We start from the raw sequence: 144,179 nt of genomic DNA, 5'->3' as shown, positions 1-144,179 counted from the left end.
GAGCTCCTTGATGAAAACCTGCTCCAGAGTGCTCAGGACCTCTGGGGCGAAGGTTCACCTTCCAACAGGATAATGACCCTAAGCACACAGCCAAGACAACGCAGGAGTGGCTTCGGGACAAGTCTCTGAATGTCCTTGAGTGGCCCAGCCAGAGCCCGGACTTGAACCCGATCTAACATCTCTGGAGAGACCTGAAAATAGCTGTGCAGCGACTCTCTCCATCCAATCTGACAGACCTTGAGAGGATCTGCAGAGAAGAATGGGAGAAACTCCCCAAATACAGGTGTGCAAAGCTTGTAGCGTCATACCCAAGAAGACTCGAGGCTGAAATCGCTGCCAAAGATGCTTCAACAAAGTACTGAGTAAAGGGCATGAATACTTATGTAAATGTGATATTTCAGTGTTTTATTTTTAATAAATTTGCCAAAATTTCTAAAAACCTGTATTTGCTTTGTCATTATGGGGTATTGTGTGTAGATTGATGAGGATATTTTTTTTTTTTAATCCATTTTAAATTCAGGCTGTAACATAACAACATGTGGAAAAAGTCAAAGGGTTAGAATACTTTCTGAAGCCACTTATTGTGCAAATTACGATTTATTTATCTACAATTTCCTCTCATTTACTGACCCTTAGCGCAACCATGTTTTCGCATGCATTATTGTAATCTGTCTCAGAAAAAGGGCTGGCTAACCCTGTCAATGTAGAGAACACAGCATTGCCTTGTGTTAATTTACAAAGCTTTCCTGCAAAAACCACCATAATACCCCACATCGCTCCTGATATACAGAAGTACGAAATACCTCACTCGCTCCCAGGAATGGCTAATTCTTGAAATCCGTTCTGTCACTACTGACCTAGGTAAAACATATTTTAGTTTGTACGTGTCACATACCTGGAATAAATTTCTAAATACTCTCAAATTAGACTCCTTAGTGCCTTTCGTTCACTTGAAGACATCATAACCCACTGGGCACAGACGTCAGTTCAACATCTAGTTTTGATTTACACATGGTTGAATTGTCAATTAATGTGAATTCAACGTGAAATCAACAAAAATGTCATTGGATTTAGGTAAAAAGTTGGGTGAAAGAAATATGAAATTCCCTTACGTTGATTAATTTTTTCAAATCCAATCAGTTTTCCACGTTGATTCAACATCATCTGTTACGTTCCCCAGTTTCTATGTTGTGGTTTGTGTATTTTCATGTAGGTATTTCAGGAAATGGGTTCCTGAAATTCCCCAACAAGCAGCTGATTGATTTGAAAAACATTGATGATTGGAGAGTTGACACCGCGCCCTCGTCAGGACACAGCTGTCTCCAATTTACCAACTCCTCCTGAGGCTATATAAGCCCCAGTTTCTCAGAAAAGGCAGGAAAGGGGAACCAGAATTGCTGAGAGTTACAGCATGTTGGTTGTATGCTAAGAGTTTGGTATGTACTGTGTTGTTGTTGCTCTGAGAACCGATTGTAATGTTTTGTGTTAGTTTGTTGCTCAGAGAGTTTCTTTAATGTCCTGAGTTAGTTTTTTTTTTCTCAGGTTTTGTTGTGAACCGGTTTGTGTTATTCTGTTTCATTTGTTCCCAAGGGGGGAAGGGGAAGGCACCTAGGGAGTGCTTAGGCAAGAGGCCCGCGGGCATACATTACCCGTAGAAGTTAACTGTCTATACACACTAGGAAAGACCTGGGCGGACCATCCCTTGTATTTTGCTTAGTGCACCAGGTGGTGCTAGTTAAGTAAGTAGTGGGTAGGCAGGTAAGGTAGGAGAGGGGGCTTTGATATTTACTTTCTTTGCTTTGGTTCCGTCCAGCCCCTTTTCCCCAAACTTACAGTGCGAAGGAATAAATTCCCTGTTAACGGTATTCTCTGCCTTTTGTCATCCTTACTCACACCTACAGTCCCATACCTCTTTCACACCACGGAGAGTTGAGTTGTAGCAGGGTGTTGCGTTCCCTCTTCCGAGAGGAGTGCGTAACATAATGGGGGCTCGTCCGGGATTTCATTAAACCCACCGGACCCTGCTGCACTGAGCTCTCTGAGTTGTGATTGAGGTGTGATGGTAGGTTGTGAGTTTGGGTGACTTGCTTAGTTTGTGTGTATTCAGGAGGCTGCTGTATTCAAGATGGCTGCCTCAGCCATCTCCAAGTTCATTGAAGCGCCCTCTGTTGATAGTTTGGTGAGGTTTCGGAAAACAGATATTTTCGCTATTGCTCACCATTATGGAATTGTTGTCCCTGAGAAAGCCCTAAAGTCGGAGCTTTTGGTGCTAGTCAGGGAGGGTTTAATGAGAGAGTGAATGCTCGTACCCCCTTTACATTGCCCCGATTCGATCCTTTATCTTCTGCTTCAGGTCGTTCAAGCGGGACCTCTAGGCTAAAGGTGAGGCTGGCCCGGTTAGAAATTGAGCAAAAAGATAAAGAGAGACAGATGCAGTTTGAACTTGAAATTAGGAAAATGGAAATTGAAAAGGAAAAGGAGGTGAGAATCCAACAACTGGAGCTAGACGCTGGCTTCAGTGCGACTCCACAAACTGCTTATCATCAAGCCCACTTTGATGTAAGTAAAAATATAGCGTTAGTCCCTCCATTCCGAGAGTCGGAAGTTGATTCCTATTTCTTTGAGCGTGTGGCCGCTGCGCTACATTGGCCACCCAAGGTTTGGCCGCTCCTGTTACAATGTAAATTGTCTGGGAAAGCCCAGGAAGTAGTAGCTGCTCTCTCCCTGGAAGACCGTTTACAGTATGATACAGTTAAAACTACCGTGTTGCGGGCTTATGAGTTGGTGCCTGAAGCTTATAGACAGCGCTTCAGGAACCACAAAAAAACATCTCACCGTACTTTTGTTGAGTTTGCAAGGGACAAAGAGTCTCTGTTTAATCGCTGGTGTTCAGCCAGCAAAGCTAACACCTTTGCTGATATTCGGGAGTTGATGCTGTAGAGGATTTTAAAAGCAACCTCCCTGATAGAATTGTAGTTCATTTAAATGAACAGAAAGTGGTGACATTGGCCCAGGCAGCAGTGTTAGCAGATGAGTACGCTTTGACACACAAGGTGCATCTCGTTTTGAAGGCCGAACGATTACATCATCAGTGCCTTGTTCAGGTCGCTTTTCCTCTGACAACCCTAAGCCTTTTCATGAAGTCCGTGAATGTTTTTACTGTCACCAAAAGGGTCATGTGATTGCGGACTGCCCGGTTTTGAAAAATAAACCGAAACAGTCCCTGTCACCGTCCCTAAAAATGAAAAGTATGGGTTTAGTCAAGTCTTTGGCTCGTCCGTTGGACCGAGTTATTGACTCAGCATTTGAGAAACCGGATCCTGTCTATGCTCTGTTTTATATTTGCCGGTTGTGTTTCCTTAACTGGAGAACAAGCTGATCAAAAGCCCATTCAAATCTTACGAGACACCGGGGCGGCGCAGTCAGTAATGGTTACTGATGCTTTACCCTGGTCTCCTGAAACGTATTGTGGCTCGCATGTCATATTAAAAGGGATCGAGACAACAACAGTACCTGTACCATTACACTGGGTCCACTTAGTGTCAGACTTGGTATCAGGATGTTTCCGTGTTGGTGTAGTGTCTACACTGCCAGTAAAAGGAGTGACATTGTTACTAGGGAATGATATTGCTGGTGGTAACGTCACTCCTGTGTTAGAGGTAGTAGACAACCCAGAAATCAGAGTTGCAGATGATAAGCTGGTTCAAGCATTTCCACATGTTTTTCCAGCTTGTGTGTTAACGAGGGCACAATCTCGCAAGCTAGGAGATGTGGCTAGTTCCGTTTTTGAGAAGGTTGAGGTAGAAGACAATGCACCGAGTATTCCTTCTGCAATGCCGACAGTTTTTACTTCCGTAAAAACTAAGGCAGGGGAAAGTGAAATCGCGCCCCAATTACATGACATTCTTTTGTCTGTCACCCCTGAGAAGGTGATTGAATGTCAAAAGAGAGACACCAGTCTTCGCAAGTGTTTTACTTCGGTAATGTCCATTGAGGAAGCTAAAACTAAGGAGACTGCCTACTTTATGGAAGCAGGAGTTTTGATGCGTAAATGGGCAGCTCATGACACCGTTAGTGACTGGAGTGAAGTGTGTCAAGTGGTTGTTCCTACACCGTTCCGACAGCAGGTGCTGTCACTCGCCCATGACCAGGCTTGGTCCGGACACTTGGGGATCACGAAGACTTATAACCGAGTACTTCTACATTTTTTTTTGGCCAGGTTTGAAGTCTGACGTTGTCCAATTTTGTAAAACATGTCACGTATGTCAACTCACTGGGAAAGCGAATCAAACAGTTCCTCGTGCGCCGTTCTGCCTGATTCCTGTAGTGGGGGAACCGTTTGAAAAAGTGATAATTGATTGTGTAGGTCAGTTGCCGAAAACCAGGTCAGGTAACCAGTTCTTACTAACAATAATGTGCAGTGTGTTAGAAATTGCGTAATTCAAATCTGGTATTGGAACAAGAGAAAACATAATCAAGAGATATTCAATCCAAGCTAAATTTATTATATGCAAAATGTATGTATGATAAGTATGATGGTTCGTATACGGGCTCACTGAAATACCACGCAGGGCACTCAGAGAACTAAGCCATTGTTATGAGTTCTTCTTAAAATACTCTGACAGAGATAGTTCCCGCTCCCTGCTGGCCAATCAGAGTAGAGACTGAGCGTGGTTTAGACTTACTCAGCCTATCCGTTGGCGCACAGGCTGGGCCCAGCCCCTTGGCGCTCCACTGTTGCACACTGTTGCCAGGCATCTAGTTGTTTTGCAACTTATCCAGAAAGTCAGCACTTTTGCAGTACACATCCTTGGACGGTTCACAGATCACAAAGAGGCAGTGTTCGGGTACTGTGAGACACAAGTTCTTATCTCCCCCTACTCCCTAACGTTCCTCACATGAATCACAGCTTGTTATGTGAAACAATTTATATCAGTACAGTACAAACCTTCTATGTTTAATCACCAATGCATTCCTTCTAAGCTATTCATCCCTCCAGTTATGAGAAAATAGATCCCCACAAGTGCTACTCGATACCCCGAGGCTATTCCTCTCCGTACAATAACGGCTAAGACTGTCGTGAATGTACTAGTAAAGTTATTCTCTACGTTTGGACTCCCTAAAGTAATCCAAACTGATCAGGGATCCAATTTTATGTCAAAGCTGTTCTCTAATGTGTTGAAGACGCTGTGTATTTCCCATCAGGTCACTAGTCCGTATCATCCGGAGAGTCAAGGGGCTCTCGAACGCTGGCATCAGATGCTGAAGGCAATGCTACGCAAGTATTGCATGGATACCAGTACTGATTGGGGATGAGGGGGTGCCCTTTGTCCTATTTGCTAGTAGGGAAACAATACAAGAGTCCTTAGGGTTCAGCCCTGCTGACCTTGTGTTTGGACACACCCCACGGGGTCCGCTGAAAATGTTGAAGGAGCATATCTTATCTCCTACACCCAGTAGTGCCCCTAAAAATGTGTTGGATTACAGTGGGGGAAAAAAGTATTTAGTCAGCCACCAATTGCGCAAGTTCTCCCACTTAAAAAGATGAGAGAGGCCTGTAATTTTCATCATAGGTACACGTCAACTATGACAGAGAAATTGAAAAAAGAAAATCCAGAAAATCACATTGTAGGATTTTTAATGAATTTATTTGCAAATTATGGTGGAAAATAAGTATTTGGTCACCTACAAACAAGCAAGATTTCTGGCTCTCACAGACCTGTAACTTCTTCTTTAAGAGGCTCCTCTGTCCTCCACTCGTTACCTGTATTAATGGCACCTGTTTGAACTTGTTATCAGTATAAAAGACACCTGTCCACAACCTCAAACAGTCACACTCCAAACTCCATTATGGCCAAGACCAAAGAGCTGTCAAAGGACACCAGAAACAAAATTGTAGACCTGCACCAGGCTAGGAAGACTGAATCTGCAATAGAAATCAACTGTGGGAGCAATTATTAGGAAATGGAAGACATACAAGACCACTGATAATCTCCCTCGATCTGGGGCTCCACGCAAGATCTCACCCCGTGGGGTCAAAATGATCACAAGAACAGTGAGCAAAAATCCCAGAACCACACGGGGGGACTTAGTGAATGACCTGCAGAGAGCTGGGACCAAAGTAACAAAGCCTACCATCAGTAACACACTACGCCGCCAGGGACTCAAATCCTGCAGTGCCAGACGTGTCCCCCTGCTTAAGCCAGTACATGTCCAGGCCCGTCTGAAGTTTGCTAGAGTGCATTTGGATGATCCAGAAGAGGATTGGGAGAATGTCATATGGTCAGATTAAACCAAAATAGAACTTTTTGATAAAAACTCAACTCGTCGTGTTTGGAGGACAAAGAATGCTGAGTTGCATCCAAAGAACACCATACCTACTGTGAAGCATGGGGGTGGAAACATCATGCTTTGGGGTTGTTTTTCTGCAAAGGGACCAGGACGACTGATCCGTGTAAAGGAAAGAATGAATGGGGCCATGTATCGTGAGATTTTGAGTGAAAACCTCCTTCCATCAGCAAGGGCATTGAAGATGAAACGTGGCTGGGTCTTTTAGCATGACAATGATCCCAAACACACTGCCCGGGCAACGAAGGAGTGGCTTCGTAAGAAGCATTTCAAGGTCCTGGAGTGGCCTAGCCAGTCTCCAGATCTCAACCCCATAGAAAATCTTTGGAGGGAGTTGAAAGTCCGTGTTGCCCAGCGACAGCCCCAAAACATCACTGCTCTAGAGGAGATCTGCATGGAGGAATGGGCCAAAATACCATTAACAGTGTTTGAAAACCTTGTGAAGACTTACAGAAAACGTTTGACCTGTGTCATTGCCAACAAAGGGTATATAACAAAGTATTAAGAAACTTTTGTTATTGACCAAATACTTATTTTCCACCATAATTTGCAAATAAATTCATTAATAATCCTACAATGGGATTTTCTGGATTTTTTTTTCTCATTTTGTCTGTCATAGTTGACGTGTACCTATGATGAAAATTACAGGCCTCTCTCATCTTTTTAAGTGGGAGAACTTGCACAATTGGTGGCTGACTAAATACTTGTTTTTCCCCACTGTATGTCAGTAAGATGCGGGAGAGACTGCACGCTGCATGTGCGTTAGCCCAAAAGTCTCTCTCCTCTACTCAAAAACGCATGAAGTTGCATTATGACAAAAAGGCTGTTGGCCGTTCTTTTGCACCAGGGGATCAAGTTTTAGTTTTCTTGCCAATCCCTGGCTCATCTCTGTCAGCACGTTTTTCTGGACCATATCTTGTGGAAAAGAAACTCCGTGACACCAATTATGTAATAAAGACCCCAGATCGGAGGCGTTCTTCCCGAGTGTGTCATGTTAACATGCTGAAAGCATATTATGTGCGTGATTCTCCCAACAGTTCCTCAGGTAAGCCGGTCCAGGCCGCCGTCTCCAGTGTGGCTGCGGTTGTGCTGAAGCCTGGCTTGGACCCAGAGGAGGATAAGGAGGACGGGTTGGAGTTGCGCCATACGTTACAGCAGTGTGAACGCTTATGTAATTCAGAGATGTTGAAAAAGTTACCCTCTCAAATGGAACATTTGGATAACGAGCAAACTAAGCATCTTATCCTATTGATAAACAGTTTTCTCAATGTGTTTCAGGACGTTCCAAGTCAACGTCCATCTTGGAACATGACGTGGATGTGGGGAACGCGGCTCCCATAAGACAGCATCCGTACCGAGTTAATGCAAAGAAAAGGGAGGTAATGAAAAGTGAAGTAGCTTATTTATTACAGAATGACATGGCAAAACCCAGTAACAGCTCCTGGAGTTCTCCGTGTATTCTTGTTCCTAAGTCTGACGGTACGTCTCGCTTATGTACGGACTATCGTTGAGTAAATGCCGTTACAAAGTCTGATTATTTTCCTCTACCTCGCTTAGAAGACTGCATTGATAGAATTGGCTCTGCTGCTTATGTTAGCAAGTTAGATTTGCTAAAAGGTTATTGGCAGGTGCCTCTGACCTCTCGAGCTTCTGACATCTCGGCTTTCGTTACGCCAGATAACTTCGTACAATACACTGTGATGCCCTTTGGAATGTGTAATGCACCTGCTACCTTTCAGCAGCTAGTTAACATTGTGTTTGCCGATGTGCCAAATTGTACTGCTTACCTTGATGATGTGGTGATTCATTCGTCTACTTGGTCTGATCATCTCGCCACCTTGAAAAGTGTGTTTCAGCGGTTGGAGAATGCTTCTTTAACCCTCAATTTGGCCAAGTGTGAGTTTGGGAAGGCTACTGTGACTTACTTAGGGAAACAAGTGGGACGAGGTCAAGTGCGCCCAGTAAATGGCAAAGTGGAAGCAATTGTTGCTTTTCCTGCTCCCACGAATCGCCGCCAGTTGCGCAGATTCCTGGGGATGGTAGGGTACTATCGTACATTCTGTAAGAATTTCTCGACGGTAGTAGCTCCCCTTACCATTTATGTGGTCCCAGGACTGTAACTATGCTTAAAGCGCTACTTTGTAGTGCCCCAGTGCTTGCCGCCCCCAACTTTGACAAACCTTTTAAGTTGGAGGTAGACGCTAGTATAGTGGGGGTGGGTGTGGTTCTCTTGCAGGAAGATGAAGATGGAGTGGATCGACCCGTCAGTTTCTTCTCCCGTAAGTTCAACTCGTGTCAGTCAAGGTACTCCACAATTTAACAGGAGACGCTGGCTTTATTGTTAGCCTTACAGTTCTTTGAGGTATATGTGGGCTCCAGTGCCTTGCCTGTTATGGTCTTCACGGACCATAATCCGTTGGTGTTCTTAAAGCAAATGTACAATCAGAACCGCCGCCTTATGCGGTGTGCTCTGATTGTACAAGGATATAATGTACAGATAGCCTATGTGAAGGGCTCGGTAAATGTGGTTGCCGACGCCCTATCACGGGTTTAATAACTGGGGATGCGTTGGTTTTTGTTATTGCAAACTGTATGTTTGCATTTTTTGTGGTGGGCGTGTTACGTTCCCCAGTTTCTATGTTGTGGTTTGTGTATTTTCATGTAGGTATTTCAGGAAATGGGTTCCTGAAATTCCCCAACAAGCAGCTGATTGATTTGAAAAACATTGATGATTGGAGAGTTAAATTTACATTTACATTTACGTCATTTAGCAGACGCTCTTATCCAGAGCGACTTACAAATAGGTGCATTCACCTTATAGCCAGTGGGATAACCACTTTACAATGTGTATTTATTTATTTTTTTTAATGTTTTTTTTTTTTTGGGGGGGGGGGTAGAAGGATTACTTTATCCTATCCCAGGTATTCCTTAAAGAGGTGGGGTTTCAAATGTCTCCGGAAGGTGGTGAGTGACTCCGCTGTCCTGGCGTCGTGAGGGAGCTTGTTCCACCATTGGGGTGCCAGAGCAGCGAACAGTTTTGACTGGGCTGAGCGGGAACTATGCTTCCGCAGAGGTAGGGGAGCCAGCAGGCCAGAGGTGGATGAACGCAGTGCCCTCGTTTGGGTGTAGGGACTGATCAGAGCCTGAAGGTACGGAGGTGCCGTTCCCCTCACAGCTCCATAGGCAAGCACCATGGTCTTGTAACAGATGTGAGCTTCAACTGGAAGCCAGTGGAGTGTGCGGAGGAGCGGGGTGACGTGAGAGAACTTGGGAAGGTTGAACACCAGACGGGCTGCGGCATTCTGGATGAGTTGTAGGGGTTTAATGGCACAGGCAGGGAGCCCAGCCAACAGCGAGTTGCAGTAATCCAGACGGGAGATGACAAGTGCCTGGATTAGGACCTGTGCCGCTTCCTGTGTAAGGCAGGGTCGTACTCTCCGAATGTTGTAGAGCATGAACCTACAGGATCGGGTCACCGCCTTGATGTTAGCGGAGAATGACAGGGTGTTGTCCAGGGTCACGCCAAGGCTCTTCGCACTCTGGGAGGAGGACACAACGGAGTTGTCAACCTTGATGGCGACATCATGGAACGGGCAGTCCTTCCCCGGGAGGAAGAGCAGCTCCGTCTTGCCGAGGTTCAGCTTGAGGTGGTGATCCGTCATCCATACTGATATGTCTGCCAGACATGCAGAGATGCGATTCGCCACCTGGTTATCAGAAGGGGGAAAGGAGAAGATTAGTTGTGTGTCGTCAGCGTAGCAATGATAGGAGAGGCCATGTGAGGATATGACAGAGCCAAGTGACTTGGTGTATAGTGAGAATAGGAGAGGGCCTAGAACTGAGCCCTGGGGGACACCAGTGGTGAGAGCACGTGGTGCGGAGACAGCTTCTCGCCACGCCACTTGGTAGGAGCGACCGGTCAGGTAGGACGCAATCCAAGAGTGAGCCGCGCCGGAGATGCCCAGCTCGGAGAGGGTGGAGAGGAGGATCCGATGGTTCACAGTATCAAAGGCAGCAGATAGGTCTAGAAGGACAAGAGCAGAGGAGAGAGAGTTAGCTTTAGCAGTGCAGAGAGCCTCCGTGACACAGAGAAGAGCAGTCTCAGTTGAATGACCAGTCTTGAAACCTGACTGGTTTGGATCAAGAAGGTCATTCTGAGAGAGATAGCAAGAGAGTTGGCTAAAGACGGCACACTCAATAGTTTTGGAGAGAAAAGAAAGAAGGGATACTGGTCTGTAGTTGTTGACATCAGAGGGGTCGAGTGTTGGTTTTTTGAGAAGGGGTGCAACTCTCGCTCTCTTGAAGACGGAAGGGACATAGCCAGCGGTCAAGGATGAGTTGATCAGCGAGGTGAGGTAAGGGAGAAGGTCACCGGAGATGGTCTGGAGAAGAGAGGAGGGGATAGGGTCAAGCGGGCAGGTTGTTGGGCGGCCTGCCGTCACAAGATTTTATCTGGAGAGAGAGGGGAGAAAGAAGTCAAAGCATAGGGTAGGGCAGTGTGAGCAGGACCAGCAGTGTCATTTGACTTAACAAATGAGGATCGGATGTCGTCAACCTTCTTTTCAAAATGGTTGACGAAGTCATCCACAGAGAGGGAGGGGGGGGGGGGATTCAGCAGGGAGGAGAATGTGGCAAAGAGCTTCCTAGGGTTAGAGGCGGATGCTTGGAATTTAGAGTGGTAGAAAGTGGCCTTAGAAGCAGAAACAGATGAAGAAAATGTAGAGAGGAGGGAGTGAAAAGATGCCAGGTCCGCAGGGAGTCTAGTTTTCTTCCATTTCCGCTCAGCTGCCCGGAGCTCTGTTCTATGAGCTCGCAATGAGTCATCAAGCCACGGAGCTGGAGGGGAGGACCGAGCCGGCCGGGAGGATAGGGGACATAGAGAGTCAAAGGATGCAGAAAGGGAGGAGAGGAGGGTTGAGGAGGCAGAATCAGGAGATTGGAGGGAGAAGGATTGAGCAGAGGGAAGAGATGATAGGATGGAAGAGGAGAGAGTAGCGGGAGAGAGAGAGCGAAGGTTGCGACGGCGCATTACCATCTGTGTAGGGGCAGAGTGAGTAGTGTTGGAGGAGAGGGAGAGAGAAAAGGATACAAAGTAGTGGTCGGAGACTTGGAGGGGAGTTGCAGTGAGATTAGTAGAAGAACAGCATCTAGTAAAGATGAGGTCAAGCGTATTGCCTGCCTTGTGAGTAGGGGGGGACGGTGAGAGGGTGAGGTCAAAAGAGGAGAGGAGTGGAAAGAAGGAGGCAGAGAGAAATGAGTCAAATGTAGACATAGGGGGGTTGAAATCCCCCAGAACTGTGAGGGGTGAGCCATCCTCAGGAAAGGAACTTATCAAGGCGTCAAGCTCATTGATGAACTCTCCAAGGGAACCTGGAGGGCGATAGATGACAAGGATATTAAGCTCAAATGGGCTAGTGACTGTGACAGCATGGAATTCAAATGAGGAGATAGACAGATGGGTCAGGGGAAAAATTGAGAATGTCCACTTGGGAGAGATGAGGATTCCTGTGCCACCACCCCGCTGAGTTGACACCGCGCCCTCGTCAGGACGCAGCTGTCTCCAATTTACCAACTCCTCCTGAGGCTATATAAGCCCCAGTTGCTCAGAAAAGGTAGGAAAGGGGAACCAGAATTGCTGAGAGTTACAGCATGTTGGTTGTATGCTAAGAGTTTGGTATGTACTGTGTTGTTGTTGCTCTGAGAACCGATTGTAATGTTTTGTGTTAGTTTGTTGCTCAGAGAGTTTCTTTAATGTCCTGAGTTAGTTTTTTTTTCTCAGGTTTTGTTGTGAACCAGTTTGTGTTATTCTGTTTCATTTGTTCCCAAGGGGGGAAGGGGAAGGCACCTAGGGAGTGCTTAGGCAAGAGGCCCGCGGGCATACATTACCCGTAGAAGTTAACTGTCTATGCACACTAGGAAAGACCTGGGCGGACCATCCCTTGTATTTTGGTTAGTGCACCAGGTGGTGCTAGTTAAGTAAGTAGTGGGTAGGCAGGTAAGGTAGAAGAGGGGGCTTTGATATTTACTTTCTTTGCTTTGGTTCCGTCCAGCCCCTTTTCCCCAAACTTACCGTGCGAAGGAATAAATTCCCTGTTAACGGTATTCTCTGCCTTTTGTCATCCTTACTCACACCTACAGTCCCATACCTCTTTCACACCACGGAGAGTTGAGTTGTAGCATGGTGTTGCGTTCCCTCTTCCGAGAGGAGTGCGTAACACATCACATTGAATTTTGGGGTTGAAATGACATGGAAACAAAGTTGATTCAACCAGTTTTTGCCCAGTGGGAAGCGACCTGTTCACAGATGAATGTAGGTATTCTTATAATTGACTTCTGATGACAAATATGGCTGTGTTTTATTTGGACTGTTTTATGTACTTGTACGTGTTTTCTTTATCTATATGCATTTTGCATTTTGTTTACAGGGCTCACTTGAAAAAGAGACCTTAGTTTCAAGTTTCAGATTGAAGCACCTGTGTGTCAAATGAATTAACATAATACAAAAATCCCCATCAAAATCCGTCAGTTTAAGCTATGGATATATATATTTTTGAATGGCCCGCGTCTCAATCCAGGCCTACTGCATCTGTGGTGTTAAGTGGCAGAGCTACAGCGCTGTTTGTCAGACCAGGAGACATCCAAAAATCCCAAAAACGTCTAGCGTCCGAACGGTTTGGCCTACTAGCTAATATGACCACTTAATGGAAAGGGGAGACTCCCACAAACACGACGGCCATTGCTTTGCTCTACAAACCCCACATTCCCCATGGGACTCGCCTGAAGGTAACCCATACAAATTAATGGAAGTATGGTGGTGGTTTTGTGGCAACAAAAAAAAGGGGGTTAAATATGTGTCCAAAAAAACGTAAATATTTCCTGAGCTTTCTTATATCTCCTAGATATAGGACAGACACTTCAAAACCTTATTCCTTATGATAAAAAAAATTGGACTGTCTTTTCTGCCATTTACGAATGTGTTATTCAATGCGTTTGTATGGACTATCAGTCCCTCCAGGATTTCGGGATTTTTTTGAGTGATTTCTGCAGCCAAAAATGCTTGATTTTGTGACAGCTTTTCTGAAATTCTACAATACATTTTGCAATGCTGTTTTTCACATTAATTTCATATAAAGCAAAAAAAGTCATATGTGCTCAGTTTTAGGATTATTTTAAGCTGAATACATAATACAAAACAATTAGAAACATTTAAAGTGCTCAATTTTGTTTATTTTTCTGAACAAAAAAGGGGTGGAAGCTAGCTCAGAGTTCCAATATAAAAAAATGCATGCCCCCATACATAGATACATGAAGACCAAGGCTCGTAGGTTGTTGTTAGAGGTTGATCGCCTATGGCTGGACAACACAAGCTTGTAGATACTGTTGCTTTGCTCATCTTTGTAGCGTTTGGCCAGGGTGCTCAGCACAGGAAGTCTCTCTTGAAGTCCATCCCAGACGATATCCAAATCCACCACCCCACTCACTGTGGCTCTCAGTGCTGCTGGTCCTACATTGGTCAAGTAGGCATCCAGTTCATCTCTCGGTACCTTACTGAAGCCTGGAATAGCCTTGTAGCCGGACACTCTGTCATCCAGAAACGCAATGTGACATGGATCAAACACCCTAACTTCTTGGAGGAACTCCATGGCAGGCTGTCCATCTGACATCTACTTTGTAAGTTTTTCCTCTGCCTTGCTGTATGCCTCTTCAACAGTGCTCAAGATTTTTGTTTTCACAGAAAAGGGCAAGTCGTCAACTGCGTCAAAGTAGTGTGAACAAGCCTCATACTGTAGATCTTTGTTGGCTGCAATGTTCATCTGCAAGTCCTCTAAATAGTGAAAGATCTTTGTTGTCACGGGGCGTCTGCTCTGGGAGATGTCGAGAAGCAGCAGGATGACTTTGCACTTGTCTGCCATGATGTTTAGCTGAATCTGCAGCGACTGAACCAGCTCTTGGTCTTGTAGCATATCATGGAGTTTCTCTACAGACTATGGTGCACTTCGGCCACACACCTGTCAATGACAAGGAATAAAAAAGTGGAACATAAGAAATATTACTTATACTCACTGTGAAATGCCATCACGGTTTACAAAATATGTAGGCCCCTTTTTCTGCATAATTACAATGATTAAAATGACAATAACTTAAGCAATTGTAGAATGCATGTACAGTTGAAGTCGGAAGTTTACATAAACTTAGGTTGGAGTCATTAAAACTCGTTTTTCAACCACTCCACAAATTTCTTGTTAACAAACTATAGTTTTGGCAAGTTGGTTAGGACATCTACTTTGTGCATGACACAAGTCATTTTTCCAACAATTGTTAACAGACAGATTATTTCACTTATAATTCACTGTATCACAATTCCAGTGGGTCAGAAGTTGACATACAATAAGTTGACTGTGCCTTTAAACAGCTTGGAAAATTCCAGGAAATTATGTCATGGCTTTAGAAGCTTCTGATAGGCTAATTGACATCATTTGAGTCAATTGGAGGTGTACCTGTGGATGTATTTCAAGGCCTACCTTCAAACTCAGTGCCTCTTTGCTTGACATCATGGGAAAATCAAAACAAATCAGCCAAGACCTCAGAAAGAAAATGGTAGACCTCCACAAGTCTGGTTCATCCTTGGGAGCAATTTCCAAACGCATGAAGGTACCACGTTCATCTGTACAAACAATAGTATGCAAGTATAAACACCATGGGACCACGCAGCCATCATACCGCTCAGGAAGGAGACGCGTTCTGTCTCCTAGAGATGAACGTAAGTGCAAATCAATCCCAGAACAACAGCAAAGGACCTTGTGAAGATGCTGGAGGAAACAGGTACAAAAGTATCTATATCCACAGTAAAACGAGTCCTATATCGACATAACCTAAAAGGCCGCTCAGCAAGGAAGAAGCCACTGCTCCAAAACCGCCATAAAAAAGCCAGACTACGGTTTGCAACTGCACATGGGGACAAAGATCGTACTTTTTGGAGAAATGTCCTCTGGTCTGATGAAACAAAATAGAACTGTTTGGCCATAATGACCATCGTTATGTTGGGAGGAAAAAGGGGGTTGATTACAAGCCGAAGAACACCATCCCAACCATGAAGCACGGGGGTGGCAGCATCATGCTGTGGGGGTGCTTTGCTGCAGGAGGGACTGGTGCACTTCACAAAATAGATGGCATCATGAGGAAGGAAAATTCTGTGGATATATTGACGCAACATCTCAAGACATCAGTCAGGAAGTTAAAGCTTGGTCGCAAATGGGTCTTCCAAATGGACAACAACCCCAAGCATACTTCCAAAGTTGTGGCAAAATGGCTTAAGGACAACAAAGTCAAGGTATTGGAGTGGCCATCACAAAGCCCTGACCTCAATCCTATAGAAAATGTGTGGGCAGAACTGAAAAAGCGTGTGCGAGCAAGGAGGCCTACAAACCTGACTCAGTTACACCAGCTCTGTCAGGAGGAATGGGCCAGAATTCACCCAACTTATTGTGGTAAGCTTGTGGAAGGCTACCCGAAACGTTTGACCCAAGTTAAACAATTTAAAGGCAATGCTACCAAATACTAATTGAGTGTATGTAAACTTCTGACCCACTGGGAATGTGATGAAAGAAATAAAAGCTGAAATAAATCATTCTCTCTACTATTATTCTGACATTTCACATTCTTAAAATAAAGTGGTGATCCTAACTGACCTAAGACAGGGAATGTTTACTAGGATTAAATGTCAGGAATTGTGAAAATACTGAGTTTAAATGTATTTGGCTAAGGAGTATGTAAACTTCCGACTTCAACTGTAGATTTAAATCATACCTGTATTTCCATCTCTATGAACCCCTTGTAGAGTGGTTCCAGCATGTTGCACATATATTGGGAGCCATAGTTGCTCTCTTCCGTCCTGCCAGTTTGGTGGTGAGGAAGGTAAGGTATCTTCTTTTGCATGCCCCTGCCTGGTAAAACACCTGCGAAAAACTTAGCATGAATGCGTTCAGCTGATCAAAAGGTTTGCGGAAAGCACTCCCTATCAGATTCATGATGTGAGCCATGCATGTTATGTGCAGGGAGTTTGGGAACAATGACTGAAGTGCAGCTTTGTAGGCTTTCTTCATGTACACAGCATTGTCTGTGTCAAAGGCAATGACGTCATCATTGGAGATATTGTAGTCTTGTAGACATTTCACCACCGCCATGGAAACTGTTGAATGGTTGCACTGCTCCAGAAACACTGTCTCTGCGAGGTAGGCAATCATTCTCCCCGAGGTATCCTTTCAAGTGGTGCAATGAGGATGTTTAGTACACATCTTCCTACAACATCTGGAGTTTCATCAAAGATGACTGCCACTGGCTTCCCTGCAAGATGTTGCTTGAGTTCTTTCTTCACTTCATCTCCCAAGTACTTTTCCTGTAGCTGGTGGTATCCAGGGATGGCACCTCCATTGATGATTACTTTCTCCTTCAGAAACTGCCTCATTGAGGGGTGATCACTTTTGGAAAGGGGCATGTTGACTGCTGTGCAAGTGCATACCCAATCTTCACAAATCTGAAAAATAACAATTGCACCAATTAATTAGATAAAATATATATGTGTGTGTCCTAATCCACTCACACATTCACTTACACACACCTCTCATCTCCATCAGGCTTGGGGCTTGCTATCAACACGAGATGCACCTCCCATTCCCACTCACACTCTCTCTCTCTCTCTCTCTCAAAAAAACAACAAATAGATTCAAAGCTGATCAATCGCTTTCAATTTGAGGATCGATATTTCTTTCGCATAAATTGTATTCAAAATTCTTGAGATTGTGATTTTTTCTGAAAGGAAGATAAAGAACAGAAAATGTAAAAATAGGGAGTTGTGGTTGATATGTACTTTTAAAACAGTATTACCATTTCTAAAAAAAATCCAGAAAGATTGTGCTTTCGTGATCCGTATTAAGTTTTACAGAGAGTTTAAAACCGCAAAGCTGACAAATTGCACTCAGTGCTTTGAGCAACGCTCTCCATAGACAGACTGGGGAGAGCAGAGTGCCAACCACCCTACTAAAGCCAAGGTTAGCGGAGTAAAAGTTTGAGTAAAATGTCACTCACCTTGATTCTTTCAGCGCTTGCCACAGTCTTCCCTGCTACCACTTCAGTCATGGTGATCTGCCGCTGCTGTGGGAACTGTTCTGACATTCTCATATGCTTTGCTGATTCGAAGTGACTGTTGATTGTCGACTTTCTCTTGTGTTCCAGCACAACGTTGCACGGAGTGCAAAACAATTTCCCCCCATTTTCTTGTAAAACATTTGGAAATTGTTTCGCACGGTCTTTAGCTGTTATTTTTGTTGGCAAATGAGATTGTTTTCTGTTCATTGTACTGCCTGTCAGCCATCAACAATCAGTGGTCCTCTGTAGCTCAGCTGGTAGAGCACGGCGCTTGTAACGCCAGGGTAGTGGGTTCGATCCCCGGGACCACCCATACACAAAAATGTATGCACGCATGACTGTAAGTCGCTTTGGATAAAAGCATCTGCTAAATGGCATATTATTATTATTATTATTATTATTATTATTATCTTCGCACGTGAATACGCTGATAGGCCAGGGGAAAATGTTTTGTATGTGTGGTTGGATTGGGCCATTTTCCACTGTAACAGTGCAGTAATTGGTCAAAATTACAAACCCTCTTTTGATTGAACCATTTTATGCGCTAAAAGTGCAGGGATTGGTCAAAATTGCGAGCTCTCGCATAATATGCGCTGATTGGTTGATTTTGCATTAAATTATGCGATCGCGGAATCCTGGAGGGACTGGGCTATAGTAGTAAAGGTAAGTAATCAGTAATCAATAGCAATGTAATACTAAAAATAACATAAGGTAGAACAAAAACACACGAGAAATACAAAATAAGAAATAATACGAACACGAGAAAGTAAGTAATCATATTATATACAGGGTCAGTCAGTTCCAGTACCATATTTACAATGTGCAGGATACTGGAGTGATATAGGTAGATATGTATAGGGGTAAGGTGACTAGGCATCAGGATATATGATAAACAGAATAGCAGCAGCGGAAATCATGATTGTATGTGAGTGGGTGTGCGTGTGTGTAGTCAGTATGAATGTATGTGCATATTATGTGTGTGTGTGAGAAAATGATGAAGTGAGTGTTTGTGTGTGTGAGTGTGTATAGAGACAGTGCAAAAATGTCAACTCAGATAGTCTGTGCTGCCATTTTGTTAGCTATTTATATACTGTAGTTAGCTATTAAGCAGTCTTATGTCTTGGGGATAGAAGCGCTTCAGGAGCCTGTTGGTGTCAGACTTGATGCACCACTTTCCGTGCGGAAGCAGAGAGAACAGTCTATGGCTTGAGTGGCTCTATATCACACCGCCTGATATAGAGGGATGGCAGGGAGCTTGGCCTCAGTGATGTACTGGGTTGTCCGCACCACCCTCTGTAGCGTCATACGATTGAGGACGGTGCTATTGCCATACCAAGCAGTGATGCAGCCAGTCAAGATGCTCTCAATGTTGACTCCCTTTATAAATACAGGTTAAGTAACTACAAATAAGTATAATGTAGGGCATGTTCATAGAACTTCAAATTGGCTTCAACGGAAAAGCTGCCAGCCTGCCATATCAGTGAAGCTCAATTTTTGACCGATTTTGGATTAAATCATCACACTCTCTCTGTTGGTGGTTCTGTAATGTCACACCCAAAGTTTAGTAAAATATTTGAATACCTTGAGCCCTTTTCCAATTCATATGAGTATCTTGATGTATGAACACTGTACAGTATGTGTAAAGGTTAGGTTTGAATTTGTTAGATCTTGTATTTCTTCTAAATGTCACCCCTGTCAAAAGAGGGCAGACAAATAAATAGGCTGTACATGAATGATTTTAAAAGTGTGATATTTACTCTATGTTATACATGAAATACATGCTTCTCTTGCTGTATTGCTGTACGATATACTGTAAGAACATAGAGTACAATGCAGGGCAGTATTAACCTAATCATTATATACACTGCTCAAAAAAATAAAGGGAACACTAAAATAACACATCCTAGATCTGAATGAATGAAATAATCTTATTAAATACTTTTTTCTTTACATAGTTGAATGTGCTGACAACAAAATCACACAAAAATTATCAATGGAAATCAAATGTATCAACCCATGGAGGTCTGGATTTGGAGTCACCCTCAAAATTAAAGTGGAAAACCACACTACAGGCTGATTCAACTTTGATGTAATGTCCTTAAAACAAGTCAAAATGAGGCTCAGTAGTGTGTGTGGCCTCCACGAGCCTGTATGACCTCCCTACAACGCCTGGGCATGCTCCTGATGAGGTGGCGGATGGTCTCCTGAGAGATCTCCTCCCAGACCTGGACTAAAGCATCCGCCAACTCCTGGACAGTCTGTGGTGCAACGTGGCGTTGGTGGATGGAGCGAGACATGATGAATTCCTGAGTGGCGCAGTGGTCTAAGGCACTGCATCGCAGTGCTAACTGTGCCACTAGAGATCCTGGTTCGAATCCAGGCTCTGTCGCAGCCGGCCGCGACCGGGAGACTCATTGGCGGCGCACAATTGGCCCAGCGTCGTCCAGGGTAGGGGAGGGAATGGCCGGCAGGGATGTAGCTCAGTTGATAGAGCATGGCGTTTGCAACGCCAGGGTTGTGGGTTCGATTCCCACGGGGGGCCAGTATAAAAAAAAAATATATGTATTCACTAACTGTAAGTCGCTCTGGATAAGAGCATCTGCTAAATGACTAAAATGTAAAATGTAAATGTAAATGTCCCAGATGTGCTCAATTGGATTCAGGTCTGGGGAATGGGCGGGCCAGTCCATAGCATCAATGCCTTCCTCTTGCAGGAACTGCTGACACACTCCAGCCACATGAGGTCTAGCATTGTCTTGCATTAGGAGGAACCCAGGGCCAACCGCACCAGCATATGGTCTCACAAGGGGTCTGAGGATCTCATCTCGGTACCTAATGGCAGTCAGGCTACCTCTGGCGAGCACATGGAGGGCTGTGCGGCCCCCCAAAGAAATGCCACCCCACACCATGACTGACCCACCGCCAAACCGGTCATGCTGGAGGATGTTGCAGGCAGCAGAACGTTCTCCACGGCGTCTCCAGACTCTGTCACGTGCTCAGTGTGAACCTGCTTTCATCTGTGAAGAGCACAGGGCGCCAGTGGCGAATTTGCCAATCTTGGTGTTCTCTGGCAAATGCCAAACGTCCTGCACGGTGTTGGGCTGTATGCACAACCCCCACCTGTGGACGTCGGGCCCTCATACCACCCTCATGGAGTCTGTTTCTGACCGTTTGAGCAGACACATGCACATTTGTGGCCTGCTGGAGGTCATTTTGCAGGGCTCTGGCAGTGCTCCTCCTGCTCCTCCTTGCACAAAGGCGGAGGTAGCAGTCCTGCTGCTGGGTTGTTGCCCTCCTACGGCCTCCTCCACGTCTCCTGATGTACTGGCCTGTCTCCTGGTAGCGCCTCCATGCTCTGGACACTACGCTGACAGACACAACAAACCTTCTTGCCACAGCTCGCATTGATGTGCCATCCTGGATAAGCTGCAGAACCTGAGCCACTTGTGTGGGTTGTAGACTCCGTCTCATGCTACCACTAGAGTGAAAGCACCGCCAGCATTCAAAAGTGACCAAAACATCAGCCAGGAAGCGGTCTGTGGTCACCACCTGCAAAACCAGTCCTTTATTGGGGGTGTCTTGCTAATTGCCTATAATTTCCACCTGTTGTCTATTCCATTTGCACAACAGCATGTGAAATGTATTGTCAATCAGTGTTGCTTCCTAAGTGGACAGTTTGATTTCACAGAAGTGTGATTGACTTGGAGTTACATTGTGTTGTTTAAGTGTTCCCTTAATTTTTTTGAGCAGTGTATTATGTGTTTGTTTTAACACATTTTAAAACAGACACATAATACACAAGTGCTTCCGAAATTATTGATTGAACAAAAACCCTGTCTGAGAGTCAAGAGAGAAACATTATCTTTTTCATTTTTTAATCTCTCTCTCTTTTGCCAGGCCACCCACCCCGCTCTGTGCGCGAGTGGTACATGCCATCAGCTAACTCATTTCTACAAGAGGTGGGGGGTGGTCCTTGCCTGGGAAGAGATACTCTGTTAGTCCCACATAAACACACTCACAGATGTCTCACTGTGTCTGCCTCTCTCTCTCTCCCCTCTGTCAGATTCAGCTAATCATCAGCACCAGCACTGAGCGAGACAGAGAAAAAGAGCTGAGAGAGCGGGAGAGAGGGACAGAGGAGGGAGAGCGAGCAAGCAAGAGAGCTGAGAGAGGAACAGAGAGAGAGCTAAGAGAGAGCAAGCAAGAGAGGGAGAGAGTTGAGAGAGAGCAAGCAAGAGAGGGAGAGAGCTGAGAAAGAGCAAGCAAGAGAGGGAGAGAGCTGAGAGAGAGCAAGCAAGAGAGGGAGAGAGCTGAGAAGAGAGAGTAAGCAAAAGAGTGCGTACTGTATACTACAGAATGCTCTGCCTTATCTATTCCCACTTCTGTATGCATGTGAACCGGAGCACGGAGTGAGTCTTGGGAGTATTTTCTGCTTCTCCTTTCAGCCAGGTGTATTTCGGGGTTGAACATTTCAACAGGAACGTCAGCTGCAATGTTGGCATGAAATGAAATGAAATGTCTGTCTTGGAGGTGGAACAGAGCTTGAAAACATAGGAGTGCAAACTGGATTTAATGGACTGAATTGGATTCTATGCAGCAAGGGGAATGCTGTCAAACTGGAGTTACAATTAAGACTTAAGGTAAATTCTAATCTTCTTTCTTTCTTCATCGATGCCTCCTTTGTCCAAGCCCTTTATCACTTGGAGATGCTAGTGGTTAATCTATTCAGTCTTTCAGTCTGCGTGTTGTCTGCGGGGGTTTCTTTCATTCTGACCTGCTGCTGTCCGAGTCAACTCCAACAGTCACAGTGAAGAGGGACACAACCATGTACAGATGCTGAACTCCTCCATTTCTTCTGTGTTATTTTGTTGTCGTCACCAAGGGACATGTTGAAGACAAAAGTATTATGTGTCATCAGCCCAATGGGTCTACAGTTAGCATCCTGTATGTGTCATGTTCTAATCAGAATAAACTATTTCCCTACTGAAAATGTACATAAAAATGTTTTCTAAATATTGTGTTGCTTTGTAATAAACGCTGTGCTTCAGCAAACTCATTTAGAGCTAAACTTGTTTAAAATGCATTTTCAGTTTGCAAGTTTATTGCAAGTAGATTGAAAATATAGATTTTGTGTTTTTAACATATTAGAATTAATCTTGTGAAAGTATTTTTGTACAAAAGTGTACCTACATTGTAGGAGAGATTTGAAACCATATCAGCCTTCATTAAACCTGATTTCATGTTACTTTTATCAATATATTTACTGATTGATAAGAGCTATACAGAAACTGAGATCTTGGATTAATGAGTTGAAGTAGCTGTGTACACTGTAGTCAACAGAACGTATTTGCTTTGCTTAGGGGTTATTAATCATGTTGTTCTGAATGAATCTAAAGTTATTACCAGAGCTATCTCGCTATCATCAAGAGTTACAGCTGGTAATAATTGGTGACTATTGGACAACAACCCCCTAGAGTTGATGTCCGTGCCTCCTCAGAAATCGAATCAGCATAATAAAATATCCCCGTAAAAAATCTGTCTGTTTAAGCTAGAGATATATGCATGTTTTTTTTGCATGGGCTGCATCTCAATCTAGCGCATCCGCCAATGTCGGCCTTCCGCATCTGTGGTGGAAGGTGGCAGAGCTACAGCGGTGTTTGTCAGACCAGGAGACATCCCATAAAAAAGGGGTTATATATGTCTTCTTTTTTTAAAATATAAATCCTGACCTTTCTTATATTGACCTTTCTTATATCTCTCAGATATAGGAGAGACACTTCACTTCAATGTGTTTTGCCAGGTATGAATATGTTATTCAATGCGTTTCTATGGGCAGTAAGGCCAAATTCAATGTTTGGTCAAATATATATATAAAATATGCTGATTTTGTACATTTGCCCACTGACAAAGAAATGATCAGTCTATAATTTTAATGGTAGGTTTATTTTAACAGTGAGAGACAGAATAACAACAAAAAAATCCAGAAAAACGCATGTCGAAAATGTTATAAATTGATTTGCATTTTAATGAGGGAAATAAGTATTTGACCCCCTCTCAATCAGAAAGATTTCTGGCTCCCAGGTGTCTTTTATACAGGTAACGAGCTGAGATTAGGAGCACACACTTAAAGGGAGTGCTCCTAATCTCAGTTTGTTACCTGTATAAAAGACACCTGTCCACAGAAGCAATCAATCAATCAGATTCCAAACTCTCCACCATGGGCAAGACCAAAGAGCTCTCCAAGGATGTCAGGGACAAGATTGTAGACCTACACAAGGCTGGAATGGGCTACAAGACCATCGCCAAGCAGCTTGGTGAGAAGGTGACAACAGTTGGTGTGATTATTCGCAAATGGAAGAAACACAAAAGAACTGTCAATCTCCCTCGGCCTGGGGCTCCATGCAAGATCTCACCTCGTGGAGTTGCAATGATCATGAGAACGGTGAGGAATCAGCCCAGAACTACACGGGAGGATCTTTTCAATGATCTCAAAGCAGCTGGGACCATAGTCACCAAGAAAACAATTGGTAACATACTACGCCATGAAGGACTGAAATCCTGCAGCGCACGCAAGGTCCCCCTGCTCAAGAAAGCACATATACAGGCCCGTCTGACATTTGCCAATGAACATCTGAATGATTCAGAGGAGAACTGGGTGAAAGTGTTGTGGTCAGATGAGACCAAAATCGAGCTCTTTGGCATCAACTCAACTCACCGTGTTTGGAGGAGGAGGAATGCTGCATATGACCCTAAAAACACCATCCCCACTGTCAAACATGGAGGTGGAAACATTATGCTTTGGGGGTGTTTTTCTGCTAAGGGGACAGGACAACTTCACCGCATCAAAGGGACGATGGACGGGGCCATGTACCATCAAATCTTGGGTGAGAACCTCCTTCCCTCAGCCAGGGCATTGAAAATGGGTTGTGGATGGATATTCCAGCATGACAATGACCCAAAACACACGGCCAAGGCAACAAAGGAGTGGCTCAAGAAGAAGCACATTAAGGTCCTGGAGTGGCCTAGCCAGACTCCAGACCTTAATCCCATAGAAAATCTGTGGAGGGAGCTGAAGGTTTGAGTTGCCAAACATCAGGCTCGAAACCTTAATGAGTTGGAGAAGATCTGCAAAGAGGAGTGGGACAAAATCCCTCCTGAGATGTGTGCAAACCTGGTGGCTACCTACAAGAAACGTCTGACCTCTGTGATTGCCAACAAGGGTTTTGCCACCAAGTACTAAGTCATGTTTTGCAGTGGGGTCAAATACTTATTTCCCTCATTAAAATGCAAATCAATTTATAACATTTTTGACATGCGTTTTTCTGGATTTTTTTGTTGTTATTCTGTCTCTCACTTTTCAAATAAACCTACCATTAAAATTATAGACTGATCATGTCTTTGTCAGTGGGCAAACGTACAAAATCAGCAGGGGATCAAATACTTTTTTCCCTCACTGTATATATATATATATATATATACTTTTTTTTTTTATGCAATAGCTAAATTATCCTTGGTATGACCATTTTAAAACAATTCCACATGTTAGCTTAGTAGAAACCCAGCCTCGGGCCCTCAGACTGTCACGACTTCCGCCGAGGCTGCCTCCCCTCCTTGTTCGGGCAGGCTTCGGCGTTTGTCGTCACCGGCTTACTAGCCACTGCCGCTCCATATATCATCATTCCATTTGTCTTGTCTTGTCAATTACACACACCTGGTTCTTATCCCCTCATTAGTCCGTGTATAAGTGTTCCCTCTGCCCCCTTGTCCTTGTGGGTGATTGTTTTATGTGAGTTGAGTGGAGCTCGGTGGAGCTACTCGTATCTTGTATTGCCGGGGTAGATTATTCCCCTGTGCCTGTATTTTGTTGTCGCTATCCAGCGCAACTGTGTACAACGGAATAAACTCTGTATTCAGTGATTTACCCTCCTGCACCTGACTCCTTCTAATCACACTCATCACACAGACCTTATTAACTGACAATCAAATGATTTAAGTTCCTAACTTCTGATGGAACGGAATTGTTATGTTTTTCCTTCCCCAGTCAATTTGAAACTTTCTGTGGATCTTTGTTAAGATGGATGGCCATTATTTGAACCGAGCATCCATTTTTGTAAGGAACATCATAAACCCTACAATCCTAAATGCAAACTTAATGGTCGTTTTTGTTCAGGTTTTCCAGAAGCAGTTATCAGAATGTTGTATTAGTGTCAATCCTCTGTAAACTCCGCCTACTACACTCTTAGTAAAAAAGGTGCTAAGTAGAACCATATTGGGTTCTTCGGCTTGTCTACATAGGGGAACCCTTTTTGGTGCTAGGTAGAACACTTTGCACGTTGACCCTTTGCAGTCACTTTTATTGTAAATAAGAGTAGAATATGTTTCTGAACACTTATATGCAAATAGCTTTGATCTAATATTTAGATATGCGTTGATGTTAATTAGAGCAGAGGTTTGATGAACAGATAATAACTCTAATCTTTCCCGCAAACACGTGTTCCCATATCTCCTCGTGCAAAAACAGTGTTTTAATAAAAGGTCAAATACTTTTGGAGGATAAGAAACTAGAACTTGGTGAAGCTATTGCTTTAGATTAGAAGCATCATGGACTTTTTAAACTCCTCTTCTCTCCAGGCTACTGTAAGCCTACTGTACACTGAGCTGTTGATGTGTGTTCAAAACAAGTGCTTTTGATTCCGTTCTTTTGAGGTAGCGCTGCCTGAAGTTAAAAGCCATCTTTCTGAGGATGATCAGAGAGGTATCTCCAGCCTCAAGTAGAGGGAATTCTGCATAAGCAATACACAGAGCAAGGGTTGTGCTTAGCTACTTCTGTCATACTACCACAGTAGCAGGAAGACTCTTACATCTCTCTCTCTCTCTCTCTCTCTCTCTCTCTCTCTCTCTCTCTCTCTCTCTCTCTCTCTCTCTCTCTCTCTCTCTCTCTCTCTCTCTCTCTCTCTCTCTCTCTCTCTCTCTCTCTCTCTCTCTCTCTCTCTCTCTCTCTCTCTCTCTCTCTCTCTCTCTCTCTCTCTCTCTCTCTCTCTCTCTCTCTCTCTCTCTCTCTCTCTCTCTCTCTCTCTCTCTCTCTCTCTCTCTGTGTAGTCTTTCACAGCCAAAACAGAATTGGAATCAAACTGCATACATATATATTGAATTCGTGTTATCTATTGTCACCTGCCCTAAAACCACTAAGCAAATCTATAAGGAAAGTGACTACTCTAAAGAAGAAAGAAAGGAAGTGCCACTTATTTTGTCCTCTCTTGTATTTGTTATATTTTCCCAGTTACTAAGACACATTAAGCCTAGTCTTGGACTAAAACGCACTAACCAGTTATCCTTCACTGTCAGAGAGAAACATTCAACTGCAGGGGCTTCTGAACCCAATTTGCACCATCGAGAGCATCCTGACTGGTTGCATCACTGCCTGGTATGGCAACTGCTCGGCCTCCGACCGCAAGGCACCACAGAGGGTAGTGCGTACGGCCCAGTACATCACTGGGGCCAAGCTTCCTGCCATCCAGGACCTCTATACCAGGCGGTGTCAGAGGATGGCCCTAACAATTGTCAAAGACTCCAGCCACCCTAGTCATAGACTGTTCTCTCTGCTACCGCACGGCAAGCGGTACCGGAGCGCCAAGTCTAGGTCCAAGAGGCTTCTAAACAGCTTCTACCCCCAAGCCATAAGACTCCTGAACATCTAATCAAATGGCTACCCAGACTATTTGCATTGCCCCCCCACCCCTCTTTAACGCTGCTTCTACTCTCTGTTTATTATCTTTGCATAGTTATTTAATAACTCTACCTACATGTACATATTACCTCGACTAACCGGTGCCCCCGCACATTGACTCGGTACCGGTACCCCCTGTATATAGCCTCGCTATTGTTATTTTTACTGCTGCTCTTTTTTTTTTTTTTTTTTTTTTTTGTTACCTTTATTTTGTATTATTATATATTGTATTTTTTTGTGATTTTTTTGGGGGGGTATTCTTTCTTAAAACCGCATTGTTGGTTAAGGGCTTGTAAGTAATCATTTCACTGTAAGGTCTACACTTGTTGTATTCGGCGCAGGTGACAAATACAATTTGATTTGATTAGATTTTGATCTCCTGTAAGAGACAGGTTCCATGCTATGTTTACAATTATAGGAACTCTCCTGTGACTGGAATCTCTACACAGCAAGTGATAGCAGGCAAGAAAGCGGCAGTACTGCATGCTATGGCTTAAAAACATGGGCTATGAAATGTCTACATCCTCTTGATATATTAGGGTTTTGTTGCCTACAGTAAACTGTACATGCTGTAGCTATGTAATCACTCATCCCATATCCAGCCATCACTGATCTCATCACGTCCATGGCAAGTCATGTGACTCCTTGTGTAAGATCTCATTTACTTGTGTCAGGGTGACGTGTATGCGGTAAACGAAGTCAAGCGCAGGACACCGAGCTACTGGCAGACGTACTTTACTGAACACAGTAATCAAAGTACAAAACAAACCTCCTAACAGGGAGGAACAATAACTCGCACACAAAAGCAACTGCCGACCTAACGAAAACCAATCACACACAATACACAATGAGAGACAGGGGGTTATAAAGGGAATACAATGCAACATAGTTGGAAACAGGTGTAAACAATAAAGGCCAAACAAGACAAACACCGAAACATAGATCGGTAGCAGCTAGTACTGCGGGGACGACGAACACCGAAGCCTGCCTGAGCAAGGAGGAGGAGCAGCCTCGGCTGAATCCGTGACAGTACCCCCCCCCCCCCCCCCCTTGACGCGCGGCTCCAGCCGTGCGCCGACCCCGGCCTCGGGGACGGCCAGGAGGACGCGGAGCAGGGCGAGTCGGATGACTCCGGTGGACATCCCTCAACATGGAGGGATCTAGGACGTCCCTCCTAGGGACCCAGCACCGTTCCTCCGGACCGTACCCCTCCCACTCCACGAGGAGAGACACATGGAACGAGGGGTTAATGCGGTAATTAATGGGCAGTTGTAACCTATAACATACCTCGTTCAATCTCCTCAGGACTTTAAATGGCCCCACAAACCGCCGACCCAGCTTCCGGCAGGGCAGGCGAAGGAGCAGGTTTCGGGTCGAGAGCCAGACCCGAACTCCCGGTGCATACACCGGAGCCTCACTGCGGTGGCGATCGGCACTCGCCTTTTGCCGCCTGATAGCCCGCTGTAGATGGACATGCGCAGCGTTCCAGGTTTCTTCCGAGCGCCGAAACCACTCGTCCACCGCAGGGGCTTCGATCTGGCTCTGATGCCAAGGTGCCAGGACCGGCTGATAACCTAGCACACACTGAAAAGGCGTAAGGTTAGTTTAGGAGTGGCGGAGTGAGTTTTGGGCTATCTCTGCCCAGGGGATATATCCCGACCACTCCCCCTGCTGGTCCTGGCAATAGGACCTCAGAAACCTTCCCACATCCTGGTTCACTCTCTCCCCCTGCCCATTACTCTCGGGGTGAAAACCTGAGGTAAGGCTAATTGAGACCCCCAGACGTTCCATAAACGCCCTCCAGACTCTAGAGGTGAACTGGGGACCCCGATCAGACACTATATCCTCAGGTACCCCGTAGTGCCGGAAGACGTGTGTAAACAGGGCGTCAGCAGTTTGTAGGGCTGTAGGGAGACCTGGCATAGGAATGAGACGGCAGGCCTTCGAAAACCGATCCACAACGACCAAGATCGTCGTGTTCCCCTGGGAGGGGGGAAGGTCCGTGACAAAATCCACCGATAGGTGAGACCACGGCCGTTGTGGAACGGGTAGGGGTTGTAACTTCCCTCTGGGCAGGTGTCTAGGCGCCTTACACTGGGCGCACACCGAGCAGGAGGAAACATAAACCCTCACGTCCTTAGCTAAAGTGGGCCACCAGTACTTCCCACTTAGATAGTGCACTGTCCGACCAATACCAGGATGACCAGAGGAGGGTGACATGTGAGCCCAATATATCAATCGATCACGAACCTCGAGTGGCACGTACTTCCGACCCTCTGGACACTGTGGGGGAGTAGGATCGGTACGTAACGCCCGCTCGATGTCCGCATCAACCTCCCACACCACCGGTGCCACCAGACAAGACTCCGGTATGGGAGTGGGCTCAATGGACCTCTCCTCTGTGTCATATAGTCGGGACAGGGCGTTAGCCTTAGCGTTCTGTGACCCTGGTCTATAGGTGAGCGTAAATACAAATCGGGGTAAAAAACATAGCCCACCTTGCCTGGCGAGGGTTCAGCCTCCTCGCCGCCTGGATGAACTCCAGGTTACGATGGTCAGTCAAAATGAGAAAAGGGTGTTTAGCCCCCTCAAGCCAATGCCGCCACACCTTCAGGGCTTGAACCACAGCTAACAGCTCTCTGTCCCCCACGTCATAATTGCGCTCCGCCAGACTGAGCTTCTTAGAAAAGAGGGGCGGTGTTTTGGGGGCGTGCCCGAGCGCTAAGACAGTACAGCACCGATCCCAGCCTCGGACGCATCCACTTCAACTTGGAATGCCAAAGAGGGATCCGGATGTGCTGGCACTGGAGCCGAGGTAAACAGGTCCTTCAGATGTCTAAAAGCCCTGTCCGCCTCAGCCGACCACTGCAGACGCACCGGACCCCCCTTTAGCAGGGAGGTAATGGGAGCTGCTACCTGTCCAAAGCCCCGGATAAACCTCCGGTAGTAATTGGCAAAACCCAAGAACCACTGCACTTCCTTCACCGTGGTGGGAGTCTGCCAATTGCGCACGGCTGAAACGCGGTCAATCTCCATCTCCACCCCTGACGCAGACAACTGGTGTCCCAGGAAGGAGATGGACTCCTGGAAGAACAGACATTTCTCCGCCTTCACATACAGGTCATGCTCCAACAGTCTACCAAGCACCCGACGAACCAGGGACACATGCTCGGCTCGTGTAGCGGAGTATATTAGAATGTCATCAATATACACCACTACACCCTGTCCATGCAAGTCCCGGAAAATCTCGTCCACAAACGATTAGAAGACTGAAGGAGCATTCATTAAACCGTATGGCATGAAGAGGTACTCATAGTGACCCGAGGTGGTACTGAATGCTGTCTTCCACTCATCTCCCTCCCTAATGCGCAACAGGTTGCACGCGCTCCTGAGATCCAATTTTGTGAAGAATCACGCCCCGTGTCATGACTCTGTCATATTAGCAATCAGAGGGAGAGAATAGCTGTATTTGATTGTGATCTGATTGAGACCACGGTAGTCAATACACGGGCGTAAACCCCCATCCTTCTTCTTCACAAAAAAGAAACTCGATGACGCAGGGGAAGTGGACGGCCGTATGTATCCCTGTCTCAGAGATTCGGTGACATATGTCTCCATAGCGGCCGTCTCCTCCTGAGACAGAGGATACACATGACTACGAGGAAGCGCAGCGCCTACTTGGAGGTCTATCGCACAATCCCCCTGTCGATGGGGTGGTAATTGAGTCGCCTTCTTTTTACAGAAGGCGAGTGCCAAATCGGCATATTCAGGTGGAATGTGCATGGTGGGAACTTGGTTCGGACTTTCCACCGTCGTTGCCCCTACGGAAACACCTACCCACCGCCCAAAACACTGATCAGACCATCCATTGAGAGCCCTCTGTTGCCATGAAATGTTGGGGTCATGAGATGTTAACCAGGGAAGCCCCAACACCACGGGAAACGCAGGAGAATCAATCAAATACAAACAAATTATCTCCTCATGGCCCTCCTGCGTTTTCATCCTGAGAGGCGCTGTGACCTCCCTAATCAATCCTGACCCCAAAGGGCGGCTATCTAGGGCATGGATAGGGAAGGGCACATCAACTGGTACAATGGGAATCCCTAACTTATAGGTGAACTGGCGATCAATAAAATTCCCAGCTGCGCCTGAATCTACTAGCGCCTTATGCTGGGAATGAGGAGAAACCTCGGGAAACACAACTTTAATACACATATGCGCAACAGGGAGCTCTGGGTGAGTTGGGTGCCTACTCACCTGGAATGACTCATCAGTGCGCTGCCTACTACCTCGATTCCTAGGAGACCCTCCCCAGCACCGACCAGCAGTGTGTCCTCTGCGGCCACAGTTGGTGCAGGGGACGGCCTCTCTCCTGGTCTCTCTCCTGGTCTCCCTAGTACCAGCACCTCCGAGCTCCATAGGGGTCTGCTCGGAAGTGCTGGGGGATGGAATGGACGGCCCTGAATCCGGACGTCCGCGGGTAGCCAACAGGGTATCCAGGCGAATTGACATGTCCACCAGTTGGTCGAAGCTTAGGTTGGTGTCCCTGCAGGCCAATTCCCGACGCACGTCCTCCCTCAGGCGACATCTGTAGTGGTCGATGAGGGTCCTCTCATTCCATCCCGCGTTGGCAGCCAGCGTCCGGAAGTCCAGGGCGAACTCCTGTGCGCTCCTCCTCCCCTGTCTGAGGTGGAATAGACGCTCACCCGCCGCTTTACCCTCTGGTGGATGATCGAATACTGCCCTGAAGTGGCGGGTGAACTCTGCATAGTTGACCGTAGCGGCGTCTATTCCCCCCCACTCGGCGTTGGCCCACTCCAGCGCCTTGCCGGACAGACAGGAGATGAGGGCGGACACGCTCTCGTATCCCGAGGGCACTGGGTGGATGGTTGCCAGGTAGAGTTCAACCTGGAGCAGGAAACCCTGAAACCCGGCAGCTGTGCCATCATAAGCCCTCGGGAGCGAGAGCCGAATCCCACTGGACCCCGGAGGTGAAGCGATGGGCATCGCCGATGGTGGTGGTATCGTCGGAGGAGGTGTAGGCAGACCTCCTCTTTCCCATCGCTCCATTGTGCTCACCACCCGTTCCATGGCGGTGCCGAGAGCCTGGATCATGGCCGCTTGTTGTTCGACGTGTTCTTCCATTGATCCAGCTGGCACCGCCGCTCCTGCTGACTCCATGTATGGTGTGTGATTCTGTCAGGGTGACGTGTATGCGGTAAACGAAGTCAAGCGCAGGACACCGATCTACTGGCAGACGTACTTTACTGCACACAGTAATCAAAGTACAAAACAAACCTCCAAACAGGGAGGAACAATAACTCGCACACAAAAGCAACTGCCGACCTAACGAAAACCAATCACACACAACACACAATGAGAGACAGGGGGTTATAAAGGGAATACAATGCAACATAATTGGAAACAGGTGTAAACAATAAAGGCCAAACAAGACAAACACCGAAACATAGATCGGTAGCAGCTAGTACTCTGGGGACGACGAACGCCGAAGCCTGCCCGAGCAAGGAGGAGGAGCAGCCTCAGCTGAATCCGTGACAACTTGATTGTGTGTGACGTGGGTTTGTCTCCTTCTTTCACACATTTCACTCATACTCTGTCTCATTTTCAGGTTCTGAGAAATAGGATAGAAGATGCAAAGCTAGTGATCTTTGATGGATTGTTCCACGTGAATAAGCTTACATGTGTATGTATACAGGGACTATACATTATATAGGGACTATAAGCTATATAAAAATGAATGTACTGTATGTTCCATAATTCCTTTCTTGCCTCTGGAATAACAAGAAAATCTAAGCACCAACGCAGTCAGGCTTCAGATGTCAGACACGTTCATTTTCAATGTAAATCACGTGTCAAACTTATTCCACAGAGGGCCAAGTGTCTGCAGGTTTTCGCTCCTCCCTTGTATTTGATTGATTAATTAAGGCCACTAATTAGTAGAGAACTCCCCTCACCTGGTTTTCTAGGTCTTCATTGAAAGGAAAAAAAAAATGGAGTGAGTTTGACACCCCTGATATAAATCACAGTCAGAACCTTGACAAGTGTATGGAGGTGTGCTTCTCTTTTGAAAGAAGGGGAGAGAAAGAAGAAGAGATGCTCTTTCACTTTGACTCCGACTTTGAGGTCTAAGATTTTATGTTTTCATTGAAAACGTAGCTTTCAAAACTCTCCGACAGCTCAAGTTGAAACTCCATATCTAATAATATCTCCCATGATGATCTCAAAAATGTACTGAGATAATTAAATTCCCTGCGTTTATTTACTGTTTTATTGACTAGTTCAATAATACATTATGATATGATTATAAATGCATGATATCTGCCATGAACTTTACACACCAGCGCAATATTACACCAGTGTGGAGGTGAGGTGAGCTGTCATCAATCAATCAATCAAATGTATTTATAAAGCAGATGTCACAAAGTGCTTTACAAAAACCCAGCCTAAAACCCCAAACAGCAAGCAATGCAGATGTAGAAGCACGGTGGCTAGGAAAAACTCCCTAGAAAGGCAGGAACCTAGGAAGAAACCTAGAGAGGAACCAGGCTCTGAGGGGTGACCAGTCCTCTTCTGGCTGTGCCTGGTGGAGATTATAAGAGTATGTGTCCATTTAAGGCCAGGTTGTTCTTCAAGCTGTTCAAACGTTCATAGATGACCAGCAGGGTCAAATAATAATCAGTGGTTGTATAGGTTGCATAGCCGAGCATTCAGAGGTCGAGACAGCAGGTGCGGTAGTGTCACGCCCTGACTCAGGGGACGCTTATAAATTGAGTCAGGGTGTGTATATTCCTTGTTGTTGTGGGATCTAGCATGTATAGATCTATGTTGGCCGGTGTGGTTCCCAATCAGAGGCAGCTGTCGCTCGTTGTCTCTGATTGGGGACCATACTTAGGCAGCCTATTGGCACTGTCTAGTTGTGGGATTTTGTTCCTGGTAAGGTTAGTTGTGTATTCTACCTTAGGACTTCACGTTTCGTTTCCTTTGTTGTGTTGTCGTGTGTTTAAAGTTCAATAAACATGTACGCATATCACGCTGCGCCTTGGTCTGACCCGTCATTCAACGAACGTGACAGAAGATCCCACCAAACGAGGACGAAGCAGCGTGCCGAGAAGGAGCAAACGCCTGGGACTCAACAGGAGGTTACATTAGTAGATGTCCTCCTCGGTTGGGGGAGAATTACGGAGGAGGAGGCCGTCCGTTATCGGAAGGCGATGAAGGAGGATGCCCAGGTAGGAGAGGAGAAACGGCGCCAACAGTGCCGACGACGGAGACCCGAGAGGCAACCCCAAGAAAAATTTGGGGGGGGGCACACGGTGTGGACGATGAGGCAGCAGGAGGCCGTGAAAGGGCGGATCTGCAGGTTAGGAGAGGAGGCCACCATGTTACGGGGGCTGTTGGCTCAGAGGGAGCAGGAGTTATTCGGTCAGAGGGAGGCGCTACAGGAGGCTAAAAGGGAGAAGGAAAAAGTAGAGGCACGGCGAGAGGAGCTGGTTAGGCAGCAGAAGGAGCGGGGGTTAATAAAGGAACCCAGTCCTGCTCCTCGCACCAAGCAAGTGGTGCGTGTCGCCAGTCCGGTCCGGCCCATTCCTGCTCCTCGCACCAAGTCAGTGGTGCGCGTCGCCAGTCCGGCCCGGCACGTTCCTGCTCCTCGCACCAAGCCAGTGGTGCGCGTCGCCAGCCCGGCCCGTTCCTGCTCCTCGCACCAAGTCAGTGGTGCGCGTCAACAGTCCGGCCCGGCCCGTTCCTGCTCCTCGCACCAAGCCAGTGGTGCGCGTCGCCAGCCCGGCCCGTTCCTGCTCCTCGCACCAAGCCAGTGGTGCGCGTCGCCAGCCCGGCCCGGCCCGTTCCTGCTCCTCGCACCAAGCCAGTGGTGCGCGTTGCCAGCCCGGCACGGCCCGTTCCTGCTCCTCGCACCAAGCCAGTGGTGCGCGTCGCCAGCCCGGCCCGTTCCTGCTCCTTGCACCAAGCCAGTGGTGCGCGTCGCCAGCCCAGCCCGGCCCGGCCCGGCCCGTTCCTGCTCCTCGCACCAAGCCAGTGGTGCGCATCGCCGGCCCGGCCCGGCCCGTTCCTGCTCCTCGCACCAAGCCAGTGGTGCGCGTCGCCAGCCCGGCCCGTGCCTGCCTGATCCAGCTCCGGTCAGCGGCTCCACTCCGGAGCCAGAGCAGTCCGCTCCACCGGTGCCCAGTCCAGCTCCGGTCAGCGGCTCCAGTCCAGACCATGACGTCAGCCCCTCTCCAAGTTCGGGATCTCCCACACCAGGGTCCAGACAGGGCCTGGCGTGTCGTGGGAGGAAGGAGAGGGGAAGCAGCGCGCCGAGGTCCAGACCAGACCAGGGGCGCAACAGGGAGGCGGAGAGTGAGAGGTCGTCACGCCCTGAGCCGGATCCCTACCCTGTTATGTTTATGTTGTGTGGTCGGAGTCCGCACCTTTGGGGGGGGGTACTGTCACGCCCTGACTCAGGGGACGCTTATAAGTTGAGTCAGAGTGTGTATATTCCTTGTTGTGCTTTTTCTATGTGTGGGATCTAGCATGTATAGATCTATGTTGGCCGGTGTGGTTCCCAATCAGAGGCAGCTGTCGCTCGTTGTCTCTGATTGGGGCCAATACTTAGGCAGCCTATTGGCACTGTCTAGTTGTGGGATTTTGTTCCTGGTAAGGTTAGTTGTGTATTCTACCTTAGGACTTCACGTTTCGTTTCCTTTGTTGTGTTGAAAACAATTGTGGTTCTAAAACGGAACGTTGAGGAATGCCGAAACGTACAATTGATTTGTCAAAGGACAAACCATCCACAGAGACGAACTGACATCTTTGCGACAGATAAGATCTAGTTTCTGTCGGCTGAATAAGCAACACCGGTTGAGCATGCCGACAGCATTTCTTGAGAAAATTGTCAGAGGAGTGTGCGGGGGGATTTATACTACTATCTGTACTTACTGGTGGCACAGACGCTGTTCCATCCTTTCCTACACTTAAATTGCCCTTGCCTAACGATTGCATCTGAAGCTGTGCTTGTAACACAGCTATCCTCACCATAAGACGATAGTTCTCCTGTATATTATGAGTACAGCGACTGCAATTAGATGACATAATGCTAATGTTACTACTTAGCTTTTTCAGCTGGTGGAGGTCCTGTAGAACTATGTCCAGATAAAGCGTCCTGGGTAAAAAAGTTGAATGAAAAAAGTTGAGCGAGGAAAAAACTAAGATGTTGGTAGATGTATTAACAGTAAAAACCAAAAAGTTTGGCATATAGCCAAGTAGCAACAAACAGCACGGAGACAAGTCCAGAAGTTGAGGGCAGAGCAATGAGGGTGGAACACAACGGCTCTGGTTGATCAAGCTTGACAAGAAGCAAATGTTTATGTGCTGTCACCTTCCTGCCTGGGTTTGCTAGCTCCTTCATACGCTCCAAACGAAATTAAACATGACTCATTTTAGTACAAGTGCACGCACTTCACTATCGATTTCAGGGGTATAAGACAAGGCTGCACTGTTTTGACTTATTAATTCAGAATGCATCTGTCCAGGTGGTTGTGTTTGTGTTTGTGAGCATCGGTGCAACACCACCAGTCCGCCACGCTGTTCTGGTCGTGAGAAAGAAAATGTTTGCTCAGGATAATTGAGTTTGTGCAATCTATCTGCAGCCCTTTGCAGCTCCACCTGTAATGTGGAAAATATGTAGAAGAATTAAAACAATACAGTTGAAGTCATAAGTTTACATACACCTTAGCCAAATACATTTAATCTCAGTTTTTTCACATTTCCTGACATTTAATCCTAGTAAAAAGTCCCTGTCTTAGGTCAGTTAGGATCACCACTTTATTTTAAGAATGTGAAATGTCAGAATAATAGTAGAGAGAATGATTTATTTCAGCTTTTATTTATTTCATCACATTCCCAGTGGGTCAGAAGTTTACATACACTCAATTTGTATTTGGTAGCATTGCCTTTAAATTGTTTAACTTGGGTCAAATGTGTTGGGTAAACATCCACAAGCTTCCCACAATAAGTTGGGTGAATTTTGGCCCATTCCTCCTGACAGAGCTGGTGTAACTGAGTCAGGTTTGTAGGCCTCCTTGCTCGCACACGCTTTTTCAGTTCTGCCCACAAATGTTCTATAGGATTGAGGTCAGGGCTTTGTGATGGCCACTCCAATACCTTGACTTTGTTGTCCTTAAGCCATTTTGCCACAACTTTGGAAGTATGCTTGGGGTCATTGTCCATTTGGAAGACCCATTTGCGACCAAGCTTTAACTTCCTGACTGATGTCTTGAGATGTTGCATCAATATATCCACAGAATTTTCCTTCCTCATGATGCCATCTATTTTGTGAAGTGCACCAGTCCCTCCTGCAGCAAAGCACCCCCACAGCATGATACTGCCATCCCCGTGCTTGACGGTTGGGATGGTGTTCTTCGGCTTGCAAGCATACCCCTTTTTCCTCCAAACATAACAATGGTCATTATGGCCAAACAGTTCTATTTTTGTTTCATCAGACCAGAGGACATTTCTCCAAAAAGTACGATCTTTGTCCCCATGTGCAGTTGCAAACCGTAGTCTGGCTTTTTTATGGCGGTTTTGGAGCAGTGGCTTCTTCCTTGCTGAGTGGCCTTTCAGGTTATGTCGATATAGGACTCGTTTTACTGTGGATATAGATACTTTTGTACCTGTTTCCTCCAGCATCATCACAAGGTCCTTTGCTGTTGTTCTGGGATTGATTTGCACTTTTCGCACCAAAGTACATTCATCTCTAGGAGACAGAACGCATCTCCTTTCTGAGCAGTATGACAGCTGCGTGGTCCCATTGTACTATTGTTTGTACAGATGAACGTGGTACCTTCAGGCATTTAGAAATTGCTCCCAAGGATGAACCAGACTTGTGGAGGTCTACAAAAACTTTCTGAGGTCTTGGCTGATTTGTTTTGATTTTCCCATGATGTCAAGCAAAGAGGCACTGTGTTTGAAGGTAGGCCTTGAAATACATCCACAGGTACACCTCCAATTGACTCAAATGATGTCAATTAGCCTATCAGAAACTTCTAAAGCCATGACATCATTTTCTGGAATTTTCCAACCTGTTTAAAGGCACAGTCAATTTAGTGTATGTAAACTTCTGACCCACTGGAATTGTGATACAGTGAATTATAAGTGAAATAATCTGTCTGTAAACAATTGTTGGAAAAATGACTTGTGTCATGCACAAAGTAGATGTCCTAACCGACTTGCCAAAACTATAGTTTGTTAACAAGAAATTTGTGGAGTGGTTGAAAAACGAGTTTTAATGATTCCAACCTAAGTGTATGTAAACTTCCGACTTCAACTGTATATTTTCTCAACTCTGTGTATTTTGGGGTTTTGGTGTAATGCACAGAATTGTGTTTGTTTTCCTTCGGCAATACTTGTTAAATGACCTGTCCTGAGTCTGCAATGTACTCTTTTGTTTGTCTGTTTTAAAGTGAAAGAAGTAGTAGAGCCAAACACACGTGATAAATAATTATGCTAAACTGGCCCAGCTCTGTATTCTACACATTTTGTGGTTTCCTCATTTATCAAACAGTAACAGTAACAGTAATAGTAACAGTAACAGTAATCGTAACAGTAACAGTAACAGTAACATTAATAGTAACAGTAACAGTAACAGTAACAGTAACATTAATAGTAATAGTAACAGTAACAGTAACAGTAACATTAATCGTAACAGTAACATTAATAGTAATAGTAACAGTAACAGTAACAGTAACAGTAACATTAATAGTAATAGTAACAGTAACAGTAACATTAATAGTAATAGTAATAGTAACAGTCACAGTAACAGTAACAGTAATATTAATAGTAACAGTCACAGTAACAGTAACAGTAACAGTAACAGTAATAGTAATAGTAATAGTAACAGTAACAGTAATAGTAATAGAAACAGTAACAGTAACAGTAACATTAATAGTAATAGTAATAGTAACAGTCACAGTAACAGTAACAGTAACATTAATAGTAACAGTCACAGTAACAGTAACATTAATAGTAATAGTAATAGTAACAGTAACAGTAATAGTAATAGAAACAGTAACAGTAACAGTAACAGTAACAGTAACAGTAACATTAATAGTAATAGTAACAGTAACAGTAACAGTAATAGTAACAGTAACAGTAACAGTAACAGTAACAGTAATAGTAACAGTAATAGTAATAGTAACAGTAACAGTAACAGTAAGGATGAGTAGCAGGAGTTGGGAGCAGAGAGGAACAGAACAAGCCGGTACCCAGAACCCCCACTCGCTGCCTGGAGCTGTGTTCCCTTTGTTGCCATAGCAACTGTCATTAAGTGTGATAGTGGGGTTTGTATTGGAGTCGCAAGAGCGGTTTCAATCGACAAAGACAAGTCGGCTCCTTTGTCTGTCTGTGGCCTCTGTCATGTCTTTGTCCTTCAAAATACAGTACTGCATTTGATTAGATGTTCAGGATTCTTATGGCTTGGGGGTAAAAGCTGTTTAGAAGCCTCTTGGACCTAGACTTGGCGCTCCGGTACCGCTTGCCGTGCGGTAGCAGAGAGAACAGTCTATGACTAGGGTGGCTGGAGTCTTTGACAATTTTTGGGGCCTTCCTCTGACACCGCCTGGTACAGAGATCCTGAATGGCAGGAAGCTTGGCCCCAGTGATGTACTGGGCCGTACGCACTACCCTCTGTAGTGCCTTGCGGTCGGAGGCCAAGCAGTTGCCATACCAGGTGGTGATGCAACCAGTCAGGATGCTCTCGATGGTGCAGCTGTATAACTTTTTGAGGATCTGAGGACCCATGCCAAATATTTTCAGTCTCCTGAGGGGAAAAAGGCGTGGCCGTGGCCTCTTCACGACTGTCTTGGTGTGTTTGGACCATGATCATCTCCTTTGTCTTGATCACGTTGAGGGAGAGGTTGTTATCCTGGCACCACACGGCCAGGTCTCTGACCTCCTCCCTATAGGCTGTCTCATCGTTGTCGGTGATCAGGCCTACCACTGTTGTGTCGTTGGCAAACTTAATGATGGTGTTGGAGTCGTGCCTGGCCATGCAGTCATGGGTAAACAAGGAGTACAGGAGGGGACTGAGCACGCACCCCCGAGGGGCCCCCGTGTTGAGGATCAGCGTGGCAGATGTGTTGTTACCTACCCTTAGCACCTGAGAGCGGCCCGTCAGGAAGTCCAGGATCCAGTTGCAGAGGGAGGTGTTTAGTCCCAGGGTCCTTAGTTTAGTGATGAGCTTTGAGGGCACTATGGTGTTGAACGCTGAGTTGTAGTCAATGAATAGCATTCTCACGTAGGTGTTCCTCTTGTCCAGGTGGTAAAGGGCAGTGTGGAGTGCAATAGAGATTGCATCATCTGTGGATCTGTTGGGGTGGTATGCAAATTGGAGTAGGTGTAGGGTGTCAGGTAAGGTAGAGGTAATATGATCCTTAACTAGCCTCTCAAAGCCCTTCATGATGACAGAAGTGAGTGCTACAGGGCGATAGTCATTTAGTTCAGTTAACTTTGCTTTCTTGGGAACAGGAACAATGGTGGACATCTTGAAGCAAGTGGGGACAACAGACTGCGATAGGGAGAGATTGAATATGTCCGTAAACACTCCAGCCAGCTGCTCTGCGCATGCTCTGAGGACGCGGCTAGGGATGCCGTCTGGGCCGGCAGCCTTGTGATGATTAACACTCTTAAATGTCTTACTCATGCCGGCCACGGAGAAGGAGAGCCCACAGTCCTTGTTAGTGGGTCGCGTGAGTGGCACTGTGTTATCCTCAAAGCGGGCGAAGAAGGTGTTTAGCTTGTCCGGACGTCGGTGTCAGCGACATGGCTGGTTTTCCCTTTGTAGTCTGTGATTGTCTGTAGACCATGCCACATACGTCTCGTTTCTGAGCCGTTGAATTGCGACTCCACTTTGTCTCTATACTGACATTTTGCCTGTTTGATTGCCTTACAGAAGGAAGAACTATTCGGCCATATTCACTGTCACCTTTCCATGGTTAAATGCGGTGGTTCGCGCTTTCAGTTTTGCACAAATGCTGTCATCTATCCACGGTTTCTGGTTTGGGTAGGTTTTAATAGTCACAGTGGGTACCACATCTCCTATACACTTCCTGATTAACTCAGTCACCGTATCTGTGTATTCGTCTATGTTATTCTCAGAGGCTACCCGGAACATATCTCAGTCCGCGTGATCAAAACAATCTTGAAGCTTGGATTCCGATTGGTCAGACCAGTGTTGAATAGTCCTTAGTATGGGTACTTCCTGTTTGAGTTTCTGTCTATAGGAAGGGAGGAGCAAAATGGAGTCGTGATCAGATTTGCCGAAGGGAGGGCGGGGGAGGGCCTTGTAGGCATTTCGAAAAGCTGAGTAGCAGTGGTCTAATGTTTTCTCAGAGCGAATGCTACAGTCAATGTGTTGGTAGAACTTCGGTAGCGTTTTCCTCATATTCGCTTTGTTAAAATCCCCATCTACAATAAATGCGGCCTCAGGATATGTGGTTTCCAGTTTGCACAAAGTCCAGTGTAGTTCTTTGAGGGTGGTCGTGGTATCGGCTAAGGGGGAATATACAAGGCTGTGACTATAACCGAAGATAATTCTCTTGGGAGGTAATACGGTCGGCATTTGATTGTGAGATATTCTAGGTCGGGTGAACACAAGGACTTGAGTTTCTGTATGTTATCACAATCACACCATGAGTAGTTAATCATGAAACAAACACCCCCGCCTTTCTTCTTCCCGGAGAGTTCTTTATTCCTGTCTGGGCGATGTACTGAGAACCCAATTGGCTGTATGGACGAAGAAAGTATATCCCTAGAGAGCCATGTTTCAGTGAAACAGAGTATGTTTCAATCCCTGATGTCTCTCTGGAAGGAGATTCTCGCCCTGAGCTCGTCTACTTTATTATCCAGAGACTGAACATTAGCGAGTAATATACTCTGAAGCGGTGGATGGTGTGCGTGCCTCCTGAGTCGGACTAGAAGTCCACTCTGGATACCTCTTCTCCACCGGCGTTGTTTTGGATCAGCCTCTGGAATCAGTTCAATTGCCCTGGGGGGTCTTAACAAAGGATCCAATTCGGAAAAGTCATATTTCTGGTCGTAATGCTGGTGAGTTACCGCCGCTCTGATATCCCAAAGTTATTTCCGGCTGTATGTAATAACACAAAAAAAATTCTGGCCTAATAATGTAAAAAATAACAAAACAAAAAAACAAAAATACTGCAAAGTTGCTTAGGCGCTAGAAGCAGAGCTTCCATGTCTGTCAGCGCCATCTTGCCATCAAGATGGCGCCGACAGACAGATGTTTGGCACCATCTTGACAGATGTTAGATCGGGTTCAAGTCCGGGCTCTGGCTGGGCCAAAGCCACTCCTGCGTTGTCTTGGCTGTGTGCTTAGGGTCGTTGTGAACCTTCACCCCAGTCTGAGGTCCTGAGCGCTCTGGAGCAGGTTTTCATCAAGGATCTCTCTGTACTTTGCTCCGTTCATCTTTCCCTCGATCCTGACTAGTCTCCCAGTCCCTGCCGCTGAAAAACATCCCCACAGCATGATGCTGCCACCAGCATGCTTTACCGTAGGGATGGTGTCAGTTTTCCTCCAGACGTGACGCTTGCCATTCAGACCAAAGAGTTCAATCTTGGTTTCATCAGACCATAGAATCTTGTTTCTCATGGTCTGAGAGTCTTTAGGTGCTTTTGGCAAACTCCAAGCGGGTTGTCATGTGCCTTTTACTGAGGAGTGGCTTCCGTCTGGCCACTCTACCATAAAGGCCTGATTGGTAGATTGCTGCAGAGATGGTTGTCCTTCTGGAAGGTTCTCCGATATCCACAGAGGAACTCTGGAGCTCTGTCAGAGTGACCATCGGGTTCTTGGTCACCTCCCTGACCAAGGCCCTTCTCCAATTGCTCAGTTTGGCTGGGCGTCCAGCTCTAAGAAGAGTCTTGGTGGTTGCAAACTTCTTCCATTTAAGAATGATGGAGCCACTGTGTTCTTGGGGACCTTCAATGCTGCAGAAATGTTTTGATACCCTTCCCCAGATCTGTGCCTCGAAACAATCCTGTCTCGGAGCTCTACTGACTTGGTTTTTGCTCTGACATGCACTGTCAACTGTGGGACCTTATATAGATAGGTGTGTGCCTTTCCAAATCATGTCCAATCAATTGAATTTACCACAGGTGGACTCCAATCAAGTCGTAGAAACATCTCAAGGATGATCAATGGAAACAGGATGCACCTGAGCTCAATTTCGAGTCTCATAGCAAAGGATCTGAATACTTATGTAAATAAGTATTTCAGTTTTTTTTTTTTTATATACATTTGCAAAAATTCTAAAAACCTGTTTTCACTTTCTCATGATGGGGTATTGTGTGTAGATTGATGAGGAAATTGTTTTATTTAATCAATTTTAGAATAAGGCTGTAACGTAACAAAATGTGGAAAAAGTCAAAGGGTCTGAATACTTTCCGAATGCACTGTATATATACTATACCTTTCAGGAAATCCAAGTGATCTGAGAATATGATTACTATTAGTTACATATCATTACAGTATAGAGTACTCAGCTACCAATGTGTTGCCTCATTCAGAAACCTTGACAGAAGGCAGACATTGGTCATGGTTCATTGTATTCTCATACCCTACCTGAATGATATGATAGAGCATGGAGAGACATTTATCAGAGGAAGAGATACTGTATGTGTTATATGGGGCTGAGACAGATGAAAGAAGATGAAATGTTGGAATTCCAATATGGCTCCAAATATGATTTTATGTGTAGCAGTTGATTTTCCAGTTCACCTAAATCATGCTGTAAGTTGTGTTTAGGATCTTCTGTCTTGAGAAATGCCACATAGATAGAATATGTTGCTCTCTGTACCTAAGCTTCTCAACTCAAGAGTATGTATCAGATATTCAGTGCCTCTGAAAAACAGTCAGAAAACAATTACTAATTTTACATCCTTAACAATTATTTAAATTGTCTCAAACTACAAAAGAATAGAAGACATGAGTCATTCTATTTCTATGGAATGTACTTCTGGTATCGTGTAGCATGACAAAGTACTCTATCACCCAGACCTAAAGCATCACATTTAGTGCAGCACGCTAGTGCTCTAATAGGAAAGTACTTTGAGCAGGTGTAGATGCTGCTCCTCCTGGATAAATTGCAGGTGTTCTATTGCCACTGGGACCACAGAGAGGGCACAAGACCAGCTGACCATGGCTATATCCCTTTACAATGGGAGGAATAATACCAGGGATACAGACTGTGAGCGAAGGAAGAGCTGTAATGAACAAGCAATGGGAGAATGACGGCGTGTAAAGAGGTGGTAGAGGCCAGGGCGTAAAGGTCAGTGCTACCGCATCCCCACTTTATGGCCAGTTCTGCAACACATTTTTTTGTTCCTTCTAACTAGGCAATGTTGGAGAAACCAATTGTTGTCAAAACATTCTATTTGCTACGGTTCAAATTAGGAGTTTCACTGAAACAGGAATGCAGACACACACTTTTAAGACTTTCCCAACTTAGAGCGAAGAATGGGTGGTATTTACAGTGTAGTGATGGGTTTGTTATCCCTCCCTGAAACTCTTGTAAGTTTCCCTGGTCCTTTACTATGAACAGAGCTTGTTTTAAGAGCATCCAACTCCTTTTATTAGAAGATTTGAGTGAATGGACTCAAGGCAATGGAAAGACGTGAGACCAGGCATCTGTCTGGTCGAGGTTGGATGAGGAAAAAACACATATTTTCTAGTGATTCATGTGTGTTTAAATCAGTTTTGGGAAAGCTACTTTGAAAATATAGTTCACCAAGCTACCAATTACTTCACACTGGAAGAAGTTGAGCTACAGTAAAGGAACCTTTAAGAGAAATATAGTTTGTTTAACTAAAGTTACTTTGAAAAAGTAGTGACTGATTGTCATAATACAAAGGTAAGAAACATGACTGTAAGAACACCACTCTCTGGAGTCAGATATTAATAGTGTAGTGAGATCTGTGTGACAGTCAGAGAGTGAGTGCATCAAGTTAGTCCAGTGGCCAGGTTTTCTTTTGCCAAAGATGTAGGTTTTTTGTGTTTGAAAAAGTATTTTGAGGGGGCAAAATATGTAGTGGGTAATTCCAGTAGTTAGATACACCGCTACATGGCAAACAAGTTATGAACTACTGAAAAACACCACGAAGATTTGATCTTTTTTTTTTTTTTTTTTTTTTGGGGGGGTGGGGTAGATCAGCTTAATATTGCGAAGATTTGAATTTAGTTAAACTACCACCAAGCTACTGCAGAATGTAGTTAAATTGCTAGTTGAATTACATGTAGGGAAACTACTCCCCAACACTGGTTGGAATATAAAGCGTCATTCAAGAGAAGACGTTCTCGCACACAAAGGTTTACAAAGCCTTTTTTTAATGAAATGAAATTATAACATTTGTCATTGATTGTATTATCTTTTGGGATAAGGAAATGAGACAGGCTTGTCATCCCACAGGAGACAACAGGCAGAATCAATGTTGGAGTTTTTCAAGGATACCCTCCTCTCTGTCATCCTGTAATCTTATTTTGTGAGCTGCCTTCCATCATCTCCCGTCATGACCAGTCCAAAGCATATATACAATACAACATCATTCAATATCATTTTATACTACTTCACTGATGAACAATTTATCTTAAAATGTATAATTCATTCATTCTGGGTACTCTTTTATTTCACATTGCCATTTACAGACGCTGTCTATAGACTGATTCAGCCTTTGATTCACACACTGTAATACAGTAGCTCACAGGGCAGGGAGTTCTCAGACACTTCCTCCTCATTCAAAACACCTGCTGCATGTACTCCTCAGAGAAACAACAGTATTCTAATCCCCATGCCAAAAGTATTTAGCTAATTTCCTGCTAAATTACCCCTATCAGCATGTTCTTCAATCCAATCTCGATCCAATTTAGAAATGTCTCACTGTACTGCCTCTCATATAGCCTTTTTTTTTTTTACCATCTGTGAAATTCCTTAGATTAGATGCTTATTTTTACCATGTCAAATATGAGGCAGTTCGGGGGCTTTAGGAAGTCTGCTCAGAATGTGGCCCTTTCATAACGCTCATCAGGAAATGAAAGCGTATGAAAAGAAATGGCACAACTGTCTGTCTGACTACCCATGTGACTGCTGCTTGAACTGCAGATGAATGACCTGAACGTTATGCATCACTCTCTTCGTTTTTCAATGCCTCATCCCTAAAATTCCATTCAGAGGGCTGTGACATTTTTTATGTGATTTATTCCATTGTCCCACCATGTCATGCCACCCCTCCCCCCCACCCCCTTCCCTTTCCGTCAGCTTTCAACAATCCCAGCCTTTGTTTTAGGAATGAGAAGCAGCATTCTTCCAGAGGGATGACCTCTTCTGTCTCCACAGGGGCTGGCATTGAGGACGAGTACCCTGCTGCCTGTGGATCGAATACTCCCGCCCGGACGCACTGCCCGGATCCGCCTGCTCAGACTCATAGCTCCTCAGTGGGGCAAATCACTTTGTCTAGTTCACTGGGGAGAGATGAGGAAGCTGACTTTATGGGTTCCATCTGACACACTATAGCACCATCACCACAGACACCACAGGATTTGCCTCCCTGAGAAAAGCAGGAGATCCAATGTCCTTGTGAGTACGACTAGTCATTCATGTTTGAGTTACTGTGGCATTTGATTTGATTTGCCTCTTATCTTAGAATCAGTCCTAATCTCAACCACAGGAAAATAATGACCACTATTACAGAATGTTGACTCCAATGGGGATGTCTGTTCAGGAGATTCTATTTCTATGATCTCAATAAGTCAAGAATGTTTAACCTGCTGTCCAGGTTCAGGGACTGATCCAATTGGATTGACCTTTGAACCACATGTTATGTGGTAGCTGCTGTATAGGTCCATGGCACAAATAGGTAGTATTTATAATACGTACATTTCAATGTTTTGTGTGAAAAGTTTAATGCTACCGGGTAAATTACATCTGCATAGTAACAGGGATGTTGTGCAGTGATGATTCTGTAACTGCTTGGATGCCCATACAGACCACTCATGGGAACACACTGATTGGTTCCTTCTGCCCAGTGCAGTCAAAAATGTGATTTTCCTGTGTTTTATATATATTTCCATACTATGAGGTTGGAATAATACTGTGAAATTGTGAAAATTATGATAATGCCTTTTTGATGTTGAAAAGACCACCAAAAATTGAGCCTGTTTTGGTGGGATGGTGTTTTGGCCTTCCATTGTGACATCACCATGCAGTAAATTAGTTAATATACCAATAAGAAAGAGAGTTCCATATCTCTCGTCCAATAACAGAGGTTTTCAGTTTTCCCCTCCCCACTCAGACCATTACCAGACAGTCCTAGCAAAATTCTCTGCTTGAGAAATTGCTCTTTGCTAATCAGCTATTTGTGTATCTTTTTGACAATTTTAATTGACAACAATCACAGTAAGGTACTTAATTCTTACCCAGAAATGATTTGCTATTGAGATAAAAACAGCTGCATTGGACCTTTAAAAAGGGAATCGACAGTAGGGGAAACAGGGCCACTGTGTCCAGTATCCAGAGCCTCGTAGGCTCCCAAATACATAGTTTTTTCTTACTGTAGGTAGCCTACAGATGCTGTCTTTTTTTTGCACACGACATAGCATGCCACCGCATGTCACAGCATTATGGAGGGCAGTGCCAATTTTAAATAAGTATTGTATTTTAGAATTGGCACTGATAACCCTCCATGATACTGTGGCATGCTGTGTACATGCAAAAGGACATCTGCATGTGTATGTGCGCTTCTCATAATAAAACCAAAGCCTTGGTCTCCTTTCTCTTTAACATTTAGAATGGACAACAATCCTCCGTCTTCCACGCTGACATATTTATAACCTTCACCTAAACATCCTTCCTGTCCTACTCCCACCATGTGACGGCCGTTAATGCCGACAACGGTGTGGATTTCCCCACTGAGACTGGGATTTAACACAAAAAGACCCCTGTCTAAGTGTTTTGATATCAGAAGCTGTCAGTTATATATAGTTTGGGTGAACTGGTGCTGTTCATTAAATAGATGATAAGGAGCTTTCAGTCTTTTTAAGTGTTAAATGAGCCCCCTTTCCTTTCCCTCCTGTTAAACCTCGAATAGACTACAATTTACATTTCATGCTGCGCGAGATCAAATTAAGAGAGTACATCTGTACTTCGTTGTGACTTGATGGATTGGCTCTATTTCAATTTGAAGCTTTAAAAAAATTGTTGTAGTATAAAGTGCCTATCTTGATTTCTAGACTTCAGTTTGATCAGATTGAGCTGCAAAACATGAATGCATTCATGATCAGGATACATTCATCAGCAAGATGACCCTTTTGGTTCCTCAAACTACAATCCACCACAGGAGGTTGATGGCATCATAATTGGGGAGAACGTGCTCGTGGTATTTACTGGAGCGGAATAGGTGGAATGGTATCAAATAAATCAAACACGGTTTCCAGGTGTTTGATGCCATTCCATTCGCTCCATTCCAGCGATTATTATGAGCCTTTCTCCCCTCAACAGCCTCCTGTGCAATCCACCCATATTGTATACCGGTAATATACATGAACTCAAGGTTGTGGGGAATGCCTCCATCAATGATTTGACTTTACAGCCATCATATTGACTTCGTGGCTGAGAGCCTGTATAGTATTGCCACAGGCAGTTCACAGCAGAGGCAATATGGCTGCCTTGATAATTGTCCGCAGTTGATTAAAAGACCCGCAAACGTTTCGCCGACTGAACCACTCTCACGGTCGAACCAGAGTTTATGGGTGGCCTGCTTACAGTAATCGGGCCATTTCCACATGTACACGTCCAACGTCAGTGGTGCCCATTAGTAAGGATCCCTGCTTCCTCCAGTGTGGTTTATGGTTTGGTCCTTGTCCAGCTCCTTCACGGTGTGTGTGTGTGTGTGTATGTGGTGTGTGTGTGTGTGCATGTGTGTGTGCCCGTGCGTGCGAGGCTCTTCGTGATGTCTCTGTCACCATGGAGCTCACAGTGAGACTCGCTGCAAGTCCCCCAAATCTATGGCAGTCAGAGGACAAACTCCAGAGCTGCCAAGTCCTGGAGCTGCCAAGCATTTGAAAAAGTGGCCTGACTGTTATATCTGCAGTACCTATCAGCTAGATTCAATCTGCACATCTACTATATCTAGGCATCACAAAGCTGAAAAGGGTGTAACTATTAATTGGCATCACCAGTAAGCGCACAAGAGCTAGTGAGCATTTACAAACATCAATACAGTAAGTGTAACGAAGGAGTAACAGTGAAAAAAGTAAGTTGGTTTGTTGTCAGATAAATCAGATACTGTATGTGTTTTGTGTTGGGGGGTTTTCTCATTCCATCACAATCTCCTCGGAGAGGGGTTTTGTATTGTGTGATGTGCTTTGATATTATTCTGTCCCTCAGAAAAGCTTTGCATGTAAAACAAGCTGAGTTCACATCATGAATATAAACATTTAATATATCTACACTGGACTGGCTCTGCTTGTCTGTCTTTTTAAGCTTGCAGAATTTTATTTATTTATTTATTTACTTTTTGCAGATTTTAATAATACCCTTATTATGACCTGTGGCTAGCGTTGAAATGTGTCTGAAAGCTAAAATCAGTGGTGTGGGTTTGTGTGTGTGTGTATATTATGCCAGTATGATACACTTTATAGTCCATTCACGCCTTAGAATACTGACACAAGAGAAAACACTGTTGTTGTTGTTGTTGTTGTTGTTGTTATTCCTCTTTCATCACTGATTAGTGAGGAAGAACAAGGTCATGGTTTTGTCTTGACTCAGTCCTATCACATAATGACATCCATGGTACAGTGGGGAAAAAAAGTATTTAGTCAGCCACCAATTGTGCAAGTTCTCCCACTTAAAAAGATGAGAGAGGCCTGTAATTTTCATCATAGGTACACGTCAACTATGACAGACAAATTGAGAAAAAAAATCCAGAAAGTCACATTGTAGGATTTTTAATGAATTTATTTGCAAATTATGGTGGAAAATAAGTATTTGGTCACCTACAAACAAGCAAGATTTCTGGCTCTCACAGACCTGTAACTTATTCTTTAAGAGGCTCCTCTGTCCTCCACTCGTTACCTGTATTAATGGCGCCTGTTTGAACCTGTTATCAGTATAAAAGACACCTGTCCACAACCTCAAACAGTCACACTCCAAACTCCACTATGGCCAAGACCAAAGAGCTGTCAAAGGACATCAGAAACAAAATTGTAGACCTGCACCAGGCTGGGAAGACTGAATCTGCAATAGGTAAGCAGCTTGGTTTGAAGAAATCAACTGTGGGAGCAATTATTAGGAAATGGAAGACATACAAGACCACTGATAATCTCCCTCGATCTGGGGCTCCACGCAAGAGCTCACCCTGTGGGGTCAAAATGATCACAAGAACGGTGAGCAAAAATCCCAGAACCACACGGGGGGACCTAGTGAATGACCTGCAGAGAGCTGGGACCAAAGTAACAAAGCCTACCATCAGTAAAACACTACGCCGCCAGGGACTCAAATCCTACAGTGCCAGACGTGTCCCCCTGCTTAAGCCAGTACATGTCCAGGCCCGTCTGAAGTTTGCTAGAGTGCATTTGGATGATCCAGAAGAGGATTGGGAGAATGTCATATGGTCAGATTAAACCAAAATAGAACTTTTTGGTAAAAACTCAACTCGTCGTGTTTGGAGGACGAAGAATGCTGAGTTGCATCCAAAGAACACCATACCTACTGTGAAGCATGGGGGTGGAAACATCATGCTTTGGGGCTGTTTTTCTGCAAAGGGACCAGGACGACTGCTCCGTGTAAAGGAAAGAATGAATGGGGCCATGTATCGTGAGATTTTGAGTGAAAACCTCCTTCCATCAGCAAGGGCATTGAAGATGAAACGTGGCTGGGTCTTTCAGCATGACAATGATCCCAAACACACCGCCCGGGCAACGAAGGAGTGGCTTCGTAAGAAGCATTTCAAGGTCCTGGAGTGGCCTAGCCAGTCTCCAGATCTCAACCCCATAGAACATCTTTGGAGGGAGTTGAAAGTCCGTGTTGCCCAGCGACAGCCCCAAAACATCACTGCTCTAGAGGAGATCTGCATGGAGGAATGGGCCAAAATACCAGCAACATTGTGTGAAAACCTTGTGAAGACTTACAGAAAACGTTTGACCTGTGTCATTGCCAACAAAGGGTATATAACAAAGTATTGAGAAACTTTTGTTATTGACCAAATACTTATTGTCCACCATCATTTGCAAATAAATTCATAAAAAATCCTACAATATGATTTTCTGGATTTGTTTTTCTCATTTTGTCTGTCATAGTTGACGTGTACCTATGATGAAAATTACAGGCCTCTCTCATCTTTTTAAGTGGGAGAACTTGCACAATTGGTGGCTGACTAAATACTTTTTTTCCCCACTGTATGTGCTTTGCTTACCACCCAAAATGGAGTCTGTAAACAAAAATAAGTACTTGAGAATCCCCCTGCACCTCTTCTGAGGTCAGGCAGGCAGCTTTTCTAGATATAGCAGATGTGAAGTTACAGACCAGGGGCCTCATTTACAAGATGTGTGTACATGTTGTTACTAATTGTACAGTGGAAGCTGGACCAGGTAGGAAGTGAAAAATTGGCCTCCCTTGTAAATTTGTGGAAATTATAATGATTAAATTCTCCTTGTAAATACAACTAGACTTAATATACTATCATCAAATATCTGCTTAAAACAGTAACATCTTATATTTTAAGTTCATAGTCTGTTTTTAATTCTACCTATTTATATTTGCCAACCAAAAAAACAGACACGGGTCTTAGAAATTTGGCTAATGACAAATAGCAACACATTTTACTAACCTTCGCTTGTTCATAGTTGTTTAATATCACATGATGCAAACCAGATGATGTCATCAGTGCCACCGGATTATGTCATCGGAAACACTTTATGTTCTATCTTTTTTACTACAAAACATAGCAACCTGCCGTTTTCACAATTTGATATTGGGGTGGTGCTGAAGATAATGAATTTGATGTTGAAAAAGGGTGGAATATCCCTTTAACAATTAATGTACATATTAGTCATGGTTGCTCTAATATCACATCAAAGTGATTACATAATCATAAAGCACAGTATGGTAGCTTTAGGCTTGTCATGCAGTGTTATGTTGGAGCAATGCTGGGCGTGTTCACTTGCATCATAAATAACCACTCAATATTATTTGTAGATCAGTCAGTTGGTCACAATTTACCCATGATACATCACGATTTTGATGCTCTCGAACATGGCCGTTATCTTTGTGCTATAGATGGGTTGGCTGACAACGTCACGAAAATGATGCGCGTGCATTGATGGTGCTGAAGCCGTGCTTTGTTATGATTCTGAATGGTCAGATAGCTTGCAACAACGACAAGAAGATACAGAGAAAACATGTCTACATTGGCACAATGTGGCCCAATACAGGCTAAAATATTGGCCCCATATCGGGCCGATGCGCCTTTTCTATTTAATGTGAATTTATTTATTCATAATATATTTATTACATTCAATTCAATGCATAAATTGCATAATTCTCAAGCCTCAAAGGTATTTAGGGAACGTGATACATTGTATCAGAAAGACAACCAAGTTGAAACTATCATACATATATTTTTACAAGAGAAACTGTTAAGTTTCTCATATGTCACATGCACTTATTTATATTTTTAAAGACTCAATCATTAGCAAGGTGTACAATATAAAAAATAATTTGGGCATCACACAACAGAACACTTAAACTGGAATGACACTGTCAGTAACAGTTGCCCAAAAATAACTCTCTGCAAACCACGGCCCCAAATATTCTAATGAGCCCCCGCCTCTAGCTGGGCTTGGTGTGGGCTAGCCCGTGCTGGGCTTGGTGTGGGCTAGCCCGTGCTGGGCTTGGTGTGGGCTAGCCCGTGCTGGGCTTGGTGTGGGCTAGCCCGTGCTGGGCTTGGTGTGGGCTAGCCCGTGCTGGGCTTGGTGTGGTGTGGGCTAGCCCGTGCTGGGCTTGGTGTGGGCTAGCCCGTGCTGGGCTTGGTGTGGGCTAGCCCGTGCTGGGCTTGGTGTGGTGTGGGCTAGCCCGTGCTGGGCTTGGTGTGGGCTAGCCCGTGCTGGGCTTGGTGTGGGCTAGCCCGTGCTGGGCTTGGTGTGGGCTAGCCCGTGCTGGGCTTGGTGTGGGCTAGCCCGTGCTGGGCTTGGTGTGGGCTAGCTCGTGCTGGGCTTGGTGTGGGCTAGCCCGTGCTGGGCTTGGTGTGGGCTAGCCCGTGCTGGGCTTGATGTGGTCTAGCCTGTGCTGGGCTTGGTGTAGGCGAGCCCCTGTTGGGCTTTGTGTGGGCTGGCCCGTGTTGGATTGGTGTGGGCTAGTCTGTGTTGGGCTGTTGTAGGCTAGCCTGTGTTGAGCTGGTGTGGGATTGTTGTGCACTAGCCCATGTTGGGCTAAGTGTGGGCTGGCCTGTCTTGGGCTGGTGTAGGCTAGCTTGTGTTGGTCTGGCGTGGAGTTGGTGTGGGCTAGCACGAGTTGAGCTTGGTGTGGTCTGGCCCGTGTTGGGCTTGGTGTGGGCTAGCCTGTGTCGGGCTAGTGTGGGCTTGGTGTGGGCTAGTCCATGCTGGGTTAGCCAGTGTTGGGCTGGTGTGGGCTTGGTGTGGTTGTGTTGGGCTGGTGTGGGCTTGGTATGGTCTAGCCTGTGTTGGGCTTGTATAGGCTAGCACATGATGGGCTGGTGTGGGCTAACCCATGCCCACCTTGCCCACCGAATACTCACATGGGGTCATGTTTGCTGGATAGACATTAACATAACTGTTATCATACCATCAACCAGTTGAAAGCAGCAGTTTGGTGTTAGGATTACAGGCCAATTCTCTTTCCACAGGTTGGCCATAATATTACATTGTGCTGATACTGTTCTGATGCGTAATGTAGGCGATAATGATGTTGCATTAGGGCTCAGAGCTTTCATAAGGTTTGATTTATAGTAATGTTTGTGTCTCAGTCAGAGGTTTCCATTTTTCATGTAGACAGCGTCTTAAACAGTTGATTGCCAGGATGCTCTGTAATGTAAATTACCCTCCCGATATTAATGATACCTAATTAACAAAGGGACCCCCATCACGACTCGCCTAGCGCGATAATTAGATACTGTGTCCCTTTGATCTCCCAGACTGAGGTTTATCATCTTTAATCAAGGATGAATTACATCTAAAGAGCTGTGATTAACAAGAAGCCTATCTGTCTTCATCACACAGTGAAAGGTGAGGAGAATGAAAAGAGGGTGGGTGGTTGTTTTTTGTGCATTATTTATCCCTCCTGTTTTGGTCAGAGATAGGTGCTAATTAAAAGAGGAGTATTTGACTTATGGAATATATCCGACCTAGCCGAATAGACAATCTCTGAGCCCAATACGCCTTCTCTCTGTTTCCTTTTATGTTGATGCATTTAAATGTGTTTAATTGTGAAATGTGCTAATCGCGCTTTTGGGGAGCCAAGCGATCAGTATTTGTGTTTCAGTCATCCTTTCCACCAAAACAGTTGGTTGGTTTGCATATGAGTAGGGCTGGACAGAAAGAGCCCACAGAAATGATTTTAAGTCAAACATATTTGTGGATTTAAAGGAATAGTTCACCAAAATTACAATACTATTGTTTCCTTACCTTACCTAATCTATCCCTTTAATTCTAAACAAACCAGATTCTACTAATAGATTGAAGTCACAGGGTAATACCTTAAGCCGACAGTTTTCGTCTGTCCATACCCGGAGGTCACTAATGTAGCATATCATGATCTAAGAAACACCTGGCATTTCTATGCTTACCGCTCTGTATTTTGACGAACAGCAGTTCCCATGCTGTTGGTTCTTGCTACAGCCATTCATGAGCTATAATTTTCAGATTTAGGGTTTATTGTCCTCCCCATTTCTCCTTCCACTAGTTGCCAATAGTATAAGTAGTCAAAATGTTGCACCAACTGATACTAGATAATCTGCACAGAGAGTGAAGTACCTATGCTATGAACCTGCACAATAACTATTTAAACCTCAGATGTCATTCAAAAACCTAAGAATACAATGACTTTATGCTTTCTCAGATCATTAGCAAAATGAGCTATTCTTTATATGTAGTGTTCGAGCTTGTTTTTTTATAAGGCAGAAAGAAATGAAAGCTTGCAGCCGTCTCTGACATATTTTCTGAGGTGCAATGGCTTTGGTGGGGCAGCAGGTTCGTTTGCAAATGCTTTATCTCTGCAGAACTCACCTGGGAGCTATAGCAGAACCTCAATGGAGGGTTAGCATTTCAAACAGAATTCACGTTGCCACAATGGTCGCCCATTAGATGGCAGCTAGCTCCACCACGCTCCATTCACTGGCTCTATGAACTGGATAAATCTAGCCCGTTTGAAAAGTGGAGAATTGCTGTCACTAATTCTTTAAGTTCAACACTTTATACTGAAGCCATGGTTCAGAAAGCCATCCAGAAATAACACCTGGTATTGCCCTTAAAGGGACAATGTGGTGATTTTTCTGCTGTTCAGGTCATCTCAAGGCCACCCATTGATTCTTGAAGGATATAACTAATAAATGCTGCATGAGCTTAGTATAACTGTGTTACCCTATCATAACCCAAAATATAAGGTTATATTACTACATTCTTTATGTTTGTAATTCCCCAGCCCCATCGACCTGTCAGATTAATACCAACCCAGCAAACATGACTCCATTGGCCCCATGTGGGTATTCGGTGGGCAAGGTGGGCACGGGCTAGCCCACAGCAATTCCACATCAGCCCAACACGGGTGAGCCCAGCAAAGGTCGCATTGGCCCAATGTTGGCAGCCTACATGGGGCCAATATTTTTGCCCGCATTGGGCCCACATCGTGCCAATGTGGGCATGTTTGCTGCGAAGCAAAATGATGGGGCTGCCATTGGGCTAAAACACAAATTCAGGATTGTGATTTTTTAATTTTTTTTATCCATATTTAGAACTTAGATAATTTGTCTTTTAATTCAGTCTGCAGTGTAAATGGTTAAAATGAACCAAGGTAAACAAATACAGTGGGGAAAAAAAGTATTTAGTCAGCCACCAATTGTGCAAGTTCTCCCACTTAAAAAGATGAGAGAGGCCTGTAATTTTCATCATAGGTACACGTCAACTATGACAGACAAATTGAGAAAAAATAATCCAGAAAATCACATTGTAGGATTTTTAATGAATTTATTTGCAAATTATGGTGGAAAATAAGTATTTGGTCACCTACAAACAAGCAAGATTTCTGGCTCTCACAGACCTGTAACTTCTTCTTTAAGAGGCTCCTCTGTCCTCCACTCATTACCTGTATTAATGGCACCTGTTTGAACTTGTAATCAGTATAAAATACACCTGTCCACAACCTCAAACAGTCACACTCCAAACTCCACTATGGCCAAGACCAAAGAGCTGTCAAAGGACACCAGAAACAAAATTGTAGACCTGCACCAGGCTGGGAAGACTGAATCTGCAATAGGTAAGCAGCTTGGTTTGAAGAAATCAACTGTGGGAGCAATTATTAGGAAATGGAAGACATACAAGACCACTGATAATCTCCCTCGATCTGGGGCTCCACGCAAGATCTCACCCCGTGGGGTCAAAATGATCACAAGAACGGTGAGCAAAAATCCCAGAACCACACGGGGGGACCTAGTGAATGACCTGCAGAGAGCTGGGACCAAAGTAACAAAGCCTACCATCAGTAACACACTACGCCGCCAGGGACTCAAATCCTGCAGTGCAAGACGTGTCCCCCTGCTTAAGCCAGTACATGTCCAGGCCCGTCTGAAGTTTGCTAGAGTGCATTTGGATGATCCAGAAGAGGATTGGGAGAATGTCATATGGTCAGATGAAACCAAAATATAACTTTTTGGTAAAAACTCAACTCGTCGTGTTTGGAGGACAAAGAATGCTGAGTTGCATCCAAAGAACACCATACCTACTGTCAAGCATGGGGGTGGAAACATCATGCTTTGGGGCTGTTTTTCTGCAAAGGGACCAGGACGACTGATCCGTGTAAAGGAAAGAATGAATGGGGCCATGTATCGTGAGATTTTGAGTGAAAACCTCCTTCCATCAGCAAGGGCATTGAATATGAAACGTGGCTGGGTCTTTCAGCATGACAATGATCCCAAACACACCGCCCGGGCAACGAAGGAGTGGCTTCGTAAGAAGCATTTCAAGGTCCTGGAGTGGCCTAGCCAGTCTCCAGATCTCAACCCCATAGAAAATCTTTGGAGGGAGTTGAAAGTCCGTGTTGCCCAGCGACAGCCCTAAAACATCACTGTTCTAGAGGAGATCTGAATGGAGGAATGGGCCAAAATACCAGCAACAGTGTGTGAAAACCTTGTGAAGACTTACAGAAAACGTTTGACCTGTGTCATTGCCAACAAAGGGCATTTAACAAAGTATTGAGAAACTTTTGTTATTGACCAAACACTTATTTTCCACCATAATTTGCAAATAAATTCATTAAAAATCCTACAATGTGATTTTCAGGAAAAAAAATTTTTATTTTGTCTATCATAGTTGACGTGTACCTATGATGAAAATTACAGGCCTCTCTCATCTTTTTAAGTGGGAGAACTTGCACAATTGGTGGCTGACTAAATACTTTTTTTCCCCACTGTATATATATATATATTCTGATGAGAAGGGATGAGGCATGCATGGAGCATGAGTACATGAGTCATGCAGTTACTGGCAGTTTAACCACGGCTTACAGGCCTACCTCTTAGCCTTAGCAGGTCAATTGGCTGACAATAATCATTGCATGTCAAAACAGTGGAAAACGACATGTTAACATGCCTGGAAGTAGACTGTTAATTTGTTGCCAATTTCAAAACGACACTTCCAGAGGTAAAAGTTCTGTACAGCCTTTTTAACACTCCCAATCTGTTGTGTGTTGCAGGTAATGACGTGGCTCAGGTTTGACCTCGGAGATGCCGAAGAGACGAGACATTCTGGCCATCGTGTTGATCGTGTTGCCTTGGACGCTACTCATCACTGTTTGGCATCAGAGTGCCATCAACCCCTTGCTAGCTGCTCAAAAGGGTAAAATTCGTTCCTCCATTTCCCTAGGGGGGTTTCATGGTTAGTCTCTCTAGTAAAGGAAAACAATTGTTTTGCTTATATCTATGCTTATTTTGGGATGCTCCTCTTAATATAGTACACTTTAGAGACATGATTAAAAAGAACGAAGTCTACACATGTCCCTGATTTTACAGCAGATTTTTTGGGCATTTTTCCCCACTTAACATTTAATGAGAATATGCTTCATTCTCTTTTGCAAGACTTTTAAGACAATGGGCAAATGTTTTTGTTCATAATGAGCTGAAAATCTCACCAGTGTCTGAAGGAAAATGTTATTGTCATTTTGTGAGACCGTGGCATGAGGTCGCGATCAATTTGAGCTCTATCAGAAGAAAATATATGGTCCACATAATTGAATTACACTATATATACAAAAGTATGTGGACACCCCTTTAAATTAGTGGATTCGGCTATTTCAGCCACACATGTTGCTGACAGGTGTATAAAATCGAGCACACAGCCATGCAATCTCCATAGACAAACATTGGCTTGCTATAGCTGCCCCGGTCAATTGTAAGCGCTGTTATTGTGAAGTGGAAACGGCTAGGAGCAACAATGGCTCAGCCGCGAAGTGGTAGGCCACACAAGCTCAAAGAATGGGAGCGCATCAAAATCTGTCCTTCTAGACAATTCTGTCCTTCCAACTTTGTGGCAACAGTTTGGGGAAGACCCTTTCCTGTTTCAGCATGACAATGCCCCAATGCACAAAGCGAGGTCCATACAGAAATGTTTTGTCGAGATCGGTATGGAAGAACTTGACTGGCCTGCACAGAGCCCTGACCTCAACCTCATCGAACACCTTTGGGATGAATTGGAACGCCGACTGCGAGGCAGGCCTAATCGCCCAACATCAGTGCCCGACCTCACTAATGCACTTGTGGCTGAATGGAAGCAAATCCCCGCAGCAAATGTTCCTATATCTAGTGGAAAGCCTTCCCAGAAGAGTGGAGGCTGTTATAGCAGCAAAGGGGGGACCAACTCCATATTAATGCCCATGATTTTGGAATGATATATTCGACAAGCAGGTGTCCACATACTTTTGGTCATGTAGTGTATTTCTCTATTTCTCTATTCACACCTTAAACTGACTCATATTAGTCTGACAACTAATTAATTCCTTTATAAATGAGTGATGAGTATACGAGGAGATTACATGTCACAAGTAGATTACATGTCTAGCAAAAGAGTATGGAGTTAGATTTCAGAATGATACGTTCGTTCAAACCATAACAGATGGCTAAGAAGTGTCCAACTGTACAACTATGTTCAACTATTTGCGCGACTAGATGTTGCCCCTCTCTCCACGAAGGCCATCTTTATGGAAACGTACAGATCCTAAACAGTCTATAATCGTTTATTATACCAACAACACCAGCTTTCTTTCCCTTCTCCTAGATGACAGACATGAGAGTCGGCGAGACTCCCGGAACACCTTCACCCTCAAGAAGCACTGCTCCTCTGAGAACAACAAGGACATTGTGGAGGTGGTGCGCACCGAATACGTCTACAGCCGCCAGCCGCCCTGGTCTGATGTCCTCCCCACCCTCCACGTCGTCACCCCAACCTACAGCCGGCCGGTCCAGAAGGCGGAGCTGACCCGTCTGGCCAACACCTTCCTCCACGTGCCTAACCTGCACTGGATCCTGGTGGAGGACTCTCAGCGACGAACCCCGCTTGTCACCAGGCTTCTCCGGGAAACAAGCCTGAACTACACTCACCTCAACGTGGAGACACCCAGGACCTATAAGCTGCGTGGGGACACAATGGACCCCAGGATACCCCGGGGAACCATGCAGAGGAACCTGGCCCTGCGCTGGCTCCGGGAGACCTTCAGCTCCAACAATAGACACAGCCAGCCAGGTATCGTCTACTTTGCAGATGATGACAACACCTACAGTCTGGAGCTGTTTGAGGAGGTGAGTGGAACAGGGAGAGATGTTGTGCAGTACAGAGTTGTTTCCTCTTGAGTTACCAAAATAGGCAAAATGTGTGGCTTCAGTGCGCACTAACTGTATAATGACATAAAGAACATGAATCCTTACAGTATGCCAGTAGGTAAATGCACAGCCTAAAAACATAGGCATCACTTGACACCTGCCTATTTGTGCATGATAAAATAGCTATTTCCTCAAATAAATTCATAGAATATACTGGAAAATCAATACTTATTGATCACATAGTAATCCTTCTCCAACCAATGGTTCAACCATATAATTACATATAGAACACAATTCTCTATGGGCTCAACCCTCTCTCTCCTTCTTGTGTAGATGCGTTCAACTAGGAAGGTGTCGGTGTGGCCTGTAGCCTTTGTGGGCGGCCTGCGCTACGAGTCCCCTAAGGTCAACACCGTGGGCAAGGTGTATGGATGGAAGACTGTGTTTGACCCCCACCGACCCTTTGCCATAGACATGGCTGGGTTTGCGGTGAACCTCCGCCTCATTCTCTTTAAGCCTCAGGCCTACTTCAAGCTGTGGGGAGTCAAGGGAGGATACCAGGAGAGCAGCTTACTGCGGGAGCTGGTCACCCTCAATGACCTGGAGCCCAAGGCTGCTAATTGCACTAAGGTGAGGATCTGATAGTTGTTCTGTGTGGCTCAGTTGATAGAGCATGGTGCTTGCAACACTATGGTTATGGGTTTGATTCCACCCATAAGAAAACATATGCACTCACTACTGTAAGTTGCTCTGGATAAAAGCGTCTGCTAAATGGCATATACTATTATTATATTAAAGAGGTGTGTTGTGACTGTTGACCAGTACAAGACAAGTAGACAATTATATCGGTTACAGCTGATATTATACTGACGTTGTAATCTTGTTGTAGTGACTTAATTTCAACTAGTTTGGTGCGCTGAGAATGTGGTCGTAACAAATAATGACATGTGTAGTGGTATGCACTGAACAGGAAGTCGCTGAAGCAAACTTTTAGTTGTTATTTTCTACTGTAAATGGAGGAGAATAATGCTCTTACTGTATGGATTTCAATAGGCTTTCAGTCGCTAAGGCCTTTATTCCTCAACATTTTCCACATTTTGCCTCGTGAAATGTACTTCCGATCAAATGCTTTAGAAAATGCATGTTGTTTCATAAACCCATGTGTTTTAGCCCCCTTGCATCTCACCTGTATTCACGCACGCACTCACACACACACACAGTTCCGCACCTTATGTCCCTTCAGCAAATGTTGACCATGTTTGAATATAAGGGTGAAACTAGCAAGTGAATCATTCTTCCGCTCTCTACAACAATACACACACATCTTCAAAGACAAGATAAAAAAAGTTGTTCAAAGATTTGTGCAATCTTTGAAGTGGTAAAGCAATGCTTCAGCTGTACCTTTTCCAACCTTTTCACTTGAACCTCCCCCCAGGTACTTGTATGGCACACTAGGACAGAGAAGCCTGTTCTGGTGAATGAGGGAAAGAAAGGATTTACCGACTCCAACGTGGAGATATGAAACGTCTTCCAACACAGGTAATAAGAAAGCTTTAAAGTGACTGGGATTATGTAAGATTGAAAAATTACTGTACCTTTCCCAAAGTTTTACAACCCTATGTCTGAGGGCCAACCTGTCTTTCTGAGCTTCTGTGAGCTTATTATTATTATTATATTAAAGCATTTAATATTATATTATTATTCGTAGAGTAAAGCTTTGCCGAATCTATCTGAATTTGTATAACAGGGATGTTATGATTTCATTAAATAAAAACTTGACAGATGATCCATACTAAAAAGCTATTTTTATGGTTTAATGTCTATGGTTTCCGGAACCCCTCTTCAAAACCATTTGTCTAAACAATTCTCTCCATGTTTGGTAGTAATGAGAATGTAACGATGAATTCATTTTTTCTTAATTATGTATTTTCTTTGCCCATCTCCTAAGCCCAAATACCATTGAGTTATTACAGGTAATAAATATATGGCTGGGATTCCAAATGGACTGACAAAAGACAAGCTCCAGGCAGGCAGGCAGGATCGGAGTGAAATATGTATTTACAGTAATAGCACTGTAAAGGGAGTCAGACAGCCACCTTGTCTACTACAAGCAGCACACAGCCACGTATCAATACAGGCGTAGAATATCAAAGCATAGATTCATAGAGGATGGTGATACTGTATCTAGCTAAGCGCTTTACTGATGCATCGATGGAAGCTGAACACGTGGAGCTAGCCAGTCGCCAGAGTGCAGCTTAAGACAAAAGACTGTTGGCGGTTCAGACTACTGTCAGCGGTTCATACAGTGGCCAATAAGAAGCATCCTCAACCCAGCCGACACAAACCAACCATCCAATCAACATCCTCAAAACCAGGTACTGGACCAAACATGACCAATCAGGGGCCCCGAATGGCCCTTGTTTACTGGTGATTGGGCTCCCTTTGTCATGGAGCGGACTGTTCTTGGGGTGGATAAAGGGGTCCTTGTCTGACTCGAGTCAGCATTGACTGACAGACTGATCTGGAGAGGACATGAACCCTTCTCACGTCCCACTGTAAAACACTGAGCTATTCAGACAGCTCCGCTCCCTCAAATCACTAATTAGGACACGTCTCACACACACAAACACGTCTCACACACATACACAGATATGTGTGCACAGTGTACACACATACAAATGCCTGTGCACACACACACACACACACACACACATACACACAAACACACACACACACAGACATGCACACACATACATGAGCTGGTGCAACATGCGTGCACGCACATGCACACAGACACAACCATCCATCCACAGAGTAGTCATCAGAATAGTCATCAGAGTAGTCATCAGAATAGTCATCAGAGTAGTCATCAGAATAGTCATCAGAGTAGTCATCAGAGTAGTCATCAGAATAGTCATCAGAGTAGTCATCAGAGTAGTCATCAGAGTAGTCATCAGAGTAGTCATCAGAGTAGTCATCAGAATAGTCATCAGAGTAGTCATCAGAGTAGTCATCAGAGTAGTCATCAGAGTAGTCATCAGAATAGTCATCAGAGTAGTCATCAGAATAGTCATCAGAGTAGTCATCAGAGTAGTCATCAGAGTAGTCATCAGAGTAGTCTGTGTTGCACATTCCACCCAAATACGATGATTTAGCTTAACACCTGTACTGTAATGCCAGTTTTGGTTGTTTGTTGTTTGTTTTTGTCCATTTGCACATGTTTTACTGATCATATAACACTACTGATTATATCAGCACTTTAAGACCAGGCTCTGTTGCCTATGTTCATTTTGGTGTCAAATACTGTATGCATCAAATTGTTTCACGTCTCCAACAGAAATTAGGTGAGGACGTTTGCCAGTGAAACCGTTTTATTTTTTTTAAATGTTACAATGCTAATTTTGTTTTTAGAGCTAGTCAATTAGATATTATTATTTCACAACACACACTACATCATGTACAGTCACAGGATACATGCCAGTAATGGTCTTCCCTTGATACAGTATGTCATTTTCTAAACAGTCTGGACCCCAAACGCTACTTGTTGACCTTTGATTTGATATTCAAAGGTCAACAGAAGGAATACGTCTGCTTTGTAAACAGCCACTGTAATATTTATATGTATATACGATCATAAAAATGTACTCAGTATGTCAGCATCTTTTTGCTTTCCTTGTTTGACATGGTTAATTATTCTTGTTGATATTGTAATTTCTGTTCAAAATCATAGCATTGGTTTTCTTTTTTATAAATGAATCCTATACAGTCCTGGTCTCAGCACATATCTCCCGAGTATCACGGTCTCCCGAGTGGCGCAGTGGTCTAAGGCTCTGCATCGCAGTGCTAGCTGTGCCACTAGAGATCCTGGTTCGAATCCAGGCTCTGTTGTAGCCGGCCGTGACCGCGAGACCCACGGCCCAGCGTCGTCCAGGGTAGGGGAGGGAATGGCTGGCAGGGATGTAGCTCAGTTGGTAGAGCATGGTGTTTGCAACGCCAGGGTTGTGGGTTCGATTCCCACGGGGTTGGCCAGTATGAAAAATAAAAAGATAATGTATGCACTCACTAACTGTAAGTCGCTCTGGATAAGAGCGTCTGCTAAATGACTTAAATATACAGCACACTAACTCATATTTGCCAATATGATGAATGCTAAAATAAAACTGCTGCAGCTCTTGTAGCCTGTCAATCAGTGGTCAGATGATACAGGTATAACATTTTGTTTGGAAGTAAGAGTCACCAGAATGCTATCATTAACATGACATGCCATTTGTTATAACCAAAATACTTGTCATCAAGACACATACAGACGTTGATGACTTGGTTAGTTCCCACAATCATTCCACTTGTTCTCGTTCCTTGATTCAATAAATAAACCACAGTTTGGATTACATTTACGTCAATAAAATGATGAACAATATTCTACTCAAGATGGATACAGTGCCTTGCAAAAGTATTCATCCCCCTTGGCGTTTTTCCTATTTTGTTGCATTACAACCTGTAATTCAAATTATTATTTTTGGGGATTTCATGTCATGGACATACACAAAATAGTCCAAATTGGTGAAGTGAAATGAAAAAAATAACTTGTTTCAAATAATTCTAAAAAATAAATAACAGAAAACTGGTGCGTGCATGTTTTCACCCCCTTTGCTATGAAGCCCCTAAATAAGATCTGGTGCAACCAATTACCTTCAGAAGTCACATAATTAGTTAAATAAAGCCCACCTGTGTGCAATCTAAGTGTCACATGATCTGTCACATGATCTCAGTATATATACACCTGTTCTGAAAGGCCCCAGAGTCTTTCAGAAGCAAGCGGCACCATGAAGACCAAGGAGCTCTCCAAACAGGTCAGGGACAAAGTTGTGGAGAAGTACAGATCAGGGTTGGGTTATAAAAAATTATCAGAAGCTTTGAACATCCCACAGAGCACAATTAAATCCATTATAAAAAAATTGAAAGAATATGGCACCACAACAAACCTGCCAAGAAAGCGCCACCAACCAAAACTCACGGACCAGGCAAGGAGGGCATTAATCAGAGAGGCAACAAAGAGACCAAAGATAACACTGAAGGAGTATCTGTCCATAGGACCACTTTAAGCCATACACTCCACAGAGCTGGGCTTTATGGAAGAGTGGCCAGAAAAAAGCCATTGCTTAAAGAACAAAATAAGCAAACACGTTTGGTGTTCGCCAAAAGCCATGTGGGAGACTCCCCAAACATATGAAAGAAGGTACTCTGGTCAGATGAGACTAAAATTGAGCTTTTTGGCCATCAAGGAAAACGTTATGTCTGGTGCAAACCCAACACCTCTCATCACTCCGAGAACACCATCCGTTTTTCATCGGCAGGGACTGGGAAACTGGTCAGAATTGAAGGAATGATGAATGCCGCTAAATACAGGGAAATTCTTGAGGGAAACCTGTTTCAGTCTTCCAGAGATTTGAGACTGGGACGGAGGTTCACCTTCCAGCAGGACAATGACCCTAAGCATACTGCTAAAGCAACACTCGAGTGGTTAAAGGGGAAACATTTAAATGTCTTGGAATGGCCTAGTCAAAGCCCAGACCTCAATCCAATTGAGAATCTGTGGTATGACTTAAAGATTGCTGTACACCAGCGGAACCCATCCAACTTGAAGGAGCTGGAGCAGTTTTGCCTTGAAGAATGGGCAAAAATCCCAGTGGCTAGATGTGCCAAGCTTATAGAGACATACCCCAAGAGACTTGCAGCTGTAATTGCTGCAAAAGGTGGCGCTACAAAGTCTTGACTTTGGGGTGGTGAATAGTTATGCACGCTCAAGTTTTCTGTTTTTTTGTCTTATTTCTTGTTTGTTTCACAATAAAATATATTTTGTATCTTCAAAGTGGTAGGCATGTTGTGTGAATCAAATGATATAAACCCTCCCAAAATCAATTTTAATTCCAGGTTGTAAGGCAACAAAATAGGAAAAATGCCAAGGGGGGTGAATACTTTCGCAAGCCACTGTAAGGTGAGTTATTCCCATACAATGTACAGCATTTTGGGTCCCAGAGAAAAAACGATTTTAAAAAATAAGATCCATTATCCATTATTATTGTTTATTAAAAGTACAGTAGCTTGGGAATGTAGTTACTGAATGTCCACAGCCATGCCCAGATCAGGAGTCTCCTCAAACGTGATCTTATAGTCAGCTTCCTGCTCTTCAAACACAATCACCTGCATGATGATGATGATCATGATGTTGATGAAGATGATGAAGAAACACATGACGTTAACAGAACGAGACTGTAAGTAAACACAACTTTGTGAACCTAAGACTAAGAACCTAAGAGCATGTTTGATCCCCTTTTAATGTCTTATTATCTTATCATAATGATGCTGACTAAGTGCTTGTAGTGAGTCCTACCTGGTTTACTCCACTGTTGAGAAAAGGTCCTGGGAGGTAGAGTGTTTGCTGTGGGCCAATATACCAGTGGCGCCCCAGGTTCAAACCATTGATGAAGACTACCCCTTTGCCCCAGCCCTGTAAACATTATCATAGGCATTATAACATCATAACTTTACTGTCATCCCATTTTGTTTAAGCCTCATAAATAATTAAAGTGCTTGCTGAAAGCCCCCCCAAATATATTTCAATACCATAAATACTATAAAGACAAGCAAGCACACACATTTTATTCAGGGGATTTTCTAGTTCATTCTTTGAAAATGTATCCATTTACAATTCACTTAGGGGGAATTCAGACCTGAGTTACACGCACGTAAATGGAACTTTATTCCTTTTTATGCACTTTTATCTTTACGCGTATTCTGACCTTGAACTTGAGCGTGAGGAAACGCATGTAAAGGTGGAGATCATAGAAAATTATGGCGGAGGTGTGTCTACAGATACGCCATATTCTGACCATGATTTAATACCCTCACAATTCCACCACCTTTACGCATGAGGAAACCATGAATAAGGTCGAGCACCAGTCGGTTCCAAGTGGAAAAACATCTGCTGTAGAAATAACACCATTCTCCATGCACTATAATGTATAAATTGATAAGAGCTAGGTAAATTAGTTTGGAGAAGGGGATTGTAATTACAAATAGCAATTTTTTTAGATGATATTTACTTATGATCGCTGGAGACAAATGTGAAACCAGTCATATGTAAGCAAACTGAAAATCATATCAACATGATACGTACAGTGCATTCGGAATGTATTCAGACCCCTTGACTTTTTCCACATTTTGTTACGTTACAGCCTTATTCTAAAATTGATTAAATCGTTTTTTTCCCTCATCAGTCTACACACAATACCCCATAATGACAAAACTGGAAATATTACATTTACATAAGTATTCAGACCCTTTACTCAGTACTTTGTTGAAGCACCTTTGGCAGCGATTACAGCCTCGAGTCTTCTTGGGTATGACGCTACAAGCTTGGCACACCTGTATTTGGGGAGTTTCTCCCATTCATCTCTGCAGATCCTCTCAAGCTCTGAATATGCATATATTTAGATGGCTTTCTTTCATTGATCCCTAATATTCTGAACCCGTTATCTCGATATATTATATTGAGTCTATTAAAAAAATTCAAATTAATGGTATACCGTATTTAAAAGGATTAGATAACTGTACTGAAAACCCCATTGAATGAAAACTCCATGAGGAAATCTACTGGCCAGCAAGTGGGAGGGTTTTCAGCGGTTTAATTAAATGTATTCAGTGCGCATAAGGGAGACACTCCCAAAGAGCTCGTTGCGCACCTGCATAAGGTAAGTCTGAATACCAAATACTGAAAAGTGCTTTAATCAAAACGTGTAGGAATGTCACAAATTTCCTAAGTCTGAATCGGTCCCTTAATCACTTGACTTCCCTGCTCCACTAACAAGATAACAAACATACAATAGCATCAGAGAGAAGCACGCACACCAAAGCAGGTGTCACAGCCAAAGTATCACAGTATAATATGACTGTATTTACTCACTGGTAGCTTGACGAAGGTGTCACTTGGATAGCCGTAGGTAAACATTCTTCCCAGGAAGAATCCAGGGAAACTGGGAATGTGTGGAAGGGACTTCCAAGGTGCCTGGTTGAGGCTGAAATAGATATATTACTCAAGGTATAGTCACAAATATATTAATGCCACACTGTCTAATATGTACATGCATACCATCAAAGGGTGGGCCACCAACAGAAATGTGTTCCATGAAATGTTCACATGCAAACATTGGTATGCTTGATTGGTATCTGTAGTGCTCAAGCTCATAAAAATGACTTTTTACGAGCTTGATTGTTTACAAGTACTACAAGTTGAAAATTAAAATATACAAACCTATCAATAAAGCTGGTTTTCATATCCAGACTGTATATGGTGAAGTCCCTCAATGGAGTGTTGTTCAATAGAATGTCACCTACGAGACCTACAATACAACACAGACAATAAAAAGGCATCAAAGCTGAAAAGAAGTACATTGTTACCAGTTTCTGCTACAGTAGGATAATACGATTTAGTTACAGTGTAAAGAGAGGATAGTCAAAATAGATGTGCACCTTTGCGCTGTTTATCTAGACCTTTCCCATAGTGAACTCGTCCACAGTTCTCAACCAGTAAACTCAATGTCCGCTTTCCCTGTAGTTAGAATATTAAATCATTATTTGGCTCTGTTTGGTTGTTGATGATTATGAAAGCTTGAAAAGCTTGTAGGTCCTATTTGAAAGTAGCTTCCAGTAGGCCTCATGTTCATCTTGCAGTACCTTTCCATCAGGCACCGCTAGCTGCAGATTCTGATGCTTGAAAATGCCGATGTAGTGTCTGTCCACAAACACCTAGAAACAAACTTACATCTGTCAAATAAATGCCTTCAAAAGTGTAGTTTCCCAACTTCTGTATCATAAGAGAATCATAAGTGATTTCCACATTAACAGGACCATTTCAATTATAAAATGTGATATAACTGTGTCATAAACTCTATATTTTGAACAAGTCATGGTGTCTATAGGATGTGTAGACCCACCAGGGCTCTGTCCCGTACATTGTCTCCAGACTTGAGGGAGCCTCCGCTGGTTATAATGGTCTCATAGAGGGTATATCCATTGGACTGGCCATTCCCATTGTTCACTGGGAGATTCTCCATGTTGACTGGGGTTGGTGATTTAAATGGCTAGAGAGACAGAAAGAGCCACACACACACACACACACACACACACACACACACACACATGCACAGTCATGAAGCGTACGTTTGGTGTAGAACTGACCCATGCATACTCATATCCACATATACAGTACATACACACATATGCACATATGCACACAGAGGCACAAACGGACCCACACACACACAGACCGACCTACACACGGACCAGCGCCCACACACACAAGCACACGCGCACACACACAAACACACATACACACACATACATGCACACGCACACTCACCTCCCCAGCGAAGCTCAAGGCATCCCACAGAGAGAGGTGCTGGTACATGATGGCTGGCTCATACCTCTCCTTCCAACGCAGGGCCGGCATATCAGGGAGCTTCTCACCTCCGACACACAAGGCCAAGGGAGTCATCAGACAATGAGGTCACACACAATCTCCCTTACACTTTTAGGGCAGTATTCCAGACTCAGATTACAGTAAAACTAACCCTGGATTTAAACATTTTCAATGGGGATTCTCTATTGGTCCTGGAAACCAGCCCTTAAAGTTGACAAAAGTCGGGCTATTTAATTATTATTTTTAAGTTTAGTGATCAACTTACTGTGGTACTGACTGAATAGATCCCTGAGAAGGTGATACTTTGGTGTGTATTCCCCCGATTCGGACAGAGGTGCATCATAATCTGGATGACAGCAATCATCAGTGGGGAGTGGGGACAGGGAAGATCTCTCATGACATGTTGGTCCACACTGCCACTCATTGGTGGCAATGTGTAATACAAGATAATACAAAACAAAACTAAATTGTGAGAGGAAACTTCAAAACACATTGCCACTAGTGTAAATTGGAATGCTGCTAAAAAGTGGAATAAATATCTGGATAAGATACCATAGCTTGTGATTAGTGCCTTGTAGATTGGATTGATCAGTGCTCCGCTCATGAAACCAAAGTTAGTCCCTCCGTGGAACATGTACAGGTTAATGGACATGCCGCGTCTCAGAATCTCCCGCACAGCAGAAACCATATCTGACAAACAAAGAGATCATTCATGTTTATCGCAGATATCTAGCAATTTAATAACTGACATTTTGGAGAAGCATGTTAATGACAGGCACAAAAATATGTTGATGAATAGCAGCTTCAGAAAAACTCCACAGTCTGAAAAATGTGTACAACTGCAGAATAAGCTAAAGGAATATTAGTCATTTCATTGACTGCTACTTTTAAGTCATTGCGGAATCCTGCATATACTGGAAAGATGAAGGTAAACACATGGAAAGAGGTTCAGGACAGGGAGAAACGGAGGGACCATTTGGAGGACTTATGCGTCATTAGTCACGACAAAGCCTAAGTAAGTAAGTAAGCTTAAAAATACAACCCTACCCTCTTGGGCGAGGACATGGTGGAGGTCTCCCCATGCATCAAACCAGCCTGTCCAGTACTCCATCACCATCATGGGGCTATTAGGCTGCCGTGCATAAATACACAGTCCACAACTTACACATGATCAATACAGACTGCTATCATTTTAATTGGTGGCCAATGTATAAATACTTTGCTGATCTTCCTAATAAACTTTGTTCAGCATTTGTTGAAAATGTTCAAGTATGAAGATGAGGAGCAAGTGGAGAGAATGGGTTGTACCTGAATAGCATTCAAATACTTGATGTCGCCCTGATTCAGTTTCTGTAGATTCACTGTTCTGATGACTAGAAGATAGGTTGGAATTAAAGGAATATACTGTAAAATGACTGCAGAACTTTGATCAGTGAATGTGGACACAAGGACGGTGTAAAATAAGGACACTGTAAGTGTGTCTGCTGTAATGATAAACTGTACCTCCAGTCACACCCCCTTCCTTTAACCCCTCATGGTTATCTGACGTCAGTAAGAGCTCATTGATTCCTCTGGACTTTAGAGCCTATGAAGAAACACAGTAGTGAGCACCAACACTGGACATGACCCATACATTATAAAACCTAATTGGATAATGCCATACATTCTGTAATTACATTATTTGTGTGTGTGTGTGTGTGTGTGTGTGTGTGTGTGTGTGTGTGTGTGTGTGTGTGCATGTGTGTTTACCTCCTTGATGAAAGGCATGTAAGTGTTATCCATTGCAAATGATCCATATTCATTTTCCAACTGTACAGCAATGATGGGCCCTCCTTTCTTGAACTGAAAAAACAAAAAATACATTTTCAAATGATATAGGACAATTCTACAGCTAATGTATTCTATAGCTATAGCTTTGGTTTGGCTACAGCCAGGTTATATTCGAATAGGAACCAAATAATGACCTGTAGAGGAACCATTTTTGGAATGAGCTTGTCAAAGAACGTATTGACTGCCTCAGCAAATCCTGGGTGAGTAGTCCTCAACCTCATACTCCCGTCACGAAGAAGCCAACTTAACCGAGGGAAGAAGAGAGAGTGGAAAAGTAGTATTAGAACTGCCAGGGAGAAAGAGAATTGGGGGTGTTGTAGTCAGTTAAACTCACTGTTCATGAAACTGTTGAGTCATATTCCCAGGAGGACAGAAAGCTAGAAGACAGCCAATCCGCCCCTCCCTGGGGTATAGTATAAGTTGTTTACCCTGGTTCCCATAGTCACATATTACAATCAAAATGGCACCTTGTGTTGCTAGATCAAGTGGCCTCTGTGCAAAACACATTTACACGCTCCGACCTCCTTATTACATTTACTGAGGAATGTTGCCTCAGAAATGTCCTGACTCTTAAGAGCAGACAATTCAACAGTAAAGTAGTGTAGGGCAGAGTCTCCTATTCAAAATGGATGGCTCCGTTGGCCTCGATTCCACCAAACTCCAAATGCGGTGGTTTAAAAATGGAAGGTCAGACAGACAGAAAAACAGGCAAACATACAAATAGATAGACAGACAGCTGACTGACCTCGGCAGCCCTCCTAGGTCCAGCTCAGAGCAAATGTACGGCCCTGGACGCAGGATCACCCAGAGTCCTACCTCAGCAGCCAGGTTAATGTAGGCTCTGGGAAAACAAGACACAGGGACATCACTCCGAACCAAAGTTTGTCAGTTGTTTTCAGACATAAAAATGAGTCCACTTCTGGACTGAGGTCTGATTTTGGAGTGTAAGTTTCACTTGAGTGTCAGATATGCAAATATTCTCTATGAGTGTGAACTATAGACATATAAAATTGGTGTGAACCCAAGTCCCCTGGAAACATGGGAATCATGTGACCTGACCTCAGTGCCATTAATTGCACAGCAAGTGCTGTTGTTGTGAAGATGCATTTGGGCTGTTGTCAGGATAGTGCATCTGCTACTCACTCCCATGAGCATGGCAGCTCGGGTAATAACGACACCTGATGCCAAATGATGTAAAAGGAAATTCCCAATGCGTTTCAGTCATTTGAGTATTAATGCCAGGGGGATAGATAAGATGCAAGACAATTATTTGTGTTTGTATAGAGCAATGGAAAGCTGCAAACGTTCAACTATAAATGATGAAGAGGAGGAACAGGAGGGGTCCTTACTCTAAATCCAACTCTGTTTGAAAGTGAAAAACCCCTCTCTCTGGCTGATGTAAGCTCCATGGTACATCTCTGCAAGAGAAACAGGATGCTCCTCATTATCGCACAACAAATGACCAGGGTCATGAACTATTACAACACACACATACACACACACACACACACACACACTACATACGCCCACACACATAACATGCGCACACATGCAAACTGATGGCATACACACCCACACACACACACACAACTCACACACACACACACACACACATGCACACTGACGCTACACACACACACACACACACACTTTCACACTCACCACATACACTGCTGTTACTGTCTATTATCTATCCTGTTGCCTAGTCACTTTACCCCTACCTACAGTATATGTACATGGCTACCTCAATAACCTTGTACCCCTGCACATCGACTTTGTACTGGTACTCCCTGAATATAGCCATGTTATTTTGACTCTTTATTGTTATTCGTTATTCACTGTGTATTTATTCCTCAGGTTACTATTTCTATACCTTTAACTCTGCATTGTTTGAAAAGGACCCGTAAGGAAGCATTTCTCTGTTAGTCTACACCTGTTGTTTACGAAGCGTGTGACAAATAAAATTAGATTTTATTTTATTAATAACTATTATACTGTAGGCTTAAGTTACGACCAAATTGGAACCCTATTAACTATAGTGCACTACTTTTGACCAGGGCCCATAGGGCTCTGGTCAAAAGTAGTGCTCTATGAATAGCATGCCATTTCAGATGCAGGTCAAAAGTAGTGGACTTTATGGGGAATAGGGTGCCATTTTTGCCTGAGTGATTGTATGCTACATACGTAGTGAGGGTGTTGATGCCACAAGCCTTCATTTTCATCAGGCGGTCCCTCCAGTAGGCTCTAGGGACCCGAAAGTAGTGGACGGATCCCCCCAGAATACGGAAAGGTTCTCCCTCCAAGGTGAACTGGGATGAGTTGGCACTCAAGCCTACTCTCCTGCTCATTCTCCTGCCACCGGGCGCAGTACTAGACAAGAATCAGCCATGCCACATTGATTTGGGTCAATAAACATTGAACAATACAGGTCACACAAGTAGCACTCCTTTCTAGGCTACTCCTAGTCATAGCCTTGTGCTTGGAGAGGTTGTGTAATTCCAGATGGGACCTAGTCCTCCTGTCTTATAAATGGATAATATGGATAAAAGCAGTTATTTTTGTGTTATCAGCTATCAAGAAATGATATGTATGAAACCACACACAATTGTATTAATCCTTTTTACATACTGGATAGAGAAGGGCACTGTGTGAGAGTACAAGTACTTCAGAGTAGGGCTATTCATTGAACTGAAGACAAAACGTTTATTTTAGTCATTCAATTCATGCTCTTAAAAACATTTCAAGGTACACTAAAACATGCCATAGAATGAATAATAAGTAAATTATTATTATCTTACTTACCCCAGGTACTGGTACATGATGAAGACAACAATGCTCAAACAGAGAAGTGCATAATATATTTTGTGGGCTTTCCTTATTCTTAGAACAACCATCTGTTAATGGTAAATAGATATGTTAATCTGTTTATCTGTTGATAGACAGTACTTAATTCATAGAAATGAAACTCTTTCCAATGACAAACACATCTAATCTGCTCGGATCTGCTGGGGAAAATGAAGCTAGGAGGATCACTGCAACTCCCTTAGGATAGATAGAGTATAGCCTATTAAGCATCGCACCGCCCAGAAAGGGTGTGTTTGTGTGAGTGTGTGAGAGAGAGAGAGACTCTTTGAGACAAAATAAATACATTGAGACATTTTCACGTCATAAATTGATAGCCTATCAAAGTGAAATGCTGAAGAATTTCAAATGCTAAAGTATTTATGGGACATTATTAATTTCCATATTAAGAAGCGTGGTTGGGGTAATGTAGTCAGTCGTCGGTGTGGTAAATGTTTGCAAGATGAAGGAAGCATGGAGAGGTGCGAAGGAACAGAAGGGTTTTGGAGAACAGCCATCAGGGCTCTGCTCTGCAAGCAATACAGTGGATGAAGGCGCGGCAAGAGCGCGGTGAACGGATAGATGTGATTATAGACAGCGAGGAAGAAGAAGAGCTGAGTGTAGTGGGAAGATGTATGTTGAGGAAGAATGGCATCAGACATGATAAAGAAGAATCTGGACCAGTAGGAGTTAAATTTTTGGAGAAAGTGGACCCTTGCCTTTTGGCTGATCTATTTGTTGTTTCAGGGTGGGTGAGAAAGGAGTTGGGGGCAGTTGAATCAGTGAAGGTAACCTGTAGTGGACTTGTGATATTTGTTTATGTTTCTTGTGATCAGAGGGAGCAGGTGCTCCGTGTCACGCAACTTGGGTCAAGATCTGTTTCTTGCTCTTAGGAACATGGCATCATCAAAAGGAGTAGCGTTAAGTGTGGAGGTGGAGCAATTTAAGTAGAAATTTCCTGGTGTTTGTGATGCCCGCCGTTTGGTGCGACGTAGAACCAGTGGATTTTGAGTCAGAGTCTCTACCAGACAAAGTCATGTCAGGATATACCAGTTATCCTGTTAGAGCTTTTGTGCAGAATCCACTGCACTGTTTCATGGTCATTTTGCAGCAGTGTGTGGGAAGGAGATTCCAAGATGTGGGAAGTGTGCAGGAGGGCATGGGACAGAGGATTGTGTAGTTTCGGTGGATAAAGTTGTGTGTGTTAACTGCAGGGGTGCTCATGTTGCTGGGGATCGGAAGTGTCTGGTGTGAGAGAGGCAGGTTGAAGTGGCCAGAGTCAGAAGAGTGCAGAGGGTGTTGTATGCTGAGGTAGTGAAGAAAGTGGAGGAGGATGTGTCAAGGGTGAGGGATACTGAGAGGATCCCAGTGAGTAGTACATTTGTGAAGAAGAAGAAGAAGAAGAAGAAGAAGAAGAAGAAGAAGAAGAAGAAGAAGAAGAAGAAGAAGAAGAAGAAAAAGGGTTCACTACACCCACAATCCTCTACCGTTGGAACCTGGCTACCATCTCTGATACACTGCAGTGACACACTTCCATGGCAGAGAGAGAAAAAGATGGCGGAAGCGGATGATGAAGTGGATTCTGAATCTAATGGCAGTAGAATCAAGGAGAATTGGAAATCATCCAAAAGAATGAAAACGGAGCAAAGTAGTGTAAAGTGATGAGAATGTCACTTCGTATCTTGTAGGAGTACGGTTTCTTAATGAGGAGCAGCTGATTGAATTACCAATCTTGAGGAATCCATTTGAGATATCGAAACTGGTGGAGAGAGTGCAGGGTAGAGTGAAGGCTGTGAGGATCACGAGACGCGGGCTTGTTTAGATATTTTGTGCTTCTGCGGATCAGAAAAAACGTGTGTTGTGTCTCACCCAATTTGATAAGTTTGAAGTGTCGTGTGTGTCTCTTAGGAACAGGGCACCCCTCAAGAGGGTTATATCTGGTGTCTCGTGGGAAGTAGATGTTGAAGAGATGAAAAATATTACTGGAGTGATTGATGCACATCGGATGAATCGTGTGGTGAATTAAGAAAAAGTGAAGAGTATATCTGTACTTTTGTTTTTTGATATGGAGTCTCTCCCTACTCAAGTGCAGTTAGGGTATATTAACTACAGAGTCAGAGCATTTATCCCAAGACCAATGCAGTGTGATCATTGTAAAGCTTTTGGTCATGTTTCTAGTGTTTGCAGAAGGGAGAAGCTGTGATGTCCAAGTTGTGGAAAAGATCATATCATGTGTTATAAAAGTGATGAAAATGTGACATGTTGCAATTGTGGTGGGAACCATGAAGCCACGTCTTTCGAATGCCCCACAAAGGTGATAGAGAATGAGGTGGTCAAAGTCAGGGCTGTCCAGAGCATTTCATATGCAGCAGCTGTTAAAAGGGTTGAGGGTTTGAATGGTGCACCTGAAGAGTCCATGGTGGTGGATAGGCTTTCACTGCAGGCTGCAGGGGTTGCCTTTCACCAGCAGGATCCTGACATTTTAAAGGTTAAGAAGGTGGACTTTGTGGCCTTTATAGCTATGGTGATTAATGGCACTGCCAAGGTGGATAGAAGGTCCAGGAAGATAGAAATCATTGTGGATGCGGCGGAGCGGTTCCTGGGGCTGAAAGATTTCTCTGCAAAGGAGTTACATGGAATATTGTCACAAGCCGTACCACCCTCTCAGGCCCTAGAGCCAGAGAAGGGAGATATGGAGATTTGAAAGAAGGAAGAAGTGGGAGTTTTGTTTTGTTTTGTCAATGTACTATTTTTATTTGTGTGGATTAAGTTAGTTCCCCTATTACGTATGGATTTTCTTTTTACCTTTTTTTGGTTTCAACCCGTCTAGTTGGTGGCAGCAAATCACCTTTTTGGGTTGTAGTCTGCCATAAAACCCACAGAAGAAGAAGACGAAGAATGTTGGAACCTGACCAGTGGGTGTGACAGTTTATGGAAAATGGCTAGCTGGGGAAGTGTTGCTGGAATTTTGAGAAACTTTTTGAGGAGACCTTGGTCGTACAGATCGCTGCATCGTGCCTTGGGACCTGGCATTTTGGGGTCTCTCGTTGGAAGCGGACTGATATATTATCACTATGAACCGAGCAAGAGGTTTTTGCCCTATACCGTTCATGCCGAGGAGGAAAAGGTAAAGTATATTTGGTAAAGTGACGCAGCAGTAACTAGCTGGATGTATATCTGTAACGTTAGCTAGCTAAAATTAGCTAGTCAGTCACGATGTTTGACAGTTTCTTGCTAGTTAGCTACCTGTCAGTGCCTTGTGAATCAGTATTTGTTCGCTACACTCGTCTACCATTATCACAACTAAATATTAGTACAGTGCACAAGTAAACATAGTAAACAAGTAGCCTATTTAAGGCTGCGTACAAATATGGTAGCTAGCTCATTGTTTTCTGATCCAATCAACATTTGAGAATACTGGGGTGCGTTCAGTACGACAGAATAGTGTCCCCAACGTTGAATTCGACAGAAACGGTACTGTACTGAACGACTACTTCTTCTTCGGTGGAGTTTACCGGCTGTTGGCATCCAATATGTTGTATTACCGCCACCAACTGAAATATAGTATACATCCATTACACTTTGTGATACAAAAGGGGAAACGGGAAAAATGAAAAAATATGTATTTTTAATTACCCTACCAACTAACCCTACACTCATTAAAACCCACCACCTTATTCCACTAATTTAACCCTATCTGATCCTACCCCAGGCCAATGACCTGAGAGGACGGGACACTACCACTCATCACACCCTGTAACTCTTCTGAAGTCAAATATCGTACCCCCAAATATCGTACCCCCAAGCAGTGGTGATTTTAGCATGTAAATCTTGGTGGGGGAAAAAAAAGTGGGATGCATGCCAGCAAAGCCACAACACTAAATCATACATTAATTGCACTATAACGGTGACAAAAGGTGCCCACAAACTGTTAGGACCTACATAAAGCTGTCCCAACACCTTACCACTGCTACACCTGGCAATCAGCGGAGCCTTGTCTGGTAGTGAAACAGTTAATTCAGCTGCATATACTTCCTTTAAAAAAAACATAGCTGATATGGCTGAATTGCTTAAACAAATGTGGTTTCTACTGACAATTGACAATACTGACAATCTATGGCATAAGGGGACGATGAGTGGATAAGAAGCAATCCGTAATTTCGATAAAGACATTAATGAGCGAGCTAGGACGGCCGTAGTCAGTATAACTATTTGTTTAGCACTCTTGAAATGTACAGCGACAGAATTCAGAAAATGGGCCGTTCTTAGTGTTCTCCCTGTACACCAAGTCAGAACCGTAGGATAAGTAAAGGGGGCATATAAGCAGACAATGAAAGCTCTTACAATATTTGATGATTACGTTTCTCTAAAACAGGTTATAGGCTACATGTGCACCACCAAGTCAGAACAGTAGGCGAAATTAAGAGTAGTAAATAGACCAAATTATTAGGGTGAGGCAACTAACAGCTTACTACACAACATACACTTAGTATTACTTTCTTAGCTACAGTATACATAGCTCCCTGGCATATTACATCATTTATGCAGCAGCATACAAGACATTTTTGGACTCACCTTGTGCTGTGCTCACTTGAACAGGAAGGTGGCGTGGCGGTCCTTCGTGGGCAAATTTTGTCAAAATGTATTTTCCCAGTCGGAGCTCGTTTTTTCCAGACTTCCCAGTTGTCTTGAACTCACTGAAGTCAAGTTTTCGCAGTTCTGAGTTAAGTTGTTTTGAGCACGGCACAATTCATGCTTCGTTGACAGCATGGCCAATGTTGAATGTTTATCATTTTAAACTTGGAAAAGAGACCCTTAATCCCAGATTTGGGACTACACAGCCACTCCACTGAATAGCAGGCTAGTGACTGCTTTGCAATGCTTGCAGTTAGTCACTGATTCCTTCCAAATTGTTGAATTTGCGATTTCCAACTTGTTGTGTAATGTTTATGGCCGATGAGCACCGACACGTTTTATCTATAATTTCTCCATTATTTATCTTCATATGACAAGGATTAAAAAGGATTTGCCAGTAGATTGTCGACTTGATTGATGATGATGACTGCTAGCTAAGATTTTGAAAGTATGATGTTGACATGATCCAATCAAAGCTACTGTAAATATAACGTGCATTGACGTCATTTTATCTGTGGCCAATGACCTTGAGCCTTCTTGGATGGGCACTTCTAATGTAACTCTATGGCAGCACCCAAGGGGCTTGAATTTTCGAACTCTACCCTAAGACTTGGCGTTGACGTACTGTCCCCACGAGTGACAGAGCACTGAGCTAATCATGGTGCAACTAGAGAACATTACCAACACCTACGCTCCGTATTTTCCACTGGCTGCCCCACCACCAAAGAAAGCACTGAGCTAGGCTGAAACACCTGCATTTTGGAGCTGCCTTACTCAAGAAAGCTAAAAAGAGACCATGTTTGTATGCGGCTTTATTAACTCAATGATTAACTCTGCCCCACCTGCTCTGAATGACAGGTCGCCACTGCCTCCAAGTACTTCTCTTCAACTTCCACTACATCTATTTTCTGTGACTTATGTTCCATCTCTGCGGTACAGTTGATAACCATTGCTATGAACGCTAAGAAGACAATCTTACTGAAACATCACTCATTGGCCTATCCCTCTGTTCTTGCACAGATGTACTATTCACGGGGATCCTCTCAGAATCCCTCTCCCTTGATCCACCCTCTTACTTTCTTCACTGCCTCAGCATACAACTTCTTCTGCACAACTCTGACCCTGGCCACCTCAACCTGCCTCTCGCACTGGACACCTCCAATCCCCAGCAACATGGGCACCCCTACAGTTTTTTTGTTTTGTTGTGGTGGTACACCATTCCTTCCCCTACAGTTGACACACACAGCTTTTTCCACCGAAACTACACATTCCACTGTCCCATGTCCTTCTGCACACTTCCCACATCTTGGAATCTCCCTCCTACACACTGCTGCCACATGCCCATAAACATGACACCTATAACACTGCGGTGTATTCGTCACAAATGCTCTAACAGCATAACTCCTATATCCTAACATTACTTTGTTAGGTAAAGACTCTGAATCAAAGCTCAAAAGAACCGACTGTGTCACCTCTGTTTCACCACGCTCCCCACCGGATCTGCGTCGCACCAAACAGCGGGCGTCACAAACATCAGGAATCTTCAACTAAAATTGCTCCACCTCCACACTTAACGCTACCCCAGAAATCATTCCCTTCAATGGTGCCCTGTTCCTAAGCGCAAAGGAAGATACAGGTCTTTCCCCAAGTTGTGTCGCATGGAGCGCCTGCTCCCTCTGATCTGAAGAAACGGAAACAAACATCACAAGTCCGCTTCGGGTTACCTTCACCGACACAACAGCACCCACCATCTTTTCCACCCAAACTGAAACCATCCATGGATCAGCCAAAAGGCCTGGTACCACCCTCTTCAAAAATCACACTCCATCTGGACCAAACTTATCTTTATCACACCCATGTTCATCAATGCAAGGCTTGGGTTCCAAGCTCCTCACAGCACCTTCTACCCCTTCCATTTCACCTCCAGAACTCAAACTGGCGTCTGGCTCACTCTGTTTGAAATTGACACCAATCTTCCTCGACATACTGTCATCAAGGCAAAGGGTGGCTACTTTGAAGAATCTGAAATATAAAATATATTTAGATTTGTTTAACAATTTTTTTTGTTGACTACATGATTCCATATGTATTATTTCATAGTTTTGATTCCTTCACTATTATTCTACAATGTAGAAAATAGTAAAAAATTAAGAAAAACCCTGGAATGAGTAGGTGTGTCCAAACCTTTGACTGGTACTGTATATCATAAACAAGTTTTTTACATAAACACACACTTCAATAACTTGTGCCATAACTACTTCTTTAATTCACACAATACACATACATGAAGTAATTCACCCCCTGGATAATTGATCACTTTGGTTATTCCAACCAATAAATGTTCCTCGATGACTCGTAGACTAATTTGCGTAATGCACACCGGCACTATAAAAAGAAAACAAACACATCAGGTAGGTTAAATTATATGGTTATTCTCTACAAACACTTTGATTCTTCTTCTAATAATATATTTCACATTGCTTGAGCATGTCCCGACTAACAGTTCTTGTGCTGATGTTGCTTCCAGAGGCAGTTTGGAACTCGGTAGTGAGTGTTGCAACCGAGGGCCGACACTCGGCGGTCCCGTTCTGTGAGCTTGTGTGGCCTACCACTTCGCGGCTGAGCCATTGTTGGTCCTAGGTGTATCCACTTCACAATAACAGCACTTACAGTTGACCGGGGCAGCTCTAGCAGGGCAGAAATGTGACTTACTGACTTGTTGGAAAGGTGGCATCCTATGACAGTGTCACGTTGAAAGTCACTGAGCTCTTCAGTAAGGCCATTCTACTGCCAATGTTTGACTATGGAGATTGCATGGCTGTGTGCTCAATTTTATACACCTGTCAGCAACGGGTGTGGCTGAAAAGGACCAATCCACTAATTTGAAGGGGTATCAGTGATTGGCTCAGTGATTTTTTTTACGAATAGTTACATAGCCTATATGGGAATAACAGACATGAGCCAAGTATGGCATAGGTTATAAGACCTCTATGATTAATTTCATTTAGTCAGTTCTACCACCTCAACATTGCTAATTTTAAACAGGGTTAAATATGTTGTAGTAAAGTTCAGCTTCAGTCCACAGGGGGGCACTGTCACTGTCAGAAGATATGCGCTTCAGTCAGAAAAAGGTTCTTATCTCTTTGGTCTCTAGCTAGCCAGCCAGCCAGCCAAGCTAGCTACAGAAACGAAACGAAACCAATCAAATGCACTCGCTGGAAATAAACACTTTTCCTGATATCATGACTTATATCAACATCAGTGGAGACTGCTGAGGGGAGGACGGCTCATAATAATGGCTGGAATGGAGCGAATGGAATGGCATCAAACACATGGAAATCAAGTGTTTGGTGTATTTGATACTATTCCACTCCAGCCATTACCACAAGCCCATCCTCCCCAATTAAGGTGCCACCAACCTCCTGTGATCAACATCCTTAGCGTGCCCATTCACTAAATATACTGTTAAAAAACGGACACCCTATAGCTTAAGAATGCTGAGCGCTAATGCTAGTTTATTAGCGTTAGCCAATCCTTATGCTGAGGGAGACTAGCGTGTTAGTATGGAAGTCCAGAGAGGACATATGAATAAAATGTTTTTTTATCTCGTTATGTTGATCACAACTTATTTATCTCGATCATGACATAACAAGTTGTTTTGTTGATCACGAGATAAACTATATATAGGAGTGGACATATTGATGATAGATTGAAAGTATGGCTGAGGCGGCAGAGGCCACGGTGGATCAGCGCATCATTTTGTATTGTAACTTTTGTTATGTAGTGATCATGAGATAAATACAATTGTGATCTCGACATAACGAGGGATTTTATTTTATTTTATTAATGTCCTCTCTGGACTTCCGTAAGTTAGCACAAACCAAGGGGCCAGGGTTCCGGTCTAGAAGCACGGGTTTGACTGCTCCTACAGTTTTGCTTCGGTATTGCAGTTTAACTGACGCCCGGCCAGGAAAGACAATTTCCATAGACGGTCACATAGAGAAGTCAGATTAGAAAATTCCTAATAAGACACTTTAGTCATCAACTTTGTGCACAAAACATCCATTGAATTAATCAAATAATTGTTGCTGAGGCTGATTTATTATGATCTTTATCACTCACAAATAATTAAATTTTTTATATTAATCTAATGTCTGCCATGTTTTTGGATGACATGATGATGTCGCTGCTTGTCGGTGCTGACCCCTACCTTTTTGAGGGAAAAAAGTATTACTTGTTAAACTAAATATTTTTCTCTGAACAATTTTATTAGTATAATATAATTTCCCAATTTTTGTGAGCATACAATATAGCTCAGTATTTTTTGCTAATCTTTATCAAGGGTGTCAATTTCGTACCCCACTGTGTATCCATAGTAGGTAGACGGTTCTTACTAAATCGGCATCCCTTACATCACCACACAAGAAAGTATTCAATCCAGTTGTTAGACCTATGTTTTCTATCTATGGGGAAATTGTGCAATCAGTAGCCTAGATAAATTGATAGTGGAAGCAAGTAAAATGTATTAATTAACTAATTGCTGTTAGCCAAATGAGACATTCATGCAATGTGCCACAATAGTTGGTCAGGAGTACTGACAATTCGTTCTATAGCCATGACCTTATCCAATTTTCAGCTTTGCACTGCCCTTTTATTTTAGACTTTGTCCTCCTTTTCGTGCTAATGCTTCCTTCCGTATTATAGTTGCTTCCAGTGTTGCAGCTGTCTGCCAGACGGATGTGCTTCAACCAGTTTGCTTCCATGACGTACAATGAGGAACCCTACATGACACCAAGGGATTTCCTCTTCTCAATCATGCTGGAGAATGTTGACCGTAAGTACAGTAGTATCAAAGGAAAGTGTCCATGTTGTAAAACGGCCTAGCTGGTAGAAAAGGGAATACTTCATGATGTAATGAATTGAATTGATTGGCATATGGCTACACAAGCTCCCTCTGTAAGTGTATTCAATTTTGTTCCAGGCAAGAACTGGGCTTTACATTATTTTCCTTTCATCTGCTATTAGGTAAATTACAAAAGAAAGCTCTAACCAAAAAGGTGAGTGTTGGGATCGGGTTAACTCATTGTCAGAACGTGTTTGGGATTTTAGTCTTATCGTGCAATGCCATCAACATGAGCATTACAGCAAGAGATGACTATTGGTTGTTTCTCTTGTATAATCTCTGATACTTGCAGGAGGTGGATAAGATGCTGGATGCTGCCTCACGGGTCCAGGCAGGCAACAGTCTGTTCAGAAACTTCGGAGACGATGGTACGTTTTCATGCCATGGTCAAACAGCCTCACTGGTGCTATGTGCTTCATCAAAGTAAAAAGATGCTGGATAGTTATACTTCAGGCAGGAAATATGTATTTGATCACTATGTGGGAGTGTCAATCTAAACAGGTTAAATGAACACTCACTGAAATGTTTGTGTTATAGAGAAGGCATGTTTTGTGTCTTGCAGGTCTGATATCCTACACAGAGTACCTGTTCCTGTTGACTATTCTGACCAGTAAGTTATAGACCCAGAATGACATACAGTGGAAACAGCCCTCCCTTTCAATGACATGCATTTGGAACCAGCATCCTCCCATTCTTACACAACACATCTTACTACATCTGGGTCGTGTGCATCAGGAGAACCATAGCAAAATGAAAATGTTGCCCAATCACCAACAATGTTGTGCTTGAATCATTATTTCAGAAGACCCTGCTGTTAACCTTGTGGAGTGGACAGCAATTGAAAACTAACCGCTCATCTTGCCGCTGCTTTGTTCTGTCCAAGCAGCACCTAGATAAGCCTGTGATGTTATTTTCTAACAGAAAATGCATTGTTATTTCAGAGCCACACACAGGATTTCATATAGCTTTCAAAATGCTTGATATTGATGGCAATGAGCATGTGGACAGAAAGGAGTTTCTCAAGGTATGTTTTATAATCTATATTATAAAATGTTCCTTAAAGGGCCAATCTGCAATTCAAACAACAGCAAACAGGTACCCCTCCACAGCTTTGGGTAAACAGCTTAGGGGTGGGCCTAGAGAAATGTAACCACTCTCAAATTCATAGACCGGATCATGGATGCAAGGACTGACCATCCATGAGATCGATGCAAGGACTGACCATCCATCCATAGACAGTTGAACTTATAAGCTCATGAGGAATTTATAATTAATATTCTTCAATAATCAATAGCTACATATCATTAATTTTACATTTTAAAAATGGATGTAGCAAATGCAGATTGCCCCTTTAAATGTTTTTTTTATGTTGTGCTTCTCAAGGAATTGATGGAATTGTATTTTATGTTGCATATAGTATTCTGTATTCAGTCTTGTATTGTATATCAAATTATATAGTTGTGTATATCTTATATCAAGTATCCACACTCCAAAATATTGCCGCCCCTTACAGGGACATTACCCAATTGGAAGTTTTGACATAAATGCTCCTACAATTACTGAGTACTATGCACTCTTGATGCTAACGCAGAGGTACTGTATGGCCAGTACCTCAAGTCTGTGCCACATGTTTGATGTTCCTCCCACCTCAATTGGTTCCTTCTGTCAAAACATTGGCCTATTCATTCTGTCTGAGGTACCACATTTTATAAGGCACAGAAACTAGCTTGTAAACATACTGTATTTGCGAGTTGGCTTTAGCACAATACAATATGCATACATGGCTACATAAATGCCTGTGACTATACAATTTTGTACCAAACCAATGAAAAGTTGATTCCCTAATTTAGAACAGAGGCTGGTGTGAAAATCGGCAACACAAGGAACCACAAGGGTTAGAGTTAAAACATGTTATGCCTCTCCCAGTTAGATTATGGTTTGGTTTAGAAGACAAGTTCCACACCTGACAAAGTAGAGAGGAGCAGCATGGATAATCATTCGGTGTGTTTGAGGGGATCTTGATCACATAATGAGTAGTAATTGGGATGCAAGGTGATATGTAGATCTGTGTGATTCTGTGTGGTCCAACCGCTTTGTAGTCAATCTCAAACACACACTGTTTGCTGTTTCATACTGGCTCCAGTTTTAATATTAGAGTGAGGCATCGTGGGTAGTTGATAACCTTTTGACTAATGAACAATTCTCTGTTATTGCTGACATTTCTTGGATAATTCAGATGAGTAAGAGGTATGTATGTATGTGTTATTAGTGAGTTTAACTGAATTAGTAGTTTCCCGCATTCTGAGAAAATGTAAGCTAGCTAAGAAATGCTCTCACTAGTAGTAAATCTTTTTAGTTGAATCTTTTGTTGTTTAGTATCTGCATTATTATAATGCAAGGAATCATTGTTGCTGCTTTGTTTTATGATGAAGCTCAAGAAAATCATTGGGAAAAGAAAAGAGAAAGTGCCTAAGAAAGGTGACACAGACGTGGTGAGTCAACACTCTAAACATTTTTTCTTTTTAAGACGGAAATCTCCTTATTCATATCTGTGACTTTTGGAAAAGCTTTTTTTAGAATACTTGATATAGATGACATTGAATTGTCTTTGGGGAAATGCCCATTGAAAGCACTAAGGCTAGCCAACTCTGTCATTATACGATGATTTAAATGTAAACCGTTGTGTACCGGCTAGAAAACTGATTGTTTACTCGTATTTCAAGTATGATGGGGCTTGCAGTAATAACAAAGGCAGGGAGTGTTGAAACTTGATGTCATCTTCACAGAAACCAATCGCAGAGGGGGAGGATGTGAACACTACACTGCAGGCCTTCTTCTTTGGCAGGAATGGTGAAAACAAGCTTCAGTACAAGGGATTTTGCAGGTAAAATATCTGTGGGTTACCATGTAGTGTCATTGGTGTTAAACGGTATAGCTACTCTACCTTTTCCTCACAGGTGTACCTAATCCTAGTAAAATCATGTTTCCGATACTCAGTATAGACTTACTGTATGAATAGTTATGAATAGACTTCAGACTAGGAGTGTTGATATAGAATCATTGTTGCCTGTTAGATCATAATTAATATGGTTACATGGACAGGGGGAACCTGATCCTAGATCAGCAATCCTACTCTTAGACACTTTTTGAGTACGGGCCCAGAACCGACCTAGTCACGTTCAGTGTCTCTACTCTGGATGTCTCCTCTAGGTTCATGGAGGACCTGCAGGAGGAGGTGCAGGAGATGGAGTTCCTGCAGTTCTCCAAGGGTATGGACACCATGCGGCGGGAGGACTTTGCCGAGTGGCTGCTGCACTACACCAACGAGGAAACCAACGAGGCCTACTGGGAGAACATGAGGAAGAGGATCCCCGCGGGCCAGGTAAAAAGGAAATGTGGTCCTGTTCCAATACTTCGAAAAATCCACCCTTCCTTCCTCGTTTCCTGGAGGTCGTCACAGATCATTAAGGCTTGTGATAGGTGAAAGAGAGGTTGCAAATTGCCAACCAATCATTTTCCACAATCCAACAAATTCAGATATGGGGTCACTTTAATGAAGGAAGGGATCATATTCGGATAGGGATAATATGCAGTTATGTCAATGTACCTTCAGGTCGAAGAAGTTGTGAAATATAACACATTTTGGGGGGCTCTCAAGGGGTGACTTCTCAATGTACGACTTGGAAATGTGTCCCTCTTCTCTTGTAGAGCATCACATTTGATGAGTTCAAAGCATTCTGCCTCTTCACCAACAACCTGGAGGACTTTGCCTTCTCCGTGAAAATGATAAGTGAAGCCAACCGACCTATCGGAATGGGTAATTTTCTTATTCTACATTTTTCTTTTCTTTTTTGTAGGAAGGGCATTTTGTCTGAAAGATTCTGATTCTACACATTCAAATCACTTTAAAGCAACATTCAGCAGTTGAAACAATAACAAAGCGTACTCCCTGCCCCTGTTTCGGTAAAAAGCTGGGGGATGGGGCTGAAGAAATTTAACCACTCTCAAATCTATATCCAGAAGGACTGACCATCCATGATATCAACATTTTAACAATGTTTTGAGGCTATATAGTATTTGTTTACATTTACTTTGTTTACAAACATTGGCGTAAAACAAGCTTATATTTTGGGTTCTGATGGGGTACACAGTTGAACTAAGCTCATGATACATTTTTCAGTGTTATTCTTCTATGGATACATATCATCATTCATTTATTAGTCCAAAAATAGATGTAGCAACTGCTGATTGCCCCTTTAGCCAAGTACATTATCCTGATAGTTTCTTTCCCTTCCATTCTCTGCAGTCCAATTTAGGCGAGCTGTGAAGATTGCCACAGGGCACGACCTCTCGGAGAACGTGCTAGACACTGTGTTCAAGATCTTTGACCTGGACGGCGATAACTGTCTGAGCCACAAGGAGTTTATTGGAGTGATGGAAGACAGAGTACTGCGCGGCTTGAAGGTACATGGGGCATTTATCAGTTGAAGCAGTCCTTCAGGGCGTTATTTGGTCTTGAGATCCACGCTTAACTCGAACTTTCATGCAAGTCTCCAATTGACTTGTTAATAATGATTGTGATGTGAGTTGCGGTCTTTGTATGAATTGTGCTATACAAATAAAGTTTAGGCTGAGGCTGCATGACCTAATCGAACCGCCCTGTTCGATCAGGTCGATTTGCGATGTTACTTTACGCACCAAAAAAACGTTCAGAAAAACCTCACGCAGCTGCTGCTCCCGTGTGCTGCTCCCTCCCCATCCTTTCACGTTTCTCACTTTAGGCTACTCACCTTTATGAAAACCCCAGTCTTATCAGCAACATTGTGTACAATCTGCCTCACATTTCTGAACTAAAAGAATATATTTGACATTTATTTCACCTGTGCTTTTGAATATTTCCTGCATGTATTATTTTAGAACGCATGGGTGTGGTTTTATGCTGTCTGTTAATTCCCCCACCAATTTATGTAATCTATGTCGGAGCCTAAAACAGACTAAAAAGTTGTTTGCGATGATGTAATCTTCCTAGATATGCTGTCATATCGGAGGCCTACCGTAAATTACAGGGGGGGGGGGGGGGGTTAATAGCTGCTTGTAACTCCCCACCTGAGAAGGGAATATTAAATCACTATTTGGACTGCTCAATTTTGTAATACTGCAATATCCACAATAGGAAAATAAGTTTGTGCAACATGTCGTCCATGATCGACATGTTGAATAGACTCCTGTTCTATTCATTCTGTTTCTATGCATTTAATCCTATCCGATAGGATAGGGCCCTGGTGATCAGGTCACGCAGCCACTAGATCTGTCATTCTCATTGCAAGCAAGTCTAAGAAGTGGTAGATATGTTCTATGTGCGCTATTTCTATGCTCTTTTACTTTCGGTTTTGTACACCAGCTGAAAATACAATATTTTTGGTTATGGAAAAAATATTTCAGTGATTTTTAGATAGTACAAGGAATTCTCTACACAATGACTGCTTGTTTTGTCACAAACTGAAATTAGGCGAACTATTAGAATTTTAGCCGAGCGATTTCTGCATATTGCACCTTTTTAACATGTATTATGTGATGTCTGTATTTCCCCAGGTGCAGCCCCAGCGTGGCATCACAAATTACTGGAAGTGTGTGAAGAGGGAGACCCTAAAGGGGGCCCAAGAGGCCCTCCGGGATACCGGAAGCCCTTTTTGAGGGGCTAGGCCATTGGATGGAGAAGCGCCTTACGAGTGGTCACTGGGTGACTCCAATGTAAAGCATTGATGGTTGACCATAATCACTGGATATTCGTCAGTGGAATATAAACATGGTCCTAATGAATAAGGAATGACACCAAATTCAGTGTTTTTCAGGCTTCCTTTTTGTTTGTAAAAATATTATTGCAATATACAGTACATAATCTATGGTGAGGTTTATTCTAATCCTAGAAATTGGTTGTTGTGACGCTTGGTACCAGTCATGTAAATGTGAGCTCTTTTTACATGTATTGAAGGTCTCTTGGCACTTTTTATACCCCATTTCCCTCCAAATGCAAGCGGTTTGTTTACAGGTAGATGGTTTACTGTGGTATCATTTGATTGTTCTAAACTGCAGAGTCATATAGGTGGAAAGAGTCATGTTTGATATATGTTTGTCTTTTAACACATTGCTAAGTACAGTTGTGCTCTAATATATTGACACCCTTGCACAATTCACTTTAATTTCTTCTAAAATAAGTTGACATTTAAAAAAACTTTGTGCACATGTATTTAAGAACTGCACAGGATCCCAAAAAAAATTATAATCTGAAATGAAGATTTTTCACTTCAAAGTAAAAAAGATGGCGTGGACAAAAATATTCTGAATTCCAATTCATTTGGTTGAAAGCAGGAGATTCTTGTTTACGGTGTAATTTCTCACCTGTGGTAAGTTGCAGGTGCTTACAGTGTACAAAGCCATTCAATACGTTTTGAAAACAGAACATTCTGCACCATTGCACTCCATTGTAAAGTGCAAGGGTGCCAATATATTAGATCATAGCTGTATACCTTTTTTTGTAGATTAAATAAATTGAGAATTGCTGCATTGCTCCTGGTATGTGTGTGCCATATACAGTGCATTCGGACCCCTTGACTTTTCCCACATTTTTTGTTACGTTACAGCCTTATTCTAAAATTGATTAAATAAATGTTTTCCCTCAATCTACACACAACTAACCTGTGCCCCCGCACATTGACTCTGTACCGGTACCCCCTGTATAAAGCCTCGCTACTGTTATTTTACTGCTGCTCTTTAATTATTTGTTTTTAATTTTTACTTAACCAACAATGCGGTTAAGAAAAATAAGTTAAGGGCTTGTAAGCATTTCACTAAGGTCTACACCTGTTGTATTCGGCGCATGTGACAAATAACATTTGATTTCATACCCCATAATGACAAAGTGAAAACTGTTTTTGTTGAACATTTTGCCAATTTATTAAAAAATAAAATACGTACCTTATTTACATAAGTATTCAGACCCTTTGCTATGACACTCGAAATTGAGCTCAGGTGCATCCTGTTTCCATTGATCATCCTTGAGATGTTTCTACAACTTTGAGTCCACCTATGGTAGATTCAATTGTTTGGACATGATTTGGAAAGGCACAGACCTGTCTGAGGTCCCACAGTTGACAGAGCATGTCAGAGCAAAAACCAAGCCATGAGGTCGAAGGAATTGTCCATAGAGCTCAGAGACAGGATTGTTTCGAGGCACAGATCTGGGGAAGGGTACCAAACAAATTCTGCAGCATTTAAGGTCCCCAAGAACACGGTGGCCTCCATCATTCTTAAATGGAAGAAGTTTGGAACCACTGTGACTCTTCCTAGAGCTGCCGCCCAGTCAAACTGAGCAATTGGGGGAGAAGGGCCTTGGTCAGGGAGGTGACCAAGAACCTGATGGTCACTGACAGAGCTCCAGAGTTCCTCTGTGGAGATGGGAGAACCTTCCAGAAGGACAACCATCTCTGCAGCACTCCACCAATCAGGCCTTTATGGTAGAGTTGCCAGACGGAAGCCACTCCTCAGTAAAAGGCACATGACAGCCTGCTTGTAGTTTGACAAAAGGCACCTAAAGGACTCTGACTATGAGAATCAAGATTCTCTGGTCTGATGAAACCAAGATTGAACTCTTTGACCAGAATGCAAAGTGTCACGTCTGGAGGAAACCTGGCAACATCGCTACGGTGAAGCATCATCATGCTGTGGGGATGTTTTTCAGGGGCAGGGATTGGGAGACTAGTCAAGATCGAGAGAAAGATGAACTGAGCAAAGTACGGAGAGATCCTTGATGAAAACCTGCTCCAGAGCGCTCAGAACCTCAGACTGGGTCGAAGGTTCACCTTCCAACAGGACAACGACCCTAAGCACACAGCCAAGAGAACACGAGTGGTTTCGGGACAAGTCTCTGAATGTCCTTGAGTGGCCCAACCAGAGTCCGGACTTGAACCAGATCGAACATCTCTGGAGAGACCTGAAAACAGCTGTGCAGCGATGCTCCCCATCCAACCTGACAGAGCTTGAGAGGATCTGCAGAGAAGAATGGGAAAAACTCCCCAAATACAGGTGTGCAAAGCTTGTAGTGTCATACCCAAGAAGACTCAAGGCTGTAATCGCTGCCAAAGGTCCTTCAACAAAGTACTGAGTAAATGGTCCTAATTACTTATGTAAATGTGAATTATTTATTTTTTGCAAAAACTTCTAAAAAACGTTTTTTTCTTTGTCATTATGGGATATTGTGTTTAGATTGATGAGGGAAACAAACTATTTAATCCATTTTAGAATAAGTCTAACGTAACATTTGGAAAAAGTCAAAGGGTCTGAATACTTTCCGAATGCACTGTAAATACAGAACCATTTTCAGCAATAGATGTAAACAAAGCGTATCATTACAAGTTGCTTTGCATCACCAAAAAGGGAGCAAGAAAAAAACATGAGCAATGAATATTCTGTAATTTATTATAGAGTTGACCCCATTAGATCACATTTGAGTATGTGGGTTAACCATTGAAGCATGTGTTGCTAATTATATTACCGTACACACACACATATATACATATACATATATATATATATATATATATATACATATACATATATATTTGGGAGGATTTCAGAAAAAGTCAATATTAGACAGACAAAAACAACCAGCTTACTTCTGTGGTAGATGAAACAGATTGACTGATGCCAGAGGTTATCAGCGAGTACAGCATACATAGATACAATACAATTACAGCGCACGAAGCCGTCTTTGGTCTTCTTACCACTATAAACTCATACATATAAATGTGTATTGTATCAAAAGTAGAAATTACATAGGCATTGAAAGTAAATTCACATTTTTGACATACAATATATGTAATAAAGGAGCATACATAGGAGACAGTGTATGTGTTAATAAAATGTTATAACTGTGGCTTTTTTATTTTTCCTGTCCAAATAATTGCATGGTTCTGGCTACCCATGATGGACTTTGAATATCAGTATCATTCACTTGTATGACAGTATGCAACTAAATATTTGTTGTTTTAATATAATATATTGAAACATCTGAAACGCTGAGAGATTGTCATATTGAAGAACAGACCTGTGCTTTCAATCCTGGGCTTTTAAAACAAGGCCTCTTGAATAGACTCTGCTGCTGTGTTGGACATGGAGAATAATGTTTGCCAGATTTTCTCTTATTTAAACTGTTACTACGAACCCCTGCAGATGAGCCCAGCCCAGAAAAGCAGACTTGTGGCCCCCCTCTTGGACCGATGTTTCTGGTGCCCTCCTAACTTGTTTAGAAGGTTGTTCTGTTGCCTCCTGGCTTGGGCGGTGATTCAGTTGCGAGGCACACGTGATGAACCTTCTGGGTGAGATAGATCAGGGAAGTGCTTTTAAAGTGTTGTTTGACCCGCTGCGGAGAAAGAGGACAATTACAATCTTTATTAGCAACACAATCACTATAATAGATCTATGGAAAAATATAAAGAGTGATGTCATCAGCCTCTCACCTCAATAGGACTGGGGGGTCAGGGGTCGTTCTCTTTCTTTACCGTCACGTCTCCGTCTCCGGCAAGGATGGTGGAGATCTCTCCCTGCATGAAGGCCCAGGGCACGGTGGATCCAGCCAGAGGGCAGCGCTCGCCGCTGGGGCAGTACACCTCTCCTCCAGGGCCCTGACTGCGAATGGAGCCGCGCGTGCATGGGAAGCAGAACTTGTGATGCGGGACAGATGGACACTGGACAAAATGAGTGTCCTCCAGACGCTCTCGGCAGAGGGTGCAGCAGAGCAGGGCACCTGGGGTGCCGCTCCCGGACTCCCCGGCGCTGGTGGTGCTAGGTCCCCCTTGGGCACCCTGGCCCATAACTGCCTGGGAGACTGCGGCAGAGGCTGAAGAGGGACTACCGCTGGTTGGGCGGCCAGATGCGGAGGAGTGGGCCGAGGACATGCCGGGGCCATCTCGGGACATTTGGTTGGAGCTCAGGCTGTCGGCCACTCCCATGAGCGCCGAGATGGGTGAGGGCTGGCTGTGGGAGCGGGGCGGGCCGTCCTGGGGGTTGGGCATGCCTGTGCCCAGGGGCTCCATGCCTGGATAGGCACCTCGAGGCCAGGGATCCCTGGCTGGGTGATCCCCCATGGGCCTTCCTTCACTCTCTCCGTTTTCTGAGCCCGGGGATGCTTTGCGTCGCCGTGCAGCGCCCTTTGGAGGTGCAGAGCGGCCGGCAGGCGCCATTGGCATGCCGCTGTCTGCGTACGACTGTGGAAGGACCTCGGGCATCGGTGGCTCCTTAAATGAACGCACGCCGTCGCTCAGGAGCTCAGTGAGTGCACGCCAGTCCCCGGCGCCCTGCCGTCTCTCGTATTCCACGTAGCGCAGCCCAGAGTTCACTGCTTTGCCTGCATCTTTGTTAGAGTCGCGGAACATCTGCCTGACCAGCTCCGTGATGCCAGAGAAGACTATTCCAGAGCCGCTGGGGTACTCCACAAACACCTTCAGCTCAAACTCAGGCCCAGCACCGGCTTCAAAAGCGAGGATGCGCCCCACCAAGTTGTGGTCTTTCCTGAAGCGCACGCTGAAGGGGGCACAGCCACAGAGGGTCACCAGGACTTCTCGTACCACTTTGGGGCGGTTGGGCCAGCCTTCTGCCCGGCTCCTGGCGCTCTCCGCTAGCTCAGCCATGACCTCCCCATTCCTCCAGCCTGCTTCCAGACCCACCAGAGCAGAGGCGCCAGCTCCCAGCGACATGGCTGACCCTACCTGACGCCTGCCAACATCACCCATTATAGGGCCAGAGGAGCCAGCCATCTGTGGGCCCCCAGCCCTGGTGCCTAAAACAGGGGCCAACAAGCCGTGAGGGGGCCCCACTAACCCCTGGGCTATCAAAGCATGAGGTATTGTCCCATGTAGAGCAGGTACAGCCCCAGCCATAGCCCGTCTGGTGTTGGGGCTCTGCCTGCTCCCCTCTGACATACTCACATCCTCAGCTCTGTGCAGACCGTTGGGGAGGCGGGGGGAAACTCCATACTCTCCCCTACCCCTGTCTAAACGCTCTGCGTGCTGCCTCCCTCCTTCCATTGGCCCACCTGAGCTGGGTTTGCCTTGCTGAGGGCCAGGGGACCTTCCGTCCAAAACACCGTGGCTGCTCTTCAACTGCCTGGCCGTCTCAATTAGAAGCTCGATTCTGTCTGCCCCGTCGTAGTTCACGCATCCCCGGCAAACAGCTTCGCTGAATTCCCAGAGCATGGCCCAGGGCATCTTGGGCAGATCGCAGAGATAGCACCATTGCCGCCTAGAGGATGCCTGCGAGGCGGACGACATGTTGTTTATACAGGCCCTCGCACAAACTTTATTGAGCGGCCAACGCGTTTCAATCTTTACTTTTCGCGGATTTTTCTATATTCAGTCACGTCGAGCAACATGCCCCGATTTTGTTGTAAAATATGAAAATATGCTCGAAAAGCTCTTGTTGATTACTGCTTTTAAAAGTTAGCTACGTTTTCTTTCTTAGGCTGCCCGTGTCGTTATGTCTGGGAGGAAGTAAAATGAGTTTAAGACACCGGATACACCTACTGCATTGCTGTTGAATTCTGGGAGCTGTAGTTGAAGTCTGAACTTCTCTCACAGAAAGCTAGCCAGCTCACACTCGTTGAACGATTTGAGTAATGCAATTTTCAGTCCCCAATGCTTCTACGCATGATCGCAAAAAGACAAAAGATGGGACTAGTTTATATTTAGTCGATAATATCTAGAATTTGCGAGATACCATTTAAAAATGTCGAGATACTAAGTCAAAATGTTGAGATATGTAAGTCAAAATTTCGAGATACAAAAAAATTATAGTACACCATACATATGACATGTTTACGCAATAAGGCACAAGGGGGTGTGGTATATGGCCAACATACCACGGCTAAGCGCTGTTCTTAATGACGACGCAACGCAGTGCCTGGATACAGCCCTTAGCCGTGGTATATTGGCCATATACCACAAACCACCGATATGTCTTATTGCTTTTATAAACTGGTTACCAACGTAATATATTTTGTCATACCTGTGGTATAGGGTCTGATATACCACGGCTGTCTGCCAATCAGCATTCAGGGCTCGAACCCACCCAGTTTATAATTCTTAATTTGTAACATTGTGTGGTGATTTTAAAGGTGGCACCACAGGAGTTTTTTCCTGGGGCCCAGAGTTTTTCCTGATCTGGTAGGCAAACCTAACCAGGAAAAACTCCGGACCCTAGTTAATAATAATAAGCCATTTAGCAGACGCTTTTATCCAAAGCGACTTACAGTCATGCGTGCATACATTTTTTCGTGTATGGGTCGTCCCGGGGATCGAACCCACTACCTTGGCGTTACAAGCGCCGTGCTCTATCAGCTGAGCTACAGAGGACTACTAGTTCCAGGGTATGACTAAGTAATAAATCAGCTGTACTTGAAAACGGTTTTATATGCGCTATAATGGGACCAGATTTAGTTCTAAATCAGGTCATTTTTTGTGTGTTTTTTTTTAGGACAACTGCGATTGGACATTAGAACTAACAGGGCTGAGCTTGCTTTATTCAGGGTTGCAATTGCATCGGTAATTAAACAGTTACTCGCGCAGTATGTCATCACTATTGTGTTGATTAATTGTAGTCAATAATTTTGGATTCATAAAGTCTAGGTAGCCTAATCACCCGAAGTTTGAATACAAACCAAATTTGATCACATTCACGTGTTCTCTTAACACATATAAATAGTCATATTTTAGGCGATAAATACATAGTTTAAGGGCTATGAATACATGGCGTTACTTGCTTTGTTTCCTAGCCAGAGGGGATCAGACTGCATAGGCTTCTCTAGGCTACCTACAGTTGTGGTTGTTATCAGTAGGCTACAATTGATCAGACTGAGGCACAGATTAATTGTGCACGAGTTGACAAATCATGAGGCAAATCAGCCTAAACAACAGTACTTTGTCCCTCTTTTCAACGCTTTTGTGTTTATGAATGTGTTAGGGCAAATACCAGCTCGCCACACGTTTGCCTGTGGCCCTGCTGTGATGATCACTGCAACGATAGATCGAAATAAATCGCCACATAATGCTACAAATGAAAAAACATATCCTGTATGTTCTATCTCAAAATGTCGAGTTAGTATCTCGATATTTTTAGACAGTATCTCTACATTTTTACATACGTATCTCACATTTTTTAGATAGTATAACCTTTTTATTATTTGTATTATTGGTGGCTGGAATGGGCTTCCTTCCGACCATACACGACAGTGCGGTTTTAATGTGCCCACATTATTTGGTTGATGAGGCCATGGCATGAGGGAATGTCCGTTATTCCCAATTGAGTGAAAAGTAGGCAATTTTTTTGTCTATTCATAACTGTTTAGCTAGCTACAGGTGTAAGCTATATACTCAGATTGTGAAACAAATTCGCGAATTAGCTAAGTATTTTGATTGAATTTGACTTTTGACAAAAGTTTTGGTAACGTTCATGTCTAATGTTACTCAATGCTAGCTAGCTAACTAATGCATAGTTAGCTAACGTTAGCTAGCTACAATACACAATAACGTTAAGTTGGTGAAAAAAATAACGTTTGCAGTAAGTAGCTAGCCAGCTACTTTTACTATCATACTTTTATTATCTTATATAACTAACAAGCTGGGTAGATTTTTGTAGTCAACTATTTTTGTTAGCTAACGGTTAACATGCTAGCAATGAATTTAATATTACCCAAATATCAACATTGCTTTTTGGTATTGTCCATTTTAGAAATGTGGACCCTCCATGTCTCCCTCATTCTGAGTCTTCTGTATGGAAGAGGATTAGGAGGAGCAGCCAGAGGAGAGTGTGAATGGGGTGTCAGGCTTTGTGAAATCGGTGACCCCCTCAACCTCACTTCAACCTGTAACTTTGAGAGTCCTCTGACCACCCTGTCAGGAGGCATAGAGGTGCAGCAGTTCAGCACTAAGGTTCAGGACATTATAAAGACGCTGACTGACCAGCCAGTCAACACCCAGGAGAGTACCACTGTGAGTTTCCAACCCAGTCGGAGTACAGTGGTTGAGATTTATACTGTGTAACTAGAGGAAGATTCTTCACAGGTTAACTGTGCACTGTTTCTGTTCTGCAGAGTTATCTTGGCTTCCCTTACTACCTACGCATAGACCTACTGTGTGGTTCAAAGGTAACATAACTCTTCTTACATCCTTTAATATGACTTATTGTGAATGCAAACACAATGACTAGAAGAAGAAGCTACATGTTTGTTCCAACAGGAGTCTTCTAAGCGTGCCATTCAGGAGGCCCTCCTCACAGGGTTGACCCCCAATGTGGTCCTGACCTTCCAGGAACCCGTCCACCCCATCCGCCTCAAATCACAGAGACTGCAGATCATCCTCACCACAGCCCCCCTGCTGGACAGTGGTGTGTGTGCGCATGTGTGTCAGTTTTGTCTTGTATGTTCATTTGAACTAGGCCATGTTTTTATGAGCTTGCAACTGTATGTGCTACATGTGTGGTCTGTTTGTAGAGTGGAATTCACTCATGTTCATTTGTGCTCCCGGTCAGGAACATCAAGTGTGTGTGTGTTTCCCCCTGCAGTGCCCTGTGACAGCGACCTGTGCCAGCTGGGTTGGTATGCTCCCATGCCCATCCTTAATGGGTCAGTAGTATACAGGGTTCAAGTGGTATCAAATGGCCAGGGTCAACTGGTGCCTGAGAGAAGGTCAGTGACAACTGTTTGTGTATTTAAATGTGCACGCATGCGTAGGCCTATAACACACAGTGCCTGCCAAGCATCGGTCATGTACTTGCTTCACTTTACAGGTGTCAAATCAGCCACACTTAAAAGATTACTATTCAATTCTCATCTATGAAATCCTTTTTGGGGTATGGCTATCAAGCATAAATTACTCCCAAGTTACAGACAAACAATATCTAGTACATTATGGGGAACATAGGAAATGCATCTCTGATCCAAGATCATGACCCTCTCTCTACATGACTGCTAAACTGCATGCTGTGTCTGTGTTTGTGTGAGCAGCTTTGCAGTGAATGTTAACGGCTATGTGCGCACCACTGACAGAGGGGAGACGAAGATCTCCTTTGGTACGGAGGTGAGGGACAGACAGATCCACAAAGAGGGAGAGGAGGGAGAGAGAAAAATAAGCTAATAGACATTCTCTAGATGAGTGGGTGGTTTTGTGTGAAAATGGAACAAAAATGTTTTGCACTAGGTGTCTTCTGAAGGAAGGATTTTAAAATAAATGTAAACAAAAATGTATTGAAGTTGATTATCCACGAGTAATTGTTAAAGTATAGATTAATTATGATTTATGATATTTCAAATGTATATACAGTGCTCTGCTCTTTCTATCTCTCTCTCTATTCGTATGTCTATAGATGCCAGCACTGGAGGACATGATGGTTTTGGGCAGTCCCTCTCGCCCTCTGTGGGCGGTGGTGCAGAGTTCTCCCATCCTCATTCTTCCTGGTATTCCTGGCTTCAAGGCTGTCCTGATGACCGCCACAGAGTTCCAGCACACCTCCCCCATCGAGGTAAAACCAGACACATAGTGTAAAGACACAGGCTAGAGCATTGACTGTTTGTGTGAGTGTGTAGTACTGTGTAACCAGCAGACCTGGGATTAAAAATAAATAAAAACAGTTGAATCTTTCTTTTGACAGGGAGTCATGCTGAGACCAAGGTCTCTTTTGCAGATGAGCCCTGTAATTACAAAAATATAAGTAAATACAATACATTACGCAAAACAGAGATACAAAAATACAATCATGGAAGACAAACATATTCTTCATCAAAAAGTCTCTCAATCAGCTTCCTGAATTGCTATAGAGATAGTGCTGCCTGAAGCCAGATTGATGAACACTTAAAATAAATTTCATAGATAGGAACGATCTTAGCTGAGGGCGTTAATCAGAGTTTCTAATATTTTTGCTAGGCAAGAAAGTTTAGAGATAGGGTGGTAATTATTTAGGTCTGATGGGTCACCACCTTTGTGGAGATGGGCCACATGGGTCGCCCTCCAAAACCAGATATGACCGCCAGATGTTTTTTTTTTAAATTCAGGGTGTAGATCATCTTTAATTTTTCAGATAGATTGTAACTTCCATCAATGTAATTGTCTGCATCAGTTCCAATCCCCCATATGTTTTTTCTCTCGCAAATCTATCTATCTATCTATCTATCTATCTATCTATCTATCTATCTATCTATCTATCTATCTATCTATCTCTCTCTCTCTCTCTCTCTCTCTCTCTCTCTCTCTCTCTCTCTCTCTCTCTCTCTCTCTCTCTCTCTCTCTCTCTCTCTCTCTCTCTCTCTCTCTCTCTCTCTCACTCTCTCTCTCTCTCTCTCTCTCTCTCTCTCTCTCTCTCTCTCTCTCTCTCTCTCTCTCTCTCTCTCTCTCTCTCTCTCTCTCTCTCTCTCTATATATATATATATACATACATACACACACATACACACACATATATATACATCCATACATACAGTGGGGGAAAAAAGTATTTAGTCAGCCACCAATTGTGCAAGTTCTCCCACTTAAAAAGATGAGAGAGGCCTGTAATTTTCATCATAGGTACACGTCAACTATGACAGACAAATTGAGAATTTTTTTCTCCAGAAAATCACATTGTAGGATTTTTTATGAATTTATTTGCAAATTATGGTGGAAAATAAGTATTTGGTCACCTACAAACAAGCAAGATTTCTGGCTCTCACAGACCTGTAACTTCTTCTTTAATAGGCTCCTCTGTCCTCCACTCGTTACCTGTATTAATGGCACCTGTTTGAACTTGTTATCAGTATAAAAGACACCTGTCCACAACCTCAAACAGTCACACTCCAAACTCCACTATGGCCAAGACCAAAGAGCTGTCAAAGGACACCAGAAACAAAATTGTAGACCTGCACCAGGCTGGGAAGACTGAATCTGCAATAGGTAAGCAGCTTGGTTTGAAGAAATCAACTGTGGGAGCAATTATTAGGAAATGGAAGACATACAAGACCACTGATAATCTCCCTCGATCTGGGGCTCCACGCAAGATCTCACCCTGTGGGGTCAAAATGATCACAAGAACCACACGGGGGGACCTAGTGAATGACCTGCAGAGAGCTGGGACCAAAGTAACAAAGCCTACCATCAGTAACACACTACGCCGCCAGGGACTCAAATCCTGCAGTGCCAGACGTGTCCCCTTGCTTAAGCCAGTACATGTCCAGGCCTGTCTGAAGTTTGCTAGAGTGCATTTGGATGATCCAGAAGAGGATTGGGAGAATGTCATATGGTAAAAACTCAACTCGTTGTGTTTGGAGGACAAAGAATGCTGAGTTGCATCCAAAGAACACCATACCAACTGTGAAGCATGGGGGTGGAAACATCATGCTTTGGGGCTGTTTTTCTGCAAAGGGACCAGGACGACTGATCCGTGTAAAGGAAAGAATGATTGGGGCCATGTATCGTGAGATTTTGAGTGAAAACCTCCTTCCATCAGCAAGGGCATTGAAGATGAAACGTGGCTGGGTCTTTCAGCATGACAATGATCCCAAACACACCGCCCGGGCAACGAAGGAGTGGCTTCGTAAGAAGCATTTCAAGGTCCTGGAGTGGCCTAGCCAGTCTCCAGATCTCAACCCCATAGAAAATCTTTGGAGGGAGTTGAAAGTCCGTGTTGGCCAGCGACAGCCCCAAAACATCACTGCTCTAGAGGAGATCTGCATGTAGGAATGGGCCAAAATACCAGCAACAGTGTGTGAAAACCTTGTGAAGACTTACAGAAAACGTTTGACCTGTGTCATTGCCAACAAAGGGTATATAACAAAGTATTGAGAAACTTTTGTTATTGACCAAATACTTATTTTCCACCATAATTTGCAAATAAATTCATAAAAAATCCTACAATGTGACTTTCAGGATTTTTTTTCTCATTTTGTCTGTAATAGTTGACGTGTACCTATGATGAAAATTACAGGCCTCTCTCATCTTTTTAAGTGGGAGAACTTGCACAATTGGTGGCTGACTAAATACTTTTTTCCCCCACTGTATATACATACATCCATACACACACACACACATATCCTTTTAAAAATTATATTTCCCTTCATTACTTTCCAACCCCACCACCCCTTCCCCAATTGGAGTAAACTAGTGAAAAACAACGCTTAGGCCTCTACTTCCAGCCCATACATACTATATACATTTTATGGACACAGTCAAATTCTACAATAATTATATTTTGTTAGTTTTTACTCCTGAACTTCCTCCGATCATTTTCATGATGTCCATCTGGTTTGCTTCTATATGCCATATTTTTCTAACTGTGCTCTTTCACAAAAGCTCTCAACCTATAACCTATATACTTATTATGGACACAGTATGCTTTACATTAGTTATCTTGTTGTTATTAGTTGTTGTTATTAGTCCCATCCTTCAGCTCCATTCAACACCTCCCAACTATCTCTTAACACCATCCATATTGGATTTCTATTTGCCATATATTTTTCAACTGTACTGTGATGTTTTATAAAAGTTCTGAACCTTTCTATTGTCATTGTTTCTACAGATCGTAAATTGAATATAAACATTTTTGCTAAAATTATTATTATATTATTGATCGATTGACTATGACTTTTCAGATCACCCAGTAGTGCTATCTGCAGGGTTAGCTCCAGGTAAATATTGCAATCATTTAGCCATTCCTGGACCTGTGTCCAAAAACAAGCTACAAATGGACAGTACCAAAACAAATGATCTAATGATTCTGTCTTCCATAGGTAGCAATAATTTTATATAATAATTTAAATTGAAACATTCTAAGTTTTGAATCCAGCTTCGTTTTGACAGGTATTTACCTTTCCATGGTAGCAAGATCTTATCTATTTTTGCTAACTTTCTATTAAAATTTATTGGAGTGTGATCATTTATTTCATTTGGGATATGTATTCCGAGTATATCCACATCACCATCAAACAATTGTATTGGTAAACTACATGGTAATGTAAAAATTGTATTTTTTAGTGATCCAATACGTACTATAGTACATTTATCATAATTTGGTTGTAATCCAGAGAGGTTAGAAAATGTATCTAGATCCTCTATGAGGCTGTGGAGGGATTCAAGTTGTGGATTTAAAAGAAAACATGAATCATCAGCGTACAATGACACCTTTGTTTTTAAGCCCTGAATTTCTAATCCCTTGATATTATTGTTGGATCTGATTTTAATAGCTAACATCTCGATGGCAATAATAAATAGATATGCCGATAGTGGACAACCTTGTTTCACTCCTCTTGACAGTTTAAAACTTTCTGAGAAATAGCCATTATTTACTATTTTACACCTAGGGTTACTATACATGATTTTAACCCAATTCATAAGAGATTGTCGAAAATTGAAATGCTCCAGGTATTTATATATAAACCCCAGTCGTACTTTATCAAATGCCTTTTCGAAGTCTGCTATGAATAGTAGGCCTGGTTTCCCAGATTATTCATAGTGTTCTATTGTTTCCAGTACTTGCCTTATTTTATCTCCAATGTATCGCCCATGTAAAAAAACCTGTCTGATTGGAATGAATAATGTCCGACAATACCTTTTTGCAAAACATGACTTAGTACTTAATAATAATAATATGCCATTTAGCAGACGCTTTTATCCAAAGCGACTTACAGTCATGCGTGCATAATTTTTTTTGTGTATGGGTGGTCCCGGGGATCGAACCCACTACCTTGGCGTTACAAGCGCCGTGCTCTACCAGCTGAGCTACCTAGTACTTGGTGGCAAAACCCTTGTTGGCAATCACAGAGGTCAGACGTTTCTTGTAGTTGGTCACCAGGTTTGCACACATCTCAGGAGGGATTTTGTCCCACTCCTCTTTGCAGATCTTCTTCAAGTCATTAAGGTTTCGAGGCTGACGTTTGGCAACTCGAACCTTCAGCTCCCTCCACAGATTTTCTATGGGATTAAGGTCTGGAGACTGGCTAGGCCACTCCAGGACCTTAATGTGCTTCTTCTTGAGCCACTCCTTTGTTGCCTTGGCCGTGTGTTTTGGGTCATTGTCATGCTGGAATACCCATCCACGACCCATTTTCAATGCCCTGGCTGAGGGAAGGAGGTTCTCACCCAAGATTTGACGGTACATGGCCCCGTCCATCGTCCCTTTGATGCAGTGAAGTTGTCCTGTCCCCTTAGCAGAAAAACACCCCCAAAGCATAATGTTTCCACCTCCATGTTTGACGGTGGGGATGGTGTTCTTGGGGTCATAGGCAGCATTCCTCCTCCTCCAAACACGGCGAGTTGAGTTGATGCCAAAGAGCTCCATTTTGGTCTCATCTGACAACAACACTTTCACCCAGTTCTCCTCTGAATCATTCAGATGTTCATTGGCAAACTTCAGACGGGCATGTATATGTGCTTTCTTGAGCAGGGGGACCTTGCGGGCACTGCAGGATTTCAGTCCTTCACGGCGTAGTGTGTTACCAATTGTTTTCTTGGTGACTATGGTCCCAGCTGCCTTGAGATCATTGACAAGATCCTCCCGTGTAGTTCTGGGCTGATTCCTCACCGTTCTCATGATCATTGCAACTCCACGAGGTGAGATCTTGCATGGAGCCCCAGGCCGAGGGAGATTGACACTTCTTTTGTGTTTCTTCCATTTGCGAATAATCACACCAACTGTTGTCACCTTCTCACCAAGCTGCTTGGCGATGGTCTTGTAGCCCATTCCAGCCTTGTGTAGGTCTACAATCTTGTCCCTGACATCCTTGGAGAGCTCTTTGGTCTTGGCCATGGTGTAGAGTTTGGAATCTGATTGATTGATTGCTTCTGTGGACAGGTGTCTTTTATACAGGTAACAAGCTGAGATTAGGAGCACTCCCTTTAAGAGTGTGCACCTAATCTCAGCTCGTTACCTGTATAAAAGACACCTGGGAGCCAGAAATCTTTCTGATTGAGAGGGGGTCAAATACTTATTTACCTCATTAAAATGCAAATCAATTTATAAAATTTTTGACATGCGTTTTTCTGGATTTTTTTGTTGTTATTCTGTCTCTCACTGTTCAAATAAACCTACCATTAAAATTATAGACTGATCATTTCTTTGTCAGTGGGCAAACGTACAAAATCAGCAGGGGATCTTTTTTCCCTCACTGTAATTGGACTGGATCTTTATATTTCCACTTGTATCCTGTTTCAGTAATAATGAAATCAGACCTTCTTAAGTATCTGATAATCTACCATTTACATAGGAGTGGTTAAAATATGCTAATAACGATCCTCTGAGTATATCAAAAAAGGTTTGGTATACCTCGACTGGTATGCCATCCAACCCTGGAGTTTTCCCAGACTTAAAGTCTATAATTGCATCCAGAAGTTCCTCCTCTGTAATTTCACCTTCACATGAGTCTTTCTGCATGGCTGTTTTACATTATCAATAGAAAACAAATCTCTAAAATTTGCTTCAGTTAGAGGAGATGGAGGCGACTGAAACGAAAACATATGCTTAAAGTACTTTGTTTCCTCCTTCAAAATATAATTTGGTGAATCATGGGTGACTCCGTCATTTGTAACCAGTTTCAATAAATTATTTTTGGTAGCATTCCTATGTTGAAGATTAAAAAAGAATTTGGTGCATTTTTCCCCATATTCCATCCAGTTTGCTTTATTTTTATAATATATTACACTTGATCTTTCTTGAATAAGTTTCTCCATGTCTTTTTGTTTTTCCTCTAATTTATTCTGAGCATCTATGTTACAGTTGTTATTGCTATCTATCTGTTCTGTTAGACCTTCTATTTCATTTGTTAGTGTGTACTCTTGACCTAAATTGCTTTTGTTTTCGAGATGATTACTGAATTGCATGGCCTCTAAAGGCACATTTAACGGTGTCCCATACAATAAGGGGATTTGCTGTACCTATGGTATGTCGGAAAAAATCAGTTATAAATTCCTCTGTCCTAGTTAAAAACAAGTTATCATCCAATAGAGTTTGATAACATTTCCAATATCCTCGCCCACGTGGAAATTCAGTATGAGTAATGTACACTGCTCAAAAAAATACACTAAAATAACACATCCTAGATCTGAATGAATGAAATAATCTTATTAAATACTTTTTTCTTTACATAGTTGAATGTGCTGACAACAAAATCACACAAAAATTATCAATGGAAATCAAATGTATCAACCCATGGAGGTCTGGATTTGGAGTCACCCTCAAAATTAAAGTGGAAAACCACACTACAGGCTGATCCAACTTTGATGTAATGTCCTTAAAACAAGTCAAAATTAGGCTCAGTAGTGTGTGTGGCCTCCACGTGCCTGTATGACCTCCCTACAACGCCTGGGCATGCTCCTGATGAGGTGGCGGATGGTCTCCTGAGGGATCTCCTCCCAGACCTGGACTAAAGCATCCGCCAACTCCTGGACAGTCTGTGGTGCAACGTGGCGTTGGTGGATGAAGCGAGACATGATGTCCCAGATGTGCTCAATTGGATTCTGGTCTGGGGAATGGGCGGGCCAGTCCATAGCATCAATGCCTTCCTCTTGCAGGAACTGCTGAAACACTCCAGCCACATGAGGTCTAGCATTGTCTTGCATTAGGAGAAACCCAGGGCCAACCGCACCAGCATATGGTCTCACAAGGGGTCTGAGGATCTCATCTCGGTACCTAATGGCAGTCAGGCTACCTCTGGCGAGCACATGGAGGGCTCCCAAAGAAATGCCACCCCACACCATGACTGACCCACCGCCAAACCGGTCATGCTGGAGGATGTTGCAGGCAGCAGAACGTTCTCCACGGCGTCTCCAGACTCTGTCACGTCTGTCACGTGCTCAGTGTGAACCTGCTTTCATCTGTGAAGAGCACAGGGCGCCAGTGGCGAATTTGCCAATCTTGGTGTTCTCTGTAAGCACAACCCCCACATTTGGACGTCGGGCCCTCATACCACCCTCATGGAGTCTGTTTCTGACCGTTTGAGCAGACACATGCACATTTGTGGCCTGCTGGAGGTCATTTTGCAGGACTCTGGCAGTGCTCCTCCTGCTCCTCCTTGCACAAAGGCGGAGGTAGCAGTCCTGCTGCTGGGTTGTTGCCCTCCTACGGCCTCCTCCGCGTCTCCTGATGTACTGGCCTGTCTCCTGGTAGCGCCTCCATGCTCTGGACACAACGGTCCGGCCCGTTGCTGCTCCACGCACCAAGCCAGGGGTGCGAGTCGTCAGTCCGGTGAGGCCCGTTCCGGCTCCACGCACCAAGCCAGGGGTGCGAGTCGTCAGCCTGGTCCAGCCCGTTCCTGCTACTCGCACCAAGCCAGGGGTGCGAGTCGTAAGCCTGGTAAGGCCCGTTGCTGCTCCACGCACCAAGCCAGGGGTGCGAGTCGTCAGTCTGGTAAGGACCGTTCCTGCTCTACGCACCAAGCCAGGGGTGCGTATTGTCAGCCCGGTCCGGTCCGTTCCTGCTCCACGCACCAAGCCAGGGGTGCGCGTCGTCAGTCCGGCACAACCCGTGCCTGGGTCACCGGTGCCTGATCAGGTACCGGTCAGCTGCTCCACAACGGAGCTGAAGCTACCCGCTCCTACGATGTCCAGTTCAGCTCCAGCCAGCGGGGCCAGACCGGACCAGGGGCGCTATGGGGGGATTATTGGAGGGTGGTGGGCAAGCCCGGAGCCAGAACCGCCGCCGAGGAGGAATGCCCACCCAGCCCTCCCCTGTTTGGTTCTAGTTGAGGCGCGGTCGCAGTCCGCGCCTTTAGGGGGGGGTACTGTCACACCCGGGCTCTGGGACTCTATATGTTGAGCCAGGGTGTGGTCATTCTATGTGTCGTATTTCTATGTCGGGAGTTCTAGTTGTGCTGTTTCTATGTTGGCCAGAGTACGACGAGCGTGACAATCTTAAGCAAGGCAGTTAGCACATCACAGATAGTAACTTGTTGACATGAAAACACAGATTCACTAGTAGTTGAGGAGTTTTCAATCAAGTCAGCTAGAGGCTGGGAGCAGCAAACTGACTGACCAGGGCCCGGTATCCCGATAGCGATGGAACTTAGGTTTACGAGTGTTTTAATGATGCATCTATCATACAACGGCCGAAGATGTAACATACGTTTCCCAAAACACTCCGCAGATGCGTCGTTGAGGCATGTCGATACTGATAGGATCAAAAGAAAGGCAACGCTGCTCTCGGATCAGCTTTCTCCATTCAAATCTTACCTTAACATTATAATTATTCCACAATACTGACGATGGATCAGCTCCTAGAACGATATTATCACCTATGGCTGCAAATATTGATGCGGCTTATTATAATACTTATCCTATAAATCAAGATTTGGCACATCATTGCGCACGTTAGGCTACACATTATGAAATATATTGAGACAAGTTACAGACAGTAGCATACAAGTACAAAATATAATTCAATTGATTGAACATTAATTGTATTTCAATATGACTGAAATAGGCCTATAGCCTACTGTAGGCTATTTCTATTTGAATGCAGTCATCTGTTTTAATTTGAAGCATCTTTTTTATACGTCCCTTGTTTGTATCAATTGCAAAGACATTGGCAACTTTGTATTTGTAGTTTCTAATCTACTTTGTTCTGAAGTTATCAGCGGTCACAGAGAGGCGTGTATAAAGCATGTGATTCTATATTTAGAGGAGACCTTCTGTGTATAAAGTGATGCAGGAGGGCAAAAAAGCATCTAATGATACACTTAGCTGTTCTAGTCTGAGGCAGGTGTTAGATTACGAGCGCTTTCAAGTGCAACGTTTAATAACGATGGTTTTGGGGAAACAGCTCTGAGATTTAACGATGCTCCTACGAGGGTTCTAACGATGAACTTAGCCTTAAGATGCTTTTGGGAAACCGGGCCCTTAGCTAATTAAACCACCAATCCTCAAATAAAAAGATAAAATTATGATTAAAAGCATTTCTTGTAATGATGCCGGAGTCTGACAGAACTTGCTTAGGCAGGGAAGGGGAAGAATTTGCACACTTCAGCAAATTAAAAATTATCAGGAATTTAGAAGAATCACCAGCAGAGTCAGAGATTAACAAGTAGTTGGATTTAGCTTTCTTAATCAAGATAGTACAACTGTTTCTGAGTTGTCTGAAAGATTGCCAATCAGAGACAGTCAGTTTTCCTAGCTTTGGCCGAGGCTTGGTTCCTCTTGTGAATACGCTCTGAAAGATCAGATTAATACCAAGGGTTTGATTTGTTCTTAACTCTATATTGTTTAAAAGGTGCATGATTATCTGCTAGGGGAATACAAATAGAGGAGAAATGTTCAATGGCTGGGTCAGGAATACAGGAGACTCTGGATAACTCGCATTGGGATAATTCATGTAAAACAATAATAGCCAATGAAGTATGTTTATTATCCGAAGAAGTTCGGCCACTGTTGCGACTCGATAGGTTCGGGAGATCCCTCGATGACCAACGGGAAGTGGGGCATGGTGGACCCGAGCCAGCAGAAGAATCCCCTGGGGCTGGGGGATTGTAGTCCTCCCCAAGTAAACAGTTGTTGCATTGGAAATTGGCCGGTCCACATCGTCCCGGAACAGAGCAAAATAGATGCAACTCCTACAACGTAGGAGACGCTCGCCCCTTCCTCTGATAGGGAAAGCCGCCATGAAAAGAGACAGAGTAATCTGTGTTGTAGAGTCAGTAATCCCAAACCTCTGTGATCTGGGAGGCAAGTAGTCCAGTGACCGATTGAATAAAAGTCATTCAAGTACAAAACTTGGTTAAAGGCAAACCACTAAGTAAAATTTTACAAAAATGGATTTAAACAGTGTAAAAAAGTCTGCATTTGACATTGCTAGACTTTGCAAAAATATATTCAAATACATTTACATTGGAGATTTTTTTTTCATATACTCCCCGATAACAAACTATACAAAAGCTAAAAACTTTTGAATGCTTTAGTTGTGCTTGATAGAGCTTGCATGGTGCAATGGAACTAATGGAAGAGTCCTTAAAGTGCAAACCCTGCCCATCTGTCACTCTAAGCAGGCTCAAGCAAACGTTTCCATTTAGTCCATTTCAATTCCAATTTTCCTCAATGCTTCTCCATAAGAAAAACGTTGTAATTTCAGTTTACTACCTGAATTGACATGGAATTGACCCCCACCCTGGTATGCATGTGTGTCCAATCGGTTTACACTTAGGTGGGTATCGAGAGCTGCTGGGCAGGCTCCCTGAACTGCCCCCAGGTGGAGTTCTCCTCCATGATCCTAGAGGCCATCTCCACAGAGAGCTCCCTGTTCATCCGCCAGAACCAGCTGCTGCACCGCTTCGTGGGCAACTTCTCCCTGCTGCCTCTAAGAGCCCCGCCCTCAGGTAAAACTGCACCGTTAGACACCACTGGCTCCCATTCACCCTGCTTACACACTGGAACATGAAATCTGGAATCTCTGTCCCCTGTGTCCACGGAATAAATTGCACAGTTGATTCTCAAACTGAGACTACGGCACCTAGAGACGCATGAACACAGATGAAATCACTTATTCATTCATTACATTTTACATTTTAGTAATTTAGCAGACGCTCTTATCCAGAGCGACTTACAGTTAGTGAGTGCATAATATTGTTTCTGTCCATCAAGTTAAACTCAATTCAACTATTTATGGATAAGCTGCATACGTAAAAAGACAAACAATTAGTGCTCTGTTGTCCATCATCTGTCAACGGATGACTCCCATTGAAAAAGACAGTGGCAAAATCTCGGTCACAAAGTCTCTTTGTGGCTGTAGCAATTAGATCCACAAACAAAACCATACATACAGTGCTGCTTGAAGGTATGTGAACACTACAGGGATGGTCATTATTTTGCTATAGAATATTAAAATAAACATAAAATCCTTATCTAAACCCCAATTCGTAATAAAGACAGTCCAAGTAAATGACAGAAACAAAAAAATATGATACATTTTCATTGTTCATTTAACAAAAGTGGTTTATTTAACAGAAACTCAGATTTGATGTGTGCATAAATATGTGAACCCCTTCAGTCAATAGCTTGTGGCACCTCCATTAGCAGCGATAACTTGGACTAAACGTCTCCTATAGCCAGTAATCAGTCTCTGACATCTGTTTTGAGGGATTTTTGCCCACTCCTCCTTACAGAACTCAGCCAATTGAGTGAGGTTTGAGGGGTGTCTGGCATGAACTGCACAGCATCTCGATTGGATTTAGGTCAGGACTTTGACTTGGCCAATCCAAACACAAACCTTCTTTCTCCTGAGACATTCTTTGGTAGATTTGCTTGAATGCTTTGGGTCGTTGTCTTGTTAAGACCCATTTTCAGCCCAGCTTTAGCTCATTAACTGATGGCCTGATGTTCTGTTCAAGAATCTCCTGGTATACCTCAGAATTCATGGTTCCCTTAATGATGTGGAGTCGTCCAGGTCCAGAGGAGGAAAAGCAGCCCCAGATCTTGACATTCCCACCACCATGCTTGACTGTTGGGATAAGGTTATTTTGGTGGTACGCAGTGTTGGGTTTTCGCCAAACATTGCGGTGTTGATTGTGACCAAAAAGGTCAATTTTGGACTCATCGGTCCAGAGAATGGACTTCCAGAAACCTTCAGGTTTGTCCAGGTGGTCTCTGGCAACGTTAAGACGGGCAGTTTGGTTCTTTTTTGACAGCAGAGGCTACCTCCTAGCAACCCTCCCATGAATGGCATTTCGATTCAGTGTTCTTCTTATTGTTGAAGTATGCACAATTACCTGAGATGCAGCAAGGGAGCTCTGCAAAATATGTTATGTTTGGGTTGGCTTTTACCTGATTTATTATTGTTCTTGTGGCTCTTGGGGATATTTTGGAAGAGCGTCCACTTGTAGGCCGAGTTGCTGTCATGTTAAATGCTCTCCATTTGTAAATTATTTGCCTCACAGTGGACTGATGGAGCTCAAATCTTTTTGAGATGATTTTATAGCCTTCCCCAGACTGATGTGCTCTCACTGCCCTCGTCCGGATGTCCTCTGAGATCTCCTTTCCTCTCGGCATGGTGTGCTTTGCATTCACCTGGATGGGTAACACCAAACTGACCAGGTTTCTTATCTCTATTTATCAGAGTCCCGCCCAAACTCTTTCCTAACAATCTCTCCTTTGATTGGTTCATTTGGTAGCTAATTATTTACCCACCTGATTCTACTTACCTACTTGATTTAACCAATGCAACTTGGGGTTCACTTATTTTTGCACCTGCTCTAATTCCTTTTTTATTTTATTTTTCTACTACACGCATGATTTCCTCTACACCAACATATGGTATTGGTAAATATAAACCTGTTATGTCAGATCAAAAAGACTGGTTCTGATTAAATGAAGATTTCAGGATAAAACTGAAAATATCTGTAATTACACAAGGGGTTCACATATTTTCAAGCAGCACTGTAGCTCCATTAAAACTCTCCGTATCCCCCTCTCTCTACACTGTGTCAGAGGCATGGCAACAGGTGCTGCGCACGGTGTGCGTGTCCCGCATGGTGCCTGTGTTCATCTCGTACCACGACACCGAGTACTTCTACATCCTGGGAGGAGGCTGGCAGAAGGGTACCCTCTACAGGGCCCAGGTCTACGGTCAGTCAGTCAGTCAGTCAGTCAGTCAAGCAGACAGGCCGCCAGTCAATTAGTCAAACAATGAATCAGTCAGCCAGCCAATCAGTCCCAAACCTCTGTCTTTCGTCTGCTGTCAGATATGATTATTCTTTTTTTACTCAGGCTGTGTGCTTAGCTCTCTTAGTTGGGTGTTCCTTCTCTGTTTTTTTCTTATCACACAATTCTCTTAGTCTTTACTTCTCTTATTATTTTCCACGGTTCAATTTCCCCAACAGACGGTGACGTGACGTTTACTCAGTTGCTAGACTCCAAGGGCAGCACTGCTTGCGAGTTTATGAACAGTGAGTTCACCAGCCACCATATTTTCCATGAATTACCGTTAACCTTTTTTATAAAGTTTTTTTTGTAGTACTATACACAACTGTCTAATGTAGGCTAACAGGTGGTTGTGTTATGATATATTCTGTTTCACTGTCTGCAGACCTGGGTAAATCTTTTTATTTTAAATCATTTCAAATACTTTATCTGTGCTTGATTGAACTTGCCTGGTTTAATTAACCAATAGAATAGTTACAAAAGTGCAAACCCTGCCCATTTGGCGCTCAAGCAAACACTCAAAGTATTTGAATGATTTCAAGTAGTATTTGAACCCAGGTCTGAGCTGTTTAGATTCACCCCTCATGTGTATATGATCCTCAGGTAAAGCCTGCCAGGTCAAATGGGCAGCCCAGGATTCTTCCCACAACCACCTGATTGACTTGGTTCTCCTCGAACTGCTACCGGACAATAAACAGGCCCACTCCTACCACCTCCTCATATTAGGTTCAGTAGTAACATGTTATTTCAGATGATTTACAGAAACTTTAAAGCCCGAAAGTCTGCGTTCAAAATGTCACCCTATTCCCTAATATGGTACTCTACTTTTGACCATAGGCCCATAGTGCACAATGTAGGGAATAAGGTGCCATGTTGGATGTACACTATAATTTCAATGTAACAAAGTAGCCCCGTGTAGCTCAGTTGGTAGAGCATGGCGCTTGCAACGCCAGGGTTGTGGGTTCGTTTCCCACGGGGGGCCAGTATGAAAATGTATGCACTCACTAACTGTAAGTCGCTCTGGATAAGAGCGTCTGCTAAATGACTAAAATGTAAATGTAAGTAGGATATGTAATAATAAGGCTGTTTCTGGTCTTTGCAGACAATAATTTCCACCTCGGCGACACCTTCCCCAAGTATATCCCAAAAGGTATTTTCTGCCCCTGTTGCATGTGTTTTGCATTTTGTAACCGAGTTGAGTTGGTTTAAACTCACTCCTCAGGTTGAAATACCCCCACCCGCTAGCTTTTCGGTGGTGCAGCTGGCTAAGGTGTTTCAAGAGGACGGTCACGTGTGTTTGCAAGACAGAGGATGCCAGATTGAGTACCAGTGTGAACTCTTGAGCGAGGAAGCTAAACTATTGAGCGACAGCGTGACCCCATTAACACATGGATATTATGTATTATATTATGTGAAATATTACCTTATTTTGCATTAGGGTTAGTAACTGTGTGTGTTTGTGCAGGCAGTGGAGACTCGTTCACGGTGGTGACCAAGACTCAGGAAAATGGCACAGTGACTCTGCACTTGAGGGGCATGGTGTTCAACCCCATCAGTGCCATCCTCTACATCTGGGGAAACGCTCTGCTCTGCTCGTGGGTATTCAGCTGTGTGTGTGTGTGTGTTTGTGAGAGAGAGAGGCTAGCCTACATTTAGGGTTCATATGGCTATAGATTTGATCGACAGCACTTTTTTACTGTGAGCACACACAACTGAAACAGCCTCTGAAATACAGGCTAGGAAGTAGCATAAGTGTGTGCATGCGTTCGTGTAAGGGTTTCCATTAGGAAAATGTGGCGCCAGACATTTGACTGGCAGCATTTAAATTTACCGGACATTTGAGAAATAAACCGGACCCATATGCATTGGGTGCGTAACCTGATTAGGGCGTCCACCCACGGTTCTCAGAATGACAGAAATCACCTCTCCATCACGGTTGACAACTCCACAGTGTCGCCCTCTCAGAGTGCATAGAACCTTGGCGTGACCCTGGAAAACACCCTGTCGTTCTCTGCAAACATCAAAGCAGTAACTCGGTCCTGCAGGTTCATGCTCTACAACATCCGTAGAGTACGACCGTACCTCACACAGGAAGCGGCGAAAGTCCTAATCCAGGCACTTGTCTTCTCCCGTCTAGACTACTGTAACCTCCCGCTCAGCTCAGTCCAATCTCTTCTCTGTCTTGGTACCCCAATGGTAGAACCAGCTTCCCCCTGAAGCCAGGACAGCAGAGTCCCTGCCCATCTTCTGAAAACACCTGAAACCCTACCTCTTCAAACAGTATCTTAAATAATCCTCCTCCTCACCTCGACCCCCCCACCCCCCTTTCTAGCTCTGACTCTACTGATAGCTACTTTATTGAGGAAGAATTTACTTTCTATGCCTGTGATATGTGTTTGTCCCACCTAGCTGTCTTAAGATGAATGCACTAACTGGATAAGAGCGTCTGCTCGATGATGCAACGGCGTGCGTACTTACCAATTCCGATGTTAGAATAACTACACATTTACTTTTCCTCAGCCAAAATGACGAGTAGGCCTAATGAACAGCTAAATCACTAGTCTATATCAGTCTATTATCCCCCATAGTAGAAATGTTGACCTATTCTATTAGTCAGCTTGTCGTTCTGTACAAGAAAGAAATAGCCTATTCCAAACAAACTCTGGGACGATAGATCCCAAATTCATACAACCAGTAGGCCTAGGCAAAAAAAAATAAAGTAAGCCATGAAGCAACAGATCAGAACGTTTCGCTTAAAATGTTGATAAACTATTATTTCTATTAAGCGCAGCAAAGCGTACAAGGCAGCAGGCTACACGCGAATGTTCATTCCATAATGAAATTAGCAGGAAAACACTTATCAAAAGCGCACCGCACATGCAAGCGGTTTCATGAGACCGAGATGAAAATATCAGTTAGAAATTCAGAAAGAGGGGAGATCAAATATGCAACAACTAGCATGGGTTGCTAATATAACTAGGATTGTGCCTTTGGCTACTGGACAATGAAAGAAAGTTGATTTGAAAAATCCAATAGAACATGAGAGAAATAGGCTACTGGTTTCAATGGCATATGGAAGTCTTTATAAAATAATTACCTCCATGTTTGGTTGTGTTTTGGCTAGGCTACATTGATTCAAGGTGAACATGCCTCATAATATGTAGTAAAACTTTCAGGTTTCAAACAATTAAGTGTATGTTTTCAAAATTCATACTGCCTCCAGCTCATTGCAAAGTGGTGTGTGATGCGTTGAAGCCTGCCTACCTTTAAATACACTTGAATGGCAAATGGGAAGTATGTTTCAATTACACAGTTGAGAAATAAAAATAGTAGCTATTTTTAAGCGTGGCTATCAAAACTGTTTTTAACATGCAATTTAATTTAGAATTGTTGCGCAATGATTGGGTTTAAAAATCAAGTTTCACTCCAGCTGCAACAGGAGCTGTAACAGATGTTCCGCTTAAAATAGGCTCTGTTATCTGTATGCTGTGCCCGTGTGATAAATAAGAATCATAACGACTAATGAAAATACACACGAGAATTTAATTCCACTAAATATTGCAAACTAACCCATAGACCGATAAGTATGACCGGTCAAATGTATTTACATCGACTGGTATTTTAATAAATGAATAGGCTAAAAGCATTATTTTGCAATGGGATTATTTATTCTTCTCCCGGACAATTAGCCGACGGCAATATTATTTATCGGCTTTTCATTTTTTTTGTATCTGCCAAAAGCCAGCTACTACCGGCTAACGGAAACCCTGGTGCATGTGTGTGTAAACGCAGGGACATGCATGATGCTTGCATGAAGGTAGGTCATATTTGCACAAAGATGTTGTCTATCTGTTGTCTGTGGTTCCCAACAGTCAAGACCAGGGGATGAGCTACCTGTTCTTTAATGGCTTCCCTCTGGATCAGATGATCAAGTACTTCACTCTGTCCTACCACGGAGAGTTTGCCTTCGTCACAGAGACCGAAGAGGTATACCTGTGTGAGAGGAAGAAAGACTGTTTTATTTTTTGCTCACTCATTGTGAAATGACGTGCATTTGTGTTTCAAACGTGTGTGTGTGTGTGTGTGATATGAAACACTCATTCGTGACAATATAAAATGAGTGTGTGAGCATGTTTGTGTGTGTGTGTGTGTGTGTTTCAGCTGTGGTGGGGGCAGGAGGGCGTGGACCAGGTGATGCGAGTGCGCCCCTCCCTGGGCTGGCAGGCCTTCTCTAGCCTGCAGGCTCTGAAGGGCGACAGCTCCTACTCCATGACCCACAGCCTGCTCACTGTCTTCTACGACTGGGACAAACAGCTGCAGGAGGTAACCCTATGCAACTATTATCAATTTATATACATGGATTGTGTATCAGTCACATAGGGATGTATACGATAAACCAGATTGACAAGTTTATTGTGGCAGAATCAGAAAGACGGTTGAGGCAGTCACAGTTGTTATATAAAATGGGTTGTACATCACTTGTACAACCTGAGTGTGTACTAGGCCTATTTGTTTTCATGAGAATATACACTGAGTGTACAAAACATTAGGAACACCTTCCTAATATTGAGTTGCATCCCCTTTTGCCCTCAGAACAGCCTCAATTCGTCGGGGCATGCACTCTACAAGGTGTCGAAAGCGTTCCACAGGGATGCTGGCCCATATTGAATCCAATGCTTCCCACAGTTGTGTCAAGTTGGCTGGATGTCTTTCGGGTAGTGGACCATTCTTGAAACACATGGGAAACTGCTGAGCGTGAAAAACCCAACAGTGTTGCAGTTCTTGACACTCAAACCGGTTCGCCTGGCACCTACTACCCTATTCAAAGGCACTTAAATCTTTTGTCTTGCCCATTCACCCTCTGAATGGCACACATACACAATCCATGTCTCAATTGTCTGGAGGCTTGAAAATCCTTCTTTAACCTGTCTTCTCCCCTTCATCCACACTGATTAAAGTGGATTTAACAAGTGACATCAATAAGGGATCATAGCTTTCACCTGGTCAGTCTTTGCCATGGAAAGAGCAGGTGTTCCTAATGTTTTGTACTCTGTGTAGATGTATTATTTTATTTATTTCCACCTCTGTGATGTTCCTGTGGGAGGTTGAAGGTAAACCCTCTCTCTCTCTCCTCTCTCTCTCTCGTTAGGTGGTGTACACAGTGGACTCTAAGGGAAAGGGTTCTGTGGTGAAGAGGGAGCTGCCTGTGCCCGAGATCCTTTCCTATAGCCACTTCTCGACCACCCCCCGCAAAGTCCACCACTTGGAGTACTGTACCTTTTCCTCTGTGTTCTCTACTGACTATTTATCACCCTGACTATTCTTCAATGTACATTTTTCGCCCAATACATATTTGCGTTTTCCTTTCTCCTGCCCTTTCCCCCTCTCCCCCCAGGTCGTTCAGTGCCTTCTCTTTCCCCCTCTCCCCCCAGGTCGTTCAGTGCCTTCTCTTTCCCCCTCTCCCCCCAGGTCGTTCAGTGCCTTCTCTTTCCCCCTCTCCCCCCAGGTCGTTCAGTGCCTTCTCTTTCCCCCTCACCTGCCCCTTCTTCTGGGAGCACATGGCGGACCTGCCCCACCCAGAGCCCTACAACCGCATCCAGCAATACCTGACCCGGCCCCCCCTGGTGCCCACCTCCTTGGGCCTCCAGACCACTGCCTCCCTGGCCACCTACCAGGGTCTGCTGCACCACCTGCTCCACCTGCACTCGGACTACATCATGGTAGGCCTACATCAGCCGTCTGTCTGCTCATACCACGCCCAATCCCAAGTCAACCCCTATGCACTTGTTGAGATCTGAGAGAAATACCCCAGGTCCTACAAATGAGAATGTCATCTCGGTCAACCATTTGAGCATATCGTTCATCATTATCTTCTCAGATCTCCACAAGTGCATAGAGCGTAGGATCGAGGGGCCGATTTGGGATTGTTCCCTACTCCTTCAAACTCCTTCCTCTAGCTCTTGTGTAATGTTAGCGCCTCCCGTTAGGCTGGGGAAATCACTCACCTCAGTGCTGTTGGGATTGCAAGAGGAGGCATTGCTTTTGTGAAGGATTTAACGATACTGACTTTACTTATTTCCAGGACATTGGCAACCCCGTCCACAACCCAACCTGGCGCTGGTGGAAGGACAAAGTTATATATGCGGTCAGCTTCTTCTTCTAAGAGTTTTTATGCATGTGAATGACCCTGCACATGATACACTCATACACAGATGAACATACACACATATGGATACACATACAAAGATATACACCGTATGTCACTCCACATAAAAGTTTCCTTTTACCTTTTGTCTCTGATCTTAATAACAATCTAAGTCCTATCGCGTCCTCTTGGCTCCCCAGGACTACTACTTCTACATGGCTAGCAACGGCGTGTCGTCCACAGGCTTCAACGTGGAGATGGGGGGCTACTCCCGGGCCTACATGAGTTCAGAGATCACCTTCCCAGACATGGTGTACCTGGACCGGGTCTCCTCCTTCTCCTTCTCCATCTACATCGCCTGCGGCTCCGCCAAACACCTCTCCGTGGAGGAGAAACCCAGAGGTGGGAGCAGAGAATGGGCTCATGTTCATTAGGCACCATATGGAAGAAAACGGACTGAAACAGGCTTTTGTGGCACTGTGCCCTAATGAGCACGACCCTTGGTTGAAATAGTATTGGTTTTCTTTAAAATTCTTCCATCTGTGAGTGTTTGAGCTTGCCTAGAACCATCCACCCATCTGGCACTCCAGGCAGGCTCAATGAAACACTCAAAGTATTTAAAAGAAAGCAAATGCTGTTTGAACCCAGGTCATACACCAGTGAAAATCATTTCAACATACTAATGAACTGCATTCTGTTGGCGTTTCTGTGATGTTGTTTTATGTTATGTTGTGTGTCTCTAATGATTGTCGTACCTTAAAGAGCTCAGTGACATCAACTACATCTGGCTCTCAGCTGAGGTGTCCAACAACCACTACATCCATGTGTCTGTGACCAGGAACGAGCTCTTAAACAGAGGGGCCGTGTTATATAAGGTAACGCATACATAAACCAAGCCTTAGATACCTCAGTATGTCCTTCACTGTATCACCACCACTTGACTTTTACAACCTACTTCTCAGACTCAATTTTCCTGTAGGAACATCATTTCACACACAGCTTCATTTTTACATATTTTCAGTTGATCACAGTGGCAGTGTGCTCACAGCTCAGTGTAATATAATATTTGCCATTTAGCAGACACTTTTATCCAGAGCATGCATACATTTTCATATCGGTGGCCCCAGCGGCAATCAAACCCATGGGCCACGACCCTAGCGTTGCAAGCGCCATGCTCAACCAATTGAGCCACACAGGACAAACCGTGTATACTGTTACCATTACCAAACAAAATGACGTTCTTCCGTGTTCCAAGGTGACTGTGAAAGACAGGGGGCTGTTTCCCGGTCAAGTGCTGGCGGGTGAGGGGCTCCTGGCTTTCAACCTCCTGCTACGGGTGAGACGTGAACAACGAGGGCCTGGAACAAAATGGCTCATATATCTGACATGTATTTGACAGGGAATATGCTGCTACTATAAATGTTTGGAGATGTTTTGTGAGTAGTGTTGTTGAGTCTTCTATCCACCAGGTGTCTCTCTCTCAAACTGTGTGAATGCAGGTGAGCAGCTCGGAGATGAAGTGCTACCAGCAGAAAGACCAGGGGATAGGCCTTAGAGTCAGTATCATGTTGTCTGTACTTCATCTATGCTGTCCTATTGTGTTAGACTCATCATATAGGCCATTCAATGCCATCTAATGCCTAATTCACATTATTGGGCCGACCTGAACCGTACTCTGCTGGCTCTGATATTTTCCTTTCATGTCCTTTCCATCACCGTTCCAGCAACTATGGTTGTGTTACCAGGCTAGCCCAATACAGCTCGGCTTGGCCCTATAGTGTGAACCAGGCATACATGTCTCTGCCACCTATAACTGATATTCTGTTTGCTTTGCACCACCACTTAGGGGCTGCACAGGGTGCCCATCTACATTGGCTGCCCTCCCGGGAACCGCCTGGCGTTTGACATCACAACTACCCTGGAGAAGTGTGCCTACAACAACAAGCGCTACTTCAACTGCCCCAAACCCGACCCCATCATGCCTTGCTTTTACTATGAAGACCGTGAGACTATGACCCTGAACTAAACCCGTTTTGAAATGGTCAACTTTTGCGAAGACATACGTTTTGACCCTCAACCTAAATCTAAACTGCACACATACATCTTGTACATTAGGGAGGCGGGGAGGTCGACAGAAAATGTATAATGTAATCTAACTACCTACCACTGTTACATGTCCTCCATTGTGTCTCTGTCTGCAGTGTTCTATCCCTTCTTCTTGATCCAGGACATGGTCTCTGGAGAGTCTGAGCGATTCCTCGGGAGGTAACCCCCCCCATCAATCTCATCCCCTCTTGTGCCGCTTTTTTGTACTCAGACAAAAAACGAAACATCTTTGTGGTTTCTATACATGAATTGCTGTTGTTGAAGCCCATGGCTTGATATCATACTGTCTCTATTTGTTACACTATAGCTATACCTTTAAGGTGGTTGGCGGAGGAGCTTACTCAAAAGATCACATCCGCCTCTACACTCCAGAGGAGGTGCTTATGTATAACAGCCTCAACTACAGGTAATGGAGTTGTACTAGAGCTACACAGGAAAACACACAGGACCCAAATGTATCGTTTTAATATATTAGAGCAAGGTTGGTTTGATATACGGTACCAATAGAGATGCATATTTGTGTGACTCCCCCTGGAAGTTCACCCTGGTTTCTCTGTCTGTCCCACAGCTCCCAGAGGACACTGGTATGGATGTTTGAAGACATGGACAGCAGTGTCAACATCACTAAGGAAGGATTTGTGGTCATGCATGGCAATACAAACAATATTCGGTAACACTCATACATACACACACAGTGCATTCGGAAAGTATTCAGACCCCTTGACTTTTTCCACGTTATGTTACAGCCCTATTCTAAAATGGATAAAATTGTTATTTTTCCTCAATCAACACACAATACCCTATAATGACAAAGAAAAAACAGGTTTTTAGAAAAGACTTAAATAATACATTTACATACACTACCAGTCAAAAGTTTGGACACCTACTCATTCAAGGGTTTTTCTTTATTTTTACTATTTTCTACATTCAAGGGTTTTTCTTAATTTTTACTATCTTCTACATTGAAGAATAATAGTGAAGACATCAAAGTTCTGGAAATGTTCTGGATTGGCTGACCTTCATGTCTTAAAGTAATGATTGACTGTCGTTTCGCTTTGCATAGTTGAACTGTTCTTGCCATAATATGGACTTGGTCTTTTACCAAATAGGGCTATCTTCTGTATACCACCCCTACCTTGTCACAACACAACTGATTGGCTCAAACGCATTAAGAAGGAAAGAAATTCCACAAATTAACTTTTGACAAGGCACACCTGTTAATTGAAATGCATTCCAGGTGACAACCTCATGAAGTTGGTTGAGAGAATGCCAAGAGTGTGCAAAGGTGTCATCAAGGCAAAGGGTGGCTACTTTGAAGAATCTAAAATATTCTACAATGTAGAAAATAGTAAAAAATAAAGAAAAACCCTTGAATGGGTAGGTGTGTCCAAACTTTTGACTGGTACTGTAAGTATTCAGACCCTTTGCTCAGTACTTTGTTGAAGCACCTTTGGCAGGATTATAGCCTCAAATCTTCTTGGGTATGACGCTACAAGCTTGGCAGACCTGTATTTGGGGAGTTTCTCCAATTCTTCTTTGCAGATCCTCTCAAGCTCTGTCGGGTTGGATGCGGAGCGTCGCTGGACAGTTATTTTCAGGTGTCTCCAGAGATGTTCGATCGGGTTCAAGTCCGGGCTCTGGCTGGGCCACTCAAGGACATTCAGAGACTTGTCCCGAAGCCACTCCTGCGTTGTCTTGGCTGTGTGCTTAGGGTCGTTGTCCTGTTGGAAGTGAACCCTCGCCCCAGTCTGAGGTCCTGAGCGCCCTGGAGCAGGTTTTCATCAAAGATCTCTCTGTACTTTGCTCCTTTCATCTTTCCCTCGATCCTGACTAGGATCCCCACAGCATGATGCTGCCACCACCATTCTTCACTGTAGGGATGGTAGTGTGTAGATTGAGGGACATTTTTTATTTAATCAATTTTAGAATAAGGCTGTAACGTAACAAAATGTGGAAAAAGTCAAGGGGTCTGAATACTTTCCGAATGCACTGTATATAGTCACATACTCTGGATAGGTGCAGTGAAATGTGAGTTGGCTATACAGCACAATCAGATATGGGACCAGGCTACATACTGATCACTGACAGGTCTACTTGTTGATGTGCGTTGCGGTGCAGGTGGATGTGTCAGGGGAACTCTCCCTGTGGCAACATGGCCGCTCAGAGCCTGGAAGCACCAGACTATTACTTTGTCGTCGAAGTCTCAAACAAGTACGGCTCAAAAGTTCAGCATTACATCTGCGTATAGGGTCTGTGTCAATGTGTGCGCACAAAAAAGATCTGATTGCATGTTAACTGGACAGTGCCTTGTGTTCCTCTTTAGGGGTATTGATTTGAGTACATACTGTGACTATGCGTTGCGGTTTATACTCCACGTGCATGGATTCCCATTGGACCCCAGCAGAGGCCTTTTCTACATGCTGGTGTGTTCCCTGGATGCGTCCCATATGGTACCCTATTCCCTATATTGGAAACGGCTTGCTCTGGTCAGAAGTAGTGCACTAAATAGGGAATAGGGTGCAATTTGGGATGCTGCCCTGGACTCAAATAGAATCACAAAACCTGACTCTACACTGTTGTCAAATATTACATTTGGTTGACATGTCTTTCTTCCTCCAGATGACCCTGGCCACCATCGTAGGAATCCTTGTCTGCTTCATTGTTTATAACTGCTGTGGTCCAGGCTTGAAGAACCTGTTAAAGGCAGCCTACCAGGCCACCAAGCACAAGAGCCATGCAGAGCACGGTAAACCACCCCAAAACATTATCTTTGAGAATGACCTGTATATTCAGTGATTAGTGGATGACTGCAATCAGTCGATACAGTGCATGCTCCTTGTGAATGGGATTACGAATCAACCGCTTACGTTCTGTTCGGATGTGACTTTAAGAGTGTACTGTATGTATTCTGACATTGTTCATGGTTTTAGATCTGATGCTATGTACTGAAGAGGGTGGCATCTGTGTTTCAGAATCCAACGTCTCCCTGGCACCTAGTATAGGGGATGGAGTTCACAGATCCAGGGATTCCAGGCAGGGCTTAAGCCTAACCTCTACTAATTGAAAGAATATATCATAGTTCACCATTCACTTTATAAAAAAAGAGGCAGTGTTAACATGGAATTTTAATTTGTTTCAGAATAGGAGAGGTTCTTCCTTCTGAAGTCTAATGTACTGAACAAATCAGAACAAATAGAAATTTAAAAAAATAAAAATAAAACGATACACACTCTGGTACAAAATCTTGCCCTCAATATTATCACTTAAGTTAAAGGAAAAAGCTTGTCAATCTCATACATTTTGTTTACGATTCATTGGGTCATACAGGGGACCTGGAGTGAAGACGTGACTGCAATATACACAGCATTACAGTTAAGTGGGGGTGGGTAACAGGGTGGGGGTGGGTAACAGGGTGGGGGTGGGTAACAGGGTGGGTCAGGGTTCGTTCTAGTTGGCATGCTGCGCGGTTGAGAAACACAGCTTCAGTGTGTAGGGGTATGGACCACCTGGAAGAAAGGTGGGAAGGTTAGCCAACTGTGGAGAGATGTTGTCGGGCCGGAATAATACATTCTCATTAACTAGTCTGGGGTGGATTCCCAAAAACAAAGAATATTTAGAATTAAGATCATTGTTCCGCCATTTACACTTGAGCCAACATCCACAGCGTTTACCATGAATGCGATCTCCGTGAACGTTTGATAAATTGACTATAAAAAAGGCTAATTGTCGGTAGGGTAGTGCAGCGCCTTCGAATGAATCCCGGACTGATCTTAGTGCTAAAGATAATCTTCATGTTTTTGGGAAAGTCACTCCTGAATGACAGACTAGTTACTGTGTATTTGCTCACCGTTGGTATCATTAGCTGTGGTGTTGTTATCGCAGTCTGAGTACTTACTGGGGTTCTTCATCTGGTAGTGGTTCATCATGGCCAGAGCCTCCATGGCGTCGTTTATAGATTCCCACTCCAGCAGCCCGGATGAGCTCCGCTCACCTGTCGCGCCACCCGAGGCGAGAGAGACACATTCCAATTTATTGACACTGCAACCCCTAACCAATGGGAACTCGCTCCAATGTAAAGACCAGATGCAACATGATTCATGCAAATAAAGTTCATATTACTCACTCTTTCCGGTGAAGAGTTTGATGTTAGATGGGTTCTTAACACCAAGTTCCTCACAGACCTGAAAGGATAGATAATGGGTTTGTTCATGAGAAATCAATTTTCCACGCACACACAAACTAGGTAAGCCAAACTTGTAAAGTTCAACCCTCCAAGAGAACCAACAGCCCAATCCAAAGCTTCCAGCCCCCAATCCTCTCCAGTTGTCTTACCCCGTTGAAGACCTCCACGGAGATGTCGGGCTGCCCGTTGAAGAAGTGTAGGACGTTGCTGGGGTGCTGAATGCGGTTCTTGGCCGCCTGCTCCGGGGAGGTGAAGCGGTTGTTGCGGGAGCCGTGGAAGTCCTTGAAGCTGCTGGAGCCATCCTCCAGCTCGTAGGACTGACCTGGCATGATGGCCTGCTGCTTGGACACACTGTGGACGGAGGATGGACAACATTGAGTCTGTACATCAACACTACAAACCTGTTGTATCGATGTGTTACTACTCAGTTTCTATGGACATCAATGTGTATGCGGAGTTTAAAAGCAGCACTGACCAGACGTTGAGCTTCTGTTCAAACAGGAAGTTGTTGTTGAGGTGGCTGATGGCACGGTCCACAGCGTAGCAGTCGCCCATCTCCACCATGGCTGCCCCTGGCTTACTCTTCATGAACTTCACCTGAGGACAGAGGGGACAGAGCTCAGAAACCCTATCCTATTATCCAGTGGTGTAAAAATACTTTAAAGTACTACTTTTTTGGGGTTATTTGACTTTTACTCCACTACATTCCTAAAGAAAATTTGATTTTCTCCAATACATTTTCCCGGACACCCAAAAGTACCCATCACATTTCGAATGCTCAGGCAGGACAGCAATATGGTCCAATTCACGCACCTAGAGTGGGGAGATGATGTATGATTTTTAAGTAATTAATTTGCATTTTATTGCATGACATAAGTATTAGATGCATCAGAAAAGCAGAACTTAATATTTGGTACAGAAACCTTTGTTTGCAATTACAGAGATCATACGTTTCCTGTAGGTCTTGACCAGGTTTGCACACACTGCAGCAGGGATATTGGCCCACTCCTCCATACAGACCTTCTCCAGATCCTTCAGGTTTCGGGGCTGTCGCTGGGCAATACGGACTTTCAGCTCCCTCCAAAGATTTTCTATTGGGTTCAGGTCTGGAGACTGGCTAGGCCACTCCAGGACCTTGAGATGCTTCTTACGGAGCCACTCCTTAGTTGCCCTGGCTGTGTGTTTCGGGTCGTTGTCATGCTGGAAGACCCAGCCACGACCCATCTTCAATGCTCTTACTGAGGGAAGGAGGTTGTTGGCCAAGATCTCGCGATACATGGTCCCATCCATCCTCCCCTCAATATGGTGCAGTCGTCCTGTCCCCTTTGCAGAAAAGCATCCCCAAAGAATGATGTTTCCACCTCCATGCTTCACGGTTGAGATGGTGTTCTTGGGGTTGTACTCATCCTTCTTCTTCCTCCAAACACAGCGAGTGGAGTTTAGACCAAAAAGCTCTATTTTTGTCTCATCAGACCACATGACCTTCTCCCATTCCTCCTCTGGATCATCCAGATGGTCATTGGCAAACTTCAGACGGGCCTGGACATGCGCTGGCTTGAGCAGGGGGACCTTGCGTGCGCTGCAGGATTTTAATCCATGACGGCGTAGTGTGTAACTAATGGTTTTCTTTGAGAATGTGGTCCCAGCTCTTTTCAGGTCATTGACCAGGTCCTGCCGTGTAGTTCTGGGCTGATCCCTCACCTTCCTCATGATCATTAATGTCCCACGAGGTGAGATCTTGCATGGAGCCCCAGACCGAGGATGATTGACCGTCATCTTGAACTTCTTCCATTTTCTAATAATTGCGCCAACAGTTGTTGCCTTCTCACCAAGCTGCTTGCCTATTGTCCTGTAGCCCATCCCAGCCTTGTGCCGGTCTACAATTTTATCCCTGATGTCCTTACACAGCTCTCTGGTCTTGGCCATTGTGGAGAGGTTGGAGTCTGTTTGATTGAGTGTGTGGACAGGTGTATTTTATACAGGTAATGAGTTCAAACAGGTGCAGTTAATACAGGTAATGAGTGGAGAACAGGAGGGCTTCTTAAAGAAAAACTAACAGGTCTGTGAGAGCCGGAATTCTTACTGGTTGGTAGGTGATCAAATACTTATGTCATGCAATAAAATGCTAATTAATTACTTTAAAATCATACAATGTGATTTTTTGGATTTTTGTTTTAGATTCTGTCTCTCACAGTTGAAATGTACCTATGATAAAAAGTACAGACCTCTACATGCTTTGTAAGTAGGAAAACCTGCAAAATCGGCAGTGTATCAAATACTTGTTCTCCCCACTGTATAAAAGTCGTTGTCATCCCTACTGCCTCTGATCTGGCAGACTAAACACAAATACAGCGTTTGTAATTGATGTCCGAGTGTGCCCGTCTGTCCGTAAATAAATAAAAACAAGAAAATCGTGCCTTCTGGTTTGCTTAATATAAAGGAGTTTGATGTATTTTACTTTTACTCAAGTATGGCAATTGAGTACTTTTTCCACCGCTGTACTTAAATACATTTAGAACCAGATACTTTTACATAAGTGAAAGTCACCCAGTAAAATACTACTTAAGTCATTTTCTATTAAGGTATCTTTTACTCAAGTACGACAATTGAGTACTTTTTCCCACCACTGCTACTACCCACCTCCAACCTGACCATAGAACCTTGTTTTCACCAGTCTATACCCCCAGCAAGAACATAACCCTGAACAGTCTATAACCATGCCTCAGTAATGCACCGTTCCCGTCTGAACTCACCCGCTCCACGTTGCCATAGAGACAGAAGACGTTGAAGACCTTGTCGGCGTTGATCTTCGCGGGCTCCAGGCCGTACACCATGACAACAGGGGAGTCAGCGTGGGCGCTGTAGTCACCAGGGGGAGGTGGGCCATGTCCATACCCAGGTCCCCCGTAACTGCCGCCACGTCCGCGGCCACGCCCTCCCATCAGAGGCCCCATGCGGCGCCCACCCTCATAGTGTGGAGGGGGTCCGTAGCCGCTTTCATCATGGTAGCCGTGATACCCACCGGTTGGGCCGCCTTGTGAAAGAAATGGATAAACAGAGGTGATTGGGCAAACCGAGTCAAACTGTTACTGGAGTCATTCTAGACATTCCAACAGAGTTGACCTGTGACGCTCACAGTACAAAGAACGTCTCTGCCTACTTACCATACTCTGGAGGATGGTCTCCTAGTAGAGCTGGCTGTCTCACACGCTTGTTGGGGTTGGCATTGGGATCTGAGAGCAAGAAACAGCAATAAAGTGAGCCCCTGATTCCTGATAAGACAGTGTATCAGTGTGTCAAAAGGGGCACATCTACAAACTATGGGACAGTGCTGTGATTAACATGCACAAGAAGCTGGGTAAAGATATTGAGCGTGTTAAGGAAATCAAGGTTTATGCAGGCCCTCATGCTATCTGTTACCATAACTATAAAATGTAACATACTGGAGATTTGTAGGAGGATTTAACAGCAGCATAGCGAATGGAATGGATACTCTCGCATACTAATACTCTTAACCATTCTCATTCGAACTCACACACCTTGTGAATTGTTCCAATTGCCTTCAGCGTCAGCATCTGTGCAGGTACATACACAGTCAAAACCAAAACAAATTATGTACAAACTTAAACTCTAAACAAATATTCTTCAACCAATAGAATGTCTCAATACATTTATTAGTAGAAGAAAAAAAAGAATATTGTGCAAGATGTTCCATCTAAGAAAGCCGACTAGAGCACAAACCCGTGGCAAAAACGGGCTACATGAATTAAGATACATTTTTAATTCAGAAATATTTTACTCTTCATTGAGCTATTAAAATGTAGACATCAAAACAACTGATTCTAGCAATGAATTGAGTTTCCTAGTCTGACAACAAATGCATGGTACCCCACCCATGGGCCACAAAGTCTAAAGAACAGTTGACAGAAAAACAAAAACCAGGCCTGGAATTTCATATTGCCATTGACTGAAATGCTGGACCTCTTTTGCGTGAATGAATACAGAGTTTACAAAACATTAGGAACACCTTCCTAATATTGAGTTGAACAGCCTCAATTCGTCGGGGCATGGACTCTACAAGGTGTCACGCATTCCACAGGGATGCTGGCCCATGTTGACTCCCACAGTTGTGTCAAGTTGGATGGATGTCCTTTGGGTGGTGGACCATTCCTGACACACATGGGAAACGGAGTGTGAATTTTGTCTTGCCCATTCACCCTCTAAATGGCACACACACAATCCATGTCTCAAGGCTTAAAAATCCCTCTTTAACCTGTCTCCTCCCCTTCGTCTAAACTGATTGAAGTGGATTTAACAGGTGACATCAATAATGGATCATCGCGTTCACCTGGATAGTGTCATGGAAAGAGCAGGAGTTCCTAATGTTTTCTACACTCAAGTGTATCTTATATTGGCTAGCTATAATGTACAGCTACCCAACAACCAAATAATTTTCCTAAAATGTCCAGCGAACTGTGATATTACAAACTATATCAGCTTACACAAACAGTGGAAAACTAGATATTTTCATAAATTTTGCTGTGAGACTACACATTTCTACATAATTATTAAAGAGCACAAGCAGAAATCTCAGAAGATTCCAGACCTGGAATTTGATGCATGAGTTTGATAAAAGTCAACAATTCACATATGGGGTTGACAAAGTCAATCACAACAAACAATTTACATTACAATCATTCTCTATCACCAGGTCAGTCATGTCTCTTTACATGTACTTACAGCACCAGACACGGAGAACACAGGATGCAGAGGGCAGGTAGGGGGCACTCTTCAGCAAGGATCCTACCCGCCAAACCTGTGACTCCAGCTTCAACTCACTGTTTCCACCTTTCCCCACCACCAGAGAAAGAGCATCCACCAATCTTCCATGCTTGGCTTCAAGTTGCCGTCACTTTGTTTTTTATGGGTTGCCATTTGAGGCAAATTTCCAGCTTACCGTGCTTTGACCGCAAAGCCGGAGGACATTTGCACCATTTGATTGAGGCGTGTCTTGTCGTCAGACACACAGAGCCAAACCTGCATCACACGGGAGGTGTTAGAGGTATCACTTACGGGCCAGTTCAGAAAGAAAAAAACAACGTAGTAGAATCAACACAAGAACAGCACGGAGAAGAGGGGAAATGGGAGGGGAAGGTAAAGGGGAAAAAACAGCACCTGAGTCCATCAATGCAGAGAGAGCTTTGGGAAAATGCTGAAGTTTCTATCAGTCTGCCTCTGTGCTTGTATGCTTTGCGGGTGTTTGATGCTTGTGTCTTCGTGGTCCCCCTTGAGTTTGTGGGGTGCGTCTTCTCATGTAAGTGGCCACACGTGTGCTGCTTGTTTTTTTACCATAGAGGTGGTCCCCCCATGGCGAAGTGAGAGGCATCTAGTGCTTGGCAGTAAAAACATCTGGAATGGCATTGTCTGCGTGGTGGTGTGTTGTCATGGCGATTCAGCTTGGTGTGTCATTGCCGTGAGTATTCAGCTCGGTGGTGTGTTGTGTTGTTCAGCACAAGAGGGGAGAGTGATAGCAAAAGGAAGCCCAGACACCCAAGTCAAGAGATGGGATGGCATAGTGGTAGTTTGAGAAAAGAGTGGTCTCTCTCTGCCTCTGTATATTGTCTCAGTATGTAGTGTCATCTGTTCCCTTCTCAGGCTTTTAGAGTGTGTTTAGAAAACTCCTCTGTTGCTCGCTGAAGTGGTTGTGTCTGACAGTCAGATCCCGAGGGCTGGGAGGAGTGGCCTTATCGGCCACACACCAGACTCCCGCCCCCATCACACAAAATGTGCTGTGTCAAAAGGTGAGATCTTCAGCATTCTGGAGATGAGATATGCTGTACTTGTAAGAGGATGGATGGCTATCAATCTATCAGATCAGTCTGTGGGGGTGGTTAATGCTGGGTGTCTGCTCACAATTGACTCTTGGGAGTGTCTCAGGCCCTCACCATGAGTGTCTCAGGCCCTCACCATGATCAAAACAGGATTGCTACTTTCCCCAAACAGTGGGATAAAGAGTAAAATGTTTTTTCCTTGCAGAAGTGGAGTGGTGGTGGAAATTGGGAGTAGGAAGTATTGAGAGTTGGGGTTGTGTGAATTCCAGTGTCTGCTGCCCCCATTGTGTCCCAATGTTTACTGAGGAGCTGGTTGGTTTGGAGTGCCAGTGGGTGGCTGCTGTTGTGTCTTTAGCAGCAGCATGTGTCTGCATAGAGCTGTAATTGAGTCTGTATGAGTGTGCACAGTGAGGACACAATGAGGAGCACCTCTTTCTCACGGGGCAGCCAGCCACACCTTAACACCTGCACATTAACAGGGACTGTCTAAACACATGGGACAGCCGTTCTTTCACCTGTTACCTCTGAGTGTCAAGTGTCTGAAATGAAGATGTGGCCATGAAACTACTAAGAAACTCATTGTGGCTCAAATATGAGAATCTGAACGACCAAACACTCCCCGCTCACCAGGGTGATTAAATGGACTACCACCCCAACTAAAAATGTGTTTCCTTTTGCATAAAAGGGATCAGGGCATATGGCTAAAAGCAAGTTAAATCACATACTGCTGTTGCACCGTGTCCCATTAGATTCCAAATATTCTGCACTTTAAGAGGCTGAACTAAGAGAGCAATGTTAGATGAAAGTATCGACCAAGCATCATATATCACTGGGATACTATGATTTTATTTTCGCAGTCATGGCAGCACAGCATCTCCAAAAGGAGACAGATGGCCACGAGAAACCCTACTTGGATTCAAAACAGCCATCTGCAAATGGAGTGAACGACTGACTGATTGACAGGTTGTAAACTGGACTTCTTGAAAGTTCCAGAAATACCATTGATTCCTTGAACAAATGTCTCTGCAATGTTACCATAGATGTTCCTAATGAAATAAAATTAAGGGATAATCCACCCCAAACCACTAAGTCTTATGATTAACAGTGTTAACACTAATATGTGAAAAATCTTTGTGAACAAATGTTTCATTTTGTCATAACAAGGTTGCTAGCAACGTGAAAATCGTTGTGGAAATCTGACTACAAAACTCTCTCTGGGCTGACTGGCTGGCTAACTAGCAAACGTAGCTACACACAATAACACCAAAGTCAATTTCAGCATGTGAAGTAGCTAGCTTGCTGTAGAATCGCAGAAACCGCACTATCAATTTAGGAGTCTCTCACCGGGTTCAGCTTGCAGTTCCTCTCTGCCCAGAGCGAGTGTGTTGCTATGGCAACAACGGCCCTTTCCCATGTGACGATATAAACGGATGATGTGTTCTACAGAAGTATGGCCATACCATCGACTGGCTGATTTGACGATCTGGAATGCAGGTAATGGTTTTAAAAGCGTTATGAAATGTGATTGTGTGTTATCCCCTATCTCCAGTGACGAGAACCATGTAGCTATGACGCATTCCTACATGATTTTTCTGATTTCACAGACGGACCATTTTAATTTTACCCTCTGATAGAACATAGGCTTTCACCAAATTGGCAGGAGATTTATTTCTGGGGTGGATTATCCCTTTCACTTAATCCCTCCCCCCCCCAATGGCAGGGAAACCTGGTCCATGACAGCTACAGGATCAGAGGTTGTCTAACTCCCCCTGGCTAGAACAAAAAGCTACAGACACTTTAGCCCCAAGGAACAGACTTGAATACCAAAACCTGACCTTACCTGTGATTGACTAAGCAAAAGAAAGAAACAACCATAACCGTATTTTGCAAACAAAATCTCCAATATGTTTGAGATTAATGATGCAGGGGCATTCCAAGCGAGACGCCTAGGGCGCAACACAGTGCTTGGGTGCTGACAGGTGCTTGATGTGTGGAAGTGAGGTTGTGACATGCACTGCAGGGAATGTGAATCTGTGTGACGAGACCCCGGGTGCTTCACTGTGGCAAAACGGGGCATTCCTCAGTTTACCCATGAATGCATGCAGTGGTCTGCGATGTAGACGATTCAACGTGCAGGACCATGTGCTGCAAAATGGCTGCCCCTCGAGGTCACTCCTCGTGCCCTTACTGCGCGTCTGTGGTGTTGAGAGAGAGCATGAGGACACGGGGTGATGCGTCACAGACATAGTGCCTCTGAACAGCTTTGGTTGTGGTTGTGGCCAAAGTTACCGTGGAGCAGGGTGTTCAAAGGCACTACAGCCGGAGGCCTGGGACCCTACCCATCCCACATAGTGCCATTAGAGCAGAAGGATGGGAAAGGTAGGGGGAGGGATGAGGGGCTGTGTGTGTTTTACCTTGGCCACTCAGGTTGGGGTTTGTGTAGTCCCAGGTGTCCTGGTCATTCTTGAACACGTTGAGGCGGGTTGGCTGTGAAGATGGACATTCAAACATTTGATTATTTTGCCCATCACAGTGTTCCTTCAGTGAAATGACCCTGGTGTTTAGATGGGCAAATGGATGTAAGCATGTAACCACTCACCTTGGCGTACTCAATCTTCAGTGTGCAGCAGCCAGAGTAGATGTCTGCCCCATTTAGAGAGGCTTTCGCCCTCTGGGCACTTTGCACAGAGTCAAATGTATGGGAAGTGAAGGAAACTATGGGTAATAAAAGCATTCGCCTACATTACACATTCCATGTTCATCTTGACATTCAAAGCTCTGCTCACAAAAACTAAGAGCACTTGTTATACAATTAGATCTATATCGAGCACAAATATTTACAAAATAAACAAATATTTACTAGCCATCACCTATAAACGACGTGTAAGGGGTGCTGACAGAAGCTTCAAGTGTGGAGTGAAGTAAGATTGTGTGGCATGCACTGCAGTGAATGTGAACCTGTGTGAGATCCCAGGCTCGATAAGACATTTTGAACAATATGGGATTTTGAGCAAAGGATATTCCACCATGGCCTGAACTCCATTCTTCCTGAAGATGACGATCCTTTGCACAGGCCCACAGTTGTTACAGACGGTGTACAGCACATCCTGCAGAGCAGAGAACCAAATAGTTTGATTGAAGGCCCAGTGCAGTCAAACTTCATTTTCCTGTGTTTTATGCATTTTCACACAGAGGTTGGAATAATACTGTGAAATTGTGAAAATTATGCCATTTTAGTGTAAGAGCTGTTTGAAAAGACCACCAAAAATGTCAGCCTGTTTTAGTGGGATGGAATTTGGGCCTGCCTGGTGACATCACCAGGTGGTAAATTAGTTAATAGACTAATGAGAACGAGTCCAAACCCCTCTGCCAATAACATCTAGTTTTCGCCTCCCCACTCAGACCACTCCCAGACAATCCTTGCAAAATTCTAGCTTGAGAATTTGCTCTTTGCTATGAAGCTATTTTTGTTTTCAATAAAAACGGCCAAAAAGAAAATCACAGTAAGGTACTTCATTCTTACCCAGAAATTATTTGATATTGAGATAAAACGGCTGAATTGGACCTTTAACAATGTGTTGCAGCGAGCCAAACAATGGTGCCTTGTCATAGCAATGAAACAGCTGCCTTGTATAATGGTGGGTGTGTTACCGAGGTGATGGGGTAGATAGGGTTCATGATGGTGAGCAGCAGCACGTTATTGACGCTGCGTGAGTCGTCTGGGTCTCCAGGCCGGGAGATCTTCTGGCTGGTGGAGTAGTTTATGAAGGAGGGGTGCCCAGCGATGTAGACCTGGTTCTCAGCTGCGTAGGTCACAGCATTGCAGGATCCATTCAAGTCCTCGTACTCCACCAGGGCCTGGCGCTTCTTGGGCATCATGACCACATAACTGTGAAGAGAATGGAAGATTGAATAAAATGCACTGCAATTAGGATAATGGGATGAACTTAGCCTCTTTTTTTTTTTTTTTTTACCTTTATTTAACTAGGCAAGTCAGTTAAGAACAAATTCTTATTTACAATGACAGCCTACACCGGCCAAACCCGGACGACGCTGGGCCAATTGTGCACCGTCCTATGGGACAAACTTACAGGAACAAAATACATCACCAATGGATTTGGAATGGTGCAAAATCTAAAATATATCCAGTTCAAGAAAAGGATTGTTCAAGTGTGTAGGACAGTCACCTGATTGTCCCGAACTCCTGCAGGGCTTCCACTAGATCTGCCTCCATGATACCATCAACAAGGCCCCTGATGTGGACCACCGGGGAAGGGAGCGTTTTATGGGGGTCATCATAGCCCTCCTTACAAACAAGACAAAAAAAGTAGAGATAAAAACCATGGTAATATACACATCCCCAGGGTATGTGCTACCAATTAAAACCAACCCGCCATTAATAACAGGCACCACCCCAGGGTACCAAAAAATCCTTGCTAAGTAAACAATGACGGGCTTGGCAAACAACGTGTGGTTGATATGAACAACACATCATAAACAAAATGAAAGAGTGGTGGGGGGCTTTGCATGAAGCCTGTTCTTCCTGGAAAGGCAAGCCCGTGTATAAGTGAGTGGAACGGCTGCCTGCCAGGGGATTGTTAGCTGGCTAACGCTTGTCGTGTATTCCACTTAGGCCCTAAACAGGTAACGTTGGATAGCTAACGTTACACACACAAACAGGTGATATCACAAGGTTCTGCCCAAATGCATTGCAGTGTTGTAAAATACTCGGAAACAAGTGTACTAAATTAATGAAAATGGTCACCAAGTATCCCCGCTTGGTTTTATTCATGATGAGCCTGCTGACTAACCTAACCTTCATCATACAACGCTAACGTTAGCTAACTAAAAACCTAGTTAGCTTCATTAGCCGCACATCGACAACAAAAACAAACTAGCTAACAATGTTAACTACAGTTTATGAGTTTGTATACAAGCTTACAGTGGAACGGTAATAGTAAAAGTGTGGAGTAATACACATAACCAATAGTTAAACTAGCAAAAACACGGGTGTTGAGGCTACTTCAGCTAGCTAATTACTGTGCCGTAGCTAACTACTTCCGCCTGATTTAGGCTAGCTCATGTTCATGTTTTGCACACTCTTAAGTTCCAAAACGCTGGCTATTTTTTGTTTTACTGATGCATGCACCTTTCCTTCCCAACGAAGGGAGTCTATGCTTACCGTCGTCATCCCGTCTTCGGTTTTCTGTCTTTTCGTTGCTCTGCCACCCTCGTTGTAGTAGCGACCTGCTGCGGCAGCCATGTTGTCCCAGACAAAACCCTCAAATGGAAAATCGTAAAGCCGAGTGAAAAACTACAACGTAACACAAAGGAGCTCGAGCACACGTACAGTATTGGGAGTGATCCTTCCATCTTTCACAACAGACCAATCGTGCAAGAGTGATAGGTTTTCCCTCCCCTAGTGTTTGTGATAATTGGACGGTAGAAACATTGTCTCTTTTAAATTAAAAATGTTTGATTCAATGTAGCTAGCAAATGTTATATCACATCATAGAATGAATAAATTAGTTATGTTTACCAATGTCTATGGAACGTTAGTGCTTGTTGTAGTATCCCCAGCTACCAGTACCAAATCGTTTTTCTCACTAAAACAATCACATATTTAGGATTACAAATCAATCGCTAAAGTCTACTGCTATAATGTACAGTTATTTGTCTGGGTTAAAGGGGATGGGCAAAGGTTCATTTTTAATAATAAAATAATACAAATAAAAAATATATAATGAACCCTTGCCCATCCCCTTTAACCCAGACAAATAACCGTTCCATAGACATTGGTAAACATAGATCAGCTTTAATATTGCTGATAGATTGTAACTTCCATCAATGTAATTGTCTGCATCACTTCCAATCCCCCATGTTTTTTTCTCTCGCAAATATATACATATCCACATACATACATACATATAAATACATATACACACACATACATATCCTTTAAAAATATATATTTCCCTTTATTACTTTCCAACCCCACCACCCCTTCCCTAATTGGAGTAAACTAGTGAACAACAACGCTTAGGCCTCTACTTCCAGCTTATACATACTATATACATTTTATGGACACAGTCAATTTTACAATAATTATATTTTGTTTGTTTTTACTCCTGAACTTCCTCTACCCTCAACCTCTCCGATCATTTTCATGTTGTCCATCCGGTTTGCTTCTATATGCCATATCTTTCTAACTGTGCTTTCACAAAAGCTCTCAACCTATAACCTATATACTTATTATGGACACAGTACGCTTTACATTAGTTATCTTGTTATTAGTTGTTATTATTCCCATCCTTCACCTCCCACCTATCTGTTAACACCATCCATATCGGATTTCTATTTGCCATATATTTTTCAACTGTACTTGGATGTTTCACAAAAGTTCTGAACCCTTCTATTCTCATTGTTTCTACAGATTGTAAATTGAAAATAAACATTTTTGCTAAAAGTATTATATTATTGATCGATTGACTATGACTTTTCAGATCACCCAGTAGTGCTATCTGCAGGGTTAGCTCCAGGTAAATATTGCAATCCTTCAGCCATTCCTGGACCTGTGACCAAAATCAAGCTACAAATGGACAGTACCAAAACAAATTATCTAATGATTCTGTCTCTTCAAGCTGGGAAGATTGTATCCCCCATATAAATAACATTCTATTGGTTGCAAGAATTTTGTATAATAATTTAAATTGAAGTTTTGAATCCGGCATCATTTTGCGTATCAGTTCATAAGCACTATGCCATGGAATCGGTATGTCAAAAATCTCTTCCCAACTATTTTGCAATCTATATGGGACGTCTGTCAATAATATAATATATAATATGCCATTTAGCAGACGCTTTTATCCAAAGCGACTTACAGTCATGTGTGCATACATTTTTACGTATGGGTGGTCCCGGGGATCGAACCCACTACCCTGGAGTTACAAGCGCCATGCTCTACCAATTGAGCTACAGAGGACCACAATCCTGGTATACTTTATTACAGTTTTCTTTAACCAATTATGTTATTTAATGCAGGGCCGACAGACAAGTGCCTTACTTTTTCCCCCTTCCACTTTCCTCTTCCATTTTTGCGGTAATGCTGCAATTATTTGGTTGTAATTTTGGGTAGAGCAGACATTTCCATATGTTTTTGTTACCTGCATGTGCGACATAACTCCACCAGTCCTACCTATGATATCATTTACGAAGAGTATACCTTTTTTTTTTTTTTATTCAAAAAATGTTTTTTTAATCAATTAGTATATTTGAGTTTAACCACAATATTTGTTGCATTATTTGTCCTGTTGTTTCTAGAGGATTAAATTGAAATTGCAACCAACTTTCTATGGCTTGTTTTAGGAATAGTGATATTTGGGAGATTATTTCCTTTTCAAATAACTTAAAGTGAGAGGTTGTAATCTGAATAAAGGGTGTAGTATCTGAACATTTATATCTTTGGCTGAGGTTTTCATATTGTTGGTTAAATGAACTCTACTTTGCTTTGCTGAAACATCTGGAAAGTATTACTATAGGGGACCCCTAACACAGAGGACATTGGGATATGTGGAGGCCAGGGATTGGTCTATTCAAAACACGCCATCTTATGTTACATAGGATATATACCATGTTTGAACAAAGGGACGAGGAGAGTGATCATATTTGAGATTGGGTTTGTTGCTCTCCAGATTCTGCAGAAATCTGTAAATTGATGCTGAAATCTTTTGATATAATAAACCTTTATAATCAAAGTTCAGTGTCAGCGGATTCCTTGTCAACACAGCATTGCATCATTGTTCGGCCACCACAGAAATTGGCGACAAGGATTTTGGGACGTGTTGCGTCTGTTTCAGCGTTCCATCATGGGCTCCGAGCTGACTTTCGCTCCAGAGTACGGCAGATAAGGGTGAGCTTTCTCACAACTTTGGGCGCTGGTCAGTTCGTGTGACTGTGTGTGCGTTGGGGGGACGCACCGTGAAGAATCTGTGTGAGCCTTGCTGTTATTGCTGTGTGATAAGATTCCGTTCTAAATTTCTAAATTTGTTTGCGTTGGAAACAACGCAAACAGGGGGGAGTGTGTATATAATACAGGATCAAAGCAGAAAAAGGAATTGATAACACTGGGCCCAGGGAAATTTGGCTTGAATAAAATTAAAGGGAAAATGAATAAAAGAAAAGAATAGACAAGGAACTAAGGAAAAATTTATACTAATTAGGACGTCGCTGATCTACGGAAGCCCTCAAACGAGGCGATCATTAGATGGGCCACAAATCCTGTGAAGTCACTAGGTGAATTTTCGGGTCAGTTCCAAGGGACTGTGAGTTTGTAGAATATACATTCAATTGTATGTTACCTTACGAGGTATATAGTTGACGAGGTATATGTCCGAAGTAGCCTCTCATTGAATATCTGCAACTCAAGGTAGCACAAATTTAGGAAGGAAAATAAGGAATAGGAGCGACGGAAGCATGCTTTTGGAATTGTATGAATGGATGCATTCTGGTTGATTGAATAGTTTTCATGTGTGTGTGAGAGAAAGAGTGTGTGTGTGCGAAAATAAAGATGTCTCTGCTGTGTTTCAGCTGTGTGGATTGTATAGAGATATATGTTTTGGTTGAGAACAGGGGTTTTAGTTTTTTGTAAGGAAATCTGTTAATTACTGTTAAAACCTTATTAGTCTCCATTTGAGAGAACGTTTTCAAATTTGTTAAAATCTATGAGCCCCCGGGAGGACGTTATGATTGTATAGAGAGGATTTGTAATGGATAAGAAAATAACTATACATCTGCAGATTGGAGTAGAATGGGTGAAGAAAGAGGAGAGAGAAAATAGACTAAAGTTAAATTAAGTAACTTCGAAGTAGGATTTGTGTTCTATGTTTTGTGTTGGTTTGTGCGTTTTGTTCAGTGTTACTGTTTGTCTGTGTTGGAAAGAACGGAGGGACAGCTGGTCTGTCTGCTGTTTGACTTAGAGAAAAGTTACTTGCGGGAGCGCTCCTCTCACCCTGAAGTCGCACTAATAAATGAACTGCGCATGTGTGGAGTTCTAGGATTTTGTAGTTAACCAGAGCGAGTATGCCACTCCCCTGCCTGCACTGAGCTGCTGTGACACGCAGATTTATAGCTGAAAAAAGAAAGGGGGAGACTTTGAGTACACACAAATAAAGTATTCTGTTTGTTAAGTGGCTGTTCCATAACTATGAACCTATTTGATTGAGATCCATTGAATTTATAAATGAGAGCTATGTTGACGGATTAAAAATAAATAAAAATAAAAATGTTATTGCGCTATTTATAATATTCCTGAGTTAAGCTGTTTGCTTATTTCTTAGCGCGATATGTGAACATAGGTATGTCTAAAAGGGTATTGTATGGTTGAAATAACCCAGTAAGTACATCAAATACTAAATTCTTGTCTGTTTCTTTTGTTCTCCTGTGGTGTGAGAGACGAGAGGGAGGAGACAGAGAGAGAGGAGGTGCTGACCAGTGCGTTACGCGACAGCATGGGCTGTCCCGGATCCAGTCCAATTAAGGCCAGTACTGTTCTATCCACAAACTTACTTTCCCTTACAGGATATTATAGATGAAGGGCATTTATCTGTTTGTGTATGCCTAAAATATTTCATGTTGTGACCATTTAACAGGGACTTGGCAACAGACTGATCAATTGATGTAATTGAGAATTGCACATTGAAGTTTTTTTGTGCATGGGTTGTTTTGATTAGAGTTGTGTTGGAAATCCAGCACTGAGATTATTCTGTAAAATTAAGGTGATTGGGTGTTTATTAAGCAATTGGTTTGTGGGTGCTGTAGTGTTGCTGGATTATAGGTCTTTCTTTTTTGATTGCTCTGAAGTTGACTAGTTTCCTTTACTTTTCTTTATCGGATGTGGTAAGATTGCCACTAATCAATAATTTGGTACAGAAAAAAAATTAAATAGGAGGGAAAGATAAGCAACATAGCTTAAAGTATTTTTTGGTTTACAAATTAATTAGTTTAAAATAATAATTAAAAATAATAATAATAATTCACAATAAAGGAATATAAAAAAGTTGTTACAATGGGGAAAAAGCACATAAAAACTATGAAAGTAATTACTCCTGTTGATGTAGTACAAAATAGTAATCCTTTAGTTAATGGTATTGCAAGGTTATCTGAAAAATGGAATAAATGTTGGCCTGACATTGAACAACCATGGCCAGTGGAAGGGACTCTTAACCCAGACGTAATGCAAGTGCTTGTGTCCAAAGAAGGGGAAAAAAGGGGAACAACATAAAGAAAAGAGACAAAGAGAGCTGGGTGTTCTTAAGTTGTTTGAAAATGAGGGACAAAAACTGATAAAAGATACAAAAGATAAAAGAGACAGAGGTATAGAGAAAATGGCAAAAGAGGCGAAGGTAACAGAAAAAACTAATGGCAGAAGTCAATACACCTTTTTCACATAAGGATTCAACAAAAAGACCCCCACCTTACGAGGAAGAAGTAGAGTTTAAGGACGTCTATCCTCAGCTTCCAGTGATCATTCAGGAGGGTGATTATTGCATCAGAGATGAAGATGAACGAATAATAGAGAGAGGACAAGCAGAAATGACCATAAAGATGAATCCAAACTCCAAAAGTAAGAAGAAAACGACATGTCTGGAAACTAAGGGTAGAGTGAGGTTCAGGAGGATGGAATTTGAAGATGATGATGATCAGAGTGATTCAGAAGAGATCATGGGTGGATATGACCCTGTGATCAGACAGAGGTTGGCTAGAGCGGAAAGAAGGGGTGATGGAAGTTGGAAGAAGAAGGATACAGGAGATTCGATCTCTGATGAAAGTGAAGATGGAGACAGCGATGAAGATTTGGAGATTAAAGGTGCTTCATGTTCAAGAGGATTTTATTCTACAATGACTAGTACAGAAGAAATAGAAAGAGATATGGATCGATGCATATCATGCTTGGATAAGGCGAATAATTTAGAAGAAGTAAGAGAATTGGAAGAACAACTCAAGAAGCTGAAGATACAGAAGGAAAAACTGCTGAAAAAAGGATCCCAAAAATTGGAGAGGAAGTATACATTGCGGACAAGAAAAGGGAGCACAAGTAAGAAGATGATGCCAGTGATAATTCGAGGACAGAACCTGGAGTATAAGCCTTTGCAGAATACCGATATGTCAGATACAGTGGGGAGAACAAGTATTTGATACACTGCTGATTTTCCTACTTACAAAGCATGTAGAGGTCTGTAATTTTTATCATAGGTACACTTCAACTGTGAGAGACGGAATCTAAAACAAAAATCCAGAAAATCACATTGTATGATTTTTAAGTAATTCATTTGCATTTTATTGCATGACATAATTATTTGATACATCAGAAAAGCAGAACTTAATATTTGGTACAGAAACATTTGTTTGCAATTACAGAGATCATACGTTTCCTGTAGGTCTTGACCAGGTTTGCACACACTGCAGCAGGGATTTTGGCCCACTCCTCCATACAGACCTTCTCCAGATCCTTCAGGTTTCGGGGCTGTCGCTGGGCAATACGGACGTTCAGCTCCCTCCAAAGATTTTCTATTGGGTTCAGGTCTGGAGACTGGCTAGGCCACTCCAGGACCCTGAGATGCTTCTTACGGAGCCACTCCTTACTTGCCCTGGCTGTGTGTTTCGGGTCGTTGTCATGCTGGAAGACCCAGCCACGACCCATCTTCAATGCTCTTACTGAGGGAAGGAGGTTGTTGGCCAAGATCTCGCGATACATGGCCCCATCCATCCTCCCCTCAATACGGTGCAGTCGTCCTGTCCCCTTTGCAGAAAAGCATCCCCAAAGAATGATGTTTCCACCTCCATGCTTCACAGTTGGGATGGTGTTCTTGGGGTTGTACTCATCCTTCTTCTTCCTCAAAACACGGCGAGTGGAGTTTAGACCAAAAAGCTCAATTTTTGTCTCATCAGACCACATGCCCTTCTCCCATTCCTCCTCTGGATCATCCAGATGGTCATTGGCAAACTTCAGACGGGCCTGGACATGCGCTGGCTTGAGCAAGGGGACCTTGCGTGCGCTGCAGGATTTTAATCCATGACGGCGTAGTGTGTTACTAATGGTTTTCTTTGAGACTGTGGTCCCAGCTCTCTTCAGGTCATTTACCAGGTCCTGCCGTGTAGTTCTGGGCTGATCCCTCACCTTCCTCATGATCATTGATGGATGCCCCACGAGGTGAGATCTTGCATGGAGCCCCAGACCGAGGATGATTGACCGTCATCTTGAACTTCTTCCATTTTCTAATAATTGCGCCAACAGTTGTTGCCTTCTCACCAAGCTGCTTGCCTATTGTCCTGTAGCCCATCCCAGCCTTGTGCCGGTCTACAATTTTATCCCTGATGTCCTTACACAGCTCTCTGGTCTTGGCCATTGTGGAGAGGTTGGAGTCTGTTTGATTGAGTGTGTGGACAGGTGTCTTTTATACAGGTAATGAGTTCAAACAGGTGCAGTTAATACAGGTAATGAGTGGTGAACAGGAGGGCTTCTTAAAGACAAACTAAACAGGTCTGTGAGAGCCGGAATTCTTACTGGTTGGTAGGTGATCAAATACTTATGTCATGCAATAAAATGCAAATTAATTACTTAATCATACAATGTGATTTTCTGGATTTTTGTTTTAGATTCCATCTCTCACAGTTGAAGTGTACCTATGATAAAAAGTACAGACCTCTACATGCTTTGTAAGTAGGAAAAACTGCAAAATCGGCAGTGTATCAAATACTTGTTCTCCCCACTGTATACTTGAGAAGCTGCCTACTCTTCAAGATGGAGCATATCCTTGGATTTCAAAGTTGGAAGTAATTACAGTGGGAACACAGTCTGCCATAGGAGACATTAAGAGACTTTTGGCTAATCTCCTTGGGATTCCAGGTATGGAAGACATTTTTCAGAGAGCTGGACTTAATCGATATATGGGGACTGCGGTGAATGACCTGATTTGTTAGCTGCAAGTAGAAATAGGCTGTGGAGAGCACTGAAAGATAAGTTTCCAACAAATGTGCATCCTGACAAAATTCTGATTGACCCACTAGGACAACAAGAAAATCAGAGAGCCTATGTGTCAAGAGCTCATCAAGTGTGGAGAAATATTACCGGAAATGATCCAGATGCGAGTCAAATAGAGCAGTCAATTTTGCGAGCTAAACTGCAGATGGGGCTGCCCTCACCAGTA

At 43.6% G+C, this 144,179-nt stretch overlaps 6 protein-coding genes across 12 annotated transcripts; 3 read left to right on the top strand and 3 right to left on the bottom strand.

Moving 5' to 3' along the window:
- Nucleotides 1-58,246: 58,246 nt before the first annotated feature.
- On the top strand, nucleotides 58,247-61,856 carry LOC311142557 (galactosylgalactosylxylosylprotein 3-beta-glucuronosyltransferase 1-like; the record flags this gene model as incomplete). Of its 3 annotated transcripts, none has more annotated exons than XM_084178235.1 (4): nucleotides 58,247-58,358; nucleotides 59,793-60,313; nucleotides 60,668-60,964; nucleotides 61,770-61,856. In XM_084178235.1, 4 exons carry the CDS (start codon nucleotides 58,247-58,249, stop codon nucleotides 61,854-61,856), a joined length of 1,017 nt encoding a protein of 338 aa, XP_084034361.1. The 3 variants fall into 3 exon arrangements, with proteins under 3 accessions (XP_084034361.1, XP_084034360.1, XP_084034359.1); XM_084178234.1 differs by having other exon boundaries at nucleotides 58,247-58,367; XM_084178233.1 differs by having other exon boundaries at nucleotides 58,247-58,397.
- Nucleotides 61,857-66,448: 4,592 nt separating this feature from the next.
- LOC311142284 (beta-galactosidase-1-like protein 2) lies at nucleotides 66,449-74,536 on the bottom strand (the record flags this gene model as incomplete). The annotated part of the gene is made up of 19 exons (XM_084177907.1): nucleotides 66,449-66,535; nucleotides 66,726-66,842; nucleotides 68,298-68,409; nucleotides 68,646-68,733; nucleotides 68,864-68,942; nucleotides 69,068-69,139; nucleotides 69,328-69,474; nucleotides 69,753-69,859; nucleotides 70,078-70,158; nucleotides 70,365-70,502; nucleotides 70,860-70,944; nucleotides 71,121-71,185; nucleotides 71,316-71,397; nucleotides 71,562-71,654; nucleotides 71,777-71,885; nucleotides 72,388-72,483; nucleotides 72,992-73,060; nucleotides 73,827-74,012; nucleotides 74,445-74,536. 19 exons carry the CDS (start codon nucleotides 74,534-74,536, stop codon nucleotides 66,449-66,451), a joined length of 1,905 nt encoding a protein of 634 aa, XP_084034033.1.
- Nucleotides 74,537-77,399: 2,863 nt separating this feature from the next.
- micu2 (mitochondrial calcium uptake 2) lies at nucleotides 77,400-91,003 on the top strand. Of its 2 annotated transcripts, XR_014614387.1 has the most exons (13): nucleotides 77,400-77,610; nucleotides 83,823-83,952; nucleotides 84,144-84,175; nucleotides 84,314-84,389; nucleotides 84,584-84,631; nucleotides 84,963-85,045; nucleotides 86,454-86,513; nucleotides 86,808-86,905; nucleotides 87,232-87,403; nucleotides 87,730-87,838; nucleotides 88,328-88,485; nucleotides 89,614-90,181; nucleotides 90,518-91,003. XR_014614387.1 is itself a non-coding variant. In XM_084178505.1 (12 exons), exons 1-12 carry the CDS (start codon nucleotides 77,422-77,424, stop codon nucleotides 89,713-89,715), a joined length of 1,257 nt encoding a protein of 418 aa, XP_084034631.1. In that variant the 5' UTR covers nucleotides 77,400-77,421; the 3' UTR covers nucleotides 89,716-91,003. The 2 variants fall into 2 exon arrangements, 1 of the variants encoding a protein (XP_084034631.1); XM_084178505.1 differs by having other exon boundaries at nucleotides 89,614-91,003.
- A 2,348-nt stretch (nucleotides 91,004-93,351) lies between these two features.
- On the bottom strand, nucleotides 93,352-95,442 carry LOC311142813 (interferon regulatory factor 2-binding protein 1-like). The gene is made up of 2 exons (XM_084178504.1): nucleotides 93,537-95,442; nucleotides 93,352-93,439 (listed from the first exon to the last, which is right to left on the bottom strand). Exon 1 carries the CDS (start codon nucleotides 95,343-95,345, stop codon nucleotides 93,555-93,557), a length of 1,791 nt encoding a protein of 596 aa, XP_084034630.1. The 5' UTR covers nucleotides 95,346-95,442; the 3' UTR covers nucleotides 93,352-93,439; nucleotides 93,537-93,554.
- Nucleotides 95,443-97,802: 2,360 nt separating this feature from the next.
- On the top strand, nucleotides 97,803-123,756 carry LOC311142627 (cation channel sperm-associated auxiliary subunit gamma-like; the record flags this gene model as incomplete). The annotated part of the gene is made up of 26 exons (XM_084178287.1): nucleotides 97,803-98,060; nucleotides 98,162-98,215; nucleotides 98,307-98,454; nucleotides 98,632-98,755; nucleotides 99,074-99,146; nucleotides 99,433-99,588; nucleotides 110,218-110,389; nucleotides 112,497-112,634; nucleotides 112,889-112,954; nucleotides 113,313-113,435; nucleotides 114,175-114,304; nucleotides 116,582-116,696; nucleotides 116,871-117,032; nucleotides 117,859-117,977; nucleotides 118,216-118,429; nucleotides 119,055-119,256; nucleotides 119,617-119,729; nucleotides 120,110-120,190; nucleotides 120,354-120,410; nucleotides 120,701-120,857; nucleotides 121,056-121,119; nucleotides 121,268-121,366; nucleotides 121,529-121,630; nucleotides 123,079-123,171; nucleotides 123,284-123,410; nucleotides 123,580-123,756. The coding sequence occupies 26 exons, from the start codon at nucleotides 97,803-97,805 to the stop codon at nucleotides 123,754-123,756; spliced, it is 3,324 nt and encodes a 1,107-aa protein (XP_084034413.1).
- Nucleotides 123,757-124,067: 311 nt separating this feature from the next.
- Nucleotides 124,068-136,246, bottom strand: hnrnpl (heterogeneous nuclear ribonucleoprotein L). 4 transcript variants are annotated; one of them, XM_084178103.1, is made up of 14 exons: nucleotides 136,157-136,246; nucleotides 135,162-135,280; nucleotides 134,626-134,863; nucleotides 133,996-134,081; nucleotides 133,574-133,670; nucleotides 133,389-133,461; nucleotides 128,683-128,718; nucleotides 128,308-128,376; nucleotides 127,897-128,177; nucleotides 125,619-125,740; nucleotides 125,293-125,494; nucleotides 125,084-125,141; nucleotides 124,808-124,951; nucleotides 124,068-124,466 (listed from the first exon to the last, which is right to left on the bottom strand). In XM_084178103.1, exons 1-14 carry the CDS (start codon nucleotides 136,235-136,237, stop codon nucleotides 124,408-124,410), a joined length of 1,665 nt encoding a protein of 554 aa, XP_084034229.1. In that variant the 5' UTR covers nucleotides 136,238-136,246; the 3' UTR covers nucleotides 124,068-124,407. The 4 variants fall into 4 exon arrangements, with proteins under 4 accessions (XP_084034229.1, XP_084034231.1, XP_084034228.1 ...); XM_084178105.1 differs by having other exon boundaries at nucleotides 124,856-124,951; XM_084178102.1 differs by having other exon boundaries at nucleotides 124,359-124,466; nucleotides 124,808-124,963.
- Nucleotides 136,247-144,179: the final 7,933 nt, after the last annotated feature.

This window comes from Coregonus lavaretus, assembly GCF_964263955.1.
Source record: "Coregonus lavaretus genome assembly, chromosome: 15".
In the NCBI taxonomy this organism is placed as follows: Eukaryota; Metazoa; Chordata; class Actinopteri; order Salmoniformes; family Salmonidae; genus Coregonus; species Coregonus lavaretus.
The sequence above is the reverse complement of the archived record's forward strand: the minus strand, read 5'-3'. Positions and strand labels throughout refer to the sequence as shown.

Bases quoted from the DNA above. Each gene is read 5' to 3' on its own strand.
- hnrnpl (XM_084178102.1), bottom strand. From the start codon at position 136,237: ATGGCTGCCGCAGCAGGTCGCTACTACAACGAGGGTGGCAGAGCAACG. The intron at 135,281-136,156 runs GTAAGCATAGAC...CTTGTTTGTAAG, and splicing joins CCGAAGACGGGATGACGACG to GAGGGCTATGATGACCCCCA. The intron at 125,495-125,618 runs GTCAGTGCTGCT...CTCCGTCCACAG, and splicing joins GAACAGAAGCTCAACGTCTG to TGTGTCCAAGCAGCAGGCCA.
- micu2 (XM_084178505.1), top strand. From the start codon at position 77,422: ATGGCTAGCTGGGGAAGTGTTGCTGGAATTTTGAGAAACTTTTTGAGG. The intron at 85,046-86,453 runs GTATGTTTTATA...TTTATGATGAAG, and splicing joins ACAGAAAGGAGTTTCTCAAG to CTCAAGAAAATCATTGGGAA. The intron at 86,906-87,231 runs GTAAAATATCTG...TGTCTCCTCTAG, and splicing joins CAGTACAAGGGATTTTGCAG to GTTCATGGAGGACCTGCAGG.
- LOC311142813 (XM_084178504.1), bottom strand. From the start codon at position 95,345: ATGTCGTCCGCCTCGCAGGCATCCTCTAGGCGGCAATGGTGCTATCTC.